General features: G+C 38.2%; 1 protein-coding gene across 1 annotated transcript; it reads left to right on the plus strand.

The window, feature by feature from the left end:
* Window positions 1-71,546: 71,546 nt before the first annotated feature.
* On the plus strand, window positions 71,547-72,377 carry LOC307061071 (myb/SANT-like DNA-binding domain-containing protein 3; the record flags this gene model as incomplete). The annotated part of the gene is made up of 1 exon (XM_079716044.1): window positions 71,547-72,377. One exon carries the CDS (start codon window positions 71,547-71,549, stop codon window positions 72,375-72,377), a length of 831 nt encoding a protein of 276 aa, XP_079572170.1.
* Window positions 72,378-144,179: the final 71,802 nt, after the last annotated feature.

The following is a 144,179-nucleotide window of genomic DNA, read 5'->3' on the forward strand; positions in this document are numbered from 1 at the left end:
ATATATAAATACAGCAAGTGTACATAAGCTAAAAGCAAATGAAAGATCTACATCATATAAAGACTTACCCAAAGAAACAGAGACAAAAATAGTTCAGATACATTGTTCTTCATAATTTCAAAGACATTAAAATAACACAGTAACCCGAATAAAAAGAATCTCAAAGTAGCCAAAATGTGATAAGATAATGAGAATATTTGAAAAGGAAGCTTGTAAATCATGAAAAAGAAGTTGAAGGGAAAAAATCCATTACAGAAATAAAAGCCCTTTCTAATACAGAGGCCATAAAAAACAGATTACTAATAACTGAAAATACAATCAAGCATAGGTTGATTGACTATAGGAAAATACACACATGCACACACACATACACATATGTACACACACAGAGGTGTTGTAGACTTTTGGAAGATTTCTTCCTAGATAATTTTTAGTTTTAGTTGCTATTATAAATGGGTTATTTTTTCAAGGTTTCCAATTTTTGCTAGAGTATTGAAATGCAATTGACTTATTTTTAAATCTTTATTAAGGTATTATTTATATATAAGAAAATGCATCCATTTCAAATGTTCAGTTCAGTTCTTGATAAATGCACACACCTGTATAACCTGTGCCCTTTAACAGTCAATCATTCTATTTGCCCCTGGTTACCACTGGTCAGTTTCTTCATTTTAAATAAAATTTGTCTTTCCTATAGGTTCATGTAAATGAAGTTGAATCTGTAGACCAGTTGGAGAATTGACATCTTAACAATATTTTAAGTCTTCCAGTCCATGAATATGGCATATCTCTCCGTTTATTTAGGTCTCTTAAGTTCATTTAGCAATATTTTGTAATTTTCAGTGTGCAGGACGTGCATATCTTTTGCTAAATATATTTTGAAGTATTTTACATTTTTTATTCTATTGTAAATAATGTTTTTAAACTTAAACATCCAACTATTTATTGCTGGTACAGAGAAGTGAAATTGACTTTGTCTTTACCTTATATCTTGTGATCTTGCTTAATTCACGTATTGCTTTTCCTTCTGAGACTCCAAATACAGGTATGTTAGACTGCTTCCTCTTGTCCCCCAAGTCACTGAAGTTCTATCCATTAGTAGTCAGTCTTGTTTCTCTCTCTGTGCTTCAAGTTGGATTGATTCTATTGCTATGTCTGCACAGTCTAATTTGCTCTTTATTCCATCCTGTGAATTATTCATTTCACATTTCTTTTTATCTCTAGTCATTCCACTTGGTATATTTCTGTAGCTTCTATTTCTGTCTTCATGATTCCTGTTTTGTTTTCAAATCTCTGAACATATTGAGCATATTTATTATAGCTATTGTAATGTCCTTGTTTGCTAATCTATCCCCCCTGTCATTTTTAGTCTGTTTCTATTGACTGATTTTTCTCCTGACTATGTGCTATAACTTCCTGCTTCTTTGCATATGCAGTAATTTTTTAAATTGTATACTAGACATTGTGAAGTTACATTGTTGAGTATCTGTAATTTGATCTTGCTTTAAAGAGTGTTGTGCTTTGTTCTGGTAGGCAGTTAACTTATTTGGTGATTAATTTGATCCATTTAATTTTTATTTTTAAACATTTCTATGGCATGTCTAGAGTAGTTTTCATTCCAGGTATACTTCAATTTCTTTACCAAGATATGACCCTTCTTGGGGTCTCTTGAATGCCTCAATGATGACTGAAGAAACTCTATACCGGCTTGTCAGAACTCAGATGTCTTCCTGCCTTGTGCAGGATCTGAGGATTGTTCATCTCACAACTCTTTGCCTGACTTCATTGAATTTTACCTCACATGTGCAACACTAATATATGGCAAAGACTCAAGGGACCTCAATGCCAGTTTCTGAAGTTCTTTTCCTTAATAACTCCTTTGTCTATAAAATTCTATCCCACAATTTCCAGCTGTCTCAACTTTCCTGAATTCCTTCTCCATCTGCTAAACTAAGTGAGAGTACCAAGCTTTATTTGGATTCTCCTTTCCTGCACCCATGGTATGGATATCGCCACCAGGCAGAAAGCCAGGGTGATTATTGAGCTTACCTCATTTACTTCCTTTCTCTCCTGGACCACAGTGCTGTCTGTTGTTCAGTGTCTAAAAATAATTGTTTCTCCATTTGTCCAGTTTTCTAATTATTTATGTCAAAAGATTATGTATGGCCCATATTTCTCCATTATGGTTAGAAGCAGATGTCCAATTAATTGACTTTTATATGTTGATATTACATCCAGCTAATTTACTGAACTCTTGATTATTTCTAGATACTTGGATGGGAGTCTATGGGTTTCCCTATGTGGATAACTATATCACACATTAGAAATAATGACTTTAGTTTCCTCTTTTCCTTTCTTAAACCAGTCATTACTTTTTAGTATCCTTATGGGAAGAACCTCCAATAAAATATTGTCTTATTCTGAGAGGGATAATGCTTGTGAATATACTTGCCTGAGAAGTATAACAATTACTTTGGCTTTTACCTTAATTCTTAATTTTCATTTCTAAATCAAGTAAAATTAAATTTAGTATATTATTCTAACATTAGCAGAAATAGATTCCATCTTTTTCTATCTACTTATCCATCTATATAGTTATCATATATGGACAAAGGCATATCATGATATTTTAAATATTATCCACCAAATTTTGACATTTGTTTCTGGGGAGTAGGAGTTGGAGTGGATTTTTATTTTGTAACTTGAGAAAGCTTTATTGTTATTTAAAAAAATTTTTATTGAAGTATAGTTGCTTTACAACACTGTGTTAGTTTCTACTATACAACAAAGTGAATCAGCTATGTGTATACATATATCCCCTCTTTTTTGGATTTCCTTCCCATTTAGGTCTCAGAGCATTGAGTAGAGTTCCCTGTGCTCTACAGTATGTTCTCATTAGTTATTTATTAGAGTGGATTTTGAAACTAATTTTTACTTTCCGTTTTGTTTCTTTCTGCATTGCTTTAATTTTTTAAATAACAGACTTCTATTATTTTATGAAAATAATAGCCCTTAATCTAAAAAAATTACATTTTAGAAAGTCAAATAATTTGAAAGTGTAGATAGGAAAATATGAAAGTTATTTTCATTCAATACAACCCAATTCCCAAGGGTATACACTAAGTGATGTATATACATCCATATTTTTTTCAGTGTATATACAAGCATTTATGTATGTATAAATATGTGTAATAAATATATGTAAATGTGTATTTATATAGGTATATATGTACATCACATATGTGTGAATATATAAAATATGTATATATATACACATATATATACACATATGTATATTATATATGTGTATACAATAATGTGTGTATATATATATATATATATATAACTAAAAATATACTTTTTCCCCAAATGAGATCATATTGAATATAATAATTTGCAATGTACTTTTCTTAGCTTAGCAATATACTATATATATCTCTTTATGTCAGTATATATATATAATTTTCTAACTTTGTAAAATTATATTTAAATAACTATTATCTTCTATCTGTATTTAAACAATAGAGAAATATTGATAGAAAACTGTACATTTGTCACTTTGGCTACTTCTTTCTCTTTTCTACCATCTTTTCCAAAGGCAACACTGTAAATAGTTTGTTATGTAAACTTCTGTCTTCTACACATTTAAATTTATTCAATTGTACCTTTAAATAATACAATTATATATCCCCATATATTTAATTTTACATATATACTTAAATATATGTGTACATAGTTTTTACGACACTTGATTTTATATCTAACATATGTACTATACGTTTTTCCATTTCATTGTATGTATTCTTTTTAATAGAATGTTAATATTTTTTTAGCATAAATGTTCCACCATTCATTTAGCTCCTCTCTTACTAATGGGCTTTTAGGTCCTATGGCATATATTACACATTGACTCACCTCAGTCCATTTCAGGTATCTTGGAACATGCTTGGCTGAATGACAAATATTGCAAAGTTATAGACTACTTTTCTCAGACTCCTTTACAACTCAGGTTCCAAATGGCCTTAGCTTTCATTGAACAGACACATTCATATATTGAGAAGGCATGCTGGTTCTTATGCTGTTTCTGCTAGTGAGCTTAGTTGTGGCATTTGGTTTTATGAAACGGCAATTACTGGCCTATGCATGGTACCTAGCTTCATAGGTGTTGTGAGGCAGGGTGCTTGACACCCACTTTACTGGCTTGAATCTTGTCTAAGTGAGAATGGTCCTGGAACTGGATGTGGTGGCAGCCTCACCTTCCCTACATTCTGGCAGAAGAGGCATGGAATGGTATACATGCTTCCTTGATTCTTCTGATCACGGTGAAGGTAGAAACTTGCTTGATGGTACAATTCTATGGGGGTGTTCTGGGAGTTATTTCTAGAGATTCAGCATAAAGGTTGCTTTTTAGCCCTTCAGTTAATTTCCAGGCACCTAATTTCCTGCACTAAATCCTTTTCAGCTTAAACTAGCTAGAGTAGTTTCTGTTATCTGTAACTGAACATTGAGTGCGAAGGAATTTTGAACTTGAAATCGAGGGTTGCATGTAATAGAAGCCATATGTTTGGCATTGATTTAGTAATCACGTGGAGGATGGGGAGGACTCAGATGTTATATTCTAAAAAGATGATGAACTTTGTTATTCGATGATAAAAACTAATACAGTTGTTTCCTATAGTTCAATGTACTGACCATGGCTGTACCATTAAGAGAAATGGGAGAGACACCCATTATTACACTAGGGTGTGTTGATTACTTCTTTCACCTTTACCAAAATTCTACAAGAAAGTTATGTGCACAGTCTGAAGCCAGCCAATCTGCAAGCAGAGATGGAAGGAAATACAATCCCATTCACTGAGTGCTCTCTGCCTAGATCTACAATCTGGGCTGGCTGAGGATGCAGTAATGTAGTTCCTTGAAATAAAATTTCATTAATTCAGTTGAAGGAAGGTTTTAAAACTATTATTGCTGTCCCACAACTTTGGGAAGTCAATAAGTATATTTTAAAGTGTGTGTTACCTGTGGTACTAGCATTTGAAAAAAATATGATATTTAAACAATTGCAAGTATTTTAGAATAAGGACACTATATGAATATATATATTGTTGATATGTTTGTATGAATACCTGTGTTGTTGATTGGTTAACAATTTATGAATATAATCTATCATTTTTCATTTTATTATTCCAAAGCAAAATAAGCAACTATCCTTCCCCCAAAAGTCTCTGGGTCTATATTTAGACAAAGAATTAATCCAACCCTAATTCTCTTTTCTGTATAGTCAGATGTTTTAGTGCATGTTTAATGAGATAGGCAAATATCGGTGTTCTCAGTTTCCTTTGATTGACAAGAAACTGGCAGAAACTGAAATTTCTGATTTCTTATAATTCTGTTAAGTGAATGTATCAGTATTGTGAAATATTTCACTACAGATATTGGGCTGGCCAAAAAGTTTCTTCGGATTTTCCATAACATCTTATGGAAAAACCCTAACAAACTTTTTGGCCAACCTAATACTATGATTTAATAGTTATTATGTGGACAGAAAGACTCTGACATTGGATTAATGTTGATTTTGCATTAATAAGAGATGAATATATAACTTTTAGAAAAATCAGTGAGAAATGCAGAACTTGATTATTCTTTGGCTACTATTGCCTCTGTCATAGTCACATGGCACTGTTTAGCCAGCTTTGTTTTAACAGGTTCTTTATTTCACACAACTCACCCTGGAAGGGATTTGATAGTATACTTTCCCAGTTGCTGTTGAGGGTCAGCTCCTAATAAGCCCACATGTATTTGCTGACTGGGATCTTCCCCAGAGCCTGAAAGAGGTGGTGGGCATTTCCTCCACCTTCTCCCTTTGTCTTGCTCCAACAATAGAACCAGGTTGCAAGGGTCATTCTAGAAGGAGGTTGTTTACACATCTAGTCTCCCAACTTTTATGACTGACACCTGAGGAACAGGCCCCCAAATTGCCTAGTTCTGAGAGCCAATGGAGCTTGCATTCACGAATCTCAAAATATAGCAAACGAAGAAGCAGTTTGTTAAATGGGTGTGAGAACAATCCCTCCAGCTATATACCCAGGCTCTGCCCAGAGGGAGCAGCAAAAACTCTCAACAAAGTGAGTATAGAAGGAACACACTTCAACATAATAAAGTCAATAAGTGAGAAGCCCACAGGTGACATTCTACTTAACAGTGAAAAGCTGAAAGCTTTTTCTCTAAGATCAGAAACAGACACGGATGTTCACTCCACTTTTATTCAACATAATACTGGAAGTCCTAGCCAAAGCAATTAGAAAAAAAAGAAAAGAAATGCATCTAAATCAGAAAGGAAAAAGTAAAACTGTCACTATTTGTAGCTGACATGATATTATAGATTGAAGACTTTAAAGACTCTACCAAGAAAACTGTTAGAACAAATAAATGAATTCAGTAAAGTGGTAAAATACAAACTCTATATACAAAAATTAGTTGCATTTCTATACAGTAATAATGGACTATCAGAGAAATTAAGAAAACAATTTTATTTATAATTGCATCAAAAAAACCCCCAAAACCCTAGGAATAAATTTAACCAAGAAGGTGAAAAACATGTACATTGAAAACTATAAGACATTGATGAAAGAAATTTAAGAAGACACAAATAAATGGAAAGATATTTCACACTTACGGATTGGAAAAATTAATATTGTTACAATGTTCATACTACCAAAAGGAATCTACAGATTCAATGTAATAACTATAAAAATTCCAATGGCACTTTTCACAGAAATAGAACAATCCTAAAATGTGTGTGGAAACACAAGAGACCTTGAATAGCCAAGCAATTCTGAAAAAGAATAACAAAGCTGGAGGCATCATGCTTCCTGGCTTCAACCTACATTACAAAGCTGTAATAATTAAAACAGTATGTTAATGGCATATAACAGACACATAGCTCAATGGAACAGAATAGAGAGCCTAGAAATAATCCCATGTGTATATGGTCAATTCATTTATGACAAAGGAACTAAGAATATATAATGGGGGAAAGAACAGTCTCTTCAATAAATGGTGTTGGTTGGGAAAACTGGACAGCCACATGCAAAAGAAAGAAACTGGGCCACTATCTTACACCATACACAAAAATTAATTCAAAATAAATTAAACTTCAGTGTAAGACCTAAAACCATAAAACTCTTAGAAGAAAATATAGGTGGTAAGCCCCTTGACATTGGTCTCAGCAATGATTTTTTTGGATTTGGCAACAAAAGCAGAAATAAATAAGTGGGACTACATCAAACTAAAACGTTTCTGCACAGCAAAGGAAATAATCAACAAAATGAAAAAGGCCATGTACCAAAAGGGAGAAAATGTTTGCAAATCATGTATCTCATAAGGGGTTAATATATAAAGAACTCAACAAGTCAATAACAAAAAAAAAAAAAGAACAAAATCAAACAATATGACTAAAACGTGAGCAGAGGATCTGAATAGACATTTTTTCAAACAAAGACCTACAGATGGGCCAAAAGTACCGAAAAAGGTGCTCCACGTTACTATCATTAGGGAAATGCACGTCAAAACCGCAGAGGTATCACCTCACTACTGCTAGAATGGCTGTCATCAAACACACAACAAATAACAAGTACTGGTGAGGATGTGGAGAAAAGGAAACCCTCCTGCACTGTTGGTGGGAGTGTAAATTGGTGCAGCTACTATGGAAAACAGTATGGAGGTTACTCAAAAAGTTAAAAATAGACCTACCATATGATCTAGCAATTCCACTTCTGGGTATTTATTTGAAGGAAATGAAAACACTACTTGAAAAGATATTTGAATCCCCAGGTTCATTGTGGCATTATTTACAACTGTCAAGACATAAAAGAAAACTAAGTGTCCACTGATGGATGCATGGATAAAGAAGTTGTGATAAATATATATACAATGGAATATTATGCAGCCATAAAAAGAAGGAAAGTTTGACATTTGGGACAACACAGATAAATCTGGAGGGCATTATGCTAAGTGAAATAAGTCAGAGAATGATAAATGCCATTTGATCTCACTTATATGTGGAATCTACCCCCTTCCCCAAATGAATTTATAGATACAGAGAATGGATTGGTGGTTGCCAGAGGTAGGGGTGAGCAAAATGGGTGAAGGTGGTCAAAAGATACAAACTTCCTATAATAAAATAAATAAGTCCTGGGGATGTAATATACAGCATGATGACTGTCGTTAACAATACCGTATTGTATATTTGAATGCTGCTAAGAGAATAGATTTTAAACGTTCTCATCACAAGAAAAAAATTTTTGTAACTGTGTGTGGTGATGGCTGTTAACTGGACTTACTGTGGTGATCATTTTGTAATATATACAAATATCGAATCATTATGTTGTACACCTAAAACTAATATAATGTTATATGTCAATTATATCTCAATGAAAAAATAAGATAAATTTTTAAAAAAGATATGCAAGTGGCCAACAGGTATATGAAAAAGTGCTTAACATTATTAATCATCAGAGAAATACAAAGGAAAACCACAATGAGATATCACCTCATACCTTTTAGGATGTATATTATCAAAAAGTCAAGAGATAACAAATGCTGACGATGATGTAGAGAAAAGAGAACCCTGTACACTGTTGGTATGGATGTAAATTGGTACGGCCACTATGGAAAATAGTATGAAGTTTCCTCAAGAAATTAAAAATGGAACTACCATGTGATCTAGTAATCCTACTTCTAGGTATATATCCAAAGAATACAAAAGCATTATTTCAAAGAGATACCTATACTCCCATGTTCACTGCACCATATTCACAATAACCAAAATATGGAAACAACTTAAGTGTCTATTAACAGATGAATGGATCAAGAAAATATGGTATATCTATTCAGTGGACTATTATTCAGCCATGAGAAAGAAGGAAATCCTGTCATTACAACTACATGGGTGAACCTGGAGGGCATTATGCTAAGTGAATTAAGCCAGACAGAGAAAGACAAATACTGCATGGTATCACTTATATGTGGATTCTAAAAAAAAAGTCGAACTCATAGAAACAATGTAGAATGGTACAAACATTCAATTATAAGATGAATAAGGATCTAATGTGTAACATGGTGACTATCGTTCACAGCACTGTATTATGTAATTGGAATTTGCTAAGAGTAGAACTTAAGTGTTCTCACCAAAAAAAAAAAAAAAGGTAACTATGTTAGATGACGGATGTGTTAACTTGACTGGGGGAAGCCTTTTACAATGTGTACATATATCAAATCATCACATTGTACACTTTAAATATATTATAATGTTGTCAATTATACCTCAGTAGAGCTGAAATAAAAGAAATGAGCTATCAAGACATTAAAAGACATGAAGCTTAAATGCATATTACTAAGTAAACGAAGTCAATTTCAAAAGGCTATATGATTCCAACTGTATGACATTCTGGAAAAGGGAACACTATGGAGACAGTAAAACGATCCGTGGTTGCCATGGGTTTGAGGGGAGGGGGTTGACTAGAGGAAGCACGATGCGTTTTAGGGCCGTGAAGTTAGTCTGTATGATATTGTAATGGTGGATATATGTCATTATACATGTCACATGGGTCAGAACCTATAGGATGTACACCACCAAGAATGAATCCCAATGTGAACTATGGCGATTATGATGTGTCAATGTAGGCTCATCAGTGGCAGCAAGTGTACCACTCTGGTGGGGGATGTTGACAGTGGGAGAGGCCAAGCACGTGTGGGGTCAGGGGCTATACGGGGAATCTCTGTACCTTCCTCCTCTCACTCTTGCTGTGAACCTAAATCTGCTCTAAAAAAACCAAATCTATTAAGAGGCTTCTAAAAAGATGGATCAGACTTCCCTGGTGGTGCAGTGCTTAAGAATCCGCCTGCCAATGCAGGGGACACGGGTTCGAGCCCTGGTCCGGGAAGATCCCACATGCCACGGAGCAACTAAGCCCGTGTGCCACAACTACTGAAGCCCGTGTGCCACAACTACTGAAGCCCGTGCGCCTAGAGCCCGTGCTCCACAACAAAGAGAAGCCACCACAATGAGAAGCCCACGCACTGCAAAAAAGCGTAGCCCCCACTCGCCGCAACTAGAGAAAGCCCCGCGTGCAGCAACCGAAGACCCAATGCAGCCAAAAATAAATTAATTAATTAATTTAAAAAAATAAGATAAAGAGATGGATCTCATCTAATTCCAAAACAACTCTAAGAGTTAGATATTATTGTAACTCTTATTGTATAGATGCAAAGATGGAGGCACAGAGAGACTAACTTGATCAATACCAGACAGTGAGCAGGTGATAGACCTGGGATAAGAAACCAGTGTGACTTCAGAGTCTGTGCTCTTAACTACTACTTCATACTGCTTCCCAAAAGGACCAAAGTAATAGAATTTTGAAAAAGACTCCACAGGGACACAGGCTGCCTTTCTCTTCAGGAATGTGACCATCACATCAACTACCTCCAGTAAGAGTATAATGAGAACTACCCATAATATTTGCTGTGTTATAAAGCCTATACGTATGTGAAATATAGTATCTTGTAAATTTTAAAATTGTCCCTAGGTATTTATACTACGTCTTCTTCCTGAAAGTCTATATTGCAAAAGAGCATTTGCTTTTTATTTGCCTTTGGGTTTTTCAGTGAGTGTTAATCTGAACCTATAAAGCTTGTCCAATGTCAACAATGTCAACAAACAAAACTGTGCCTTTTCTTTTGTGAATTAATCTGTGACTTTGCATACATACATCCTTAGACCATTCCTGTAGGACAGTAGCAGCAGATTAATTCAGAAAGAAGCAGACAGGTTTCTATGGGTACAGAGAATGCCTGTATACTTTCAGTAGATTTACTTTTATGGCCTAAAATTTTAACAAGAGTCTTTGAACAAGCTGTTGTAGAGAAATTCTTGTTAACAGATCCAGTGAAAAGACTTGGGCAGAGAGTCTGGCTGTTACTGCTTTACTTCACTTTACCTAATTAGAAAACCTGCAGATAATTGGTGAAGAGAGTTATTTTAAGTTAAAAAAAACACAACACATTAATTTGCTCATCTCATGTAAGTAAGCTAGAGACACAGTTTAAGAACATGCTTTCTCTTATCAGGATAACAATATCCTTTTCCTAAAAAAAGTATTTGTATCACAGTGAAAATTCCCCTTTTCCCTTAGATACCTATGGGAAAGCTTCTAAATATTGCATTTGTTTTGGCTCTAAGGCAAATCATGGGTAACTTGAACCTCTCATCAGTTTCACAATTCTCTGTAGATTAGTACTGCTTCTTCAGCAAATTTTCCTTGATCACAATGGAAATTTGGGCCAAAAAGTGTTTATATTTTCCACCAGTAAAATAGTGTTATCTGAAGGGCCTACTCTGTGGTATTTGGGGTACTTTGCTTGTCTTTTACTGTGAGCAGTTTAGACGAGAACATGAGTCAGGCTGCAATATTTGGGCTGTTTCAGAGCTCATTCTAGGGCATTTTGTTCACATCACAAACCACAGTGTGATGGGAGCTCTTACAAATTTCAAAAACACGCTCTCCTGGGGCAATATTTTAGTGTGGTAAAATATCAGCAAACCATCTTCCTTACCCTTGCTAAAGATCACCAGGGAACGATGTGGTCCATTTCTGTGGCCCAGTAGCAAAAATGACCATTGACAGAAAATAGTTTCTATGTGGCATGTGCATGCATGAAGCCCTTCAGTCTAATCTCCTCCTCAGACCACTTTTTTCTTTTCTTCTTTCTGTGCTCCTACTTCACTATTTTAAATCTTTTTCTAAGCTTTTCCTCCCATAATTGACATAAAATATTCCTACAGTATTTTCAGTGTTTAATAACAAGCCCCTGGGAGGACATAACATTATACATATTTTAAAACCTTTTGTTAATTCTGGTGATTTATAAAGATAGGTCTGCCATTAAGTATTCTTGTTCCAGGCTCTGAGCCAAAATGTTAAGTGCCTTAAAGAGAGAGCAAATGACATAGTAGAAATACCAGAGTAAGAGAACAGTTAAAGAATAGTTTTGGAAATTATATACAAATTAGGAATTTTAGAGAAATAGTGGCTTCAAAGGAATGAGAAAAACAAACAAACACATCCAACAATTATTGAATACTTCCATGCACTAGGTACAAAATTACATATTTTTACCATCCTGTGTATGAGAAGCATCTCACATTACTTAAATAAAACTAATTTTTAATAATGAAAACATTTATAAACATCCTCTTGTTAATTGAAAAGCTAATTTCATCAATGAAACACCACTTCCAATATAAGTAGAGCTTCTTACGCCAGCATAAAATAAAGATGTCCCAGAGTGTAATCTTTTCTGATTAAATGTTGAGTCTGCTATTCTCCGTGAACTCCTAAGTAAGGCAGTTGATGACACATACATCATATCACAGTGTCTATGCTGAGGTATTTTAAAATAAATTACAGACATCTTAGCACACCATGGATTTTCCTTCCTACCTCACAGGTCACTGTTTCTTAGTTAGCTTTGCTGGTAGATCTGGAATCAACCTATAGATGTTGAGCTGCCTAGGGCTGAAGCTTCAACACCCTCTTTCTCTTTAAATAACTGTAAACATTATCCATATGCTGATGAGTCTCAATGTCTATCTCCTACCCTGACTTTTCCCCTGAGCCCCTTAACCACTACTTGATGTCTCTACCTGGATGGCTAATCAGCATTTCCAGCTCTTCACAGTTGAAACAAGTTTCTTGATTCCCACACCCAACTCCCAATAAGGGAAAAAAAAAATCCTGTTACGTTCTGGGTCCTCTCATCATCTCAGTAAGTGGTACCACCTTCTATCTAGTTTCCCAACTCAGAAACAATGGAGTGAGCCTTGGTTCTTTCCTTCCTTTTCTCCCTTGCAACCAATCCAGAAATTCTAGTCTATCTGACTTCCAAAATACTCTTGCACTGTTCCACTCCACTCTATTTTCTTCATTACAGTCCTAATCCAAAGTAGCATCATATCTTACCTGGACTGCTGCAGTAGCTTCCAAATTGTTGTCCCTGCCATCCAAACCATCCATTGTTCACCAGCAGCCAGTGGTCATTTTTAAAATATAAATCAGATCATATTGTTCCCCTGCTTAGAACCTTTTAATGGCTTCCCATTGCATCTATATGAAAATTCAATCTGTGATCTGGCTGCCCACTTCTTTATCCTTTTTTGTATCAAATTTACTCCTTCACTCCCCTCCCCCATTTGTTCATTACACTTCAGCTTCACTGGCCTCCTTTCTGTCCCTGGAGTAACCAAGTCCTTTACCAATTCATGAACTGTTACCCCTGCATGGCGTGCTCTTTATCCAGATCCCATGTGGCTGATGCCTACTCATTCTTCAGGTCTCAGCTCAAATCCACAGAAAGCCCTTACTTGGAAACTCAGCTGAGGTTACTTTTCCTTAAAGCCTCCACATTCACACTCCATCACATCAGCCTATTTATTGCCACAGAGGCACTTGCCTCAATCTATAATTCTCTATCTATTTACTCACTGGCTTCCTTATTGTCCCCCCAAGAGAACTTAAGCTTTCAGAGAAAAAGGACTTTGCCTATCTTGTTCATGGCTACATTCCCAGTGGCAATCACAATGCCAGATCTATAGATCAGTGCTCGATAAACATTTGCTAAATGAATGAATGAATAAAAACAAAGAACAGAGGAGTTGTTAGAAGAGTGAGAAGTGAAATCATCACAATAATAAGATGTTACAAGGCAAAAGGGCTTTAAAGACTTATCTGATGAACCTTCCAGATGAGATAGCCCAGAGGGGTTAAGTTGTCTAAAGCTGAGAAAGTGGGTGCTAAAATCTGAAGGTCCTGACTCTGAGTTTAGTGCTTTCCACTAGACAAATGGCTCATAAACTTGATCCATGATAAGGTTTTCACTGAATTATGTTGAGAAAAATAAGAGCAATATTACATGTGGTTATCTTTCCAAGAAAGAAAGCTTATCTTTCTTGGAAGGAACACCTCTAGCTCATGCCTTTCCTTTCTTTTTGTTTTAAATGTCTTTTCTTTTATAAAATATTGATAATATAAATTTTTTAAATGTTCTATTTTGACAAAGTAAAAAACTGGCAACTTTAGGCCAATTTTTTGTGTTTTTTTGTTGTTGTTTTGTTTTTCATTTTAAAGAGACTGAATTTGAAAACTCTGATAATCAAGCAGCTCTAAACAAACCTAGTCATTAAAAGTGATTTAGGGCTTCCCTGGTGGCGCAGTGGTTGAGGGTCCGCCTGCCGATGCAGGGGACACGGGTTCGTGCTCCCGTCCGGGAGGATCCCACGTGCCGCGGAGCGGCTGGGCCCGTGAGCCATGGCCGCTGGGCCTGAGCGTCTGGAGCCTGTGCTCCGCAACGGGAGAGGCCACGACAGTGAGAGGCCCGCATACCACCAAAAAAAAAAAAAAAAAAGTGATTTAGTTTATAGATCCTACCTCCTACCCATCAACTCTTCCAATCCTGCTCCAGGGAGAAAACAAATAACAGTCTGGTGTATCCTTCCACATCTTTCTCCATACTCACAAAAGTGTGCACCTGTGCACATACCACACACACACACACACACACACACACACACACACACACAGTTTTTATTTTGATTTAGTACAAAGGGATCATGTTATCATATTATGCACATCACCCTAAGTTTACTTTTGTAACCTAGTAATCAATCTGGAACAATGCACGTATAATTGTATGTCATTCTTTTAATTTTGCATAATATTGCATAGCATGGATGTGCCAAAATGTATTCAACCATTCCTCTTCTGATAAATCTTCTCAATTTCCCAGGTTTTTTTTTTGTCCACCACAAACAATCCTGCCATAAACATCTCTATATTTGTGTCAATAAATTAATATAAAAATCTCCATCTCTTCCTACATTTACATTTCTTCTCACATAATAGTGCTTTTACTTCTTTAGGAAACATGTTCAATAGTAGAATTGTTAAATTAGGGAGTGTATATATATTTTAATTTTAATATATTTTGGTAAGAGTTAAGAAATTTAACCAACATGGCCTATATTCCCAAACAGTTTTAGCTCCTTGAAACTTCCTGCTATATTCATTGTGGCCTTGGCTCAGAGCACTTCAGTTACCTCCAAGACACAACCACTTAAGCCATCTCTTCGCTGTCTCTATTTTTTTCTGTTATTTGCCACTCTAGAGACAGTTTAGTAGTCTGAACTACCCAAGAGATTAATGTATCTTCAGGTGAGATGGAACTCTATATTCAAAAAGATACCCTCAGTTTCTGCTCCTTATTTTGTATTTCCAGCCACTTGCCCCAACATGGTAACCCACTGTCTGAAAATGCAATGAGCTCTGACACTAGGGCATAGTACTTAATGCTGGTAAATGTTGCAAAAGAAAGCAAAAATGCTGAAGTCACCTAAAATAAAGCTGCTATGAATTGCTATACCAATTTTAAATTATGGTAGTTTTGCTTATTTAAAAAAAATAAAACCAGTCAAATCCTCACCTGTCGGATTGGTAGGAAGCCCATGGTCCAAGGAGTCTGAAGGGTGGGAAGACTGACCTCCACTCCCCAAGGAGAGAAGCCTGTCACTGCTTTTGGTTCTAAAGGCTTTACAGTCACAGAGGTGATGGGGATGTACCCTGGTCCAGGTCCCTGCACAGGAACGTGAATTTTCTCCCAAGCCAACCTCAGCCTGGTATTGTTTACAACACCTCAGGCTGGCCAATCCCTTAAAATGCTGCTTCAAGAGTGTCAGAATTGGGACTTCCCTGGTGGCACAGTGGTTAAGAATCCATGTGCCAATGCAGGGGACACGGGTTCAAGCCCTGGTCCTGGAAGATCCCACATGCTGCAGAGCAGCTAAGCCCATGCACCACAACTACTGAGCCCATGTGCCACAACTACTGAAGCCCAAGTACTCTAGGGCCCATGTGCTGCAAATACTGACCCCACATACTGCAACTACTGAAGCCTGCATGCCTAGAGCCCATGCTCCGCAACAAGAGAAGCCACCGCAGTGAGAGGCCCACGCACCGCAATAAAGAGTAGCCCCTGCTCGCCGCAACTCGAGAGAAAAGCCCGCACACAGCAATGAAGACCCAACGCAGCCAAAAAACAAAAAATTAATTAATTAAATAAAATTATTTTTTAAAAAACAGTGTCAAAATTAATTCTCGTGTCCATCTGCAAACTTAAAACCATCTTGCCCTTTGCTTCACTGGGGTATCTCACTCCAAAGTTTCAATTCTTTTTATGCTCCTGAAAGATAAAGGGGGTCATGACACCCTTTTAAAATAAGCACTGCTATGGGATAACCTACCTAACTACCTGGGGTGGTAATTCTGATTGCCTCAAAGAACCCTATAATTTCCTCCTCCCACCTGTGCGTGCATGCATACACACACAGAGTCAGAAAGGGAGTGATTTATTTCCTCAAAGGTAGCTTACCAGGCTAAAGACAACACGGTGACTTTCTGGTCATGGAAAGAAAAAGGGAAACAAATCTACAAGATAAATCTTCAATAAGATGTTTATTCTGCAATATAACAAGTGGATTAAAATTTTGACAAAAATGAATGCGGGGCTTCCCTGGTGGCACAGTGGTTGAGAATCTGCCTGCTAATGCACGGGACACGGGTTCGAGCCCTGGTCTGGGAATATCCCACATGCCGCAGAGCAACTAGGCCTGTGAGCCACAACTACTGAGCCTGCGCGTCTGGAGCCTGTGCTCCACAACAAGAGAGGCCGCGACAGTGAGAGGCCTGCGATGAAGAGCAGCCCCCACTTGCCACAACTAGAGATAGCCCTTGCACAGAAACGAAGACCCAACACAGCAAAAATAAATAAATTAATAAACTCCTACCCCCAACATCTAAAAAAAAAAAAAAAAGAATGTGCACTCTAAAATATTCAAAATGTGTAAAATCTAATCAGAAATCTGCTCTTGTGCCTTAGTACAGACTACAGAAGAGAGTCATTGATGTTCATTTTCTCATAAACAAATTTGGAACTTATTCTCTTCTCTAAATATTTAAACAGCTTCCAAATCGAAGAAAGTTTTAAAATGTCAGTTTATTTATTTACTGTGAATAGGTAAGTGTTTTGCTTCATAAATGCTAATTCAAGAAAAAACAGTCACTTATAGAGTGAGTTCTTAGGTTACATAAACAGTCTGGGCTGCATTTGGTGTTGGGTGAATCAAGATATGAGTCTGCTGGCAACATTTTGCATAAACAGTACATGTCAGGCGAAGATTCGACAAACTGTACTATTAATTTACTCCCCCAAATTCCTTAGCTGAAAATGTTCTTCAAATTATTTTTTTTGTTTGTTAAATGTTCTATTAACGGGAAATATTTCTGCTTTACTTTCCTCAGAAGGTCCATATATATTTTTTTAAACTGTGCTTCACTTTGCTTCATGAAGAAACTGAATTGTACTTTTTATGACTTGAGTTGGTCTGCATAATAATTAAAAAGGAATACATCTACATGTCTATGTGATACCTTAAGAACTGAAGTTAATCTATAAGTCAGTTATTTGCTATAAAAAAATGACATAAAAATCCTAGAGCCAGATATTTCACTGATTTGGCAAATAGTTGGCTATTGGATATCATGGATTTTCTTTTCATATAAGGCTGAGTGCTAAATGGTTGGATTTAATATGAATAAAGAGTTCATCTTTCACATTCACTTACTTTTAAAATACAGGCAGTCACTAAAAATCCCATAAAATGCAAGAGTCCACCTCTCACTCCAGTTCCTGAATAAAATAGGGGATGAATCTCACCAAGGAATAAACTAAATACAATTTTATTTTATAAATAAAGAGCCAAAGACCATGGGCTATTTTAAATATCAATACCATGAGGAAATTTTAAATGGTAAGATGAACCAAAAACCAATTTCAAGCAGTAAAAAAATATAAAGTGGGAGAAATGATTACAGACTAAATAGCTGTGCTCAAATAGAAAATAGCAATAGGTTGAGCATGATAACATACCAATTAAATATGAATTAAAAAGTAGATTTAACTCCCCCCCATTAGTAAGTCAAGAGTGATTATGACCCCCAAAGTGCAATTTGGAGGAAGGAAGATAGTTTTCTGGGTTTGGGTGGCGACTACTGCATTCCAGAAGCAAGCAGTCACAGTCTGCTTTCAAAGATGGAATTATAGAGGCTGTGAGAGTCCTAGATTTGTCCTCTAGTGGGGGTGACAGAGATTCCTCCTCAAACATGCCTTCCTTACTGGCTAACCCTATTATCAAGCCTCAGAAAGGGCCATGATTGATTTTGTGATCTCTTGTACTTAAACTGAAAACATCTCTAAAATCACATTTCAGCCGAAAGGGTGTGTCTTCTTTTCCTGACATTCACAAACTACCAGATGTTCTTTCAGGAATTCCATACACTGATCTAGATAACTTATAAGCAACTCATACTAGATACCACATCACTGAATGTATTTGCTCTTTGCTGTTCCAGCCCTACTGCCAACCCCACAGAGTAAGAGAGCTATTTATCGAGCACTTACTAAGTGCCAGCCATTGTGCTAAATTGTTCACCTGTTGTCATATCACTTTAGCCTCACCCCAACTATATGTGATAAGGACTGTTACTATTCTTAAGTTTACAGAGAAGGAAAGTAAAGATTAAGAAGCTAATAACTTCCCCAGAATTACACTGTGGAACCTGTGTTTCTCATCTCGATGACATCATCCTCTGTAGAGTTGAACAAGCCAGAAACACAGTTCTGTGTCCTTCTCGTCCACCTCCTGCATTTAATCAGTCACTAAGCCTTGCCAAACACTCCAGTACCCCTGGAATTCATCCTTATCTTTTCATCCCCTATCACTGCCAAGTTCAAACTTTCATCAATTTTCTTTTTTTTGTCCTAAGGATTACAGTAATCAAATAATCTTCTAATTGGTTTTCCTCTTTCTTGTCTTTCCCACTCTAATCCTTGAGTCACACTGACATTTCCAGCCTGCCTTTTTTTTTTTTTTTCCTTTTTTCCTTTCCTCCAAAACCTCCCAGAATTTGCTGCCTTGTCATTCTTGCCCAAGGTTAATGTGCTCATTTCTGCACCAGTAGAACCTGTGTGTCTTATCAATATAAAACTCATGGCATTGAAGCACAGATAGCTAAGGTATTTCTGTTGCTCTTACAACCATACTATTAACTTCTTATAGACAACACTCTGTCTCACTATACCTTCATTCATTCATCCATCCAACGTTTATTGATTCCCCACCTTATGCCAGGAACTTATTTTTTTAATAATGATAGCTATCTTTTACTCATAATATACTTAACTATCCTATGAGGTAGGTATTGTTATCTTTATTTACATTAAGGAAACTGCAAAGTAGGGAGGCAAAGACACCTATGTCAAGAGAAACATTTTGGTTGTATGCCTGGGCCTGTGTAAGGGTTCAAGTGTTAGTTGAATTTAGCTGAACTTAAAATCAGAGAGCAGACCAGCACTTAAGAGAAACTTGTTCAAGAGGCTAAGAATAGTAGAGGTAGTAAGGAAAGCAGTGATTGAAGAACTTGGGGACCTTAGAGTCAGACATACACATTGCAGTCCCTGCTTTGTCACTAGTAAGCTACATTACCTCAAATAAATTGCTTTAAACATCAATTCAAACCCTATAAAATGGAGATATTATTAGTACTACTTCAAAGGGCTATCATATTGGTTAAATGTGAAAATACATGTAAAGTGCTTAGTAAGCCACCTGGTACAAAGTAAACCCACAATAAGTATCAACTATTATTATAATAACAGTACAATAACATAATATAATAGGGGTCAATAATAGGCTATTCAATGAGGAATTACAAATTTTCTAGTTAGAGTTCTCAATGTCATTATTTTCATCAATATATTTGTTTTTGTTATTGTTGCTGTTATTGTTATTTTTATAGAGAGCCAATAGGAAGTACAGCATGGGAATGGCCAGTATACATTGAGTATCAACTGATGAGTTCCTCCAGCTTTACTATAACAGGATTCAAAGCTATAAAATATGACCCTAAAGGAAAAATAATACTATCTCCTTCTTCCATAATGAAATAGAGCTATTTTGAAATGTTTTACATTTTATCTTTCTTTCATAGGATTGCTGTACCAGGAAGAATAAATTAAAATGAAAGTAATTACTGGGTTAAGAAACTAGGTTAAACATCATAGAAACCTTATTTACAAGCTAACTTAACCATCTCAATTGTTGTTGAATTAAAGAGCAAATGCATTTTTAAACAACCCTAGGGACTGTCCTCTTAAGGGAGAGAGAAGAATTTCAGATATCTCAGAATACAAAGAAGGAATTTCTGAAACTTAGAGAAGACTTCTGGCTAGAACATCAATTAACCAGCATACTCTAGGCCTGAGACGCCAATTGGCCTGACCTGTGGTTTTCATTGCGCTGTTAGGAAGAAGATGGCACATTGCCCAGAAGTGGCTGCCCTGTGTGGCGGGTGGGTGAGCACGTGGCCCTTCTTTCTTTCTTCCCATTAGGTATGCCCAACTCCACACTAGTGGTCACTTTCCCAATGAGTAAATAATGCCTGATTTTTGACACACATTCCCCAGGCAAACCAGATTTTAGGAGACAAAAAGTCATATGTGTCAAAAGGAAATTACAGAAGCCCAAGAAGCCACAAAAGAGTGGGGATTGTGGGAGGTGGTAGCAGGGGCTTTGCTGAAAAGCCAGGGCAAGCATTACTCAATCTTCTCTTTCTATAAACATCGTTAGGATGGAAGCACTAGATTGTGGGCCACTCCAGTAATTCCCAAGCTAATATATTGGGCCTTTTGTGGCTTATAGTCTAGGATTTTATTTCGCTGTATCATCTGTGTATTTTTCAATGTTGTATTTCTTTTGGTTAATCTTCCTTCCTCCTGGGAAGCAAAATGTTCTGCAATAACAAACACTGTCTCTGGTAAGTCCCTAAAACTCCAGTGCAACAGATTGCAAAGCCTGCTGTCCATTCTAAGTACACTTGCACTGTTTCTCTCTGAAGCTGGTTGTGTTCATGTCTCCAACTTTATATTCCATATGTGTCATTTTTCTTTGGTCACCAACCATTGATCACTCTTTTCAAAACATGTTTCACCATGTACAGCAAATGTGTTCTTCAAATGAAATCCACAAACCTGCATGACTTGGAGAAATTATTGACACCCCAGTAATATGAAAACTGTGCCTTTTTTGCTGCTTTTACTATGTACAAGTCTGTGTACATGTTTCTAAGTGTAACCTTATAAACGAAGGCTAAAATCTGAAAGATTTTTGTAGCCAGTTTCTTAGAGACTAAGAATGTATAAATTTGCTTTAATGAAAACTTAACCTTCCTTATTCACCAAATGGACCACTGTAAGTCAAAGGTAGTCTTACAGATTCTCAGTATTATATTCCGAAAGACTTTCTGCAAAGCTTAGGAATGAAAATAAGGATCCACATTGTGACTCTAATGTACCCCAAATCCCTCCCCCAACTATATAATTCCTACTCTAATCAGAAAGTATCCAGGTGTGGGGAGCGCGGGGAGCGCGCCGTACCTACGCAGCTGCCGGGGGTGGGCGCCGCCGGGACGCGACCCTGGAGGACAGGCACTGTGTGAGAATTCTTACTTCGGCCCTCTTAGTGTCAGGCTTCCTTGGTGATGCGTGGTGTATACTGAATTAAAAAGGAAAAGGAAGGCAAGAAATAACCGTGTGCCTATTGCTGAAGATATCTCATGTAAACTTTTAACAGCTAAGGGTGGAGCAGGTTTTGTTTACCCCATTGCACAGCAGTGCTGAGTTCTTGGAGAAAATTATTTTGTGGACAAGAATTGTGCTCCTTCAACTTGGGGTGTGTGCCAAGGGCAAACAGCCATGAGAAACCACAGGATGGATGCGTTGCCACTTCCTGGAGCAATCCATTTTACTTGAGGAATCAGAAGGGAAGAATCTGCCCCACCTTCTCAGCACTCTGCCCCGCTCCAAATTGAAACCCTCAAGGGGGAGGAAAGGATGCCTGCTGCACGCGGGAAATCCAAGTCCAAGGCACCAGTCACATTTGGGGATTTGGCCATCTACTTCTCCCAGGAGGAGTGGGAATGGCTGAGCCCCATTCAGAAGGATCTGTATGAAGATGTCATGTTGGAAAACTACCGGAACTTGGTTTCTCTCGGACTTTCCTTTCGGAGGCCAAATGTGATCACCTTATTATAAAAAGGGAAAGCACCCTGGATGGTGGAGCCAGTGAAAAGATGCCGGGGCTTGGATTTAGGGTCTAAATGTGACACCAAGAAGTTATCTCCATATCAGTGCAACAAAGCTGGGCAAAGCATCTATCAGAAAGCAGTTTCTGCACCACAAAAAAGAGAGGCTGCAAGAAAAATTCCACAGGAAAGAGAGGCTGCAAGAAAAATTCAGTCCTAGTAAAACCCAAGAAAATGCATTCAAAGAAGAAATCTCTAAAATGTAACGACTGTGGGAAATTCTTTAGTCAAAGCTTATCTCTTAAACTTCATCAGAACTCTCATACTGGAGAGAAGCCTTATGAATGCAGTAATTGTAGAAAAGCTTTCAGACAGATCTCATCCCTTATTCTTCATCAGAAAATTCACAATGGAAGGAAAAGCTATTAATGTCATAAATGTGGGGAAAGCTTCATTCAAAGAACAACCCTTATTTTACATGGGAGAAGTCATGATGAAAAGGAAATCTTTGACTGTGGGAAGGCCTTGAGTCAATGCCAATCTCTGAGTATACATCAGGAAATCCAGCTTGTCCAAAATGTCTACCAGTGCAGAAAATGTGAGAAAGCCTTCATTCAAATGTCATCCTTTTTACTTCATAAGAAAATTCACAATGGAAAGAAAATACATAAATGCAATGAATGTGGGAGAGGCTTCAGTAAGAAATCAGTCCTTGTTATACATAAAAAAATTCATACTGGAGAGAAAACCCATGAAAGTGAGAAGGCCTTAAGTCAGAGTTTACAGCAGAGAAGTCACCATATAGAGAATCCTTATAAATGCAGAAAATGTGGGAAATCCTTTAATAGGATTTCATCCATTATGCTTCATCAGAGAATTCACGCTTCAAAGAAACCCTACAAATGTGATAAATGTGAGAAGATCTTCATGCGGCTTTCAACCCTTACTCTACATGTAAGAATTCATAATAGAGAAAAACTGTACAGATGTAATAAATGTGAGAAGGTCTGCAACCGGCAGTCATCCCTTATTCAACATCAGAAAATTCATACAAAGAAAAAGAAACTGTTTGAATGTAAGGAATGTGGGAAGATGTTTTCTGGAATTGCCAACCTTAAAATACATCAAAACATTCATTCTGAAGAGAAACCTTTCAAATGCAATAAATGTAGTAAAGTTTTTGGCCGCCAATCATTTCTTATTGAACATCAGAGAATCCATACTGGAGAAAAACCCTATCAGTGTGAGGAATGTGGGAAAGCCTTCAGTCACCAAATATCTCTTACTCGACATAAGAGAATTCATACTGAAGATAGACCCTATGAATGTGATCAGTGTGGGAAGGCCTTCAGTCAGAGTGCACACCTCGCCCAACATGAAAGAATTCACACTGGAGAGAAACCATATACCTGCAAAACGTGTGGGAAGGCCTTTAGCCATCGCACATCCCTTATTCTACATGAAAGAAGTCATACTGGAGAGAAACCCTATGAATGTAACGAATGTGGGAAGGCATTTAGCAGTGGCTCAGATCTTATTTGGCATCAGAGAAGTCATTCTTCAGAGAAACCCTATGAGTGTAGTAAATGTGGGAAGGCATATAGCCGGAGCTCATCCTTGATTCGACATCAGAATACACATTCTGAGGAAAAGGCTTAAGATTGTTTTAAATATGTAAAAGCTAAGAGGGAGGCTAGCAAAGTAGCAGAGACACAGGCATGGGAAAATGCATTTGTCTGTAACATAAATTGTGTAAAAATGGGACAGTTTGATGATGTGTCCCACTTTGAAACCCAAAGAGCAAAAGTCATTGGTGATTTTGACCTGAGTATTTGAAATCAACTGAGGCAGTGACTTTATCATAGGTCTTTGTTTCAAAATAGCAAGTTCAGATGATTGGATCAGTCATTTTTAATGAAGAGCATTCTTCATTTGATAAAAATAACTGGTACTTTATTTCCAATGTAATTTTAAAGCTATTTCATTGGTTATGTACAACAAAGTGAATTGTAAATCCATTTTTCTGGATGGAGCTGTGAGCCTGATTTAAGGTCACATGAAGAAAGAGTTTGAGTTTGTCCCTTAGAACTAGAAGTATCACACAGAAGGGATTTCCTCATAAACCAGGGTGCCATTTTCAGCTGGCAGAAACTTCTGGTTGAGAATAAAGAAGATTGAGTAAAGATAGCACTCATAATTGTGTGGAGCAATAGAGTCATTACCGTACTGTCTCTATGGATATGAAGACGTATGATCTTAATGGTGTGAAAAATCTAACAAGCCTGGGACAAGCTAATGAAAAAAAAAACAGGATGTATTGAAGAATGAGGAACTTCAGAACACGGAGAAATCATTTGTTACTGTTTTGTTTGAAAATGAATTTATATTTATATGAATAACATTGGTATTTTCATGTGAAAACACTGGTGTACAACAAGTGATTGGTGGAGAATGGGATGTCATGGTCTGAATGTGTCCTCCCAAAATTCGTTTGTTAAAACCCTAACCCCCAATGTGATTGTATTTGGAATTGAGGCCTTTGGGAGATAATAAGGGTTAGATGAGGCCATGAGGGTGGGGCCCTCATAATAGGATTAGTGTTTTTAAAGAAGAGACACCAGAGACCTCTGCCACGTGAGGACACAGCAAGAAGGTGGCTATCTGCAAGCTGAGAAACTAGCCCTCACCAGTATCCAACCTTGTGGCATCCTGATCTCAGACTTTCAGCCTCCAAAACTGTGAGAAATAAATTTTGTTTACATCAAAAAAAAAAAAAGAAAGTATCCAGAAAGAAGATATGTCCATTCTTTTGTAAGCCATTTTTCATCTTTTTATTAGATCACGGACCCTTTGAGTGAGTGTGTGTGTGTGTGTGTGTGTGTGTGTGTGTGTGTGTGTGTATTTTAAATGTTCATCCTTCCACTTACACAGCAGCAAAAATCTTCCTCTCCCCATCAAACCCCTCTCAGAATCAATATTATCTGCCTCTCTAGTATCAGCACAAAAGATTCTGTGATGCTCATTTCTGTTAAAAAACAATACAAAACAATTACAAAAACAATAAGTACAATATGACTTTCGCTTTTCAAATTTAAAAGTATGACATTGAGTAAGCTTTGCAAGCTAATATGCTATCCCTTCAGAGATACAGAAATGTGCACAACCCTGTTGTGAAACACTGCTTTCAATTTTCAAAAGAAAAATATTATTAAATAGCCACATCTACATATTTGTTGAACGTAAATGTATATGACCATTATTTCCTTGTTGAAGAAATCAGAGAATTTAAGATGCAAACAATGTAAGACACAAGCAAGTTTTTTTTAGAAATAAGCAGTCCTTTAGCTGAGATTAATTGATGGTCTTTCTGAGAGTAGCAAGGATGGTGGTAAACACAGTTCCTGATTAGTCTGCCATGGTCTTATCAAAAGGCCATATACCCTAGAGTAAAGGGCTATGGTTTGGCACTAAACCAACCTCTATATCTTACTAACCTATCCAACTCTGCATTTGTGTGTGTGTGTGTGTGTGTGTGTGTGTGTGTGCAATGGAATAGATGATACTCTATGCAATTTGGTTTTTTGAAGACTAATATAGAGTGCCTAGTACAGTGTACAGCATGCAGTAGGAATTTAGTAGTTGATAACAATTGTAATTATGGTTCTTATAATTCTAAGAGCAAAACTGTCAAGCAAGAGTTCTATAAATATGTCCAGCAGTACTTGGCCTAAGGTTCCTTTAAGCATACAGCCAGCACTCCTCTCCCCACCATGCAGTGATAATTTCCCACATTTGTGGCCCCAGCTTAGACATTAATCTTCCAGGAAGCCTGCCCTGTATCCAAGCCTGAGTGACACGTCCCTTCTATAACTTCTCCAAGGCTTTGTGTTATTATAGCGATTATCACTTGTATTGATAATGTCTGTAGGCCCTTGAATACATTTTGCTTGACATGTATCCCCACAGCCTAGTTTGGTGCTTAAAACATTGTGCATGCTGAATATGTGTTTTTGAATGGCTGCTGATAAGTAATTAGTACATACACTCTTAACAGGCTGAAAAGATGCCAACTGAGAAAATTATTCAGATCACCCTAGGAACTGATTCTGGTGGGATTCTCTTTCCTTCCTGTGTAGATTTTCAAATTTGTGAACCTAACTTTTCCTCTTGGTCACCGTCTTCCTAGTTTGGCATATGCCAATTAACTGAGGCTATTTGACCCTACCTGTCCTCACACAACTTCATGTATTGGATCATGGACCAAATACAGCACCTGCTCTTGCTACCTCTAGAAATGATGCTACGTATACCCTGATTTCCTTCCTGCTCAATCCTACTTGGGTCCAATTGAGAGAACTCTCATTTATATTATCTGCTTCTCCAAAAATCTTTCCAGTTATGCCCTTCACTGTGATTTCTAGTCTTTTACCCTAAGGTGACTTTACTTACTGCATGGTTTTAATACCCCTTTACTTTGGCTTAACCCACATAGTTCTCAGTATGGTTATCTTGACCATGTATTCTGCCTTGTCTTTTCCTAATTTATTCCTGTACTTGCTATTTAATGGATTCAGTTTTGCCATTGACTTACTATTTTTTTTTAAATTTTTACTTTATATTGGAGTATAGTTGATTAACAATGTTGTGTTAGTTTCAGGTATACAGCAAAGTGATCAGTTATACATATACATGTGTCTATTATTTTTCAAATTCTTTTCCCATTCAGGTTATTACAGAATATCAAGCAGTGTTCCCTGTGCTATGCAGTAGGTCCTTCCATTTTAAATATAGCAGTATATACATGTCAATCCCAAACTCCCAATCTTACCATTCTTAATTAAGTGTCTCTATTGAAAATGTGACTTTTTCTTTGGGATTTGTGCAATTGCAACTCCCTCAAGGAGTGTCCTTCCTTTACCAATAATTTAAAAGATGAGTAATCAAATACCGAATTGTGGTGTGGTAAATTGTCTGTGAAAATGGCCAAAATACTTCCTCCCATCACTGTGGGCTTTTGTAATATGACTTGTCCACTTCCCCCATCAAGAGGCAGAGGCTATTTTCCCAGCCCTTAAATTTCAGTTGGCCTATTACTTGGTTTGACCAATAGAATACAGCAGAAATGATGATAGAGGACTTTTAAGCTTAGGTTCCAGGAGACCTTACAGCTTCTGTTCTCACCCCCTTGAATCACTGTGCTGAGGTACCGTGTGAGGAAACCTAATTTAACAAACCAAAGATAAAAGGCCTCCTGGAGCAAGAAGAACCCTCCCCTCTGAAGGTCCCTCAACCAACTATCTGATAGCCAGTAGTAATCATCAGAAACATAACCAGATTATACCATCCAACCCCAGTTAAACCTCCAGATGATTGCAGTTGTATGAATAACTCCAGATGAGAATAGCAGAAGAACTACCCAAGTGAACCCAGCCCAAATTTCTAACTCACAGACTCATGATGAAATAAGTTAAGCCAGTAAATTTTGGGATAGTTTGTTAGATAACTGATAGCAATAGTTAATGGATAAAACACATGGCTTTCTAAAGAAACACTATTTTTGTTTGTTTTAAGTCAAATCTGGAAATGTATCCTTTTTGAACCCACAGTGTTATTTCATTGTTGTTTCTCACTCTTATCTAACATTTCTGGAACATCTTAAAATTCAAAATCTATCTTTATATCTATTCCTTTGATCCTGATATCCACTCTGTAGGAAGGAGGCAGAACAGGTGTTACAAACATCCTCATTATCTGGATGAGGAAATTGAATGCAGAGAGAGCCCTCTGTCCATCCAAGGGCGCATGGTGGAGGCCAGGGTCATAACCCAGCCCTCTATTCTGTGCAGTGCTCACAACCCACTCTGCCTCAGTAGAATAATATTATTTCTAATATTAGCAGAATTGCATTAGATCTAGGTTTGCACTTACCAAATTTTTGATTCTCAATTTTTTTAAAATCCAATCTAATGTTCACTTTTCATCACTGCCTTTTTAAAAAAGTTTTACAACCATGTTCATTTTAAGTAAACTTAGCTCTGAAGTTTCTGATTCATTTTCAATCAAATTTTTGTTTAACAATAATTCTTGGATGTTCTATAAGCCCTTTGAAACATTTTATAAGCCATTTATACCTTTTATCTTTGAATCATCCAGTCACATATTGCCAAGGTAACCCAAAATTGTGTTTCACACTCTTTGTATTAGGTTCAAAATGCACTGTATTTCTCTAGAACTAATAATGAATTTGGTAAGGTTGCAGGATACAAAATTAATGCACAGGAATCTCTGGTTCCTATACATTAACAATGAAATATCAGAAAGAGAAATTAAGGAAACAAACCCATTTACCATTTCACAAAAAGAATAAAATACCTAGGAATAAACCTACCTAAGGAGGCAAGAGACTTGTACTCAGCAAACTGTAAAACACTGATGAAAGAAATCAAAGATGACATAAACAGGTGGAGAAATAGACCATGTTCTTGGACTGGAAGAATCAATATTGTGAAAATGACTATACTACCAAAGTAATCTACAGATTCAGTGCAATCCCTGTAAAACTACCAATGGCATTTTTCACAGAATTAGAACAAAATTTTTTACAATTTGGATGGAAACACAAAAGACCCCGAATAGCCAAAGCAATCTTGAGAAAGAAAAATGGAGCTGGAGGAATAAGGCTTCCTGACTTCAAACTATACTACAAAGCTACAGTAATCAAGACAGTATGATGCTGGCACAAAAACAGAAATATAGATCAATGGCACAGGATAGAAAACCCAGAGATAAACCCACGCACATATGGTCACCTGATTTATGACAAAGGAGACAAGAATATACAATGGAGAAAATACAGCCTCTCAATAAATGATGCTGGGAAAACTGGACAGCTACGTGTAAAAGAATGAAATTAGAACACTCCCTAACACCATACACAAGCATAAACTCCAAATGGATTAAAGACCTAAATTTAAGACCAGACACTATAAAACTCTTAGAGGAAAACATAGGAAAAATACTCTTTGACATTAACCACAGCAAGCTCTTTTTTGACCCACTTCCTAGAGTAATGAAAATAAAAACAAAAATAAACAAATGGGACCTAATGAAACTTAAAAGCTTTTGCACAGCAAAGGAAACCATAAACAAGATGAAAAGACAACCCTCAGAATGGGAGAAAATATTTGCAAATGAAGCAATGGACAAAGGATTAATCTCCAAAATATACAAACAGCTCAAGCAGCTCAATATCAAAAAAACAAACAACCCAATTAAAAAATGGGCAGAAGACCTAAACAGACATTTCACCAAAGAAGACATACAGATGGCCAAGAGGCACATGAAAAGCTGCTCAACATCACTAATTATTAGAGAAATGCAAATCAAAACTACAATGAGGTATCACCTCACACTGGTCAGAACGGCCATCATGAAAAAATCTACAAACAATAAATGCTGGAGAGGGTGTAGAGAAAAGGGAACCCTTTTGCACTGTTGGTGGGAATGTAAATTGATGCATCCACTATGGAGAACTGTATGGAGGTTCCTTAAAAAACTAAAAATAGAACTACCATATGACCCAGCAATCCCACTACTTGGCATATACCCTGAGAAAACCATAATTCAAAAGGACACATATACCCCAATGTTCATTACAGCACTATTTACAATAGCCAGGTCATGGAAGCAACCTAAATGTCCAATGATAGATGAATGGATAAAGAAGGTGTGGTACATATATACAATGGAATATTACTCAGCCATAAAAAGGAACAAGATTGGGTCATTTGTAGAGACGTGGATGGACCTAGTGTCTGTCATACAGAGTGAAGTAAGCCAGAAAGAGAAAAACAAATATCGTATATTAACACATATATGTGGAATCTAGAAAAATGGTACAGATGAACCTTTTTGTAGGGCAGGAATAGAGACGTAGACATAGAGAACAGACATGTGGACACAGAGTGGGAAGAGGAGGGTGGGACGAATTGGGAGATTAGGTTTGACATAAATACACTACCATGTATAAAATAAATAGCTGGTGGGAACCTGCTGTATAGCACAGGAAGCTCACCTCGGTGCTGTGACGACCAAGATGGGTGGCATGGGGAGGGTGGGAGGGAAGTCCAAGAGGGAGGGGATATAGGTATACATATAGATGATTCACTTCATTGTACAGCAGAAACTAACACAACATTGTAAAGCAATTTTATTCCAATTAAATGTTAATTAATTAATTTTTTTTAAATGCAGTTTATTTCTAACCCGGGTATACTGTTGCTTTCTTCACTGAAGGAATTGCTTTATTATATCCTTTACAGACTTGTCTTCCCCTAGAAGAGGATATTTACCTCATGCAAATTTTATTGCTATCTCAGGTTGTTATAGTTCAGAATGGGCTTTTGGAGGCTTGTTTTGAATTCTGAGAAAGCAGTCACATAAACTATGAGGACAGAAATTATAATAAGCACCAATTCTGGGAAAAGCATATTAAGAATAAAATCTTAAGTAAAGTTCATTGAGCCACCAATGCAGTAACACACACACACACACACACACACACACACACACAACTTGGATTACTTATTTAACTGCCGTCTAATTTATAGGTGATACATATTGATACTCAGTGTTCCACTGAAATGCAAAGGAGTGTTTCTGTCATCTATCTAAAAGTAGCACTACTAACATTGACTTTACCTCTACTGTGTGCCTGGAATGGTTCTTGTTACATATTATCTGTTTAATACTCTCAATAATCCACTAGGGAGGTAGGTATTTTTTATCTCCAGTTTACAGACAAGGAAATTTAGACTTAAAAGTACTAATGGCTGGGCTTCCCTGGTGGCACAGTGGTTGAGAGTCCGCCTGCCGATGCAGGGGACACGGGTTCATGCCCCAGTCCGGGAAGATCCCACATGCCGCAGAGCGGCTGGGCCCGTGAGCCATGGCCGCTGAGCATGTGCGTCCGGAGCCTGTGCTCCACAATGGGAGAGGCCACAACGGTGAGAGGCCCGCATACCGCAAAAAAAAAAAAAAAAAAAAGTACTAATGGCTGAACCTCCACTCTATCTTGTACCCTATGATACAAGGGTGAAAATTGCTTGTATGTATGAAAATCAGTGAATCTCTGGATTTTCCTTATATGTAAAAGAACATATTAAAGTATGCACACTGCATAAAATAATTGATGTGAGAGCAAATCCTAACCTCTAATATGCTATCCATATAGCTATCATCATTAAATTTTTCCAAAAAAATCATTAGTCAAAATTATTCTTTAGTGTGCTGTGGAATAAAGTGTGTTTCCATTTGGGCGTGCAAAACACACAAAGAAATGACAAGAATTAATACCTATTCGTGAAGCACACAATGGAACCCCACATTGGGGATTCCTGAGCTGAGGGGCCTGGTCTTAATTTCTATTAGCAAGTGAGGAACCAATTAAATACTTCAATTGAAAGAGCTTTACTTGTACCTAATTGAAATACACAGCATGAGAAGAAACAGTATCTTCCATTCCGAATATTCTAAAATGTTGATTAAAATTAGTAGATGATAATTATATTTTTAATTAAAGTGTTAAGTCACCTATACTTTATTCGAAAAAATCTTATGAGAAAGGTATCCCATGTCTATATCTCTATTTCCCAGTTGTGGAAATTGAGGCAAAAAGGCATTAAGTCCAATAGTCACACAGCTAATAAATGATAAAGTGAAACCTAGATAATCCAGTACCAGACACGCATTCCTAAATTCTCTGCTCTTGGCAAACCCAAGGTTCTTAGGACAATGATACGATATTATATCTAAGAGATTTCGCAAATCATAAATGTAATACCAATGGAAGCTACTGTTTTGACTAAAGAGTGAGAAAGTCAACAAAGGATTTTAAAGATACAGGCACCAATGTGCAAACAGTGTAAGATGATTGCCGTGGAACTACTTGTTCATTGAACTCAAAAACAAAACAAAGTCAGTAAAAAAGGAAAAACATTAGAGACAATGGAGCAGCGACTTCTAAAATATTTTAGACATAATTGTCTTAGCTTCTTTTCCTCCTGTCCCCCAACTATTTATTAGATGCGTAGTAGAAGTACATTTATGAGATTAATCTTAGGGCTAATTTAGATTGTATTATATTGAAGACCAAACTTAAGCATATACTTGGGAATAATTTCTTTTTCTCATCTCCTCTTATTATAATAGTTTTGGTTTTTTGGTTTTTTGGTTTTTTGGATTTTTTGTCTCGATGTGTCTTGTTTTACATGACTTACTTTTCAGGATGTTAGACTACCCCTACCTATGAAAAGACCATTCCACCAGCACCAGCTTCAGTGAGTCTGGATCAAATAGCATTTGGATTTAATAAGCCCATAAATAAGGCAGTAAGTAAATACAAATGGAGTTACTTTTAAAACTTTATGGCCCAATAAAACCATGTCATTCCCAAGGGATAAGATATTTGAATAGTCAGTATAACTCTGGATATGCAAGGTAATATAGTGCAAAATGTTTTAGCTATTGAAATGAATAGATCTGGCATCCTTGATTCTACCACCAATCACCTATCTGAGCTCAGGCAATTTATTAAACAGTCAAACTCATTTTCTTCATCAGAAAAACAAAGTTAGTGAAAACATACCTTAAGGTTTTTAGGGAGGACTAAAAAAGATATGTAACGTTTCCAGCAAAATTTCCTTTCACATTGCAGGTGCTTGATAATTTTTAATCTCTTTTCTTCTTCCTTCTGGTCTCCTTCTCCAGCTCTCCATCTTCTTTCATTATGAATTAATTGTGTCAATGAGAAAAAAAATGCTTACAGACTTTCAGGTTTAAGCTGTGAATTATCATATAACATCTTCCATGTGAGACTTTTTAGAAAATGGATTAACCATAGTGTTAGTTTCGATACCGTGAAAGAGCTAAATTAGCCTTTCCTGGCTTTCTGTGGGTCTCTATTTTCATAAAAATTGCTAAGGTTTATATACAAGACATAAAATGAACATTTGTACAATTCAAGATTTATGGAAGTTTAGAATTGGAATATTCAAGAAGGAAGAGATGAGTATTTATTCAAACAGTCAAAAAAAGTGTGAGGTCTAATTATGTGCTAAGTCAAGAGGTCCCTGAATTTTAGAAGTTTTTGTTTTTGTTTTTAATAAATTTTATTTATTTATTTTTGGGTGTGTTGGGTCTTCGTTGCTGCACGTAGGCTTTCTCTAGTTGAGGCGAGCGGGGGCTACTCTTTGTTGCGGTGCTCGTGCTCCGCATTACGGTGGCTTCTCTTGTTGCGGAGCACGAGCTCTAGGCGCGTGGGCTTCAGTAGCTGTGGCTCGCAGGCTCTAGAGCGCAGGCTCAGTAGTTGTGGCGCACGGGCTTCGTTGCTCCTCGGCATGTGGAATCTTCCCAGACCAGGGCTCAAACCTGTGTCCCCTGCACTGGCAGGAAGATTATTAACCACTGCACCAACAGGGAAGCCCTAAATTTGAGAAGTTTATATTCTAGTTGGGAAGGTACACAATGTTCAGTTTTACTTGGCAAGAAAGAGACAACACAGATTGGGTGGTGAAAGTAGATCTATCCAAGAAGGTTTCAATTAGCAGATGCTTAACCCTGGGAGAAGTCAGCTGCATGGAGGGTGGGAAGAAGAAAATAGCAAGGATAAAGATATTAGGTGGGAACAATCTTGGCCTGTTTGAGGACTAGCAAGAAGATCAGTCAGGAACAGAAAAGGAGAAATTGGCAGGATATGAAGTCAGAAGGGAAAGCAGGAACAGACTGTGTAGGGTAGGTATTGTAGACCATGATAAGTAGTTTGAGTTTTATTTTAGTGTGATGGGAAACTGTTGAAGAATTTTGAGCAGAAGAGTGACAGATCTCTTTTATAAATTTAAAAGGTATCTCTGGCTGCTGTGTGGAAAATAGATGGTCAAAGGGCAGAAATGGAGGCAAGGAGACAGTTAGAAGGCTCTTGCTGTATTAAGACTGAACAGGATGGTGGTTTAGATTAAGCTGGTAGCAGTGGAAATAAGAAGTGGTCAGGGCTTCCCTGGTGGCGCAGTGGTTGAGGGTCCGCCTGCCGATGCAGGGGACACGGGTTCGTGCCCCGGTCCGGGAAGATCCCACGTGCCGCGGAGCGGCTGGGCCCGTGAGCCATGGCCGCTGGGCCTGTGCGTCCGGAGCCTGTGCTCCGCAAGGGGAGAGGCCACAGCAGTGAGAGGCCCGCGTAACAAAAAAAAAAAAAAAAAAAAAAAAAGAAGTGGTCAGATTTAGGTTGAGGCAATGGGACTTGATTGTGGATTGAAGTGAGGAGGCAGGGAACTCAAGAAACCAACTGTGATTCCTAAAATTGGGGCTTAAGCAACTAACTGGTTGGGAGTTGTTGCCATTTACAGTGATGGGAAGGGTTTTGGGAAAATAAAATTTGAGACGTCTTAAGAATTCTATTTTCAACTTGATAAGATGGAGATGACTATTAGACATTAAAGAAGAGATGTTGTCAAATAGTCAATCAGATACATGACTTGAGTTTGGGAGAATAGTCAGGAATGGAGATATAAATCGGTTGGTTAGCAGCATTAGATGGTTTCTAATGTCATGGGCCTGGGCAAGTTCACCTAAGAAAGGAGTATGGCTAGAGAAGGTTAGAAGGTCAGAGACTGGGGCATTTATCAATTGTAAGAGGAGACGTCATCAGGAGAGTTCAAGGAGTATCTATTGAATTATTGGGTAAAAAGAAAATCAGGCAAAACTAAAAGACAACCAGTTTTAAATCAGAGATAAATCAACAAATAAAAAATGATGAATACAATCTTAACAGGATGCCAAGAAAATGTCAGGTAATCAATCGTGAAGGTCAATATTGTGATCTTAGAACCAATGCTGATTTTTTAATGATTTTGCCAGACCGAGTGATGAGTATTATTTTATTTCAGAAGTCCAGGAGAAAACCTGGAAATCTGAAAAGAATTGGTAGAGGGAAAGAAGGAGGAATAAAGGAAGGGAGAAGTCAGAGAGAGGTGCTCTGAAGACCTTGCCTCAGGTATTTCCCCTCTCAGAGACACTAATTTTCAAGCGGGAATCAAAGGAAGGAAAAAGATCATACAGGCTTTCTTTTCTCCTGATACCACTGCCCGTAGCTGCTTCCTGCCACTTTTTGTGTTGCCTGTCTTCATTCTGGTTCCAGTCCCAAGCCAAAAGGTGGAAGCCTAAGCTCTACGCAGCAATAGGGGACATGATCTAACCCCCTAAGTCAGTTGAAATTTGAAAATACATAATTACCCCACCAGGGTCAAACTGACCCCATTACTCAAATGACTGATCCCCTCAAATGGTTTCCTTATTGTGTAACCACTGTCCATGAAGGAATGGAGACACGTTCTGAACCTTGAAGGAGTGTTGCAGGACATCGAAGTCCCAAGTGGTTTCCTTCAGAAAAAGCTGTTGAAATACAAATGTCTAACGTCTAGCAACCGGCTTCAAAGAGGAAGAGAATGACACTATGAACTCCAATCAGTGTGATTAAGAAAATTTTAGATTAACTAGACAATCGAGCACAGGTTTTGGAGTCAGTCAAACGTCGGTTCAGCACCACCACTTATTATATTTTGACCTTACACATATTACATGACTTTTATCATAAACCTCAATTTCCTTTCCTGAAATGAGCATTATGATAGCACTTAACTGAAAGGTTACTGTGAGAATCAGATGACAAAATTTCCCTTAGCCTCTTCCAGGCATACTTCTTCGCTGACTCTCTCCAGCAGCGGATCTGAGTAGGAAGGGCTGCAAGTCCAGGTTCTTTCCCCAACTTCCTTAAACACACTTGCTCCCTTGACTACCCTCCCCATAAGGCCCATGAAATACAATGGCTCTGCTTGATCATTCCATTCTTATCCTATCCAAATTCATTTTCCAAAACTTCCCACTCCTTACTACCTGCTTCTCAGCCTGTTCTGGCCAAGTCAGTCCCCTCCTTATACCCCACGTCTCATTGCTTAGTCCTGCTTAATACCTCTAACTTTCATTGCCCCGCAGCCACCTCGTGGGCCTGAGCTTTCCTTCCTTCCTTCCCTTTGTACCTCCAGCTATTATTCATCTTCAAAACTTAGTGCAACTAAATGCAATGAGTTGTCCTGAGTCGGGTTGTCCTGAAGCAGAAAAAGGACATTAATGGAAAAACTGGAGAAATCTCAATATATTAATGCACTGATGTGACGTTAGTTTCAGTTTTGACAAACGTACCATAGTAACGTAAGATGTTAACATTAGCAGAAACTAGGTGGGGAGTATACTGGAACTCTCTGAATTATCTTCATAGCTTTTCTGTAAAACTAAAATTATTCCAAAATAAAAAGCTTATTTAAAAAAATCAATATGACATCAAAGAAGCAGATTCACAGATATAGAGAACAAAGTAATGGTTACCAGTGTGTAAGGGGGGAAGGGCAATATAGGGGTGGGGGAGTGGGAGGTACAAGCTATAGGGTGTAAGATAGGCTCAAGGATGTATTGTGCAACACGGAGAACATAGACAATATTTTGAAATAACTGTAAATGGAAAGTAACCATTAAAAATTATATAAAAATTAAAAAAATTCAGGCCCTAACCTTTCTTGAAGACTACCTTGCCTATAACACTTTCTTTGCCCTCCCCTCCACAAACCCCTGTACATCTTTCCTAGCAATGTGACCTTGGGTCCATTGCTTAACTGTCCTGTGTTTTAGCTTCTTCATCTGTAAAATGATGCGAATGAACATAAACCACAATTAAGAGAAGGTCTGGGAGGAGGTATTATACTTTGTGTGTGTTTGTGGAGGTGTTAGGGGGTTGTGTGGAGAGGGTCTGGAGGAAACCTAGGGAAATATTGAGCTGGGCTTCACGCCAATGCTGTCTAGTTCAAGAGTCTCTGTTCTTAACCATTAAGCTATGCTGCATGTGGACACATTATAAAATTTTTTGTTGTAAACATTTATATAGTATTCATAGAGAAAATTAAAGGGAAACATATCAAAAATCTTAGGGGTTGTCTCTAAGCTATGGGATTGTGAATGATCTTAATTATTTTATTTTCCTTCATTTTTCAAATGTTCTACAACAAATACATATTCCTTGTGATGAATAATATATAATTATACACACCAAACTCATAGTAGTAATTGCCTCTGGAGACAGTGATAGAAATGAGACTCAGGTAAGGGTTAAGGGGAGCTCTCATTTCATTTTTAAAAATCAAAACCAAATACCATATAATGCCAAAGAATGTTTCTTCTGGCCTATGGACAGGGAAAAATTTAGAGGACATAAGGAAAAAACAGGATTTTTGGTGTCACCTCAACGCTATTTAATTTTTTTTAATAAAATAAAAATAATCTATCCAAGTTCTAACTATTCACACAGTGAATGATTTTAGTACCTGTTTTGAAATGTCAAATTCTTTCAAAAAATTTTTGCACAGAGCCTGTGCTTTACTGATAGGCGTCACAAGTGTTTTCTTTGCCTACAGGGTAATTTGGCTCCACAAAGGTTACTTCTTCATTCAAGTTCCAGCAGAACAGGATGGGTTTGTATGCACAAGTGTGTCCTCACCAGGTTTCCCAATTGTTAAAGCACATGGTGCATAATAATTCAAATATCTCTTTGAGAGTACAATTTTATACTCAGAGTTGCTCAAAACCTTTCAAAAGCATTATTAAGGGAAATATTATCTAGGGAAGTTGCCTAGATACTCAGTGATCTACCCTAGAATTAAATCTGTCTTATATTGACTCAAGAAGTATTTTTACTCATTTGCCTTTTAGCATGAAGTGACTGGCTGTATCAAGAGATGTTATAAAAAGCAATCCATCACTGTTAATATTGTCAGGATATTTGGGGGGGGTTGTTGACCGTTATAATCCACATATGAACCAGTCCTAGAGGAGAAGTTTTACTCTGACCTCATTATCAGGATATTTCTGAATATTATTTTACTTTTACCTTGTGAACACTGTGAACTCTATACTTGGTTGTGCATTCTTTTCTTGTTTGGCTGCTAAAAAATTGTTAAAGTAAAATTTGTGGCCTAAAAAAGTTAGAGGAATATCTGCATGACATTATTATATGCAAAAATTTCTCACACGGGACTCAAAATCACAGTGACTTAAAAGAAAAGATTGAAAATTGGACCTCATTAAAATGAAAGTTTCTGTTCATCAAAAAATACCATTAAGAGAATAGAAAGGCAAGCCATAAACTGGGAGAAAATATTTCTGACAGATACATCTAATGAGCAATCCATTCTGAACATGGGCAAGAGACTCAAAAAGACACTTCACAAAAAAAAAATATCAAAATGACCACTCAGCATGAAAATGTGTTCAGCATCATTAGTTATCAGAGAAATGCAAATATAAAAAATAATAAGGTACCGTGATCCACCCATCAAAATACAAGATATAGCTTATAAGCAAATACATGACCATATGAATAAAAGTCCAGGTTTTCCTAAACTGAACATCAGAATACTTGGAATCAGACGACTCAGATTTTCATCCTAACTCCACTTACTAAGAGTACAACTGTTGGGGAAATTACTTAAGATAGTATCTATTTCACACAGTTGTTGAAAGAATTAAATAAAACAGCACAACAAAACTTATTTTAAATTTTTAAAGTGAAATATAAGTTACATTTAAAAGCAGCCAATATTAATCTAGAAACATGAGCCTGAGAGTTAACAAAAAAAACCAACAAACCACCATCAACAAAAACTGAGTCTTACGAGGAAACAATTTAAGTCCATAATTTTTGTCTTTCCCGAGATTGTTTAGAATTGCTTTAGGAAATATTTGGCATCCTTCTTTAAATTCTGTCCAAGTGACCGCTAACATGAGTTTAGATTTTGAGAAATTGCTGGTTCTCCCTGGGTCAACTTGTGATAAGCTTTCAGAAGAGAGGACCAATTTGCCCATATAAAAAGTATCCCATTCATGCAAAATGGTTTGTTGAATCGGGAGATAAATATGCAATATACCAAAAGTCAAATTGAATTTGTAAAATAAAATCTACTGTAGCCTCTATTTAGAGGGGAAAATGAAAGAGGGAGTGAGATGAACGTGGGGGCTTTTTTCATCTCTCATTGTGCAGCTGAGCAGTTTGTGGAAAAATAATAAGTGCTATGAGACCTTCCCAAAGGAGTTTCTGAATATAAATACTCTGATTTTCATGTTTAGAGATGTCAGCTCTGCCAGGTGATTTTCTCAAGTTTCTTTCTAACTTGACACATTCCTCAACACATTCCAAATAGCTTCTGCTCCCAATATCCCATTGGGATCATTCTCATCGAGATAATTTTCAATCCTCTTGTTGCTAGATCTAATATACGGTTTTTAATCTTATCTTATTTGACCTCTTGGTATTTCACCCTTCCTCCTTGAAAAACTTGAAAAACTTCTGTGGCCCCATACTCTTGGTTTTCTTTCTTTCTCTAGCAGCTGCTTCTCAATGTTTTTGTGAACTCTGCTTTTGCTCAGTGTTTAAAATTTGATGGTCCTTAGGTTTTCCCCTGTGTCCCCTTTATTCTCTCTCCCAAAGCAATCCCATCCATTTATCTGGCTTCTAATACCATTTGACAATGACTGTTAAACCTCTAGCTTCAGCCAAGATTTTATTCTTGTGCTCCAGACTTGTATAACTCCCTACTGGACATCTCCACTTAGGTTTCCTGTAGAGACTTCAAAACCAACAAGTCTTAAGTAGACTCTGTCTTCTCTCTCCTCACCCTGATGCTACTTCTGTTCCTGTGATATTTCTCAGTATATGCACAATCACCCATCAACTCCTTTCTTTCTATATTCTCCACTTTCACACAATCAGCAAGTCCTGTCAAACCTATCTGCTAACTAGTGCTGCAATCCATTCACTCTCCATCTCATTTCTTTCAGTTACATAAATGCTTGACTATAGTCAATTCTACACATAACTGCCAAATCTGATTATGCCCTCCCCTTGCTGAATATATCCCGTTTTTAGCAAAAGATGTGCATCCCATAATGACTGTTATTGACTATTTGTTATAACAGCTCTTGAAGAGTTAGATTATTTTTTAGAAAACTTATTTTTTAGTATAACAATTTTTATTTTTACTTCCAAACACACTAAATAAATACACCATATGGAATAACATTACAATTTTAAGCAAAGGCACATTGACCAATTTAAGTGACATTGAAGGACAAATTTGATGTGAATGCAATTTTGGGGTGAATCTAAAACATGTTGTTTTGCTTACGTAAGCTGAATTAGTGATAAGGAGGTATCACTCTTTAGTCTATTGTGAGCATGCACTATTTTCATGTTAGCCTTTCCTTTAGCTTCTAGCTATTTTGTGTTTGTATATATGTGTGTGTGTGAAAACTTCCTTTTTAGTGCAGTTTGAATACAAGATAACCATATGCCCCTCCCCAAGACTTTCTCCTTTATATGCTCCTCCACCACTCACAAGCAAGTTCGTTCTCCAGCAAGTACAATAAATGTTCAGGTATCATAGATATTATACATACAGATTGTATTTACCATCATACTGTGATCTTGTGGCTTATAAGAAATACTTATTTGGTCATTCAGGTGGCCAAAATGTATTTCTCATATGTATTTGGTCTTTATCCATGGTTCCTGGCTCTCAGCTTTTAAGAACCTTGGAATTTCCTGTGATAAGAGTGACTAAGGTGTCTTTTGTTATGTTAATGAGGTGATTTTTGGAAAGCCCTTAGGTAACTTGAGGATGGGGGGCTAACTGCCAGGAGAACCAACCACTTGATTAGAGGGTTAGAACTTTCAGTCCCTCCCCAACTCCCCCCTGCCTCCCCACCCCTACCCCTGTCCTCCTCCCGTCCCCACCTCTAGGGAGGGGAAAGAGGCTGGAGATGATTGAGTTAATTGCCAATGGCCAATGATTTAAGTGATCATGACTATGTAATGAAGCCTCCATAAAAATCCAAAAGGGTGCTGTTCAAAAAGTTTCAGGGTAGGGCTTCCCTGGTGGCGCAGTGGTTGAGAGTCCGCCTGCCGATGCAGGGGACACGGGTTCGTGCCCCGGTCCGGGAAGATCCCACATGCCGCTGAGCGGCTGGGCCCGTGAGCCATGGCCGCTGAGCATGTGCGTCCGGAGCCTGTGCTCCACAATGGGAGAGGCCACAACGGTGAGAGGCCCGCGTACCGCAAAAAAAAAAAAAAAAAAAAAGTTTCAGGGTTGGTGAGTAGTGGAGATTTGGGGAGAATGGCACACTCTGAAAAGGCATATACATTTTCCCTTCCCGTACACCTTGCCCTACGCATATCTTCCATCTAGCTCTTCCTGAATTATATCTTTTTATGATAAACTGGTGATCTAGTAAGTAAAATGTTTCTCTAAGAGCTGCCCTAGCCAAGTAATTGAACTTAGGGAGGGGGTCATAGGAACCTCTGGTCAGAAGGTAACAGGTAACAAACTGGACTTGTGGCTTGTGTCTGAAGTCCAAGGAGGGGGTCGTTGGAACCCCCAATCTATAGCCGTTAGTGAGAAGCACAGGTGACAACCTGGGCTTGCGTTTAGCTTCTGAAGTGGGGGTGGGGGCAGTCTTGTAGCACTAAACCCTTAAGGTGTGGGATCTGATGTTATCTCCAGGTAGATAGTGTCAGAATTGAGTTGAATTGTAGCACACCCAGCTGGTGTTGGAGCATTTCTTGTTGGTATGGGGAAACACCCGCACACACACATTGGAAACTGGGGTTCAGAATATCCATTCACATACTTATAGAAGTGTTTTAGTGTTCATGTGATATCTATTTTTCTGTATGTGCAAATTGTTCATATATCTTGATTTGGGATGGAACATGTAAGAACATGTCTCATTAAAATAACAATTCTTTTCAATTAATGACATTTCATCTAACTGAAGAGTTTTCAAGAACAAATGAAAGTTGTCAGGTGCCATTTGTATTCTCCTTGCTTTCAGGATAAACTCTAAACTCCTTAACCTAGTTTGAAAGGTATGTGACCTAACCCCTGCCCCATCTGACACCAAGTCCCATTTCACACTTTACCTTTCAGCCATACGGAGTGACAGAAACTTTGCACCAATGCAGGAGATGTACTTTCCTTAAAAGTACCTGGGCTGGCAGAGCGAAGGCTGGCATGATTAAGTAAAGTCTCACGTATGATAGAGGATTCAGGGAAAACAAAAAAATGATATTAAATGTGTGTACCACAGCACAGAGGAATGTTAGAAAGCATCTTCTTCTGGAACAGAATGAATCAACAAATGACTATTCTCCTAAACCATCTTTTTGAATGCTTTCTGAAAAATCATGGTGCTATGGTGATCTAATGAGGCAGAAGAGTTTACATGTTTTGTTACACTGACTACCTCCATTAAATTTTGCAAATCAACCCCTATAAGTTTCACATTTAGTTAGGCTACTCATAAAAATCGATTCATCCTATGCCATTCATCCTATGTTTTGTTGATTATAAACTCTCCGTAGCGCTTAATTGTTTTTTGTTGTTGCTGTTTTGGTTTGGTTTTTAACCAATACTGGGGTGCTTTAGTCTTTAAGGCATTTGAATGCATGCGGTACCTAAACATTTTCTTGAAGGATCTTTTTAGGTGAAATGCTATTAATTATCTGGGCTTTAATGAAAGCATCTCTCTGGCTGCTTTGTCAAGAATGGATACTAGGGCACAAGAATGCAAGCAGAGAGATTAGTGTGGAGGCTATTAGAATAACCCAAGTAAGAGATAGTAGTAGCCTACCTAGGCCAATGGCAAGGAGATGGAGAGAAGTAGGATAAACAAGATTTTAGAATGAGAAACCTTGCCTTTCGTGACAACATGCATGAACCTGGAGAACATTATGCTAAGGGAAATAAACCAGACACAGAAAGACAAATACTACATCATACCACTTATATTAAAAAAAAATCTATAATAGTCAAACTTACAGAAGCAGAGAATAGAATGGTGGTTGCCAGAGGCTAGGAGATGGGAGAAATAGGGAGGTATTAGACAAAGGCACAAAGTTTCAGTTATGCATGATGAATAAGTCCTAGAGATCTACTGTACAACCTAGTGCCTATAGTTATTAATACTGGATTGTATACTTCACATTTGCTAAGAAGGTAGGTCTTATGTTAAATATTGTTATCACCAAAATAGTAATAAAATAATAAAAAGAGTGGGATGAAACTCTTGGGGGTGAAGGATATATTTATGGCTTAGATTATGATGATGGTTTCACAGATGTATACTTATCTCCAAACTCATCAAATCGTACACATCAAATATGTACAGATTTTTGTGTATCAACCATACCTCAGTAGAGTAGTTTAAGAAGAAAAGAATGAGCAACTGAAATGTTTAAGACTAAAGAAGGAATAGGTTGGGGTGGGGGAAGTAAGGAATCAAGAGGTTTGTCTTGGACATGTTGTTTAATTTGTCTACTAGACATGCAAGTGGGGATCTTTTTTTTTTTATGTAAGAGCATTTATGTTTTTAAACTTCTTTGGTGTTCTTTTATTAATTAATTTATTTTTGCTGTGTTGGGTCTTCATTTCTGTGTGAGGGCTTTCTCTAGTTGTGGCGAGCGGGGGCCACTCTTCATCGCGGTGCGCGGGCCTCTCACTATCACGGCCTCTCCTGCAGCGGAGCACAGGCTCCAGATGCGCAGGCCCCATAGTTGTGGCTCACGGGCCTAGTTGCTCCGCGGCATATGGGATCCTCCCAGACCAGGGCTCGAACCCGTGTCACCTGAATTAGCAGGCAGACTCTCAACCACTGTGCCACCAGGGAAGCCCGCAAGTGGGGATCTTAAGCAGTCATTGGAGAGTTGTGGGAAGAAGATGTAAATTTGAAAGTCATCTGCATAGAGCCATGAGACTAGCTGAGATCCCAAGTGAGCCTAGAAGACTTTCATATTCATATTCAGACCAGCACAGGAATTAAAGTGAATAGAAATGGACCCTTGGTGGATTAAATGTCAAAAGAAAATGGCATAAAACAGGACTCTATCCCAGCCTTCCTCCTCTTCAATTTACTCATGAAGAATTTGTATACCACTGCAAGCCTTTTTTAGAATGAAATGGACCTCACATAAATGATATAAATCATTTTTTACAGGATGTCTGCCTTCCTGCTATGCTAAATGGGAAGTTAATATTCTTCTCTATACTGATCCTGTGATTTTACTGTGGCATTCTAAAAGTAGCCTTAAATAGCAAGTCAGTCTGAATTTATTACCAAGCTCAATATCATTTTCACCAAAACCAGAAGTGTTTGGCATATGTTGACATGCAGAGGGATAATTCTAAATAAATCCTGTTCCACAGAAAATCCACTTAGTTGTCTTACAGTATATTTTCCAGTTAACCCAAGTTATTAGAACTCCTGAAATGCTATTTTCCTCAAAACAAAATATTCCAGAAGAACCATATTAGGAGTCTTTAGACAGTAGAAGCTAATTCCTGCTATCATATACTCTCAGACCACAGTTTATCTCTTGATAAACTCGGGACAGAGCTCTTATTCAAGACTTGCATCAAAATCTTTTAGGGACTTTGTTTTTAAATACTCATACCCAGGCCTCACTTTTGGAGATTCAAATTTGGTGGGTGTGTGAAGAGAGTATTCTGAAAAAAATGCCCCAAGTGACTGTGCTCTGGACCCCTAGTTAGGAATTACTGCTTGATGAGAACAACCTTTGGGTCTCTAAGCATTTGAGATCTAGATGGATTCCTAGGAAATGTTTCTTTACCACCACCCCTACACCACCCCCATCTGCCTCCCACCCACCTACCTGTCTGCCTGCAACCCACCTGTGAAAGTCATCTTTTCATTTACATCAGAATCAGGTCAGATTCTTTAATTTTTATAACAAAATAGATAACTTCATCAAACACATGCCAAGCATTTGATCTAAAGCAGATGGATCTCCTTTAACAATTAAGAATAACTATATTTTAGGCACGTATGATGACTTCTATATCAAGTTGATGGCTCTCCTAATTCAGGCAAAATCTGGGTTATTCAATAAGTGTCCAACAGGGGCTGTACTGTATAAGTTGTATTCTTACCGATTCAATCTAAGCCTCTCTTCCTGAATGATCAGAAAGCCAAATTTCTGGACTGTATCCCCTTTGATTACTTTTGTTTCCTATGGAAATGCCTTCAGAGAATGAAAATTTTAAACACTAAGTCCTTCAAGTGTTATGAAGGTTTATAAAAGGGATAGCTTCATCTAATAAAAACTACTATTGTGGACACTGTCTACATGATAAATTTTCCCTCAGAGTGGAAAGCCAGGGAAAATGTACCTAATATAAATTGATATGCTTCATTTTATTTATAAAGAGAATTATTTAAGTGCTTTGATCTTAACAGCAGCAAGTTTTATGTGCTGCTGTAGTAATCATCCCTAACCAAGTCTTTCTGGTTTAAGCATCTTCTCATATCACTTGGCCTTCATTCTTTAATCCTTGCTTTAATGGTGCCATAGTACCTATCCCTTTTATTGTAAGTTACACTTCAAATCCTTTTTTGGAAGTAGGTGAATTATTAATATTAAATCTATCCTGGATTCTACTCTTTAATAAAATCAATACCCATTTATTTTCAATTATTGGGAGACCAACTCCAACAAGTCTAGTTTGAAGACTGTCTAAGTAAATCCCAAAATCTTCTGCTTTTTTTCTTTGTTTTAAAACAGGCCCTGCCATGACAAAAGGCTTTCTCTATGGCAGATCATGTTGTAGTCAAGGGTTGAGAATGCTCCTTTTAGCATCTGTAATGGAACTTTGTGACTCTTCTCTCCATCCTCTTCTTCTGCATCATCATTACTGATATTTGAGCACTTTCTATGAGCCAGGAACCATGCCGGAAGCTTTGCATGCAAGCACTCATCTAATCCTCACAAGATTGAAGGCCATCCTAAATAACGTCCCTATTTTAGATGAGGAAACCAAAACTTAAAAGATTAAATATCTTGTTTTTAAGTAAATGCATAAACTTATGTAACTGAATATCCAATTATTAATTTAGTTCTGGCTGAGACTAGGAGAAACAAGTTAAGGAAATGCTCTGGATCTGGATGCAGGAATAAAGTACTGCTGTTCCAAGCAGCTCTCTGGGGCTTTCTCAGTCTCACCGTAGATTAAAAGGATGGCCTGCTCTTGCCCTGTGCATGGGGCAGACAGTTCAACTTAACATAACATATAAAACAGAGTTCTCCTTCTTTGATCTGGGCTTAGACTTTTCTCTTTACCTGTGTTATTTATGTTTGAAATTTAAATAAAGGGTAATTCCAGCTGACCAAAGGATCAGTCACATACATTTGACTGCCCCAAGGCCCATAGAATCCAAGTGACAAAGATCACGGCCAGTATCTACTTGGTTGACCACTGACTGTGCCATGGTTTTCAGTCCCCAAAACGGGTCTCTCACAGCACTTTTTCTGCATGTGAAGAGTTAGCCATCATCTACTTAACATGAGGCATGTATTTCACCATAGCCTGGAGAATGATAATTAGTAGCCCATTTGATTCATATTCTTTGACTATAGGATTCAAAATTAATTAATAGAGGCAAGGATCTAATGACCCAGTAAGGCTTCTCTGGCAGCAGTGGATTGGGAATCAGGAAACCTGTTTATTCTAGTAATGTGTGACTTCAGATGAATTATTTAAGTGCTCTCAGCCTCAGCTTTTTGACTGTGTGATAAGATAGTTGTGTTAGATTGTCTTGAAGGTGTCTCTCAACTCTGAAAATTTATAGTTACCAATCTCTCTGATTTACTGTCTCAAGTGACTCTTTATCAAGATAAAACTATGCTTTATATAATCTTCTTCAGTCTGGCAAAACATAGTTCAAAATCAACAGGCAAAAGCAAGAAAGAGCTTCTTACAACACAAGGATAAATTTAGAAATGATCTGTTCTCACATGCCTCATCCAGTCATTCATGAGGATTTTCTTTCATTACTTCTTATTTCCATAACTGATTTTAGATATGAACATATGATACATGGAGATGAGGTCAAATAATCATTGATGAATTTTTAAAAAATTAAATGTAATAATTGCTTCCCATTGTATCATACCCTGAATGAAGTCACTTTTTCCAAGTTAACAGATCCTAACACATTGCATTTATTTATGAAGATATGTAATTATAGACTGCTCTCTAAACCTATAAATATTTAACAACATATTTCCTTACAGATGTTTAAGAAAAACAAGTCTTTCCTTTCACTAACTCCCCAGTTCAGTGAAATCATCTCTGTGCTCAGAAGCCTGGCCATCCCTTGGTCACGAGCCCACGGAAATCTTTGTTTTAAAAAGATATAAAAAATCAGAACTTCAAGTTACAATGATTCCAACTTAGTCAAAACAAAAACAAAAACAATTTCCTACCATAATCCCTCTTTTCTCAGTTTATTATCCTTTATTTCAGTACACTTTACACACAACCATGCTTATTTTTTAAATTTTATGTTTGCTTTTCTAAAGCCATCCCTGCCTGCAGTTCTTTCCTTATTCCAAAAATGGCAATAGGCCAAGCCCCACTTTCTTCTAACTTAATTTTTCCAGACTTCTTAATGGCTATGTCAATTTCCTGTCATTGTTCTTCTGTAGGATTTCCTTAGTCCCCTCCTAATGCCTTTGGCAGCTACACATTTATACTGAAATTGATAAAGGTGGGGGATAGTCATCAACACAGTCCAGAGTGGAAGAGACTGAGTCATTATGATGTAACTAAGCTGAAAAGCACCGTTTAATGGACTATTTCAGTATCATGACTTGAGACTCAGAGGCTATGCTTTTTACTCCCTGGAAATGGTTGCTTTTAAATGGTATTCCCAAGGTCAGGAAGGAAACATGACATCACCAAGGAGAAGCTGCTCCTGAGGTAGTGAAAAAAAGCTTCAAGAAGCTCCTGTGTTTAAAGGTGCATGCATTGTGACTATCCAGTTGGCTAAAAGATAAGATAAATACTAGGAGTTGGGGCAAATTCAGAAAAATTCAGAGGAGAAGAGATCGGAGTTTTGTCTTCAGAATCAGTGAACTCAACCTTTGTAAAATGCTTCCTAATAAAATTTATTGTTTTTTCATTCTGTAAAGAAAATAAGTGCTACCATTTTCTTCTCACGTACAAGGTCAATTGAGTGGTCCAGCTTTTCCCTTCAGAGTCCAGTGTTAAAACTCAAACACATAGTTCACAGGATCTATGTATATCTCAAGGCACATGAAGATCTGGGCAGAAGAGAACTATTTTGGAACTATATAGATATTGGACATGAACATTTTGAAACACAATATTATAAAATAAATTTTATTGTTATTAAAGAATATACACATAGCCTTTGAGGAATGCAAAGAACCTAATATTTCAGCATATTTGGAAAATTATTACTTTCCCTAATTGGTAAAAACTTTTTTTAATGGTAAAACAGTCAGAATTTTGCTAGTATCGATCTCATTTGTTATAACAACTTCATTTAGTCCTTTATTTTTATTTAGAAGCTATGCTAAGCTACACATATATATGCTGTCAAACTCATGAATATTATAGGTTATATATATGTACATATGAATATGGTGGCTATAAAACTTTAGAGTTAGGTTTAAAAATTATATCTCTTGAGTGAGTGTACTGGTTCCCTATTGTGGAAACAAATTACCACAAAGTTAGTAGCTTAAAACAACACAAATTTATTCTCTTACAGTTCTGGGTCAGAAGTCTAGAACCCAAGTGTTGTCAGGGCTGCTGTTCTTCTGGAGACTTGAGGGGAGAATTCATTTTCTTGCCTTTTTCCATTTCTAAAGACCACCTTCATCCCTTGGCTCCTGACCCTTTGCATCTGTTGTCACATATCCTACTGCTCCCTCTAATCTCCTGCCTCTCCCTTGTAAGGATACTTGTGACTACATCAGACCCACCTGGATAATTCAAGATCATCTCCCCATCTCAAAATCCTTAACTTAACCCATCTGCAAAGTCCCCTTTGCCATATAAGGTAAGATTCACAGGGTAAGAAGATTAAGATATGGACATCTTTGGGGGAGGTCATTTTCAGCCTAGCATAGTAAGATTCATTTACCCAGTAATATACTTCATAAATCCTGTAGTCTTAGTGGAAAATGACAGTCAAAAGTCATTTAAAAGATATTTATAAGTAGAAGTCAAACAAAGGTTCTACATGATCATATTATAAAAATGATGATACTGAGAAATAGATAAAATATAGGACAGGAAAATTTACTGCAATAGTAAAACATCAATCAGTCAAATTTAAGAAGGATAAAATGGTAGAGGAATGTTAAATATAATTAATCTGATCTGGGGTTATATTGGAAATAATGGAGCTTGCAAAGTCAAACTTTGAATGGATAAAAACATATTTATTTTGTTAAAGTTCTGAAGAAAAAGTATTTATCAATGGATGAATGGATGAAATGAATTGTATTTATTCAGCTATAAAAAGGAATGATGTACCTATACACAACACAACATGGATGAACCTCAAGAACATTATACTAAGTGAAAGAAACCAGACCCAAAACATCATATATTGTGTGATTCCTTGTACATGAAATATCCAGAATAGGCAAATCCATAGAGACAGAAAACAGATTAGTGGTTGCCAGAGGATGTGGGATATGGTAAATGGTGAGCAATTTCTTAATAGGTAGGGGGTGTTCTTCTGGGGTGATGAAAATTTTGAAATTAGAAAGAGGTGGTAGATACACAATATTGTGAATGTACTAAATGCCACTGAATTGTACACTTTAAAATCGTCAAGTGTATGTATCATGAATTTCACCTCAGTTAAGAAAAAACTCTAAAGAAATCCCAACATGACAATTCTCTTTAATAGCAGCCAGTCCAACAATAGATTTTGTGAGGACCACAAGAAATATATAACTCCATCTCAAGAAGTGCTTCTAGAATGCTGATGAGCAATACAGGCAATGAGCAACCTCTGCTCTAATCTCAGCTTAGCCACATATTAGCCATCTGATTTTGGGGAAAATTACAATGTCTCTGGGCCCATTTCCCTATTCATAAAATAAATTGAGTAAATCAGATAATTTCTAATATTAAACTTCAAAATTCTATGATTCTTTTGTACTATCTGTTCAACACTGAGCTAGTTTCTTTGGGAATCAAAAAGTTACTATATTTTCTGCCCCCAAACAGTTTACATTTCAATGTAAAAACCAAACATGACAAATGTTCTATTTATTTGAATATATATACTTTCTGGACAAATTTGTCTACAACCACCAATAAATTAAAAGCAAGAAGGACAGAGAGACACAGAGAGAGAAGGGAAGTGCATATACCTACTGATGGTTGGTTATATCTGGATGGTGAGATTATAGCTTTTCTTTTGTTATTTTTATCTCCTAACTCTTTAAGAAATAACAAGTATTATTTGTATCATTAAAAAAATTAAATCCCAATAAATTTGTCTCTATACTTCAATGTTGAAGTATGGCTAAACCTGTAGTTATTAGGAATTTATAGTAATCTAAATAACCAGCAGTACTTTTGAAAATAATAATAAAATTCTTTTTAAAAATTAGCATAAAAAGTCATAAACCTGGGCTTCCCTGGTGGCGCAGTGGTTGAGAGTCCGCCTGCCAATGCAGGGGACACGGGTTCGTGCCCCGGTCTGGGAGGATCCCACATGCCGCGGAGCGGCTGGGCCCGTGAGCCATGGCCGCTGAGCCTGCGCGTCCGGAGCCTGTGCTCCGCAATGGGAGAGGCCACAACAGTGAGAGGCCCGCGTACCGCAAAAAAAAAAAAAAAAAAAAAAAAGTCATAAACCTGTTCGATTATTTGACCCAAAAGAAGTAGTTCAACAAAAGCAAAAAGTTGTATAAAGGAAGATGTTCATTGCAGCATTATTTATAATATTTTCAAATAGAAAGTTATCTCAAGATCCCAAAAAAGAGGAGTGGTTTAGTGAAAAGCCCTGCACCCCTGCTTCTTTTCTTTTCTTCAGACATACTAATTGCATTCCCAGGACACAGCCCCAGGTCTGAAACATTCTCCCCTGGCTCTTTGCATAATCAGGTTCCTCTCCTCCATCAGGACTCAGCTCAAATTGCAGCTCCTCAGAAAGTACTCCTCTGATCACCCAACCTAATACCTCATCACTCTATTATGTCATGTTTTTAATTTCTCTTATATTATCTTTTATAATCTAAAATTATATTGTGAATTTATTTGTTTACTCCTTATTGTCTGTCTCTTTCCACTAGGATGTAACTCCATGAGAAAAGGCATTTGCTGAATGATCACCATTGTATGTTTAAGGGCTAAAATAGTATCTGACACACACAGTAAGAGGTCCATCAATTTCTATTATTAAAAAAAACCCACACTATTGTAAAGCAATTATACTCCAATAAAGATGTTTTTAAAAAAAAAAGAAGAATGATAAAGACCTGCACCTAAGAAAAAAGTTTAGTAGGGAATGTACAAAAATGAAGTAATGATCTTAAGTAGATGAGATTTTGATTATTTAAAAGTTTATTACATACATTTGCTAAATTATTTTCATAATACCTTCTCTTTCTTTCTTTCTTTCTTTTTGGCTGTGTTGGGTCTTCATTTCTGTGCGAGGGCCTTCTCTAGTTGTGGCGAGCGGGGGCCGCTCTTCATCGTGGTGTGCGGGTCTCTCACTGTCACGGCCTCTCTTGTTGCAGAGCACAAGCTCCAGACGCTCAGGCTCAGTAGTTGTGGCTCACGGGCCTAGTTGCTCCATGGCACGTGGGATCTTCCCAGACCTGTGTCCCCTGCATTGGCAGGCAGATTCTCAACCACTGCGCCACCAGGGAAGCCCCCTTTTCTTTTTAATTAAAATTCTAACAGGGTGTCCTCAATGGTAGTTGTTGTGGCCTTGGTTTCCTATCACTATACACTCTGTTCAAATATAAGGTCTAGTAGCCATATTTACTTACTTTTCTTTCCCTGATTTCTCTTACATGCAAGCAAAGTGTTATATAAGAATAGCACAGGACTTGTAATATTCCTGGAAGTACCATTTTATCAGCTCTGTGATCTTGGACAAGTTACCTGACTTTTATGGTGCTCATTTTTTTTTTTTTTTATCTTATTAGGTTGTGTATCTCATGAGGTTTTGGTAGGAACTGAGACAATATTTGAATTATTTAGCACAGTTTTTGACACATTGTAGCTCAATAAATGATTGCTGTCACTACCCTTATTGGCTCCTTGTAATCATCAAATTGATATTGAATCCCATTTTCTGTTCTTGGAGTAAGAAGAGCAGAAATATTAAAAGGGTTTTATTTATATTCCCATTGTTCAGCTTTTCTGATCCTCTCCAAGCCTTTGTTCTACTACAAGTTTGAGTTATCAGATTTGCATGAAGGAGGGTACCTTACTCTCTGTCATCCAGAAAACTGGAAGGTAGCATATTGAACACAATGTTTTAACCATGCTTATGCCATGTGATTCAGATATATATATAGATAGATAGATAGATAGATAGATAGATAGATCCTGCTATATGAGATTGGATGCACCTTTACCAGGAAACAGAAAGTCATCAGCCCAATTTTTTGAACACTTTTTTGTGAATCAAAGAACCACTGACAAAAGAAAGTTTTAGAGCTAGATGGACCCATTCACTCCACTTGATCTATCTCTGTCTAAGAGACAGAGAAAGGAAGAGTATGCAGCCTAAGGCTACCCAGTTAGTGTCAAAATTGAGAGCATAGTCCAGCTCTAGACCCAGGCCAAGGCTCTTTTCACATACCTCCAGAACTGAATCTTTACCAGATGGCATCTAATGTAAAAAAGAAAAAAAAATTCAGTTCAGTCAATCATGAAAAAAGATCAGTGCCACTGGCTATGTGGCCTAAGTAACTGCCAAGGTTTATTTTGTGATGTTTGTTAAACGACCAATCTGGTTTGGCATGAAGACACAATGTTTTAAAGTTTGGGGACTGTAAAATAATAATAAGAATATTAATAATTATAAGATTCTTGATTTAATTTCAACATTTTCTGCTGTAATCATTCTGAATTTTCAGAGATTAGAATGGCCATGTTCTTGACTCTATTAAATGTCTGGCAAGTCAACTTCCATGTTCCTTGATGGGGTGTGGCCATCACTGTTTGATATTTATGGGGTTGCTCCTGTCTTTTCTTCATCAATGTACAGAGTTCTTTTGAAAAAATAACCTCAAATATCTTCTGAGTTGATTGTCATCCTTAAAGCAGAATTTCCTGGGGATTTCATATTCATGGCCATTCTCTGGGGCAGTTATAAGTAGATCAGGAAGAACAAACAGGTAGTTAGGAAACATTAAAATGAACATAATAGCATTGCAGTTAGAGGAGAAAGCTCACCCTTCAACCAAAGTACTCTGATTCTGCTCATTATAGAATTTGCTGGTGTGTCTCTAACTTGAATGCACTTACTTGAATGTACAGAATCTGCCCCAGGAAAGGTCCCTGGACATAACTGTAATGGTGATAACAATGTGTGCATGACTTCAAAATACCCAGTTGGCAAATCGAAGATTGAGCCAAACTTCTATGATTATTTTCTTTTCTAATCGAGACCAAAATAGGTTGATTTCTGATTGTGCCACTGTATCAATTTAGCAAATATATTCTTGGCCTCATGTCGGTACTCCCAGAGAATATTCCCTTGTTTGACCACAGCTTCCTGGCTCGCAATATTTTCATGTGTTCTAATATTGACAAATATGTCCTAATCTATCATTTTCTTGAGAATTTATGATCCCCTTACACAACACAGGTCATTGCAGTAGAATCAGTTCACTAAGCAAGCTATGTTTTCTTCATTTTTGTCAATATCTACTCAAATATGTACCATTTCATGGATTTTGTTCTTACACATTTGTCCTGATTCAAACATACAGAAGTGTTAGTCTTTTTTTTTTTTCTTTTTTCTGGGAAATAGTTTTTATCAGAGTTTGATTACTGCATCAGCAATGGAAAAGACCTAGTTTCAACCTGAATTATTTTCATCTAAAGCAGTTCCAAATAATATAGCTCTAAATTCTAGAGTTATAGTATCTCTGATAAGGCCTTTTAATTCTGTGGAAGAGATTATGGGTGGGGAGAAGCTCTAATTAAATACATTTTACATTTAATTCAGTTTTGCAACACTCCTTGCTAATTCCCAATTTGGCAAGCTGTATCTTGGAATACTTAGTAATAAAGATCAGAATGGTTTTATTGCCAAAACCTGAAATCGTTTAAAAAAAATCAGGCATAGTTCCTATACAACCTATAGGGTATTAGGAAGTTATTTAAAATTGACCCCTGTTGTGTTAACATATAAGTACAGACTCACAGCTCTCCAAGGACACCACTTAAAGCTAATGATGCTTTCAGCCATCCACCGTATTGCTCAATACAAATTAAGCATTTATGACCAACCAGGAACAGTGCTAGGCTTCTAGGATACAGTGGTGAATAAGATATTGTCCCTGCCTTCAGGGAGATTACATTTCAGTGGGAAGATGGCATGTAAACTGACACATTGCATACAGCAGGACAAGAATTGTGTGATGGAGGAAAGTACAAAGAACTATGGAAATCCATAGAGAGATCTCTAACTTAGTCCTAGCCAGTCAGGAAAGGACTGCCGTGAGAAATGTCATGTAAGCTGGAATTTAGGATGAACAGGAATTAGCCAGGGAACGAGGGATTGGGTGAGTGTGTGCATGAATGTGTAAGTATATGTGTAGATGGAAGTTTTCCTAAAACCGAAAGTAGTTCAGTGCACTGGAGCATAAACTGACGTGGGGTAGAGTGTGTGTTTGTTGATAGGGTGGGGTTAGCAATGACAAGGCTGAGTCAGGCGTTAGGTAATAACGTTCTTTTTTATTCCATGCCAAGGAATTTGGATGTTATTAAGGGGCCAATAGGAAATGAAAGGTTTTAAGTCCTGTGGGGAGGGAGGATGGGGAGAGACGTGGGCAGCAGTATCAGGTATGAGTTTTTTGGGAAGATCACTTTCCAGCTACAGAGAGGCAGCTGTATGGTGGGGAGATATGAGATAAACCACCCAGTGGTACTTAGGTACCACTAAGGACCACTCAGGGTTAGTTCTGAGGTTGCTCCCATGCGCCGCAGACATGTCCTTGGTTTGTTGCACTTGAGAGACAAGGAGTAATTTCAGACGATGCACAATTCCAAGGAGCACCATTCCCTTTCCAGCCCTGATAGGGTTGTCCTCTCACACAGGGAAGGCATGGTTGCCAATGCAAAAAGGCTTAAAGAACCTGACAGGTTCATGGCCTATAACCATTTCTTTTTCAGAGGCACCTGAAAAATGACCACTAGTTACTCTGTCTTTTGGGTTGCTGCATCTTTGGGAAGAAAGACACCTCGCTTTACATCATAAGGCTACTTACTGGGAGAGACAAATAAGGATACACAGGTAGACATACTATGTAAAAGAATAAAGGGTGGTACAAAATCCAAAAGAATATCATCAGAGATCATACTTTTTGGAAATGAGATTATCATTTTTTAAAATTTCTTTGTATATAGTCCAATTCAGGAAAAATAAAACGTATAGGCCTCCAAACTTGTTTTTGTAAAATAAAAATGTTTTGAGTCCCATTGGAAAGATACATTTTTACCAATGCATCATATCACTAGTGCCTCAAAATATCCCCTTAAGGTAGAGGATTATCATTATTTTCATTTCACATCTGGTGAAACTGGGTTTCAATGAGCCAAAAGTGAGTTGTCTGGGCTGCCCTGAGCTCATAATACAATCAATGGCAGAGGTGGGCTAGGATTAGTTCATTCCACTCACCATAACACAATGCTTACTCTGTGCCAGATGCTGTAAAAGGTTTTGAAGATGCAAAGATAAGTATGATGTGGACCTCTGCCCTTCCTCATCTTAGGTTTCCTCCCATGTTTGTAGGATTTTCTCTCTGCTTTGCCCACAGTGGACCAGGGAAGTTCTGAACCCAGAGCAGCACAAAGGACTCAAAGGACCACTACATTCCTAGACAGCTAAGAGGTCCACGGTTGTTTCACTCTGTGCTGGGCTCAGTGAATCTCCAGCTTTCTATAGTACTCGGCATTGCACTTACTTGCTTACATGGTGTGGCCCTGCAACCCACAGCTTCTGAGAAAAAAAATTCTAAAACCAATTTCTGGAATTTTATGATACTGTTCTTGATCACAATACTTTGCATGTGATAAAAGTTTGCATCTAAAATTTGCTAGGTGAGTTTTGGGTTACTCATCACTGACCTAGACTGCAGACTCTGAAAACAGAATGTAAACTTTATTATTTTGCCTAGGATCTACTCTTCAGAAGGAAATAAGCCCAGTCAAGCATTACTTCAAATATGTACTGAGTAGCATACAGTTTGGACTTTTGAGTGTAGAAAGGATTGCTTTATATATCCCTGGAGTAAAAGGCCTATTTTGGCTCCACAACTATTCCTAGGAAAGACATTTCACGTGATGATTAAAACAAAATAACATCTTTTAACAATTTATGCCTACCATTTAAAAGTGATTGTGATAGGGGAACGAAGACTGCCAGCAAGTCCTGCCTGCCCTGCATTGCACAGGAAGTGCTTCATCTTCAAGAAGATCTATAGGAAGAACCTTTTGACAATAACAGGTCCCTGATAAATGTCAGATTATACTGCTGAACAGGTCTGAGGGAGGAAATCTATTTAAGGACTGAGCAGCAACACTGGCCTCACTGTGGAATGACTCTAACTGCTGGTTCTACAGCAAGATGCTGTTGTCGTCCTCTGGACTTCCACGAAAAATTGACCCGGCTACTGTGACTGTAGGGACTACTGACCATGGGGGAGAAAGACTCTCACCATCTTCCTGTCCCACAAGCCAATACATCAGAAGGACCTCCACTGGTAAACGTTACCGTACAACTGACTGCCCTTGAGTCCCCCCGGACTGTGCTGTGTGGAATGGAACAGGCTGGCTTCTGGACACACAAGTCCAACTAGTGGAATTAACTGGTTTTTGTTTGGAAAGACCTAATGGGTCCACCACTAATGGCACTCAACATTACATGGGGTGACAGATCTGTACTGTGACTAATACAGTCTGTCTGGTGGCTAGGCCACGAGAATATTTCTTTTAAAGCCAGGCCTTCCCCTCTTCATGGGGGTGGATCTGGGTTTGTGAAAAACAGAGGTGGCCTTACCTTCCTTATAACTGGACAGGGCACTGCTGCTGTTGACTCCCTTTCCATTGACTCAGTAAGCTCCAAAATTTGCCCATATCTGGACAAGTGACTGTTCTGAACATACTAGGTGTCTTATTCTTGATACTCTGGCTGCTGCTGTCTGTATTGAATTTGTGGTATCTGGTCGCAGTGCCCCCTACATACCTGACCCCGCAGAAGTGGGGAGGACCAAGATGTAAGGGTTGTACAGAGTATGTAGGGATGGGGTGTATGGTCAAGATGGCTGCTCCCTTGCTCTCTGTACATCGCCTGCCTGACCAGTGCCCGCTTAACCTACACCTACTCACATGACTGACCTTCCTACTACTTGCCCCCGGCCCCAGCTGGTGATAACTTATCAGAGGGGCAGTGAGGGGTGTGCCCCTCTACTGGTTTCCCTGGTAACTAATGAGCCCACCTGAAGTCAATTCCCCTGTAACTGGTAAAATTCCCCATCCCCCACCCCCAGTGAAGACTGCCACTATGTCCTGCCTGCCAAGCGCCACCCATGCTGGGGTGTTGCTCCAGGACCTTGTTTCAGACATGTAAGCTCCCTCATCCATTAAACCGCTGATGCCTCTATAAAAAATAAAATAAAATAAAAGTGATTGTGATATACGTGCAAGAAGTTCTGCAAGAATATATAATAACCAACCATAGTATAGGGAAAACAGAAGACTTTTCACTTCCTAAGTTAAATATTGTTTAAAAAATTTAATAGGAACATTTTATGACCAAAATTTTAAATAAAAATAAAATTTGAAAACTAAAAAAAAAAAAGTGATTGTGATATAGCTATCAATTTTAAAGCAGGTTAATTTTAGGGCAAAGTGGGTTTAAAAAACAACCTATCAATCAAAGATTGCCAAGATTCGTCTCCAGTCACAATGTAAAATTGATTTTATAAAATTAACTCACTAAGCAACAATTTAAATAGCATTTTGGATTCTGCAACCTATCACAGTGTATGTCAGTGGCTTTTTTTCCTGAGAATTTGGTATAATAGAGCAATGAAATCAAAGGGTAGTTTTCACCTGATGATCACTTAGGCTTCAGAAATAAGTACCAAAAAACTCTCTGGGGTTTAAAGCATAGACTGTCTTAGGCTATGAAGTACTAAAGTTAGCAAACCACATTTTCACATCTTCCTTTGTAGTGAGAACCAAAAGTGACATAAAATCTATTCTGTGATAATAATATCTTTCAGCTTTTCCATTATTCCCTGAAGATCCAAATATCTGTCACTCTCATACTTGCAAGAATCTCTCCACCAAAGTAAAGCTAAGAAAAATATCTGTGTCCCAGTTTCTAGTTTATATTATTGCTCCTGTCAATCAGACCCACCCCACTATCACAATAAGTTAACAAGGGCCTCTGAAATAAATGAATCCTTCAGAACCAATAAAAATATATGTAAATTTTCAACACAAGAGTGTCTTTTGGGTTTTCACGCACACTCCTTATGAGCCTCAATGGAAGGTCCCACAAACTGTAAAATTCTAGTCAGAATTGATAAAAGTAGCAATGTTCGCTGGTAAAGTTATTTTCATGCTCAAAGCTCTAAGAATCCGTATTATAAAATCTTTTGACCAAAAAAAACCCCCAGGCTTAGATGGCTTCACTGGTAAATTCTACCAAATATTTAAGGATTTAAAAAATACCAGTACTACAAAGCTCTTCCAGAAAATATGAGAGAAAAGGCTACTTCCCAATTCACTTTATGAGGCCTGTGTTATCCTGATAATAATACCATGTGAAGGCATTTCAGATAAAGAACATTTCATCAACGTGTTAGCCTGATAATATTTAAAATATCCTTCATCAACATAATAGTTGCAAAAAAAGTTCTTAAAAATTTTAGTGAGCCAAATCCAGCGTATATAAAGAGCTTAGGACCTAAATGCAAGAACAAAGACTATAAAACCACTAGAAGAGAATATAAGAGAAAATCTTTGTGACTTCTGGATTGGTAAAAATTTCTTAGATAAGACATAAAAGAAAAATTGATAAATTTCCCCCAAATTAAACATTTTCTCTTCAAAGGATATTAAGAAAATGAAAAGACAAACCAGAGATTAGGAGGAAATATTAGCCAACCGTATAACAGATAAAAGACTTGCATCCAAATTATATAAATAAATCTTATAAACCAATTATAAGACAAACCACCCTATTAAAATACACTAAATACTTAAATATTCAGATCATCAAATATATACATGAATGTCAAATGAACACAGGATATGTTCCATATCATTAGCCATTATAAATATGTAAAATAAGGGCTTCCCTGGTGGCGCAGTGGTTGAGAGTCCGCCTGCCGATGCAGGGGACATGGGTTCATGCCCCGGTCTGGGAAGATCCCACATGCCGCAGAGCGGCTAGGCCCGTGAGCCATGGCCACTGAGCCTGTGCTTTGGAGCCTGTGCTCCGCAAGGGGAGAGGCCACAACAGTTAGAGGCCCGCCTACCGCAAAAAAAAAAAAAAAAAGTAAAATAAAACCACAATTAAATATCGGTACAAAAAAGGGCTAAAATTCCTTTAAATGACAACACTAAGCATCAGTGAGGATTGAGAACTTTCGTACATTTCTCTTGGGACTGCAAAATGGCACACTTACACAGGACATATGACCCAGTAATCTCACTCCTACACACTTATTTACGAAAAATGAAAACATATGATCACACAAAAACTTTTATGCAAATGTTCATGACAGCTTTATTCATATTACCCCAAAAACTCAAAACAACCCAAATGTTCATTAACTGGTAAATGAATAAGCAAACTGTGGTATAGCCATACAACCTAATACTGCTCAGCCATAAAAGGGAGTAACTTACCTATGCATGCAACAGAATAGATTAATCTCAAGAGTATTATGTTAAGTGAAAAAGATAGACACAATATACTGTATGATTCCATTTATATGAAATTTTCAAAAAGGCAAAATCATAGTGACAGAAACCAGCTCAATGATTGCAGGAACTGGCTGGAGGTAGAGGATTGATTGCAGAGGGTCAGCAGGCAAGTTCCTTGGTTGATGGACATGTTTTATGTCTTGACTGGTGATTACATAGGCTAAACTCATCTAATTATACACTTTACGTTGTTGAAGTTTATTTTATTTAAATTATACCTCAATAAAGCTGACCCCAAGAAGAATAAGTGTTCTACCTAAAGGTCCCTGAGGTTGTCTCAGTTGGAATGTTAGGTTGATGATATTTAAAAGAATGTTAAGAGGCCCCCCCCAAAACTTGGAGAAATCATAAAAAGTAGACCATAAAAATGTAAATAAAGAGAAATTGCCCAGAATTGAAAAGTTACAATTGGAAAACCAAACCAGTAGTAATTTTGTCAGGACAATTAAACAATAATGAGGGAGAGAGGAGGGAGACGAAGGCTGAGCAATACAAACGGGAAAAACAAGGGAAAGGAAGTGAGAGCGACTATGAGTGATCTCGGTATTGTCACACAGTGAGGTCTGCAAAGTTGCTTGGAAAGCCACTTTCTTGCATATTAATGATGTATTGGTTCCAGTGCCAAGGTATTGATTCCTTGATGTGGACAGTTCTTGTGCTTTCCTGCAACAGCAGGGAAAATTTCAGACGGCACCTCTTCTCTCTGCCAGTGTCAGAAGGGGGCAAACTTGAACAATGCTTGATGGTTGTGTAGTTGAATGGGTTTGGGGAATGTTTTGGAATTAAAGACAAGAAATGCTTATTGATGGCTTCCATGTCCTGGCTATTGTAAATAGAGCTGCAGTGAACATTGTGGTACATGACTCTTTTTGATTATGGTTTTCTCAGGGTATATGCCCAGTAGTGGGATTGCTGGGTCATATGGTAGTTCTATTTTTAGTTTTTTAAGGAACCTCCATACTGTTCTCCATAGTGGCTGTATCAATTTACATTCCCACCAGCAGTGCAAGAGGCTTCCCTTGAATGGATAAAGAAGATGTGGCACATATATACAATGGAATATTACTCAGCCATAAAAAGGAACAAAATTGAGTTATTTGTAGTGAGGTGGGTGGACCTAGAGTCTGTCATACAGAGTGAAGGAAGTCAGAAAGAGAAAAACAAATACCGTATGCTAACACATATATATGGAATCTAAAAAAAAAAAAAAAAGGTTCTGAAGAACCTAGGGGGAGGACAGGAATAAAGACACCGACGTAGAGAAGGGACTTGAGGACACTGGGAGTGGGAAGGGTAACTGGGACTAAGAGAGTGGCATGGACATATATACACTACCAGATGTAAAACAGATAGCTAGTGGGAAGCAGCCGCATAGCACAGGGAGATCAGCTCAGTGCTTTGTGACCACCTAGAGGGGTGGGATAGGGAGGATGAGAGGGAGACGCAAGAGGGAGGAGATATGGGGATATATGTATATGTATAGCTGATTCACTTTGTTATAAAGCAGAAACTAACACACCAGTGTGAAGCAATTATACTCCAATAAAGAAGTTAAAAAAAAAAGAAATGCTTTTTGAAGGGGAGGTTTCCAATTCCACCAGCCCATGTTGAAGGACTGCGGAAATGAAATGCTTTGCTGAAGAAAAAAAGACGTTCAGAAATGGAAATAAGCAATCTCCAAATAGAATGTGATGAAAGAAATGATAGAATGAGTGACATCAAAAAGTTTTCAAAGGAAAACAGAAAAATATTTTGTAAAGCACTTTCAAAGAAGGCCTACATTTCCAAAATAAAATAATTGGTCTCAAGAATGAGCTCATTACAACTCCTTAACTAGCTTCTGGAGATAGAAACCTCAAGACAAGCAGAGCAGTCGTGAGGAATGTCTCCCAAAGCAGGAAGCATGGTGAGAGGTAGCATAGCTTTTCAGGGCAGAGAGGAGAGAAGAACCAAGAAGAGGGAAGGGAGTGGTTAGGGCTAGAGGGAAGGAATGCAAGGAGGTAGGGCAGGAGGACACAATGACATCTCACCTCCTAATGACCACAGTGAACACCTTGGAAGTACTTGTCACAAGTTACAGGTGGCAGGTTAATGTGGCTGAAGCGGGTGGAAAACGGCAGACAGCTATAGTTATAAGGAAAGAGTCCATGAGTTCCATTTTTTTTTAACTAAATGCACATAAACTTCGTGCTCGGTCCCCCTCAATGTTTACACTGTCACATCTTGCCCGTTTCTCCCCATTTGTATGTGTTTCGTGGCCAGAGACACCCAACTATATTTTTTTCCCTTCCCATATGGCATTTTTTGCCCTTTACCTTGAATACACTTCCCTCTCAACGGTCACTTTTTTGGAAAAAAATGTTTCCAGATGTATCTTCGCTCCAAACTGAGTTATTTTGAGTTGCTCTCACTCATCCAATAAATATCATTATGTAATAAGCAAAGCCACCTCTGTTGAGCATGTATTATGTTCTGAAACTGTAGTTGTTGCTTTATACATGTTATTCCTAATCCTCATGAAAGCCAATAGAATAGGTACAGTAATCTTTAAAGTTAAGCAAGCTGGGGCACAGGGAGCTTTTGTAAAGAGCTTGAGGTCACACACCTGGTAATCATTGAGATCTGAGCCCGGATCTGTCTGCTCTAGAGAACACATTCTTCTCCATTTCACCAGGCTACCTTTTGCACTAGTCTTTCATATTGTAATTATTTTTTTACGTGTCTCTGTCCCTTACTAGACTGTGAGTGCTTCCAGGTTGAGACATGATTATTCATCTTTGTCTCTCCCATGACAAATACTGAGCCTACTCAGGGTTAAACAAATGTTTGATAATATATGAATAAAAGAGTGAATGAATGATAAGTGAATGAATAACTGAGAAATTTCCGTGGTGAGCATGAAAACAAAGCAGGGGTTGTGAGTTATGCAATTTTAAATATGTAAAGGTATCAAGCTCTAAAAATTGAATTCAGTGCTTAACTCTTTGTAAAAACTAATTAAAATAGAACACACAAATGTGTTATATATTGAAATCCAAGACAATTTAGACCACTTTCATATAAACATATGCTGCCAGTCTGACTTGTTTTGACTCAGACTGGCAGAAAATTTCTCCTGCCGCCTCTGTGCCTATGTTTGAACTTCACTGTAAATGTGTCATTGGTTCTGAAGCTGATTGCTTGGCATATTGACTTGATATTTCTACTTCTATGAAAATCCCGATTGCTTACATAGTTCTGAATGACAGCAGAAAGGAATCACTGGAGCAATGAATCAGAAAGTTGGAAAAATATAGCAACATGATTTATCCAGATGAACCAGCATAATTCTTAACTTCATGTATATGAGGGCTAGACTTTTTCAAATGAGCAGTAAACAACAGCATGTGGTAGGTTGTATTATTGTTTGCAATATTCATCTCCTCTTTCCCTGTAAGAGGATTATATATCCCAGCCCATTGCTGTCTTCCTTATAGTTGTTACATGTTTCCCTGCCTTTTTGACTTCAGGCTTAGCCATTAGACTTGCTTTGGCCAATGGCCTGTGAGAAGACACAGATGTTTGCCACATCTGAGCAGAAGATTTAGGAGACATCACCTGTCTCCATTCTTGCTCTTCCCTCACTGCTCTGAAAATGGCATGTCCCATAAGGGGACAGAAAGAAGAAGACACATAGAACTGAGCCAAGCAGAGCCAAGCAGAGCCACGGCAACTACACCTCACTCACAAATGCAGATGTGTAACTTGAGCCAGAAATAAACGTTCGTTTTTGTGAACCAGTGAGATTTGGGGGATGTTTATTATGCAGCAAGTCTGACTGATAGATTGAAATTTAATGGAAATGAAAAAGCAATGTTATTTTTTTTACAAAAATGGAAAGAATAGCCCTCTCCCCAGTGATACCTAGAAGTTTGCCCTTAGGTCTCAAAGGAGGACGGCCTATACCCAGAGTCTCAAAGAAATCACTCAGCCCTTCTACCAGGACTTGCAAATTCAAGGGGACACTGGCTTTCAGCTCTTCCTGGTTCTCAAACAACAAAGCTCAAAAATCAAAACCAAAACAAACAACAAACCTCCTCCTTTACCACTTGCCAGAAAATACCAATGCATATCAATTTATGCAAGTAGAAAACAGAAGTGGTCACCAGGCTACTTGTCCTGCAGTCGATTCTGAAATCCATCTAGACATAATCTAGGGCTCTCTATTCTCTCTCTTTTTTATAGACGAGGAAACTGAATCTCGGGGTGATCACCATGTTGAGCTTCCAAGGTTACTGTTATGAGCTGAATTGAGTCCCCCTCCCCCTGCCAAATTATATTTTGTATTGGAGATAAGACCTTTAACGAGGTGATTTGTTCAAGAGCTATTGAGGCTGTTAGGATAGGCCTTAATCCAATCTGGTATCCCTATAAGAAGAGGACATTTGGACACATAAAGAGACACCATGGAAAGACGAGGTGAGGACACAGCAGGAAGGTGAGCATCTACAAACCAAGGAGAGAGGCCTCAGAAGAAAACAAAACTGCTGACAACTTGATCTTGGATTTTCTGCCTCCAGAAAATAAATTTCTATTATTTTAGCCACCTAGTTGTTAGTATTTGTCATGGCAGCCCTAGTAAACCAATACTGTCACAGAATTAATAAACAGCTGAGGAGTGTTTCAAATTTGATCTGCAAAACTCCGGAGCTCTTTCCACACTAGGGATTTCCTGCCTCTTCTTAACCAGTGTTCATTTATTACCTGTGTATATCTATATAGAGATAGGACTCTGCAGCTAATGATAGCTACATCAGCCCATATTGAGCACTTACTGTGTATGACTATGTAAAGCGCTTTGCATGCAAACAGGCTAGATCATACTATGAGAAGCAGTTAAACTGCTAAGTAAGGGAGATCAGTTGTTTTCCCAAGTCCTACTCACCACTCTAGACTCAGTTAAACTCCACTTCCTGTTGGAAGGATTGAGACTGTAATGTGGATTCCCCTTTGAAGATTTCCTATGGAGTCTTGTGTTTATTTTTATCATGATTCTTATCAAAGTTTTGAATTGCTTACATTTGTAAGCAATTATTTGTACATTTGTAAGCAATTTATTCTGGATACTGATTTCTTAGATATCAAACACTGTGTTTTCATTTATTTATTCTCACTCTTTGCACAGTATCTGGCACATCATGAGCACTAATTTTTTTTTTCTCAAAATGAGGCTTCATGCGGTTTATTACCATTTCTTACCAAAGATAACTGACTTGATAAAAGATGATCTAACTGACTTGAAAGAGTTCTTCATTGAATGTATCATCCCAGAGTGAGAAAAAATTCTCCTCTTTCCTTGGAAAAACAGGTCCATCTCAATGTGTACCAAGTACTTTTGGGCGATTTAGGGGGTGGAATTTTGCAGAAATACAAAACGTGATGAATCAAACAGATGACAATGATCTTTTCTTTTTTTAATCACATCTTTGCCACCTGTGTGAACTTCCCTTATACCATTTTTATTTTCATTTAAAAGCCTACCATCACCACTTCTAGTGGTGCAAGGAATGGTAATGGTAGATTTAAAAAAAAATCTTTCGGGCTTCCCTGGTGGCTCAGTGGTCGAGAATCTGCCTGCTAATGCAGGGGACACGGGTTCGAGCCCTGGTCTGGGAAGATCCCACATGCTGCGGAATAACTAGGCCCGTGAGCCACAACTACTGAGCCTGCGCTTCTGGAGCTTGTGCTCCACAACAAGAGAGGCCGCGATAGTGAGAGACCCGCACACCACGATGAAGAGTGGCCCCCACTTGCCGCAACTAGAGAAAGCCCACGCACAGAAACGAAGACCCAACACAGCCATAAATAAATAAATAAATAAATAAGCTTTCATTAAAAAAAAAAATCTTTCAAGGGCTAAAATAGCTTAACACATAATTATCCTTTGATAAATATTTGATAAATGAATGATCAGAGGTAAATATCAGATTTTCCTTGCTTCTCCTTTGGTACCATAATCCTTTCCAGCAATCACCTTACTTCCTTACCTTGCTTCACAGAAAGTCTTCTTCAGCAAGTTGCCACCTTCACTGTCTCCACCTAACCACCTCCAATTTAGGTTTTTTTCCACCCCAGACAGACTTCCAGTCCAGTCTGACCACTGCACTAGCACCTCGCATCCAGGTCATCAGTGATTCCATGTTGCCAAATCAAATTAATACATCTCATCTTTTTCAACTTTCAATGGCTTTTCACACAGTTGACTAATCCACCCTTTTTGAAACACCTCCTCTCATTGGCTTCTATGATAGTCATGTCTCTTCTGGTTGCAAGTAATAGGAACACAACTCAAACCAACTGTTTAAACACAAAAGGAATTTATTGGCTCTTTTATCCAGGAAGTTCAAGGAATGTTGCTAGCTTAAGGCACCATGGGATCTAGAGGTTCAAACAATATTATCAGAAATCTATTTATTTTTCTCTATCTCAGCTTACATTTCCGCTGTTATCTTGGTTGTTAGGCAGGTTCACCTCACATGGCAACAAAGAAGGCTATTAGCTGTTCTAGACTTAGATCAATCATCCTTCTCTTTACTGATCTTAACTGGGCGGGGGTTGCGGGGGGGAATGCCTCTTTCCTGTGAGAATTAACAGACATCATAGTAAAACCTTAATTGAGCAAACCTAGTGCCACGTCCAACCTGGAGTTGGTGAGGAGGGTCAGTTGTATTAGGAAAGAACCAGCCCCACCTGAACTGCATGTGTTGTGGTGGAGAGGAAAACATTCAACCTACAAAAAAACACATGTTCCATAGCTTCTAAGACAACCCTCTGTCTCTTGTTTTTCTTAAGTCCCTGCCTATTCTTTCTCAGTTTCCATTGTTGGCTTTACCTCCAAGTGGCCAACTCTGAGCTTTGTTATGAGCCTTCTTTTCTTTTCTCTTCATCCTCTCTTTTTAGCTGTTGACTAGAGTTCTAAGATCCGTGGTTTAAATTTACTTATGAAGATAATGATTCCTCAAATGTATGTCCACAAGAAGCAATCTCTCCTCTGAGTAACAAATACATGTTTCTAACTGCTTAGTTGAAATTTCCACATGGACATCTATATGAATCTCACAGTGGTGTTCTTGGGTTCTTTTTCCCCTCAAAACCTATTATTTTTCCCAGTCTTTAACATCTCATTACATGGCATCAGCATCCATTAGTTGTTCAGTCTAAAAATATAGAAAACATCCTTGTCTCCTGTCTTTCCTTCAATTCCCATATCTAGTTCATCAGCAAGTCACACAACACATAGCATCAAAATACATTCAAATCCATCCATCTCTGTCTAAGCCATCCTAATTTCTCATTAGACAGCAGCAACACCCTAATAAATTGTCCACTTCTACTCTTCCCCTTCTGTAATCCAGTTTCCTACTTGGTGGTTGGAATGATCTTTTTAGCATCTCTTACCTCATCTCGCTAAACTTCCCATCGCCTTCACTGTATTAGACCCATGCTGGTCTCCTTTCTGTTCCTGTAACTAAGCCATTTCCTGCCTCAAACCATTTGCATTTGCTCTTTCCACTGTCTGTAAATGTTCTTTCCCCTGCTCTTTGAATTTTTCATTTCTTAGCTTAAATAGCCTCTTTGTAGTGGGACCTTCCTTTACCTCCCTATCTAAGTTTACTTCCTCCTTAACGCTCTTAATTCCTCACTCACTGGAAAGGATAAAAGGTCCAGGAGCATATGAACCTTGACTATTTTGTGTACCACTAAATTGCCAGGACCTGGGACAGTGCTTAGGCATTCAAAATCTATTTGAATGAAGATCCCCATTTCCTTCATGGAATTCATTAAAGTTCCTTTCTTTCTTATTTTTCTTACTTGTTCAATGACTATCTTCTCCACTAGAATGTAATCTTCATAAAGGCATGGCAATTTCACCATATTTCCAGTACCTTGTACTTAGTTTTTTTTTAATTTTATTTTATTGAAGTATAGTTGATTTACAATGTTGTGTGTTGCCTTGTACTTAGTAGGCACTTAATATATATTTGTTAAATGAATATTTGAGACAATGCTTATTAGCGATTCCTTCCTGAAGTTAAGCAGAGACCCATCACTAATAAAGCATTCATATTGACTCTCCCACATGAAAAGAGGAAATCACACTAATTATGATATAAAAGCTATACCTAGGTCTTGGCCAACATTTGCCATTTTGAAACAGGAATTGGAATTGTTAATCATTAAAACTAAATTAAAATATGGTTAGGTGTAAATTCTGTAAAAGGACATATATGACCTTTATAACCAGATTTCTACATTCTGGGTCTCTATTACTACTATAGGCACCATATATCTTTCAGTACCATCAATATCAGATATTTCTTGGTCTTTCACACCTCAATGCTTTTTGCATTTTGTTTCTCCATTCCTGTAGTGTCACTCCCCTCCTTTCTTTACATAGTGAAGTCCTATTTACCTTAGGCATAAATGTTCATTCTATGGATGCACTCCCCAAATTTTGCTCTCCCCTTCTTGGTATTCACAATATTTTTACATATTCTTAACATAATATTTATTAAATTTTATTCATATACACACTTATGTGTGTGTGTCTGTCTGTCTTATTTTCTAGTATCTTTCTCTCCTCCTAGACTCTCAGTTCTCAAGTTCTGGGACCCTGACTCACTAATTTTTTTTAACTTCAGTAGCTATTGCATCGCTGGCATGTAGTTGGTACCAAGAAACGTAGGCAAAAATAGAATTAATGTGGCTGTCATATTTCATCCCAAATAGGCCAGTGATATTTTTGTAGTCAACCAATTGAAGAGGCAAAAATAAAATCAACTTATATTTTTATATCATTTCTAATTTTTCTTCCAAACACTTACACATCAGTTCTCTCATTTAATCCTCATGATATCTATAATAACAATTCCCGTATTACACCCAGGCAAATACAGGTGAAGTCATTTGTCTGTGGTCAACAACTAGTAGTTGGCATTAAAGAAAAAAACTTTCATCTCCTGACGCCCAGCTGCACACTCTTTCAACTGCCTCGGGCATTCATTTTTGACCTGGATTCATGATAGAGTCATTAGTACTTATACTGATATTATAGTAATCCTAAAAAAGACAACTGGTTATCGAACATGAAAAATAATATTCAATTTGAATAGTCATCAAAGAAAAACTGATACAGTTTTTCCTTATTCAATTAACATTAAAATAATACTGTTGTGGAGGGATGTGGTAAGATGACTTTTTTTTATTGGTAGCAGTAAAAATTGATTTAAAACTATCCTTTGGAAAGTAATTTGGCTATATTTTGTAAGAAGCTTAATCCATTTAAACACCTCATAAATCCAGTTCTTGGAATGTATATTACAATAATATGAGACAGCTTTATGTACAATAATGTTTATTATAGATAATAGAGCATTGTTTATAATAGTAGTAAAAATGGAAACAACCTAAATATACAACAATGAGAAATGACTAAGTGATTTGAAGTATAAGGGAATATTATGATGGCAATAATTATACTTTCAAATCAATTTCAGTAACAGGAGAATCCTTATCTTATAATGCTAATTTTAACCAGATATAAAATAATATGTTTTCATAATCTCATACTTGTAGAAATATGCGTAGAAATAAAACCAAAAATAGATTAAAATGCAAAGGGTATTTTTCTTTTGTTGGTGGGACAAAGGCAATTTTAAATTTATTTGTACAATAGAAAAAGTAAAGTAAAAAGTAAATACTTTCAATCTTTTTCAATACATAACAAGCTCTAAAACACAATGGGCAGCATACCCACTACAACTGACAAGAAGGTTCAAAGATAAAGAAAATTTTAATCTCCCTTTTGTCTAAGAAATTTGATTACTCAATGAAACTGTGGTTGTTTCCATGGGAAAAAAAGGGTCAAATAATGGAGCTAGCAGGGGAAAGTATGGGTGTTAGTGGGACACAAGGAGACAAGAGGCCATGAGAAAACAGGAAAGAGACTCCCAAGCTATAGAGTAAGGCAAGCACCCAACTTCCCAATAACATCAGATGACATTAAGAACAAAAGTTTTCAGTTGAATTACATAGTATCCTGTGTCTCTTTTCTTATTGCATTCCACCTGCTCCCATCTTTATTGGTCTTCATATTAAACCTCTTAAATTTTCTATCTACTGACAAGGTAGTGTGATCTTTGTAACTTGCCAGTGCCCAAGATGGTTGGTGCTTATCACATAGTAAGTTCTTGCAAGTTTATGGAATTGAGTTCGATAAGCATTCTAATAAGTTTTCTAATCAGGGGAGATGATGAAAACAGATTTTTAGCAAGGTAGATGTGGTAGTGATATATGAAATAACTCAAGTACAGAGAGGCTGAATTTAGGAAGTGTAGATGAATCATGGGTATAGTAGCTTAGGTTAAAAGGGTTCTTTTAGAGTGGCTACAAGAATGAACTAAAGTAAGAGTGATGACCAGTATATTTAACAACCTGTGCAGCATGGATACTGACCATCCAGAAGAGAAGCTGGCTGAGCAGGGGTTCTGGAGGGCCCATGAAGCAGAGTCTGGTGTAAACCGTCAGGACGCTGGATGGTGCAAGGTTGTTTGGGAGGTCCAGTAGTCAAGACACAGTGGTCAGGTGATGGTGAGTACCTGGGGGGCTCAGGACAGAGGTAGAGGGGAAAAAATTCTACATTTCAAAGTCAGTACAGATGTACAAATGCACAACACCTGATGTCTTCCTGGGTTAGAAAGAGTGATTGCCTTTGGGAGGAACGAGTTAGGACAACTTAGCAACTGGTTAGAAAACAACAATGTAAAAAAAAAATGTATTAGAGAAGCTTCTAGCATTTGTTGGGGAGAATATTGTTCCTCTTAACAAAAAGAGGGGGGCGGCCCGCGATGGGGCGGCGGCTCCCGGGCTTTGTGGCCGCTGCGCGCGCGGTGGGGCCTGACCGGCCGGGGGCGCGCCGCCGCCGCCCGGCGCTCCGGAGCCTGCGGCCCTCCCGGCCGCCCAGCCTGCCAGAGGAGCCGAGGCCGCCCGTGCTCGCATCCCGCCGGCCCCTCCCCCGATCGCCGTGGCCGCTGCGCCGCCGCTGCAGGATAGCTAACAGCCAGGAGAAACGTAGTGGAAAATGCAAAACAACGAAATCATAAAACCTGCCAAATACTTCTCAGAATTGGAAAAGAGCATCCTGCTGGCTTTAGTAGAAAAGTACAAGTATGTGCTGGAGTGTAAGAAAAGCGACGCGCGAACTGTTGCCCTCAAGCAGCGTACCTGGCAGGCGCTCGCCCATGAATACAACTCTCAGCCCAGCGTGTCGCTGCGGGATTTCAAACAGCTGAAGAAGTGCTGGGAGAAGAACATCAAGGCTCGGACCAAAAAGATTATGGCCCATGAAAGGAGAGAGAAAGTGAAACGGAGCGTCAGCCCCCTTCTGAGCACCCACGTCCTGGGGAAGGAGAAGATCGCCAACATGCTGCCCGTGCAGCTGTACTTCCTGCAGAGCCCTCCCGAGGAGGAGCCCGAGTACCATGCTGATGCCGCCACCCAAGAATCATTTGCTGTTTCAAATAGAGAACTGTGCGATGATGAGAAAGAGTTCATACATTTCCCAGTATGTGAGGGGACCTCTCAACCTGAACCCTCGTGTTCAGCTGTCAGAATAACAGCCAATAAAAACTACAGGAGCAAAACCTCTCAGGAAGGTGCTTTAAAAAAGATGCATGAGGAAGAACACCATCAACAAATGTCCATCTTACAACTGCAGCTGATACAGATGAATGAGGTGCATGTGGCCAAAATCCAGCAGCTAGAGCGAGAGTGTGAGATGGCAGAGGAGGAACACAGGATAAAAATGGAAGTTCTCAATAAAAAGAAGATGTATTGGGAAAGAAAACTGCAAACTTTTACCAAGGAATGGCCTGTTTCCTCATTTAACCGGCGCTTTCCCAATTCACCCTAAGACGGTGGGGTGTGGCTCCCTTGTAATTAATCTGTGTTGGCAAAGAAGGTCTGGAACACGAACTTGTGGTCGGTAGCCTGTCACAGAGCTACAACTAGGAAGATGAGAGTGGTAGTAGTCACTTATTTAAGAATACATTCAGGTAAACAGCTGCACCCTATGTACCCCTGAAGTGGCAAAGAAGCTCTTCGAGTCTTCTGAAAATTATCACTATGAGTGCTATCATTCTGAATGTAATGTCTCTTAATTAGAATTCATACAAGAAAAAAAAAAAAAGAGGAATGGAGTCAATTTTGATGGTAAAAAAATGGAATTGGTGTGAGATGATAGTAGGACATCTCAGTGGGACTAGTCAAAGTAAAGTTGAAGATTTATGATTTATGAGAGGGACTAGCATCTGAACGTATAAAACAGAGTAACAAAGGTATTAACTGGGGAAGCCCAAGGAGGGAAATCCACTGGAGTTTGCAAAAAAAGGAGAAGAGAGATCTTAGCAGCCAACATCATGGATTGCTCAAATGAGGGGCATTTGAAGAGTTGTTTTCCTTTTTTTCTGTTTTTCTGAAGTTTCCATATTTTCTACAACAGTCATGTCAAATGGGGAAAACATTTACTTTTAAATCTGATTTTATTTTCACCAAATACATTATCTAGAGCAGTATACCTGAAAGTGTGATCACAATCACAGGGCTAGCTAATTAAAATAATATTTGTTGGTTCCAGGCCTAATTAATCAAGATCTCAGTGGATGGTGCCAGGAATCTAATTAATCAAGATCTCAGTGGATGGTGCCAGGAATCTACATTTTTAACAAGCTTCCCAGGGGACTCTCATGCACCCTGAAGTCTGAGAAACCAGTGACCCAGAGCACAGAAGTACAGCACTCAGGAACATTTCCTTATCTCTTTTGGCATCGATTCTAATCAGTGTGTATTGCTTCCATCTGGAGCCTGGGGCCTAGCTCAGCTTCAGTGAACACAGAGCTTTCCTAAACTCCCAAATTCTTTTCAGAATTTCTACCATGTTCCTGCCTGAGAGAGATTACTCAGTAAACCACTTGGTTACTGTGTTCCAGGTAGACTTAGATAAATCAACTGGCCCATTAAAATTTTTTGCCCTTTTTAAGGGATAGAGTTTTGAGGGTTTTTTCTTGACCCTTTATCCTTTTTCATAAGTTTCATCTTGATACAAAGTTACCCCTTTATTCTTTGATTTTCTCCAGTGATATTAGTCGTAAGAGGTGCAAAAACGAGCCCAGTATGAAACATCCATTGTCGCAAACAATGAGATGACCTCACAGTTGGAAGAGGTCTGCCTGCCTTTGAGAAAAACTGAACAGAGTTTAATAACTTTATTTACACAAACACACAGACACACTGTGCACAGCCTTTGTCCAAGACCTATTATCCCTCACACTAACCTAGGGAAAAATAGTAAAAAGATAATAAGGACATTTCTTTCTAAAAGTTGTGGTAAATCATTAAAAGATGTATAATTTCTGCTTGGATCAAAAGATTTAAATACGGATTTTTTTGAGAAGCATTAAAATGTGTAAAACCATTGTTACTGGGAAAGACATTTTTTGTTATCTAGGTTTCCCTTTTTTCTCCACTCAAATGTAGATATCGTCTTGAAGATTAAAACACTATTTGAAATTATGTAATGGGAAACTAAAGGGCAGTATTGAAATCAGACATTGAACCATGCTAACAAATAGTACTAAGGGTTATTTTCTCACATCGATGCCCTCTAGCAACATCAGAGACAAGGTTATATATTCCCAAATGGAACCAGTTAGCTGCGGTCTCCAGCGTGCGGTACTAATGAGGCTAAGGTCAGGGTTCAGTTCCAAAACAAGCTGGTTAGCGTGACAAGAGCAATGGCCTCCCCAACCTGGCTACACAAAGCACTAGTCACCTAGGGATTTTTAAAACATCTTTTTGTATTATAAATTTCTGGGCCTTATTCCAGGCCAACAGAATCAAAATTTCTGGGAGTGGGGTGAGAAACCTAAGCTTTTAATGAAATCCCTAGGCAATTCTTATGCCAGTCAGAATTTGGGGATCAATAACCCCAGGGGAGCCAGCCCAAGCAAGAAGTAATCCAGGGTGACTGCTTGGTGGTCTGCAACTCAAAACTGCAAGTTCTAAAACTGTATCAGTTGAGGAAGAAGCCTCAAAATCTCCAGCAAGTTTGTCCTTCTATACCCACAGATTGAGTTTCTCAGGAGGAGAGATGAATACTTGAAGATTTCAAGTCTTAATGATAAAGAGCAGGCCTGGGATCTTAAAAGAGCCCTTCTAAATGCCTCTTTCCACGTACACTTCACTGAGCTTTTAAATGCCAAGGGATAGAACTCACTTTCCTCACACAACCTGAGACACACAGGAGAAACCTCCTCCTGCTCTGGAAAATGGACGTCAGTCTCAATCCTCTGAGAGCAGAGATCGTTTCTCCTGAACTTCCCGTTCTGATACACTTCTGGAGGAAAAAGTAGAGAAAGGATATATTCTTTGGAGAATTTGGGAGGTTTGTTCACTGCTGGATTATTTCCAAACACAAAAATCAGTCCAAGACCAGAAAAAACCAGAATGGTCCAGGAGGCAATCATGAGACCAAACCACATGATAAATCGAAGTCTCTATTGAGAATTTGTGTTGGAACAGAGGGGAGGGGCTCTGAGGCAGTGTGTCCTGAATAGGGCAACAGCAGGTGGACCAAATGGAAAGCCAAAAAAGCTGATAAATGGAGTAGAAAACAAAATCCCAACAAAGTACATAAAGTTTTCACTTTCTGATCATCTGTGCTGAGGTTGAGTGTATATAATCTGACTGTATTTGTTATATTGTTCAAGTCGGATAGATAACAAATAGCTCCCAGAGTTACACAAATGCATTGGGATGGGGAAACTCAATTTATCTTAAGGCACAAAATAAAATTCATCTCTTTTCTTTTTTATAGTTTTTTTATAGTTCTTTTTTATAGTTTTAAGGCAATTATTTTTTTAGTTTAGGTTTGGAAATCTCAATTTTAAAAGGTTCCTCCTACCTTTGAAGCTGGTATTAACTCCCTTTCTGTCAGAAATTGGACATGTTAACTCCTCACCAGCAGAATCTTCAGACCTAACCCAACTGGCTCAGCAAATCCTTCCTTAAATGCAAGTAACACACCCATTTCCACTGTCATCTAGCTAAATCCAAAGCCAAGGAGATCTGCCTTTGCAAATTTTGGCAACTATAATTGACATTTATCCACCATCCCGTCTGTTACATATTTGGATACTTTTTGTTTAAAGATGAAGTTTCTCTCAATGCCCCCTGTTCCAAATATGTTCAAGAGCTGGAATGGGCCTTGGGGAGAAAGCTGGCCCAGGACATTACACACTTTGTAAGATGCCGGGCACCTACACTTCTTCAGAGTTAATACTTTTAATAGTGTTTTTCCCTAGAGAATCTTAACATTAAAGGAGTTTCCATTCTGTTATTAGAACAAAATGATGCAAAAAGCCATCTTTTCCTGAATTCAGCAGGGTCCTTGACCTGTCAGGCTACAAAGAGAGAAGTCTGGTTGCTGTCATTTTGAGACAGTCAGCCAAATGCTTTTACAAAAAAAAAAAAAAAGGAAACTGTGGGTAGATGAAAGTTCTGCCCATAAAGTAGATGTTACTACAGTGCATTGTGGTTCTATTACCATGTGCCCAAAGCATAAAGAATTCAGGTGTGAAGTGGTGTGGCAAGAGTTGCAAATTAAATAAGATGTGCTTTGGGGTTTTTCCTTTAGTGGGCCGCAGAAACATGCCCTTGACTCCAGGGAACATGGTGACTAAGTCGAAAACAAAGCATTCATGCCTCATGTTAAATGTAGCAGAGGAGAAGTTATTAAATACTTCTCGGCAATTAATTACAAGAGATACGCCCTTTTTTCACAGCTTTGGTTTCAGGTATGTGGGAGAGTTGAAAATGTTTAATTGCACCTAATTTGTTTCCGCAGTTTAATCATATTGCCTAAGCAGTGTGCTGATGTCTGTAATCTGTGTAAGCACAGGGAATTTTTCTTTTTACTTTTGTGAAATAATCATACCTAAGCTTTGATCTACTTTCTTGGAAATTAAGGAAATTATGAAAACATACCAAGTATGTTATAGGTTAGGTACAATTTGGAAAGAAAGTCCTTCTTACCATTCCTGTAGGCTTTACTTAATTAGATGCAGTCATTTTCATCACACCCACCAACCTATTGGCCCAAATCCTGAGAGAAGTTCCTTCCCAGATAGAAGCTAAAATAGAAACAGAGGGTAAGCATTCCTCGGTACCTGGCCCATTTCAGTGTTTTCTGCTGGCCACTCTGTTACCGTCAATCACCTGAGATCTGATCGTTCCTCCAATCTTGCTGACTTCCTATTTTCTAGACTTCTTATTTAACCACTACATCCAAGCATTTTCACCTCCTGGCTTCAAGGCAATCTTCTCCTTTTCAGACCCTCTCTACTTTTCTTCATAGTACTTAGTAATACTTAAAATCACATTATTTATTTATTTAATGTCAGTGATTTGTCCATTTTCTCTCACTAGAAACTCCGTGAAAGAACGGAGCTTGTTGGTCTTGTTGACTATTAAATCCTCAGTGTCTATTCCGGGGTCTAGAACAAAGTTTGTCTTCATTAAATGGTTGATGAGGGGATGGGTGGATGGATGAAACCCTGACATTTACTAGGCTCTGTTCTGGACTGGTTCATGTCCCTGATTAACTCCAATAGAGTAGGCTCCATGGAATTCAGACCTCATGGTATATTTTAGGCAGTTACCAAAGCCTTTGTGCATACAGTACAAGCAAAAAAAAAAAAAAAAAAAATTTAAAGAATTTTAAATCTGCTGAGAAGGCTCAAAACAAAATAAACATGAGAATAACGTCTGAGTGATAGTTGACCAGAAAGGGGAAACCATATGACAACTGATGAGACTGACTTAGGACCAAAAGTTTTGGGAAAGCAGACTCACCATTAGAGCTACTCCTGGTGCCTTTGCTCTAGAGGTGATGGATAGAATGGATAGAAAATAAGAGTCATTGTTTTCCAGATCAAACTGAATCAATATCTTCCCCTCAGCGGTACATCCAAATGTAAGGACCAAGCATAAATAAGAGCAAAGTAGCAATGGTAACCATTTTAAGTCAAAAGTTTTAACTGGATATAAGCAAATGTAGAGAGATGATGAAGGGCCCTTGTAGCCAGGATAGGATTTCACTTACTCTTCATAAGAAAACTATCAAGGAGACAATGACCAATTTTATAGGAAACTGAAGCTCAGATAGACTTATTAAACATCTTCCAGGTCATATAATGATGAATATGTGATTCAAACCCATATCCATGCTCTTTCTACTATACCAGGAAAGGCAAATGGGTATCATTTTACGTTCCATTCTGATTGATTGGTAGCAACAGTCTCAAGACCAGTGTTGGAAAGCACTCTAAGACTCCAGCAGGATCCATGGGGATGACTGGGGAGGTCAGCCATGTCTGCTAGGAGCATGACAAGGAGGAGTGGCCGCACCCATGTGGTTTGCCATCTCTACACATGTTAATTTTTATCATGTTTGGTAATTTGGGGAGAAAGATACTCCATGAAAGATTACTAACAGTCTTAGTACAGGTAGTAAACCTGACAAGGCTTTTCTTCTATTTAAACAGACAAATCATGCTTTTTCTTAATCGAAGTATAGTTGATTTACAATGTTGTGTTAATTACTGCTGTACAGCAAAGTGATTCTGTTATGCATACTTATATACATTTTTAAATATTCTTTTCCATTATGGTTTATCACAGGATATTGAATATAGTTCTCTGTGCTATACCGTAGGACCTTGTTGTTTATCCATTCTATATACAGAAGCTTACATCTGCTAACACCAGCCTCACACTCCATCCACACTTTTTGAGGGGACCTGTACCTGGGTATAAAATGAAGTATTTATTTTAGATTTTCTTCATTTTTATTAATTACAAAGGAGTACATACTTTAACAAGCAAAAAGGTACGAAGACCCAGAAAGAGTTTAAATAATCTCCCTCCACTCCACCAATCTCTCCCACTCCCACCTGGACAAACTGGTATATTTCCTTCCACATCATCCTCTACGTTCCTCCATGTTTTCCATGCTCTGCATACACACACCAAACTGGAGTTTATCATTTGTTTTTGTAACTACATCACTCAACTATCTATTATTTATCTATTTTCCTCAGTATTTCTCATTTAATATTATCTACTATGCCACATACCATAATTTATTCTACCATTCCCCTGTTGATGGACATTCAAGTTGTTTCCAATGTTTTACCATGTCATATAAAGCTATAGTAAATATCCTTGTACACACATCTTTATGCACAGGTGCTGTCATTTTTATAAGATAGATTATCAAATGTGGAATTACTGGCTCAAAAGGTATATTCATTTTTAATTTAATACACATTTCCATATTATTTTGCAAAAGTCAGTAGCAATTTATCCTCCCATCGGCGATGGCTGAAAGTGACATTTCCCTGTGTCCTCATCAGCACTTAGATGTTACATCTTTTTTTTTAATTTTTGCAATTTGAAGAGCAAAAAGTGATACTTGATTGTTGCTTTACTTTGCCTTTGCCTGACCACTCATAAAATTGAGCAGCTTTTATTGATTAGTTGGGAAGTAAGAAGTAAGTTGATGTTTTGTCAGCATTTAAAATACATGTTGTGTAATTTACCATTTTTCTTACCAATTCATAGGTATTCTTTATATACTCAAGAAGAGTCACCCTTTATCTGTCAGATGTGCCACAAAAACTTTTTATCTGTCAGTCATTTAGTTTTTTAAATTTTGTTTGCAATGTTTTTATTGTAAAAATATATTTTACTTAAAGTAGTTAAGACTCTCCCTTTTTATGACTCTGCTTTTCAAGCCTTGGTCAGTAAGCTTTCTTCTTTCCCAAAACTATTTTCCCACAAATATTTTCCTAAAATTTCTTTTAATATATCTGAAGTTTTATTTCTTACATTTAAATGCCAAATTTTCTCTAATTTTTTAAGTTAATTTTTCTTTTAGATGGGGTTGCCAAAGGGACCACTATTTGTTAAGTAATCTAGAAGGAGACTACACATAAACAGATCATTAGAAAAGAATGTAGACGGCAGTGGTGGGCATAAGGGATGCTCATAGAGAGAAGACGTATTGACCTTAGCCAGTGTATGAGAGTGTGCCCAAGGTGAGCCTTAAAGAATACTGCAAGCCTATGCAAATCATATCAGTATTCTCTCTCTCTTTTTTTCTTGACTCAATCCATCATCGATATTTCTGATGCTACTCTCTTGCTCAGTCCTTATCACCAGTAGTCCTACTTCTGGTAGACGAATCTCAGTCTCAATGCCTAAAATTTTAGGCAAGTAACATACAGGAGTGAATCCAGCCAGCAAGAGCATGCCCTGTCTAAATTAGTCGGCTTCCCAGCAACACTTTCTGATTCTTGCCATGTGGGAACACATCCAGATTATGTAACTTTTAAAGAGAATCCTAAAATATTGATTTTTATGTAAACTAATTTTTAAACATTAGCAACTAATTTTGTTTAACAACACACGCACACACAAAACATGTGAGCCAAACAAAAACCACCTCTACGCTTTATTCTTTCTATGAGATACCACTTTGCAATCTCAAGGCTACTCCAAGCTCTGCTGACTTTGATGTGTTCTGCATACTCTGTCAGATTTGTTGTCTCACACTCTTAATCAAAAACTGTCTGTTGTATTACCCCGTTTAATGAATTAAATCTCAGTCCTAGCCTGACTTTCAATATTGTCAGTGCTTGGCCTCCACCTACCTTGCCAGCCTTATCTCCCACACAGCCTGTGAAGATTAGTCCCTTCAGGCATATAACAGAATGTCTTATTCATGACATGCCCAATAAACATTTTTACACTGGCTGGATAAATGGCTTTTTGAGGAATAATGTGTTGACAAGTTTAGGTATGAGAGTTAGAATAAAGATTGGCAGGATAGATAGGACTTAAATGGGGCAAAGCCTGGAACAAAGATGGAAGAGCTTGGACATTATGCTATAGGCAGGATGTGTAGTAGAAATCATTCAAGACTAACAGATCAGGAAGCCTGGGTTTAAATCCAGCTCTTCCATTTTTAAATTATGTGGTTCTGGATAAGTGACTTCCTATTAATCAGTTTAAATGTCTTTATTTATAAAGTGAGGAGATTGGAGGTTTTAGTTTTTGTTTTCATTAGGTAAAGACCAATTTGAGGGAGGGAAATGTTCTCAAAGTAGTCTCTTAGAAAGATCGATTTTTTTTTTTTTTTTTTTTTTTTTTTTTTGCGGTACGGGGGCCTCTCACTGTTGTGGTCTCTCCCGTTGCGGAGCACAGGCTCCAGACGCGCAGGCCCAGCGGCCATGGCTCACGGGCCCAGCCGCTCCGCAGCATGTGGGATCTTCCCGGACTGGGGCACGAACCCGTGTCTGCTGCATCGGGAGGCAGACTCTCAACCACTGCGCCACCAGGGAAGCCCAGAAAGATTGACTTAATAATGAAAGAGGATATGAAGCGAAAAGAATCTTGAGATAGCAGTCATTTTGGAGATCATTGCATTGGTCAAACTGTGAAGTGATAAAGTTGAGGGCCACAAAGTAGCATTAAGAATAAACAGAAGAAAGAGGATGCAAGCAACTCTATGAATAAAGAATTTACAGGACTTGGTTTCCAATTGGAGAGAGGAGAGGAAAAAACTCAAAAAACATTATGGTTCTGAGTTTAGGATACAGGAAATACTTTGAAGACAAGGACTAGTAGGTGGTTAATAAATATTGTGTTAGGACATGTATTAATAACCTTACATAGTTACATGGAAGAAGCAGTAACTATAAAGTAAGCAGAAAACATTTAAACTTCTCCCATCATTCCAGTCTACTCAGGGAGAGCATCTCTAAGCAAATGACTTTGATAGTCAAAGGCTTCATCGTGACTTCTCTTCACTTCTATTAAATGAATGTCCTCCACATCTTAGACTGGAGACCTGAAAACCACGGAACTCTCGTAAACACATCACTCTTATAAACATGTCACCTCTGTAAACATGTCCCAATACATTTGGGATTTTTTAGATCAAAAATGCATCAAGAAAAAGAGCTAGAAATGCAGCATTTATCTCTTTTCCTGATAGCTTCCCTCGGCATTGCTACTAACTAACGTCCCTTGAAAACACCTGCCTTCCAATCAGTTGGAGTTTAGTAGTAAAGGTATTGAATTAAAAGGGGGGTGCAAATTGTGGGGGAAGACATGGAAATATCATGTTATTTTGTAGCTTATAAATTCCTTGTGAAGAGCATCTAGGACTACATTGTCACTAGTCATATATGGCTGTTGAGCTATTGATAAAATGTGCTCTTAAAATCAATTTCACCTATTTTTCTTTCTTCTGTTTCTTTTTACTTTTCTTAATATGACTATTGGGTACATGTAAAATAGCACATGTGGTATACATTTGTGGCCCACATTTAGTGGATGGTGCTGCTCTAGAGTAAGATTTGATCAACACTGAGGGCTAATCATCATGGCATGGGAGAAGCCATGTGCCAGAATTATCATATTCTCTCAGCTAAATAACTCCTGCCTTCTATTTTCTTATTTAATTAACTCCCACACCCTAGAGTCTAAGAACACAAGAAAATGGGTATTGATACCACACATATTGATATCATAGAGAAAGAAAGAATCATCTCCAGTCTGGAGAAAATTGAGTTCTATTCTGGTCATGCTGAGTTTGAGGTAGTACATCCAGAGAGAATGTAAAAAAGGATGGGAAACATGGAATTGAAGCTAGGGAGTGAAGATAGGGCCTGAGATGTCCTATTAGGTGACCTGAAGCAAAAAAGGTGTTTAAATGTCCACATCTCCTAATACTCCATGTTCGGTCATAAATAAATTCATTTTCAATTGCTGAGACTCATCTCTCAGTGGTAGAGTAGGAATGATCATTTGCGTTCCTCAGCAAATATTACTGGACCCCATCTTCAGATGCTGAAGATGCAATGATGAACAAGGACCATCCTTGACTTCCAGAAGCTTTCATCTAGTCAGGGAAGCATTAGGGAAATGGGCAGTAACGAGCTGGTATCAGAGTTGTCACAGTTGGATAACTACTGAGGAGCCGCAAATTCAATCTTAAAGGGGGTCAAATTCCTTCACTCTGATCATCCATATTCAGATTTCTGTATTCAGCACAGCTATGCCTCTTCTGGAAACCTTCACAGTTGCCACTCCACACCCCAGCTATCTACCTCTTACCCCCGTGCATACCTCTACTAGCTCTGCCATCTGTAGAGTCATTACTTTTTATGTCTCTCTGTCTCCATTACACTATGAAATCCTTGAAGGCAAGATTTTTGTTTTCTGTCTCTAGATGCTCAGGAAACTTCAAGTACCAAATAAATATTTTCTCCTTCTCTTTCTTTCCTGTTTCTTCAAGCAGAGGTAAGAGCTAAAGTTCTAAAAGCAAGCAGAGCTGAAAGACAGAATAAAGAATCCAAAATGTAGAGAACTCAGGACTGTTCTTTGGGAAAATCTCCATTTTAGGAAAAGAGAGTTCTATGTCATGGAAGAGAATTTCTCAAAAAAGAGTGTGGCAAAGAATATTATCAAATGCTGCAATAATGAGAATGCAGAAAGACTGTTGATTTGGCTGTTGTATTACATTTGTTACCTGAATTCATGTCAAAATACTATAGAATAATTGTCCCAGTGACTTCTTCAGCTTTTTATCAATGATACATCTTTGTTTTTCTATCTGTGAGCATTACAAAGACCTTAGGCAAGGTTGAGATTCTTCTGCCAATGACAACAAAACTCTTTTGAAGTCTGGCAGACGCCTTCAGTGAACATACAGTGAGTGGTGAACTCCCAGCAGCAAGGGAAGTCGGGTGATTCTCTTGTTAGCATGAGCCACGCATGGCCTGACTCTAAGCATTGTTAAGGAAACAGCTTCAGTTTCTTCTTTTGATTATTTCTAGCAGGTTGTTGAAGCAAAGGTTCAAAAACATGAGAACCTTGATGAATCATACATCCTCTCTTCCTCCTCTTAAGACTCCATTATGACTCAAGGATCTTCACCCCTCAGACAAAGTACTGTGCTGGAAAGAGGCCTGAACTCACAAAGGCCTGATTCTGAGTCCTGACTTTGCTACTGTCTAACCAAGAGCAAGTCATTTCTGAGGGTCTCGGTTTCCTCATCTGTAGAAGATACCTTCCTGCTAGCTTATAAGCTTCTTCAGAATAAGCATCAAGTTTCACTTTTTTGTATCCTCATCCCTTAGCGTAGTATTTTATATAAAGTAGACACTGCATAAGAGGAATTTTAAAATGACTTTAGACTCCTAGTTTTAGTGTTCAATGTCTGAAGTTCTGATATTTACCTAAAAATTTAAAATGCTTCTTGACCACAAAATAATAGCCATATATATTTTTTAATGCTGTATCATCAGCAAACTATGACCCAGGGGCCAAATCCCACCCTCTTCCTGTTTTTATATAGTTTTACTAGCACACGATCACACCCATTCTTTCACATATATTCTATAACTGCTTTCAAGCTATAAAAGCAGTATTGAATAGTTGTGATAGAGACTGTCTATCCTGCAAAACCTTAAATATTTACTATCTGTTCCTTTATGGAAAGGGTTTGCTGACCCCTGATATAGACTGTAGTTGACTATGAATACCAAGCAAGCATGTTGAATAAGATCCAGGTGGGACTTTGAAGACAGGGCTGAACCCATGGGCATTCTTCCTTTCAGAGAATACGGAGCCTACCTTTCAGTAGGATGAGCTGAGTGGTCAGTAAACATAACTTTACTTGAGGATCGCATTTATTTAGAGGGTCTGCATGCTCAAGGAAGCTGCCAGAATGCAACACTGAGAAGTAAAAATCAACCTTTGGTTTTGAAAGCACTGGCAATTCAATAATGTCTGAAAAGTAGGCCAAACCACACACGTGGCAAAAGCTATTTTTGCCTGGCTAATTCTTCTTTACATTCGAGAGCAAACTCTAGCCTCAGCAACTCTAGGAAGTACTACTAGAAGCACACCTGTTTAAATGGTATATTTCATGACTGGCTCTCCTATGACTAGGGGATTCTCAAGGGATCATCTTTCTATTCCCAGTATGCAACACATTTCTTGGTATGGCACGTAATACAGGCTCAATAAATGCTTTTGAACCAAATTGAACTGAACATATGGGTTCAGGTTGGACAAAGACATCTACCTTGGCCTGAGTTGTTGAATTAATACCCAATATCTTTCTTTCCAAACTTAGGGAATAAATACTAATTTTCCTAGATTTTTTTCACTCCCTCCCCCACTATCAAATCTGATTTCGAAAAGTAATAAAACCACACAAAGTTCAAATGTTTGCTAAGCACCTACTCTGTACAAGGCAAACAGAAGCAGCCATAATTCCTTTTGGCCTCATAATTCTTTTTTCTCCCAGATTCCCCTGAGGTCAATTAAGATCTCCCTTTACGCTGAGGACATGCAAGCCTGCCATTATTGGCATGGCCAGGTGAATGTATAGGCTGACCAGTAATAAGAGAGAGAAGGCAATCGGGGTCCACATCATGCAGGCTGCACCAGAGAAATCAAAGTAAAACAGCAGTTGCCTTAAGTTCGCTGGGTGAAACATATACCAATTAACGATGGGCTAACTGGTTCAGACAAAAGCTTCTAATTAATCATTAAAGCACACACTTTGGAACACGGAAAAATCATGCAGCATGCCCAGAAGCAATCTTCCAATTCTGCAGCTATGCTTAAATGCAGTGCTAATTTCTGAGGGCCTGCCATTTGTCATAGCACTGAGATGAATCACGAATGTGATTACTGCATCGCCCAATACACAAGCTCTCCCCTGGGGAAGTGAACCATCCTGAGAGCAACTCCTAATAAGCAGAAATTAAGTGTTACTCTCCCTTGCCACCAGGAGAGGAAAAAAATAATGCATGCCTGGAGAAGGGGCGGAGAGGATGGATAATTTGGCTGTCCATAAATTGTGAGAAGGGAAAGAGATAGGCATCTATTTTGAGCATCTGTGGCCTGGGGAACCACACTCCCTGTGCTCAAAGCCAGGAGCCCTCTTACATAATAAATAATTCAAGAAACCCCAAGCAAGTGCCTGGCGAGGACGCCTGCTTCCTGAAAGCTCCTCCTCTGCTGATCTTGGAAAAGCGGTGGATCACCCTGTAGCTCAGAATGCCTGCTATCCACCTCAGGATTCTGACCAAGGTCCCCAGCCAGGGGCCATAAGGAGGAAACCAACACAATCCTGTCATTGTTTGTGTTATTTATAGCTTATTGTTTAAAAAAATTGGAAATGACTATGTCAAACTGAAGATCTCATACATGAATCTGGCAGGCACTTTTACTGGAGCAGATTTTAAAAACAAATTCAATATATTGTACACTGTTTGAGGGAAATGACAAACCACAAACCCCTCCTTCTGATATTATGTCTTCCCCTGTGTTTGTCCAGCATCTTCTCCTAACATGCACCCAGTGTAATCTTTGATGAAAGGCCAGTTGGCTTTCAGTTTCCAAATAACCCCCAATTTTTCTGTGCAAAATCCAAGGAAGCAAAAGTGCAAATATCTCCTGTTTTTTTTTTTTTTAATTTTTTATTTTTTGCTTTATCACAAATTTAATCAGTTATATGTATACATATGTTCCCATATCCCCTCCCTTTTGCGTCTCCCTCCCACCCTCCCTATCCCACCCCTCCAGGCGGTCACAAAGCACCGAGCTGATCTCCCTGTGCTATGCAGCTGCTTCCCACTAGCTATCTACCTTACGTTTGGTAGTGTATATATGTCCATGCCGCTCTTTCACTTTGTCACAGCTTACCCTTCCCCCTCCCCATATCCTCAAGTCCATTCTCTAGTAGGTCTGTGTCTTTATTCCTGTCTTACCCCTATGTTCTTCATGACCTTTTTTTTCTTAAATTCCATATATATGTGTCAGCATACAGTATTTGTCTTTCTCTTTCTGACTTACTTCACTCTGTATGACAGACTCTAGGTCCATCCACCTCATTACAAATAGCTCAATTTCATTTCCTTTTATGGCTGAGTAATATTCCATTGTATATATGTGCCACATCTTCTTTACCCATTCATCCGATGATGGACACTTAGGTTGTTTCCATCTCCGGGCTATTGTAAATAGGGCTGCTATGAACATTTTGGTACATGTCTCTTTTTGAATTATGGTTTTCTCAGGGTATATGCCCAGTAGTGGGATTGCTGGGTCATATGGTAGTTCTATTTGTAGTTTTTTAAGGAACCTCCATACTGTTCTCCATAGTGGCTGTACCAATTCACATTCCCACCAGCAGTGCAAGAGTGTTCCCTTTTTTCCACACCCTCTCCAGCATTTATTGTTTCTAGATTTTTTGATGATGGCCATTCTGACTGGTGTGAGATGATATCTCATTGTAGTTTTGATTTGCATTTCTCTAATGAGTAAAGATGTTGAGCATCCTTTCATGTGTTTGTTGGCAGTCTGTATATCTTCTGTGGAGAAATGTCTATTTAGGTCTTCTGCCCATTTTTGGATTGGGTTGTTTGTTTTTTTGTTATTGAGCTGCATGAGCTGCTTATAAATTTTGGAGATTAATCCTTTGTCAGTTGCTTCATTTGCAAATATTTTCTCCCATTCTGAGGGTTGTCTTTTGGTCTTGTTTATGGTTTCCTTTGCTGTGCAAAAGCTTTTAAGTTTCATTAGGTCCCATGTGTTTATTTTTGTCTTTATTTCCATTTCTCTAGGAGGTGGGTCAAAAAGGATCTTGCTGTGATTTATGTCATAGAGTGTTCTGCCTATGTTTTCCTCTAAGAGTTTGATAGTGTCTGGCCTTACATTTAGGTCTTTAATCCATTTTGAGCTTATTTTTGTGTATGGTGTTAGGGAGTGATCTAATCTCATACTTTTACATGTCCCTGTCCAGTTTTCCCAACACCACTTATTGAAGAGACTGTCCTTTCTCCACTGTACATTCCTGCCTCCTTTATCAAAGATAAGGTGACCATATGTCCGTGGGTTTATCTCTGGGCTTTCTATCCTGTTCCATTGATCTATCTTTCTGTTTTTGTGCCAGTACCATACTGTCTTGATTACTGCAGCTTTGTAGTATAGTCTGAAGTCAGGGAGCCTGATTCCTCCAGCTCCATTTTTTGTTCTCAAGATTGCTTTGGCTATTCGGGGTCTTTTGTGTTTCCATACAAATTGTGAAATTTTTTGTTCTAGTTCTGTGAAAAATGCCAGTGGTAGTTTGATAGGGATTGCATTGAATCTGTAGATTGCTTTGGGTAGTAGAGTCATTTTCACAATGTTGATTCTTCCAATCCAAGAACATGGTACATCTCTCCATCTATTTGTATCATCTTTAATTTCTTTCATCAGTGTCTTATAATTTTCTGCATACAGGTCTTTTGTCTCCTTAGGTAGGTTTATTCCTAGATATTTTATTCTTTTTGTTGCAATGGTAAATGGGAGTGTTTCCTTGATTTCACTTTCAGATTTTTCATCATTAGTATATAGGAATGCCAGAGATTTCTGTGCATTAATTTTGTATCCTGCAACTTTACCAAATTCATTGATTAGCTCTAGTAGTTTTCTGGTAGCATCTTTAGGATTCTCTATGTATAGTATCATGTCATCTGCAAACAGTGACAGCTTTACTTCTTCTTTTCCGATTTGGATTCCTTTTATTTCCTTTTCTTCTCTGATTGCTGTGGCTAAAACTTCCAAAACTATGTTGAATAAGAGTGGTGAGAGTGGGCAACCTTGTCTTGTTCCTGATCTTAGTGGAAATGGTTTCAGTTTTTCACCATTGAGGACGATGCTGGCTGTGGGTTTGTCATATATGGCCTTTATTATGTTGAGGAAAGTTCCCTCTATGCCTACTTTCTGCAGGGTTTTTATCATAAATGGGTGTTGAATTTTGTCGAAAGCTTTCTCTGCATCTATTGAGATGATCATATGGTTTTTCTCCTTCAATTTGTTAATATGGTGTATCACGTTGATTGATTTGCATATATTGAAGAATCCTTGCATTCCTGGGATAAATCCCACTTGATCATGGTGTATGATCCTTTTAATGTGCTGTTGGATTCTGTTTGCTAGTATTTTGTTGAGGATTTTTGCATCTATGTTCATCAGTGATATTGGCCTGTAGTTTTCTTTCTTTGTGACATCCTTGTCTGGTTTTGGTATCAAGGTGATGGTGGCCTCGTAGAATGAGTTTGGGAGTGTTCCTCCCTCTGCTATATTTTGGAAGAGTTTGAGAAGGATAGGTGTTAGCTCTTCTCTAAATGCTTGATAGAATTCGCCTGTGAAGCCATCTGGTCCTGGGCTTTTGTTTGTTGGAAGATTTTTTATCACAGTTTCAATTTCAGTGCTTGTGATTGGTCTGTTCATATGTTCTATTTCTTCCTGATTCAGTCTTGGCAGGTTGTGCATTTCTAAGAATTTGTCCATTTCTTCCAGGTTGTCCATTTTATTGGCATAGAGTTGCTTATAGTAATCTCTCATGATCTTTTGTATTTCTGCAGTGTCAGTTGTTACTTCTCCTTTTTCATTTCTAATTCTATTGATTTGAGTCTTCTCCCTTTTTTTCTTGATGAGTCTGGCTAATGGTTTATCAATTTTGTTTATCTTCTCAAAGAACCAGCTTTTAGTTTTATTGATCTTTGCTATTGTTTCCTTCATTTCTTTTTCATTTATTTCTGATCTGATTTTTATGATTTCTTTCCTTCTGCTAACTTTGGGATGTTTTTGTTCTTCTTTCTCTAATTGCTTTAGGTGCAAGGTTAGGTTGTTTAGTCGAGATATTTCCTGTTTCTTAAGGTGGGATTGTATTGCTATAAACTTCCCTCTTAGAACTGCTTTTGCTGCATCCCATAGGTTTTGGGTCGTCGTGTCTCCATTGTCATTTGTTTCTAGGTATTTTTTAATTTCCTCTTTGATTTCTTCAGTGATCACTTCGTTATTAAGTAATGTATTGTTTAGCCTCCATGTGTTTGTATTTTTTATAGCTCTTTTCCTGTAATTGATATCTAGTCTCATAGCATTGTGGTCGGAAAAGATACTTGATACAATTTCAATTTTCTTAAATTTACCAAGGCTTGATTTGTGACCCAAGATATGATCTATCCTGGAGAATGTTCCATGAGCACTTGAGAAAAATGTGTATTCTGTTGTTTTTGGATGGAATGTCCTATAAATATCAATTAAGTCCATCTTCTTTAATGTATCATTTAAAGCTTGTGTTTCCTTATTTATTTTCATTTTGGATGATCTGTCTATTGGTGAAAGTGGGGTGTTAAAGTCCCCTACTATGATTGTGTTACTGTCGATTTCTCCTTTTATGGCTGTTAGTGTTTGCCTTATGTATTGAGGTGCTCCTATGTTGGGTGCATAAATATTTACAATTGTTATATCTTCTTCTTGGATCGATCCCTTGATCATTATGTAGTGTCCTTCTTTGTCTCTTCTAGTAGTCTTTATTTTAAAGTCTATTTTGTCTGATATGAGAATTGCTACTCCAGCTTTCTTTTGGTTTCCATTTGCATGGAATATCTTTTTCCATCCCCTTACTTTCAGTCTGTATGTGTCTCTAGGTCTGAAGTGGGTCTCTTGTAGACAGCATATATATGGGTCTTGTTTTTGTATCCATTCAGCCAATCTGTGTCTTTTGGTGGGAGCGTTTAGTCCATTTACATTTAAGGTAGTTATCGATATGTATGTTCCTATTCCCATTTCCTTAATGGCTTTGGGTTCGTTATTGTAGGTATAGTCCTTCTGTTGTGTTTCTTGCCTAGAGAAGTTCCTTTAGCATTTGTTGTAAAGCTGGTTTGGTGGTGCTGAACTCTCTCAGCTTTTGCTTGTCTGTAAACGTTTTAATTTCTCCATCAAATCTGAATGAGATCCTTGCTGGGTAGAGTAATCTTGGTTGCAGGTTTTTCTCCTTCATCACTTTAATTATGTCCTGCCACTCCCTTCTGGCTTGTAGAGTTTCTGCTGAGAGATCAGCTGTTATCCTGATGGGGATTCCCTTGTGTGTTATTTGTTGTTTTTGCCTTGCTGCTTTTAATATGATTTCTTTGTGTTTAATTTTTGACAGTTTGATTAATATGTGTCTTGGCGTATTTCTCCTTGGATTTATTCTGTATGGGACTCTCTGTGCCTCCTGGACTTGATTAACTATCTCCTTTCCCATATTAGGGAAGTTTTCAACTATAATCTCTTCAAATATTTTCTCAGTCCCTTTCTTTTTCTCTTCTTCTTCTGGAACCCCTATAATTCGAATGTTGGTGCGTTTAATGTTGTCCCAGAGGTCTCTGAGACTGTCCTCTGTTCTTTTCATTCTTTTTTCTTTATTTTGCTCTGCATTAGTTATTTCCACTATTTTATCTTCCACCTCACTTATCCGTTCTTCTGCCTCAGTTATTCTGCTATTGATCCCATCTAGAGTATTTTTCATTTCATTTATTGTGTTTTTAATCGATGCTTGATTCATCTTTAGTTCTTCTAGGTCCTTGTTAACTGTTTCTTGCTTTTTGTCTATTCTATTTCCAAGATTTTGGATCTGGGAAATAGAATCTTGGATCATCTTTACCATCATTATTCTGAATTCTTTTTCAGGTAGACTGCCTATTACCTCTTCATTTGTTAGGTCTGGTGGGTTTTTATCTTGCTCCTTCTCCTGCTGTGTGTTTTTCTGTCTTCTCATTTTGCTTATGTTACTGTGTTTGGGGTCTCCTTTTTGCAGGCTGCAGGTTCGTAGTTCCCGTTGTTTTTGGTGTCTGTCCCCAGTGGCTAAAGTTGGTTTAGTGGGTTGTGTAGGCTTCCTGTTGGAGGGGACTAGTGCCTGTGTTCTGGTGGATGAGGCTGGATCTTGTCTTTCTGGTGGGCAGGTCCACGTCTGGTGGTGTGTTTTGGGGTGTCTGCGGACTTTTTATGATTTTAGGCCACCTCTTTGCTAATGGGTGGCGTTGTGTTCCTGTCTTGCTAGTTGTTTGGCATAGGGTGTCCAGCACTGTAGCTTGCTGGTCGTTGAGTGAAGCTGGGTGCTGGTGTTGAGATGGAGATCTCTGGAAGATTTTCGCCGTTTGATATTATGTGGAGCTGAGAGGTGTCTTGTGGACCAGTGTCCTGAGGTTGGCTCTCCCACCTCAGAGGCACAGCACTGACTCCTGGCTCCTCAATTTGGGATGATTTGTTGTCTATTCATGTATTCCACAGATGCAGGGTACATCAAGTTGATTGTGGAGCTTTAATCCGCTGCTTCTGAGGCTGCTGGGAGAGGTTTCCCTTTCTCTTCTTTGTTCTCACAGCTCCCGGGTCTCAGCTTTGGATTTGGCCCCGCCTCTGCGTGTAGGTCGCCGGAGGGCGTCTGTTCTTCGCTCAGACAGGACAGGGTTAAAGGAGCAGCCTCTTCAGGGACTCTGGCTCACTCAGGCCGGGCGGGAGGGAGGGGCACGGAGTGCGGGGCGAGCCTGCAGCGGCAGAGGTCGGCGTGACGTTGCACCAGCCCGAGGCGCGCCGTGCGTTCTCCCAGGGAAGCCGCCCCTGGATCCCGGGGCCCCGGCAGTGGCGGGCTGCACAGGCTCCCGGAAGGGCGGTGTGGACAGTGACCTGCGCTCGCACACAGGCTTCTTGGCGGCGGCAGCAGCAGCCCCAGCGTCCCACGCCCGTCACTGGGCTCCGCGCTTTCAGTCGCGACTCGCGCCCGTCTGTGGAGCCCCTTTAAGCAGCGCTCTTAATCCCCTCTCCTCGCGCACCAGGAAACCAAGAGGGTAGAAAAAGTCTCTTGCCTCTTCGGCAGCTCCAGAGTTTTCCCGGACTCCCTCCCGGCTAGCTGTGGCACATTAGCCCCCTTCAGGCTGAGTTCTCGCCGCCAGCCCCAGTCCTCTCCCTGCGCTCTGACCGAAGTCCGAGCCTCAGCTTCCAGCGCCGCCCGCCCCGGCGGGCGAGCAGACAAGGCTCTCGGGCTGGTGAGTGCCGCTCGGCACCGATCCTCTGTGCGGGAATCTCTCCGCTTTGCCCTACCCGGGTATGTGGGGAGTTTCTTGCCTTTTGGGAGGTCTGGGGTCTTCTGCCAGCGTTCAGTAGGTGTTCTGTAGGAGTTGTTCCACGTGTAGCTGTATTTCTGGTGTATCCGTGGGGAGGAAGGTGATCTCCGCCTCCTGTTTTTTTAATCTCTGATTTTATTCTGAGCTCTGTAACACTAAGATGTTTATCGAAAAGATTAATGAGATATGGTCAATATATAGTATACAAAATACAACAATGTGTAAACCATAAAATGTCATCAAATGCTACTTTATGATTCTAGAGCAAGGCACCATGCTCCAAGTCAACCAAGGCTACATTTTTGAGTGGGTGTGGTGTTTCCTGTTTGTTTCTCAGACCTCAGCCCAGGGCCCCTCAAAAAGCCTTATCCTTTAAGATGTCTTTAGTCAGTAAAAGACATTAGTAAAGGTGATGAGAAAGATGGATGGCGTGGGAAAACTCAGTACTGACACGTGTATTTTAGTGTGAAGGGCGATTGCTTCAAACTTTTAAAATTATCCAAGGTCACTGGCACACAGTGGAATACCAAGGTGCTCTTACTTTATTTACTGTAGAATGGAAATGAGATCAAATTCCTTTGGGCCTTGCAAGTGATTGTCCCCCTTGAAATGTCTCTATGAATCTGCCAAGTAGACAGCAGCTGTTCTTACCTCTTGCCCTGACTCTTCCACACACCACCTTCAAAAGAACCAGCAGGAAATATCCTCTTATACTTTTTATTTACTGGTTCTGCCAAATGCTTATTTGCCTCTAGGGGGCATTTCTAAAGACTGCAAAGGAAAGTATTTCAGCTCTTAGGGTTGTCAAACCAGATGGCTCAGGAATAGGAACAGAAAAGAAATAGGAACAGAAAGGGGAAAAAAAAATCACTTTGATCAAGTCAGCTTTTATTGCCATGAGCAGAAATAAAGTCCAACTGGTTTCTGAATTGAACTGAAAAAGATTGACTTCTTAAAAAAATTTTTTTTTAAATTTTTATCTAGCTAACTTTCCTGATGGACAGTCTCTGACCTTTGACCTGGAACAAGTGCCATAAAAGTAAGTGTCATTAGAATGACACTGTCATAATCAAGGGTTAATATTACAAAGGTCAAATTAATTCACTAAAGAGTGGAAAAGACAAGCTTAATTGAGATAGGCACCACCCATTTTTTAAGGTCAAAATTTATTTGGAAAAGAAGACAAGTACTGCAGGACTCAGAAATTATTGCATAGCAAAAGATATTCTTTTGAATGAGCTCTTCAAAACCCTAGTATCAATATTATGACTTATTGTTACACCAACTTTCTCATCTTCTAGGTTCCGTTGCCCAATGTATCTATTAGTCCCACTGCATCCTCAGTCACTTTTAATACCTTACTTTGTTCTCCTTTAATATAGTTTATATTTCCATAGTGTCTTTCGTCTCCCAGTATAATGCAAACATCAATTAACTAAGCTACCCAACATCCCCGTGTGGGTAGAAGAGTCCTATTATCCTCATTTTGAAGCTGGGGAAAACAGGTTCAGTGAGGTGAGGTGACTTGCCCAACCAGCCAGTAGGAGAGGCAGAAATGGCCTCAGTTGCTGGTGCCTGGTTATCTGCTTTAACTAGCAGACATGATAACTTATGCCCTCTAATTTCCTCATAGCCACTCATATGTGGAGTGAGGACATCAATACCGAGGTCCATTAGAGAAATTTCTACAAACATCCACTTTTGCTTCCAAAACAGAAAAACCATATTGATTTCCACTGAAATACTTCAAGAGCCCCTTCCAAATATATGTCTTAACTCTTATGTCTCAATGGGCAGCTTGGCACATAAAAATGGTTTGGTTAGGACAAAACTGACTTTACTCAAACCTGTTAACAGGTTGAAAAGAAATGAATTTAAAAATTTTTTTACTTTATATTATAGTTGATGAACAATGTTGTGTTAGTTTCAGGTGTACAGCAAAGTGATTCAGTTATTGGGAGTTTGGGATTGACATGCACATACTGCTATATTTAAAATAGATAACCAACAAGCACCTACTGTATAGAAAAGAAATGAATTTTTACAAAGAAAGATCCAATGAAATTGAAAGTAATCTTTGCTAATAATAATAAAAACTGCCATTCAGTGAGCTCCTGAGCTTCTACTGTGAGCTGATGCCCATGTGCATTTTCTCATTTATTGCTGACAGCTCAGCGGGGGAGGACTGTTCTTATTCCCACTTGAGAGATGAGAAAATTAAAGCACACAGAGAGGTGAAAGTAAATCATCCCAGGTCAGATAGCTAGTACGCGAGGGAGTCCAGCCTCAAACTCAGGCATTCTGTCTCCAGAGTCGGTGCTTTTAACTGTTTTTGCTGTAATTATTCCATTGCCTGGGTGTGATGCCACGTACTTTTTCCTCCACATTAGAAATTGCATGCTCTTTCTGACCATAGAGTAAACGTTAGTGAGCATTGTGCTTGCATTTTATATCACCCAGGGGCTTTCAGGAACCTAAGAGTAAGGTGTATCCTTTCTTCTCAATAAAGTTTATGCCCATTTGCAGACAAGAAACTAATTTATTTTTTTAAATTTCTACTCCCATATTGTAATGTTGAGGGTAGTGACTAAGTCTTCTTCCTTTTTTTTTCCCCTCAAGCTCCCAAGAAAGCCTCACACAGTATTAGCCTCACAGTAGGCACTTTTTTCAATTTGCTTGGGTTTGATGGTTTCTTTCTCATTTTCTCTTAATGCCCCTTGAAATTCTGAGGATTTAAAAAAAAAAAGAATTCTCCTTTGTGGTGACATTGGCAAATAATAGGATCCATGTCTAATCTCTCCAAGTTAGAATTTTTGTGCCCCCGGGACCACTCAGGCATCTGCCTGGACAGCTATGGTGGGTACAGAAGCCAGTAATGCAGGCAAGGTCATCCAAGCTACGGATGAGTAACTGAGACCACTAGGATTCATGTACTCTGATTCATAGCTACCTCATTCTTTTCTACTTCTTTAGTCTAATAGCCAAAATAATCCCCACTTCTATTGAGTGTTTATATTGAGTTTGGCACTATGCTCCGTGCTTTACATGCATTATCTCATTTACTCCTCCTCCAAAGCCTATAACATGGGGCTATTATTCTCATTTAATTATGAGAAAACTGAGCCACAGAGGCAATATATCACTTTCCAAAGATGGTGTTGGTACAGGCATTTGACCCAGGCAATCAGACTCCGGAGCCCAAAAGTAGAATCTGTATGTTATTATTGCCTTTCTATCTTTGGATTCCTGGAAGATACCCTACTGTTTAAGACATTCATATACCAAGATAATTTTTATCATACCTTAGAATAATTGAAGATATTATAGGCATTTTACAACTAGTAGCTAAAGCAGGCACTAAAAAATGGCTTTTAAAAAAGAACCAGGTTTTCTTTTGCAACAAAGTGTCGTTGGGCTGCTTTGTGTTTGCAGCTTGAAAGCTGAAAGCATGAAAGTGGTCATACGGAAATCCCCATAGTGCCTGGGAGGAAGAGGAGAGGAATTAGGTCATCCTAGCTGGCACCTCAAGAAGGATCACAGGCACGACAGCACGAAGCTGATCTCTTATGTTTTCAAAATTCTTTCTCATCTCTTTGTAGGTAGAACTCACTCCCTAAAAGACAAGAAAGAAACTGGGAGGGGAGCTGATTGAAATCTGTGTATCTAAGATTTGTGGGTTCAGCTGATTAGCAACTAAAGAGATGGCCTTTAAGGCCCCAGGGGAGGTTTGAGTTTACCCTTGGTTATCTTTTCCTTCTGAATAGTAGTATGAACTCCTGGGGAGCAGAAGAAAGCTGCCCTGCAAGACAAAGGCACAGGAGTTGCTTCTTTTCTTTCTCAGATGGAAGAAAAGGAACTCTAGGAATCCTTTATAGTTAACTATTAAAATTGGGTTTTCCTTTTTGCTTTTTTAAACTTCTTTATCCTCAATCTCTAAGAGCAGTCAAGCAATAAAACTTCACCCTAGGTAAGCAGGAAACACCAAGGTAGCTCATCTTATTCTTTCCTCTTCTAAAGCCAGCATCCAGAACAATGGCTTAAAAGAAAACTAGCTTGCATTCTTTTGCAAAAACAGGATCTCAGGGCTGGGTTATGTTTTCAGCTTTGGTACTGACCCCAAAATGTTAGGATTTCTTCAGGGTCTATGAAAGAGGGTTCAGAGTAAAGGGAGGTGAGAGATGTGTGACCATCTTTATACCCTATCCAAAGACCCTGCTTACCGCTAGACCCCTGTAGTTTAAGGTGGAATTACCTGGGGCAAAAAAAGGAGATCAAGGGATAGGAGAAATAGATGTGGGCGAAGGCAGGACCAAAAGAAAATCGAAATGTGGAGAGGTACTAGAGGAAAAAAAAAAAAAAAAAAGAAAAAGGAACCATAGGAATCACTTCAGAAGAGTAACACATATGAAAAAGGCAGAAGGAAGAGAAAAGTGAAGTTAAGACATCTTGGATAACAGTTCACTTATGTCAACCATTTATTCAAGCAGTTAGCCCAAAAGACCAATGTCCAGGAAATATGCAAAACATTAGGGGTTCAAAGATGAGTGGAACAGGGGACACAAAGTTTTTAGGGCCTTAGACCGCCGTGGCCCCCTTCGCCTGGCAAAACAATAAAGCTGTTCTTCTCTACTTCACCCAAAATCCTGTCTCTGAGGTTTAATTGGGTGTCGGCGTACAGAGGCCGGATTTGGCTTCCCAATCTGTTGGTTTGATACTTTGATACACTGTAATATGATTACCGTCATAGCGTTAGCTAACAGCTCTATCACATCACATAATTATCATCCTCTTTTTGCGGTGAGGACACTTAAGATCTAGTAGTCTCTCAGCAACTTTGAAGTTTCTAATACAGTATTGTTGATTATAATCACTGTGCTGTGCATTCGATCTTCAGAACTTATTTATCTACCAGTTGCCAGATTGTACCTTTAAACAACAGCTCCCTAATTCTCCACCCCTCCAGGCCTCTGGTAACCACCACTACACCCTTAAAAAAAAAAAAAAAAAAAAAAAGAGTGGAACATAGCCTTAACCCTAGAAAATCCAGTTTAGGTAGGAAGATTAACATGTAGATAAATAATGTAATGCATACATTAATATTATTCTTAGTTGCACTCTATTTCTTTTTGTCCTTCAAATGTGGCAACCTTGATCCCACAAAAGGTCTTTTGTGCTTATCGGTCCTTCTGTTTGAAGTGTTCTCCACAATTAACTTTACGTAGCTGGCTACTTCCTACTATCCAAGTCTCATCTCCAACCCACCTCACTGAAGCAGCGCCCCCAATCCCACTCTACACTCACCCACTTTATCTTATCCGAAAGTCCATGTTCAACATCAGAAATTATCTTAATTTTTTATTTTCCCACAGGTTCAAACTCTGTCATCCTGTACTAAGACGTAAGCTCCTTGAGGAAGGCAACTCAGTGGTAAGTCATTGATGAACTCATAAATATTTTTTGACTATTTGACTCACAGACTGACATATTATAAAAGATAAGCATATTATCAAAGAGATAAGCATAGGATTCTGTGGTGCCAGAAGATGCAAAAAACTCCATTATGAGAACATTAAGGAAGGCTTCTCTCTCAGACGGGGTGATTTTGTTGTCGTTGTTGAATATGTAAGCTTGAATAGGTGTGCAATAAGTGGGCAAAGGTAGCAGAGCATTCCAAGCCAAGAGCGCCTGTGATGAGTCATGAAAGAACCCTGCTCTTTCTGGGAACTGCCTTTCACTTAGTGTGTCTAGAGTACATACAGATGGTGCTGAAAGAATGTGAAAGCCACGGTGGAGTACAATCGTCCCTCAAGGTCCATGGGGGAATTCGTTCCAGAACCACTGCGGATACCAAAATGCACAGATGGTCAAGTCTTCTATAAAAATGGCCTTGTACAGTTGGCCCTCGGTATCCGCAGGTTCTACACAAATTCCATTAGCGGTTGGTTGAATCCACGAATGTCTATTAACAGGATTTAACTGTAGTTAAAAGTACAAGCTTTGAAGCTAGACTTTCTGTAAGGACAGGAATACCTCATTTTATTGTGTTTCACTTTATGATGCTATGCAAATATTGCTTTTTTTTTTACAAATTGATGATTTGTGGCAACCCTGCATTGAGCAAGTCTATCGGCACCATTTTTCCAGCAGCATTATTTTTTAAGGTATGTGCGTTGTTTTTGGAGACAACATGCTATTGCACACTTAATAGCCTACAGGATGGTGTAAACATAACTTTTATATGTACTGGGTAACCAAAAGGTTTGTGTGCCTCGTTTTATTGTGATACTCACTTTATTGCAGTCGTCTGGATCTGAACCTGTAGTATCTCCAAGGGGTGCCTGTAAATCCTGGTTTTTCTACTTGTAATTAGGGGATGTTAGGCAAGTTATCAGTCTTCTCTGTTCTTCAGTTGCCTTATCTGTAAAATGGGAATTTATTTGATTTATGTCATGCCTACCTCAAGGGATTCCTGGGAGGATTAAATCAGTTAATATATGTAAAATACTTAGAAGAAGGTAAGTGCTTGAAATGTTATTACTGTCAGGGGGTGATGAGAAAAAGTAATTATGACTATTGACAGTCTTATTTTATTCTAAACACTTTATGCACGTTAACTAATTTAATCTGTATACACTTATAAAGAAGATACTATTATCACCAGCTTACACATAAGGAAACTTGAGAGACACAGAGGTTCAGTAATTTGTCCAAAGTCACACAGCAGTTAATAGCAGGGCTGAGGTCTAAATCTAGGGGGTCAGGTTTTTGAATCTTGCCTTTCACTATTATACTATGCCACCTCTTTGGAAGCTTAGTTCGTAGGGATCCTGTGAGGAAAAATGAAATAAAGTATATAAGTGGCTCATCATAGGGCCTGGCATATATTAAGCATTCAATGTGATATGTATTTTTTAAAAATGCCTACAGGACAATAGAGCTATAATTAGAATAAGTCAATATTCACAAAATATAGTTATCTGTGGATTTATTGGGAGACTCAACAGAACCTGGAGAAGACAATTAGGGAGCATCTCAGCAATAACTGACTGGTTGAATTACTGCTGAACAGGCGATTGAAAGGTCGAAGAGCCATAATCACTTGATTGACCTTGATTTCTGGTGGGAGTACCAAAGCCTTCTTGTGTATCAATCTTTGCCCAGCTGTGCTTCTTCACTAATTAATTTTTAAAAGATCTAAGTCAATTAATTATAAAGTAATGGGTTGTCACTTCCAGCTGCCAAATTATCTACATTGCAGCTATATCTAATTAGCTTATTCTAACTGTCTCTTGGAAACATTTTATGTTAATTTATATACATAAGTTCTGTGAATAACAAGTTAGATATTATTCTGTAATAAACTGTGAAACTAGTCCTTTTGTGGACATTCACAATAAAATAAAATAAAATAATATAAAATAGTATAAAAACACCAGAATGACAAAGGGAAAGCCCCTTTAACGTACCTAATTAAAGTTAATAAGTAATCAAGCAAGCAAATTCAACAAGAATTTCATAATGGAACATAATAAATGCCTCTAAAATGCTAAATACTTTAAAATGTGTAAAGCTAACCAAAAAACCTGGTGCTTCGGTGTTGTTAACAGACTCTTGACGTTGAAGAGGATGGAACAAAGGCAGAATTAAAGGTGTCGTTTCATTTATGACACATAGAGTTGGGCAGCCGTAACATAAATGTGAAGAGATATATTTTCTTTTACAAAGAACCTATAGATTTCCTTTGTCTATTCTTCCTTGTTTTCCTTCTGTCGTAGAAGAAAAGGTGTCCCTCTTATCCAAGGCTGAAACCTTCACCAAAGCTCTAAGTCTCATTCCCTCCCACCTCTCCTGAGACTCTGCTGCATAAACAACTCCCTGTTTTCCTTTGCATTATCAATTGCTGCCTCTCTTTGCCCCTTCTCAGCCCACAAACAGGCGTATATCCTTCTGCTACTGAAAGCAGCTTCCCAAGGCCGAGCACTGCACTACCACTGTAAACTATGTCCCTCGCCTTATTTCACTCCCAGGGGAGTCTCAGCTCTTGTGTTTACTTCTTATCTGTGTAAAGCCATTCTAGGAAGCTAAGCTGCTATGCTCTGCACAGATTTAGCACTTTGCTCGTAATCCACATAAAGCCCTTTGCATAGTAAGTACCCAACAAGATTTAGCTTTTGTGATGTTGTCACTATCATTTTGAGCAATGGCATATCGTACTTGCTTCAGAGAGCAGGTTCCAAAATCAGACATGGCAGCTCAAATCCTGGTTCCACTTCCTTGTAACTGTGTGACCTAAGGCAGACTACTTAATTTTTGAAACTTTGACTTCTTAAATATAAAATGTAGATAGTAGTTGTAACCACCCCATAGAGTTTATGGTAGAAACAGATTAAATGAGGTGAAGCATTAAGTGCTTAGCTGTAGGTCCAGAACATACTAAATCCTCACATATACCTTTTTAAAACACCCACTTTAATACTGTAAGTATATTTTTTTATTCATCCCTCTCTCTTCTGATAAGTACTATGAATTTCCTTTGGGGAATAACTCTCCTCAATGCTCAGTCCAAGAGGTTGGTCTCTATCCCTGACTTCAGAGGTGAAACATGTGACTCAGGTCTGGTGAATCCAAACACTGAATTCCCTTCCTGGGAATGTTACCCAGGCCTGATTAACCAATACTGAATTCACCTTCTGGGCAAATATCTTAGGCTTGGCCAATCAGACCAATTAATCCTCTTTCTGGTCATATGACCCAGGTCTGACCAATCAGAGCACTGAATTCCCTTCCTAGGCCATGTGACCCAACTTCACCAGTCCACATAATCCTACTACTTTGGTCTCCTTGTTCAGTTTACAAAAGACACTTGGCAGAAATGTTTCCATCAGAAGGAACTCTCAGATTTTTGTAGAAATTATTAATTTTTGTAGAAATTATTAATAAGAGATATTATCTCTTTCCCACCCAAGAGGAAATGATATGGAGAGCTTCTGGAACCATCTTGCCATCATATCAGTTTGGGAAGGAAGTCAACCCACAGAGGGCAGCAGAGCTAATCCAACAGACCTGACATTGTTTGAGCCCCTAAATCCAGCCATGATTGATGCCAGCCCTGCCCATGTGCTTTTCATTCATTTATCAAAACAGTTATTTCTGATGTAAGCTACTTTGCACTTTTCTGCTACTTGCAACAGAAACCAATATAAATGCTTAGCATGTTTTAGCATAGCCAATTGTTGAAGGTAAGGACTCCTTTTGCATATTATTCTGGAGCCTTAGAACAATTCAGTCGATGTTCAGTAAATAGCTGTTGCACAGACGTGAAAATACTTTGATGGTGGTGCTAGAGGAGTACATTCTGCACCCAGTCTTCATTATTTAGTTCACCCTTTAGGCAAAGCATGGATTACATGACTGCACAGATTATATATGTCAGGGCCCGCCTGAAATGGTAGTGGTCACAAAAGTCACGAGACAAAATATTCCTTCATAAATCCATAACTTACCTGGGGCCTAGAAAATTGTTTGCATTTGAAATGCTATCTCTTCCGGCTGCTGCAGAAGGAAACAAATAGTCGGTTTAGCGAAGTACTTAATTGAGCAGACTAGATGAATATGTCAATAAGACTTTCCAAACAAGATAGAGTCCTCCCTTGGTACCCATGGAGAGTCGGTTCCAAGACCCTGTCCCCTTCCCAACACCCTTGGAAACCAAAATCCACGGAGGCTCAAGTCTCTTACATAAAATTGCAGAGTATTTGCATATACCCTATGCACATCCTATCACAGATTTAAAATCATCTCTAGATTACTTACAATACCCAATACAATGTAAATGCTATGTAAATAGTTGCTGGCATGCAGCAAATTCATGTTTTGTTTTTTGAAACTTTCTGAAATTGTTTTTTTCTGAATATTGCCAGAACCCACGGATATGAAGGGCCAACTGTAATACCGACCCTAACAACGGAGAATTGCACGTTTCTGATTTTTAAATTACTTATTGTGTGACTTTTTAAAACTATCTTTCAGGACTGATTATTTTCTCCAAAAGCAACATTTTCCCAAGTTTATAATGGGTAAAGGGAATAAAAAAAAAATTCCCTTTCATCCAAGCTTTCAAATTTCATAGTTCTGGAAATTATCTAGCTTAACTGTGCCTAAAACTAATTTAACAATTCAATAGTTTTGCAAAAATATTTCTATTCCCTCTGCTGGACATAAGGATGAGGAGGGAAGGAGTCAGGCACATGGATAAGTCAAAAGAACACAGGATTCAAAGAGAAGATATATTTAGTTGAGAAACATGGGCAGCAAGGGAGAGGTGAAAAAAAGAGACATTAAATAATTTATGGAAATTGTTTATGTGAATTGAAGGCACTCTAATTGAATGTAAAAAAAAAAATGTTACTTTGATACAGATGGCAACAGAAATACACTCTGAGAAAAAAAATTCTGTGCACAACATCAAAAGCCCCAGACATAGTCCCTTCCTTCTGTTGCTTTGCAGCATGGAAACACAACAAAGAAAACTGGAACCAGTCAGAAAATCCTGGTAACCAGTATAACTGCCTTGGAAGGGCCCTTCCCATCTTTGGCACACTTTACAGGCCTAAAAGGGTTTTCATTTGTGAAAGGGCTGCTGTCAAACAATAAGCCCGCTCCTCAAGGGTGAGGAAGGTTGTTGTCTTTTCAAAGTGGCATCTGCAGCTGCTGGTCCTTCAGGTCTTTGCTAGTCAGTGCCCCTCCTCTTTCTTGTAAAAGCTGGCCCCATTTTAATTATTTTTGTAAATGTTGCCCTCCATTAGCTCCACCAGTGCTGGGATGTAAATGAAAAAAATCTCCAATTTGAGGATTCATTAAGCAACTGTTGTTACTTATGTGGGGCAATAGATGCCTGAAATTTGCTGGTTTGCTGCACTGGGATAAGAAACTATAATATCCTAGCCAGACTGGTTTGTATTTGTTTCGCTCTGAGGTCGTGACACTAGGGAGCACAGACATCCAGCTTGAAAATACGTCAATATTTATTTCTCTTCTTAGAAGGGTGTTCATTCATTCAACTAATATTATTGACCACCTACTTCCCCCACCCCCTTATTGAAGGGCAAGAGAATTCTGCAGCCAAAAACATCATCAAAAAATCTTTACTGCTCTACCCTTGCTCAATCTCTCCAAGTCAAGAAAGTGTTAAGAAGTAGTCTCTCTGGTCAGTTTTTTAATGGATACATCTAAGATTTTGTTAAAAAGAAATAAAGCTCCTTTCTGATTTTTAAGTATATAAAAGAGTCTTCATATTGTATTTGACCTCTAAATGTCAGCTTTCTAAAATAATACAAGTTAGATTCATTTATGAAGAAAAAAAAATGACATTAGGGAGCTCCCCGGGGAAGATTGAACACGACTCAGGGCAAAACGTTTTCTCCAAACATCAAGTGGTCACCCCCACAAAAGTTGCTGAAATGAGGACTCAACCAGAGAGTTAGAATTATCTCCAACTGGAGAGAAATTGCCACGAACTACAAGCTGAAAAAAGAATCCTTCTACAGTTTCTGTCCCCAAAGGTCATTCCTGGCCACATTTTGTCTCTGAAGATAGAGAACTGAAATATTATTTGTTCTCGTGAATTATTTTTTGTTCCTTTATGAAATTCAATAGAATAAAAATAACCACTGCCCATTATCCCTTGCCTGTTGGCTCTACCTGGGCTGAGGTGATGGGAAAGGACAGGAAATGCTGTTACAGATGTTTAATAGAAGAAAGCCCTTTTTGGAATGTGTTTGCATGACTCATAAAGAACAGTTATTCTTAGCTTTCCTGTCACAAGAGATAAAGCTCTTTGTCCTATAATACAGACTTCTATTTAAAAGGAAAGCCCAGGGTCCATTCAAAGCTAGAGCCGAATAATAAGCTCTCTTTACAGTACCTGCCCCAAACCCCTAGAGTTATATTATATCACTCTTTGCAAGCCTAGAATATGATGCAAAATTTTATTCTGTTTGGCTTTTTCATTTGTCAAGGTTGTGTTACCTGGAATGCTAAGAACTACTTAATGTAGTAGCAATTACTTTAATTCAGTTATAGGAATCATTAATTTAGCAGCACAATTTAATACAATTAAATATGCTATGCTATATAGAAAATTCATCACCTTTTGGGGTCACCTTTGAAGTTTCAGATCTCATAATCAAACTTTAATCTAATATTGATTATATTTTAGATAAGCCTGTCGATTCTCAGAACCTATAAACCAATAATATTTTGAAGCAATTTACTAAAGGATAGCACCACTCTTTGATGGGTTATACAGCACAAAGTCAGTAGAGACTGAAAGGACTTTGTTGGAATTAAAACATATCTTCTCTCTAACTTGCTTCTGAACTGGTTTCTTACACATTCATAGATTTCTTTCCTTTAGGATATATTCAGCTCACCAATCACCTTTTCCCCTTGATCATTCTAGCCTGTTTTTTATTCTTTCAACATTCGTCAAACATTTTTAACACTTCTTTGTACCAAACTCTATGTTGGTCTTTATGGATAAAGTGATAGAGGTCCTCAAGGAGTTCTTAGTCTGGAAGGGAAGACAAATAAGGAACATGTTATAAGACATAATGATAAGAGCTATGAGGACGGGAAGCTCTCAGGGCTGTGTGAGACTAGGGAATAGGTGCCCATAGCTCTCTTGTGCCAGAATATGCCTTTGGTAAAGGGTTACCATTTCAGTTCATAGAGAAGTAGGTTACCATAGATATCTATCAATTATTCCCGGGGTTAGTGGAATAATTATATGTGCTCCTTGTTCTGACTGGAAAACTTCCTTTACTGAATCTTCCTCATCTCTTAGGTCTCACTTTGTCAACTCTCTCAGTAAGCCTTCTCTGACCCAAGTTTGGTTTGGGGACAGTTTCCTAATGTGCTACCATGTCACCTTGAATTTATCCCTATAGTGTGTCTCATGGAATTGAAACTGATTGAAAATGACTTAGATGTCCCCATAGTTTTATTTTGTATTACTGACCTCTGGTGTCCCTGTTCTCATTGATGATGGTCAGAGGAGAAGAAATTTGTCAACTGAATAAAATTCAACCTCTTTCAGATTAAATAATTTTCTTTGTGAAAACTGCTTTGTCAATTCAAAGCTCAAATTCTTTATTAGGGCTGTCTCTGCCTTTTTAAAAAGAGGAGTCTTCCTTGATGCCTTCTTCTCCCAGATGGCACCTAAAGGAAGGGGAAGCCTATTCTTTTCATAGTGTCAGGGCAGAGCTCTTGTCCACAAGTTGTCCTCTGGATCTTCATTAGTCTAAAAAAGATGACTTTCACCCCATCAGGTTATACATGTGGGTGATCCCAGAGGTATGATTGTTCCTTCTGTGTCTTGCATTCATCATTATTGTTTTATAATGGAAAATTAAGTAGATATGAAATATTTACATATACATAAACATAAAAAAGTTTACAACTTCTATTTACCCACCACCTGGTTTAACAAAAAGAACTTTTTCTTAGCTTTGCCATTATCCCATGCACCTTTCATTTTACCCAATGCTCTCATTGTTCAGGGGAAGCATGATGCTGCATTTTGTTTTTATCACTCCCCTGTTTTTCTTTATAGTTTTACCACATATGTTTGCATTTTTTAATTTATTTTTTTCACTGAACATCATGTTCTTGAATTCATCCAGATTGTTTGAGTATAAATCTTTTATTAATTTTTCTCAAATACATAGTATTTTTTTACATAAAATTAATAGGATTTGTTTATCAGTTTTACTGGTAATGGGCATTTAGTTAGTTTCTAGATTTGTGGGTTTTGTTTGTTTGGTTGGTTTTTGGTATTTATAAATAGTATCTCCTAGAGAATATGTGCAAGAATTTTTCTAGAATATCCAACAAAGACTGAAATTGCTATATCATATGTTATGAAAGTATTCAATTTCTTCCAAAGTTGTTATACCCATTAAAACTCCCACTATCAGTATATAAGTGTTCTGGTTGTTCCATAGCTTCACCAATACTTGAAGTCAGACTAGTTAGTAGACATGAAATGACATCTCATTATGGATTTAATTTGCATTTCCCTGGTCGCTAATGGGACTGAACAATATTTAAGTTAATGGTCATTCATGATTCCTCTTCTACAAAGTCTTTTCTTTGGATTGTTTTTTTGGGATGGGGGGTAAGTAGGAGTTCTTTGTATTTTTTGTGTACATCTATTTTGCATTTTATGTTTTACAATTATATTTTCAAATCTGTGGTTTTCCATTTCCCTTATGGTATGTTTTAATGAATAAAACTTCTAATTATAATATAGTCAACTTTGTGGACAGTCTAGTAGGGATAATTTTAATGCCATTTAATATATATTTTTTGACAGAGCATGTTTTATGATTTTCTCAATGTTTTATCATTTTGACTTTTACATTTAAGTTCTTAATTCACCTAGAATTAAGTGAATTCACCTAATTCACTTAATACCTATTTGGGGGGAAATAATATTTTGGAAGCTGTGGGATAAGGAGCCCAATTTATTTTTTTCTATAGAAAAGAACAATTGTCCAGCTCTACTTAATTTTAAAAAAATCCTTTCTCCTCAGATCTCAGTTCTATCCCTGTTATAAATCAATTTTCCATACTGTCAGGAGTATATTTCTGTACACCTTTTTCTGTTCCAATGGTCCATTTGTCTGTCTCTATACCAGTATCACACCATTTTAATTATTAAATGGTTTTCAGTCTTTAGATCTGATAATGGAGGTTTGATCATTGATCTTTTTCCCCAGAAGAGTTCTACCTACTTTCAGGCTTTTCTTTTCACTATAAGATTTAAAGTTAACTTGCCAAGTTTCACAAAATTGCCCGTTGGGATTTTGAAATTCATATATTTCTAATATTGAGGATTTGTATTCACAAAAGTGATATATCTTTTATGCAAGTCTCTTTAATAACTTTTAATAAAATTGTAAATTTTTTTTTCTATTATGGTCTTACACATCCGATGTTACAACTATTCTTAGGTACTTAATATTTCTTGGGGATATTATAATTGACATATTACTATTATTATTACATTTTCTTCTTCCTTGTTGCCTGTGCTTAGAAAAGTAATTGATTTTTATATTTGATTTTGTATCTAGAATCATCACTAAACCTTCTGTTGCAAATAATAGTTTTTTTCTTTCTTTGTAATCCTTATGCTTCTCACTTCTTTTTCTTGCCTTATTGTGTTAGATACAAAATTGAGGTGCTAGAATGCATCCTTATCTTTATGATCTGAAAGGTCTGAAGATTTTTAATATTGCATTATTAAAATATTTCCTGAGTATTCTTCTGGATCCTGTTTATTAGTTAAAGAGTTCTTTTTTGTTCTTAACTTACTAGGTGTTTTTATTAGCCAGTATTGAATTTCATCAAAAGCTTTTTATGATTCTACTGAGATAGTAACCTAATTTTTCTCATTTAAACTTTGTTTTTATTAAAGTATAGTTGATTTACAATGTTGTGTTAGTTTCAGGTGTACAGCAAAGTGATTCAAGTATATAGATATATATTTTTTTCAGATTATTTTCCATTGTAGGTTATTATAAGATATTGAATGTAGTTCCCTGTGCTATACAATAAATCCTAGTTGCTTATCTATTTTATATATAATAGTTTGTATCTGTTAATCCCAATCATTTAAACTTTTTATATCAAAAATTACAATAACTGACTTTCTAAGGTTAAACAAAACTTGCATTACTGGAATAAACCCAAATTGTTTAAGATATATTAACCTTTTAATATATTCCTTGTATTGTTTGCTAATATTATATATAAAACTTTTGCATTCATGTTCATGGTTAGGATGTTTCTATAAATTTTCTTTCTCTTCCTGTTCTTGTCAGGTTTTGCTACCAAGGTTAACTTCGCCTTCTAGAATTATTTAGTGGGAGATAGTTTCTCTTTTTTATTTTGTATTCTCTACAATATTTTGTGTAAGGTCAAAGCATTTGTTCCTTCAGCGTTCGATAAAACTTGCCAGTAAGACAATCTGGATCTGGTGTTTTAACTTAGGGGAGATTTTTAATCACTGATTCAATTTCTTTATGGTGTCGTTCAGGTATTTATTGATACATTCTGTATGAAGAGTTGTGTTAGTGACAGAGTTCTACAAGTTTGCCCATGTTATCCAACTTTTCCAAATTGTTCATATGATTCTCTTATGTCTTTGTAATCTTTGCTACATCTCTGGTTATAGCACCCTTTTCATGTTTTGGCCTCTTTCATTTGACCAAGCTTGTCAGAGGTTTCTCAATTTTGTTAGTTTTTTTTTTTTTTTTTAGGAATTTGGTTTAGTTAATAACTTTTTTAATGTTTTCTATTATTTTTTTTTTCTGTTTCTTTCCATTTTTATGGGGATAGTTTATTCTGTGCTCTCTTTCAAGTCATTTAAGATGAGATCATGGTTATATTTGGTTAATATTTGCATCATTCATGTCCTCCTCCTCTATACTTCTTTGTATTTCTATATATATTTCTGTATTTCTTTGCCCACTGATTGGGGTCTAAACTCTGTAATTTGCTTTGGAAAATGGAATGTGAGAAGTAGGGACAGGATCCCAGTTCTTCTGAGTGGAAGCATTGAGGCATTGTGCATTGCTGCCAGAAAAGCTGGACTTTCAGTCACAGAATGGAAGGACAGCAGAGCAGAGCCCAGCCTATTTAAAGCATCTAGCTGAATGGCAACTGACCCTGGACTCTGTATAATATGAGCAAGAAATTAATTTTTGTTGTTAGCACTAAGCTTTTGAGCTCACTTGTTATTACAGCAAGTTGCCTAAAACAGATATTGGTATCTTAAAGTGAAGTGCTCCTATAACAAAAAGTTGAAAATCTGTATATTGACCTTGGATCCAAGAGACAAGTTATAAATAGTTATTAAAGTCTGGAAAAATGGTGACCCACAGTATGCAGTGGCAAAACATTTAAGCAAACCGTCAACCTGCAACAACTTAGAAAGCAGATAATCTACCTAATGAATGAGTGGCTTTAGAGAAAGAGGTTTCAAAACAGAATGTTACTAGTATGACTTGGTTATTTTTTCCCCAGAATTATCAGGTAAACTCAGAAAATAATTGGGCTGATTTGTAAGCAGGGAAGAAAGAGAAACGAGAGCAACCAGGAATTACAGGGATTGTAGAGTTGGAAAACATAACTGTTTCCAATTAGTAAAAGATAAATGGAAGTGCTTTGAGCAAAGAGGCACAATTAAGATTCAGATGAAAATACATGCCCAAATAAAGGGCATTGCCATTTGTAGCCTTTATTTAAAACTCTGGTTTAAGGTAACCCCTAGAAAATCAGGTTAATTGGATAAAATGCCTTAGCAAAAAAGAGATGCCCAAAGTCTCCTTGAAGCCTGGTAGCTCAAGTTATCTGTAAATCTAGAGAGAAAGGCGCATCTCAAAAGAACGGGAGTGTGGCTATCTGCACCAGTTGCTGATTGAAATCAAATAGCTTTTTAAAACCCGCATTTTTGAGAGAGTTTCTGCAAAAGTTTCAATAACCAGGATTAAAAGAGACTAACTATTGATATTAAGGCGTAAAACAACTTTGGGGCCCCCAGTGTTCTACAAAGAGGGAGCAGGCTTAGCAAGCTGATCTGCCCCCAAAGATGCATATTGTCCAATGATCTTATGAGCTATGCCTGAGGAGTATAACAGAAATGAACGTTCTTCCAGAGAGATGATTCTACCACCCAGAAAAACAATGGATTGGAAAAAATAGAGGCCTAATCAAGTAATATTTCTTATCTTCTTTCCATTAAGAGTATTTGTTGAAGTTATTATTCACTGTCCCACGATTGTATTTTGAGGGAAGTGCACCTTTATTTGATAGATCTTCAGATCCTCACACTACGGAAGGACTATCATGAGACCCTAAATTTTGCACTTTGTGCCCGGATTGGATGAGATATTCAGGATTTCTTCCTTAGAGGTGGGGGGGGGGAATATATTTTGATTGCAGAAGGAAGGAAACAATGTATTTGATCAAGACAGCAGACAGTAGTCTATTTCATTGTAATACATGTCAACCCATTGTCTTTGGACTTAGGCATGACTTGCTTTGACAGTGTTTCAGTTCTGAGTAGAAGCTTTGAGGTAAAAATGAGTTTCCACCAGCTCTATGATTCTTCACCTCAGCTGTAAAAATAAGAGCAGACTGATCCCCACAGAGGGTCCTTCTGTCTGCGTCTTAGAATCAGAAGACACATCGAGCAGAGGCACAGGCAAGAGAAACACTGGGGTTGAGCAGTAGCTGCCTCCTCGTTATAAGGAAAATACATGTGACAAGGAAATACATTTTTATCATTAGAAAACTCTGAGATTCGTGGTTGTGTGTTACCATAGAAAAACTCACTGAAAGAGATGCTTAGTTCATTATTTTTTCATACTTTCTTTACTTGTCCTCATAAAATAAATTCAGGTTATACTATTTTTTCTAAGTACTACTTGGACTATATTCTGTAAGTTTGGGCATGTAATAGGTTTATAACCATTCAGTTTTAAATATTTTCTAGTTTCCATTTTAATTTTTTTCCCATGTCTAATTTAAAGTGAGTTTCCCAATGTTCAAGTTTTTGGAAGAGTTCTAGTTATTTTTTATTGATTTCTAATGTAATTGCCTTTTATAAGACAAGGTGGCCCACAGTATATCAACCCTTTGAAATTTCTTGAAGCTTTCATCAGGGCCCAGTCAGAGTCAATTTTTAATAAATGTCAAAAGTGCAATAGGAAAGAATGTATGCTAGAACAGAGGTCAAAACCAAACAAGCATACAAAACAACAACCACAACCAGAAAAACCATTTGCATCCTCAAAGTGATTGATAAATGTGCTTCAATTAGTTACATTTACACAGGTGCACCTAGGAAAGTTTCATCTGGAACCAGTATCTAGAAAACCCTCTGCCAGGAGAGGAGGTTAGTGATAAATTTTTTGAAACATTCACTTACTTAAATAAGGGGTAGGATGGACTGCTCTCGGTGAGAGCAACCACTGGCCTGGGTGAAGGCCATGGGCATACTGGAACAGAATAGGTATCTGGAGACGGTCCCATAACCTCACCGCCATCAACCACACCTCTCATCCCTCCCCCGCCCACCAACTGAAGTGCTGCCAGTCAGAGGCAGGAAAGACTCATGCTTTTCTTCCCACCCGTCCTTCCTTTCTTCTCTTTCTTTCTCAAGAAAGAAAGAGAAGTACCAGGCACTATGGTGTATATGAAGACGAATGACTCATAACCTCTATCTTCAAACTGTTACACACTCATAAAGACACCAGTAACACTAACCAGAGGTACACTAATGAAAGGCACGATGTGTTAGGGCAATGGTCCCCAAACGTTTTGGCACCAGGGACCGGTTTCGTGGAAGACGATTTTTCCACGGAAGGGGGAGGAGCGTGGTTCAGGCAGTAAAGCAAGCGATGGTTCAGGCGGTAACGTGAGCGACAGGGAGCAATGGGGAGCGGCAGATGAAACTTCAGCTCGCCCGCCCGCCGCTCACCTCCTGCTGTGCGGCCCAGTTCCCAACAGGCCACGGACTGGTACCAGTCCATGGCCCAGGCGTGAGGGACCCCTGTGTTAGTGAATAAATGAGAAACCGGCCAGAAGGCCCAGGTGAAGGAAGGATGGTAAGTACCCCTGAGTCTGGGATAAGAATTTGTCTGGGCCCTTAAGAAAATGATCGCTCTGGCTTCCCTGACTGGAATGTGTATAACATCAGGAATGCAACTAAGATGACCATGGGTGCATCTGTCTCCTGAGAGAAAGAAAGGATAGGCGAATACTTACAGTGTTTTACACCTGCCAATGCTGTAAGGTTTCCTCTATATGATTACACAAGTTTTTCTCTTTTGTTCGTTGACTCCCTACACCAGATATGGTATATCATTAATAATGATCTATATTGTTGATAAAAGTCCTTTCCAATAGAAATATATGAACTACGTATATTTAATTTAAATGTTCTAGAGGTAATATTTAAAGAAGTAAAAAGAAACAAACTTAATATAATGATGTATGTTATTTAACTCAACATATATCACAAATATTATCATTTAAATATATAATTAATATAAAAAGATTAATGAGTTATTTTATGGGTTTTTCTTTTTCTTCTACATCTAAAATTCAGTATGTATTATACACTTACAGTACATATCAATTTGTACTAGCCACATTTCAAGTATTCAGTAGACACATTAGCTAATGGCTAGCATATTGCATAATTCAGATCAAAACATAAATGAATTGTTAAATATTTATATTGTTTATAACACAGGTAGGAAGAAAGAAAATATAGCGATCAGTATAACAGTTTATGAAAGTCAGAGAGGTTTATACATTAAACATCTAAATAAACTTGAGAACAACAACAATGGAAGTAAAGGCTATGTATAAAATTCAAGCTCAGATTCACAAATAAACAGAGATCCCTTTAAGAAATTGTCTGATAAATGATTGTTTCTCCTATTTACATGGGATTACCTTTTGTTTTTAATTTACGTCAATGTGTTTTAAATTGTTTTGTTTACAGGGTGGAGAGTTCTTAATATGTCATCACAATATCAAATGCAGTGACTTTTTGGCCTTGCAGAGAGGAAATCCTACACTATATGGGGCTACTGGACTTCAGGGTGGGGCCTTGTTTTCTGCAGAACAAGCCACTCAAATTAGTCAAGGCTTAATTGAGAGCCAAAACAAAAATAAGGATTTCTTGGGAAGAACTTCATGTGTTCTGAGAACTGGACATGTATTTGATCAAATCACAAACTATATTTCTTAAGCACCTGACATATTCAATGCACTTTGTTATTCCCTGGGATTAGTAGTTTCATAAACCAGTTACACAAACCAGTATCTAATCCACAACCAATCGAAGTATTCCAGAATGTTGTCAGGGTTTTTTTTTAGGGAGAACTCAAGAATAAATCAAGTCTCTCTGTGGCAATAAGCACATCAGCCTTCAAAGAAGGCAGAGTTACTGGGAAAGAAGTAGATAGAGGGGAAGGAAACAGAATTCTGTGATCTCTGTGCTGTGAAGGAAAGTCAGACTGTTAACAAAAGATAAGAGACAATACTGGAAAGTTTGACAGGAGGATAGACCCAGGGACATAGATTTTTGTGAGTCATGTGACAAAGGAAGATTTAAATTTAGATTGTTTGAGCTTTGAATAGTCCCTGCCTACCCTTGGACGTTCTTATTCACATCTCAAACCTTACCTGATGCCGTAATTTTCATGCTCAAAATACCATCATCCTTACTTTGTTATTATTATTCTATACTTGCATTGAGAATAAGATTTAATATTCAATCTTATAAAACAAAACAAAAAACAGTGCCCAAAGTACAGCTAGGTATTTTGAAACACAATCTAAAATCCATTTGCCAACCACACTTCTGGGGCTAGCTGGCTCATAGATTCAAGATTGGCCCTTGGAGATCAACGGTTCCAATTTATCCTCATTTTGTAATAAAAATAAGTCATGGTGCTTGATAGATCTTGATTACAACATTACCAAATTCTTCTGCATCCAGAATAATCTCCAGCATGACCCAAATGGTCCTCCCTGAGTCCTAATCAAATTATAAAACATAGAGGTCATATGCAGAGCAGAAAAAGATAAATGTCATCACCTCATCCAGGCAGTAGTCTGCCAGGCTTACATGACATATTAGCAGTATTTGAATTGCTGTCATTAATGATATGGAAAAAAAAAAAGTTACGCAGTACATGGTGTCCTTCTAACTTCCATGCAGTATGCAGTTTGCAAAGTGAGCCCAGCCTTACGTATACCCCCAGCCCCTCTCCCTAATTATTCATTAAGCTTATTCCCCAGCTGACTTCTCATTTCCATAACCTATTTTCCTCTTCACCTTTCTACCTCTCTGCTCTAGTTTTAATTTTTTTTTCCTTTTTTACTCTCTAATGCGAAAGTACGTTATGTCCCTAGATAGCACATTTTTAATATTCAGGTTAATATTATTAGACTAAAACATTCCTCTCTACCACCTTTGGTCCCTGAAGCAATCCTGAAATGGCAATCCATTTAAAGCAGAGCTCCAGTCTAGGTGCAAAGGCACAGATCCCTCAGCTATAAATGGGGTATAGATTTCATTGTATTTCCTATTCATGTTATGTATTCTAGAGGCTATGGAGCCTCTTGCCTAACTACATTTATAGTGTCAGGGAACATGCAACCAAAGGACAGTAAAAGCCCTAGACAGGGAATCTTGTTCTTAGATACAAGCTTCCAGCTTCATATTGGCTGTGGAATGATGAGCAATTCATTTAATTTCTCTAAGACTCTGTTTCCTCATCTGTAATATGGAAATAATAAAGTACTTACAGTAGTGTTACTGGGTAAGTAAATGAAATAACACACAGTTCCTCACACATAAGGAGGACTCAAGTAATTAGTTATATTATTATCATCATCATTATTATTAATAATAAATTGGCATTATCATAATGAGGTCTTCACCAACTGGAGAACAGATCTCCACAGAGTCCATTCAATGTCCAAAATACAGATTGAAAAAGGATGATCAGAAGGCAGGAGCTGTGGCTGGGGTCTCCTCTTTGTGTTATCCCAATTTTGATATGAAACACAAGATGAATGCTTGACTCTTTCCCTTATTTATCAGTTTAGCACATTAAAATTTTTTTAATATCTTTATTGGAGTATAATTGCTTTACAATGTTGTGTTAATTTTTGAAACACAATCTAAAAATCCATTTGCCAACCACCTCTTTGTTCTGCTGTATAACAAAGTGAATCAGCTATATGTATACATGTGTCCCCATATCCTCTCCCTCTTGTGCTTCCCTCCCACCCTTCTTATCCCACCCCTCTAGGTGGTCACAAAGCACTGAGCTGATCTCCCTGTGCTATGCGGCAGCTTCCCACTAGCCATCCAACATGTTTCAAACTCATCTGCATATTTCCTATCCCAACACTTTGGTTTGTTTTAGTGGAAAACAGTACAATAAGGCCAAATTCTGAGTGCAAGGGGGCTTATTGCTCTTCGGTAAGTCATAGTTTTTAGGCCTTTTCATTTGACTAAAAGTTCTACACCCAGTTCCACTGTTGGGGATGGGGTGTTCCCCAGCACCTCCAACAAGCAATTCTCAGACCCCGTCTGGGTGTCCTACAATTCAACTAAATTCTGACACTATCTACTTAGAGAAAGCATCAGATTCCAGAGGTTAATGGTTCAGCCCTACAAGACTGGCCCCAGCACATACACTTCAGATGCCACTTGCAAGCCCGTGCTGTCCTCTGTGCTTTTGACTGAACTGCTACATAGTGAAGGTTCTAACAACTCCCTCCTTGGGTTCAATTAATTTTTTAGAGTGACTCACAAAACTCAATAAATATTTTAGTTACTAGATCACTGGTTTATTATAAAAGGATATAACTCAGGAATAGCCAGATGGAAGAAACGCACAGGGCAAGGTGCAGGGAAAGGGCATGGAGCTTCCATGCCTCTCCAAGCACGCCACTCTCCACAAACTTCCACATTTTCACCAACCCAGAAGTTCTTTGAACCCTGTCTTTTTGGGTTTTTATGGAGGCTTCATTACATAGGCATAATTGATTAAATCATTAGCCATTGGTAATCAATTCAACCTCCAACTCATCTCCCCTCCCCTGAGGTCAGGGGGTTAGGACTGAAAGCTTTAACTCTCTAGTCACAAGTTTGGTTCTCCTGGCAATCAGCCCCCATCCTTAGGTGAGGTCCAAAAGTCACCTCATTAACATAAAAAATGACACCTTTATTGCTCTTATCATTTTGGAAATTCCAAGGGCTTTAGGACCTCTGTGCCAGAAACAGCAGACAGAGACAAAATTCATATTTATTATTATAAATCATAATATCATACTAAGCTAGTATTTATATTTAAGATAAATTACATCAAAATAAGGTATATTTAAAGAAGCTTTCCTGTTCTCTCTACCCTATTCTCTCCCTCTGCCTAGAAGTAACCATTTTTTTTAATGTTATGTATTCTTCTTCATTGTTTTATTTTTATATGTATACCATACTTGGAAAATATAGTAAACTATACACATTTTCCCCACCTTGCTTTTTTCACTTCACAATATATCCTGGGCATATCCATAGTAGCACACAGAGATTTTCCCCATTCTTTTTTATAGCTGCATAGTACCTCCATTGGATGGTTATGTCAGTCTACTTATTGCATGAAGGGGCACCCCTTCCAGGACCTGAGTGGACTCTTGTCTAACGCTCAGAAATGAATTGTGGAGGCACACGTGCTGACAGAGCAAGAGACTTTATTGGGGAGGGGTGCCCAGGAGGAGAGCAGCAGGTTAAGGGAACCCAGGAGAACTGCTCTGCCACGTGGCTAGCAGTCTCAGGTTTTATGGTAATGGGGTTAGTTTCTGGGTTGTCTCTGGCCAGTCACTCTGACTCAGGGTCCTTCCTGGTGGCGCTCACATCGTTCAGCCAAGATGGATTCCAGCAAGAAGGATTCTGGGAGGTTGGTAGGACATATGGACTGGAGGCTCCTCTCTCCTTTTGACTTTTCCAGAATTCTTCCAGTTGGTGGTAGCTTGTTAGTTCTGCGTTCCTTACCAGGACCTCCTGTTGTAAGATAACTCATGCAAGTGGTTACTATGGTGCCTGGCCAGGGCGGGTGGTTTCAATCAGTGGTTCCCCTACTATACTCAACCACTCCCTTATTGATGTACATCTAGGGTAGTTCCAGGATTTTGATAGGATAAAAAGTCCTTCAATAAATAGTCTTGAGCAAATGTGTTTTTGAATCTGTGCTAGTGTAACTCTGGGATTAATTCCTAGAAGTGGAATTGCTGGGTCAATGGGTAAATGTATATGTAATTTGTAGAGTTTTCCAAACTACCTCCATAGACATTGTACCATTTTGCATTCACATTGGCAGTGCATAAGCAAGCCTGTTTTTCCATAGCCATGCCAACAGGGCATGTTGCCAAACTTTTGGATTTTTGTTCATTAAATAGCTAAAAATTTTACCTTGAGTTTTAATTAGCTTTTCTCTAACTATAAGCAATTTTAACCATCATTCCATGTTTTTAAAGCCATTTGCATTTCTTTTTTTTTTTTTGGAACTATTCATTTTTCCAGCTCAACTTTCTATAGTTACTAGTCTTCCTCTTCTCTAGTTATTCAAGTATTAGAAACGTTTGTGAGATAAACTGAAAATACGTTCCTGAGTTTGTCATTTTTCTTGCCTTGAAAAAATCTCATAAATATGTATATAGACATACATACAGGCATCTACCCTTATTGCTTTTGGATTTAGAGTCAGATTCAAGGAAGCTTTACCTACTTCTATTTATAAAGGAATTCACCCATATTTCCTCTGTTACTTGTATGGTTTCATAATTTTACATCTAAATCTCTTGTGAAGTTGATGCTTGAACAACGCAAAGGGTTAGGGATGCTGACCCTCCAGGCAGTTGATTTTCCAAGTATAACTAATAGTCAGCCCTCCATATCTGAGATGTCATATCCTCAGGTTCAACCAACCCCAGATAGTACAGTACTGTAATAAGTAGTTATTGAAAAAATTCCCATATAAGTGGACCCATGCAATTCAAAACCATGTTGCTCAAGGGTCAACTGTACATGTGAAATTTTTCCTAGTATATGGTGAGAAGAGTGAATCCACTTTTATCTTTTTCCATAAACTATTTCATTTGACATCGTTTATTTTATAAATTCACCTTTTCCCTCATTTGAGTTGCCATCCGTGGTCCCCCACAAAGATATTCAAGTCCTAATCCCTGGAACTTGTGAATATTTTTACATGGCAAGGGGGAATTATGGCAGCAAATGGAATTAAGTTTGCTAATTAGCTGACTTTAAAATAAGGAGATTACTTTTATCCAGGCAGGCTCAGTGTGATCACAGGTCCTTTAAAGGGGAAGAGGGAGGCAGAAAAGGACATCAGAGTCAGAGAAAGATTTGAATGCTAACTGCTGGCTGTGAAGGGGAAGGAAGGAGCCATGAGCCTGTTGGGGCCCAGGGGAGGCCACCCCAAAGCACACCTCAAAGGCATATTGATGATTTTGAATTAAAGTTACTTAAGAAACAGCCAACGCAAGAGGGGTACTCTGACCCTCTTTTGTGTCTCCCTAAAAGCAGGAAATAAATCTCCCATGAAAGATGCCCTCCCTGCATCTGGAGGTGGAAGGACACCCTTTTGCCAGAGACAGGGAATTGGGGCAGAGAAGCCAATATAAACAAACCTTGTTACTTCCTTAATTATTACCCCAAACCAAATTCTGTTTAGATTCTTCACTAATTGAGCACCTGAAACCTAAGTTTCTTTGTCCTGTCAATTCCTCACAAATTTATTACTTCTTTTTCTAAAAACATACAAAAGCTGCCTGCTCAGGCCACTTCTTAGGTCCCATTTCTATGAGATTTCCATGCCCATCGTTTAAAATTTCTTTGTTTTTCTCCTGCTAATGTGTCTTGTGTCAATTTTATTATTAGTCCAGCCACAAGTACTCAAGAGGGGTACAGGGATAGATTTCTCCCTCCCTGACAAGCCATGAGCCATAAAATGCAGGAAGCCTGTTGAAGCTGGAGAAAGCAAGGAAGTGGCTCTCTCCTAAAGCCTATCAAAGGAATGCATCCCTGTAAACACCTTGATTTTAACCCACTGAGAACCATTTCGGATTTCTGATCTACAGAACTGAAAGGTTACTAAATCTGTGTTGTCACTAAGTTTATGGTAATAGCAATAAGAAACTAGTACATCATCTTTATCATAAACTAAATTTAAGAATTAATTTGGGTTTATTTCTGCATTTTCTGTCCCAGTCCATCAGTTTGTCTTTCCATGTGCCAGTATAGTACAGTTTTAATTATAGAGAGTTTACAGTAAGTTTAATATATCTGCTAGAGACACCCCCTCCCATTTCTTCCCCAAGGCTTTCCTGGCTATTCTCACTTGTTTATTTTTACAAATAAATTTTAAAATCAACTTAATTCTGGGGGCGGGGGTGTGAAGAACTCGATGATATCCTTAGTACCAATAGTCTTTTAACTTTGGGAAGTCACATATTTGCTTTGTGATGGAGGCTCAGTGATTCATACAATGAAAGATGAGAAAAGAGTACCTGGTATAATACACCAGCCAGAAACTACAGTGGAAAAAATAAGAAAAGTGCTATTAACAGTTACTTGGAAATCAGTTATGTAAACAAACAATTCCTTTATTATCAAGACTTTTTAAACACCAAGTGACAGAAACCACATTCCACCTAACTTAAGGGGAAGAAAAGACATTAATTGGCTCACACAATTGAAAATCCCAAGTAAGGTTCAGTGCAGGTACTCGAATGACGTCACCAACAGGTCTCCCTTTTTTCAGCCCTTTGTTTCTCACTGTGATCTTTCCTGCTCAAGCACACCCTCTTTGTGTACTGGCTCCCTCTAGCTACAGACATGGACTTGACCAACTTAGCCACTGCTGAGGGAAAAGGGTGCCTCTTTCTCAATACCTCCAGCAAAAGTTGATAAATTAAGTCTCATTAGTCTAGCTTGCTTCATTACTCACCCCTAAGCCAATCACTATGACTAGAGGAATAAAATACTCTGGATAGTTGTGGGTCATGAAGCTACTCTTGAGGATGGCATGGGGTCAGCTCCCCCTCACTGCAAAGGTGAGAGTAAAGGAAAAGGCAGACAGAGCACTGTGAGCAGAAAAAGATTTAATGGATAGAAGACAGGCAAAAGGAACATAGGACGCCTCAATGGATTTGTTCCATGTAAATAAATATAGGTGTGAAGTGTCACTGGGTAGTGTAGAGATGAAGAAAAAGGAGTAATTAAACTTGCCGAGGAGCTGATCAACTGTCAATGTTTAAGGAATGCACAAAATCCCAGTTCTGAACTCAGAAAGAGCCACTGCCAGACTTGCCAGACACTTGCTCCGGTTTCGCCAAGCACCAACTGCAGAGTATCTGACTCCTCTGAGAGACTTGGTGCCTTCCCAGCTGTGCTCCTGAGCCAGATGGGCTTGCCAACCAGATTCATTGGAAAGAGTTTCAACCCAGTGCAGTTAAAATGAAAAACAAGTGTGGAAGATTTGAACCTGAAGTCCATTGAGCAGAAAAATCTGTCTGGCAAGGCAGTGCCAAAGATTTCATTCAGTTATATTTAAGAAGAATCCTAAAGGCCAAGGTAAGAAAAGAGAGAAGGACTTTTCAGGAAAAAAAAACATGGCAGGGTGAAAGAACATGCTAGGTTTGAGGGGCTCTGGAAATCCCCTGCGGCTGCTGCAGAGCTTGGGTGTGAAGATATCAGGATGCAAGAGGGGGCACAAGTATCTTTCACGCCATGCTGAAGAGTTCACAACTGATTCTGAGTGTTGTCAGGTGGTTCTAAAGAGAAGAGGAGGAGGTCAGATTTTAGTGTATAATGAGTTGAGCTCCATTTTCCTCAAACCTAGATACATTTCTCATGTTTCTCCATAAGCAGTGATGTGGTTAAGAGTGTGGGTGTGCTATTCACACTGCCTGGGATCAAAGGCCTGCTCCACCATTTACTTGCTTTGTGGCCTTGGGCAAGTTCATTAATATCTTTGCACCTCTGTTTCCCCATTTTTACAAAGGGGATCATAATTTATAGAATTGTTGTGAGGACTAAATGGGAGAAACATATGTGAAGGATTAGTACATGGGTTGTTACCAAGAAATTCCTAATTTCATTGGTTATTATTCTAAGGGATTTCCTTCTTCCTTCTTTGTCCCAACTTCCCCCTTTTAAAAATCCTCCTTATCTTTTAACATTCAGTTTGAAAACCTACCATCTTGATGAAAATATAGTCCTCAACTAGATATTTCTCCTGCATATGCACATATCTACACACGCACACACACACACCATTGTCAGGGTTAACCAAATAAATGTAACAGCCAAGTAGAGTCTAGAAAGAAATAAGGCAGTCACAGACCACAGGATAGGAATGACACCAAAGGCTAAAGGACCTGTCTCAAGATTTCTAGTTGGCTAGAATTGATCCAGTGGGAATGCAGGATAGCTACAGCAGAAGGAGATCTACCCCATGATGGCTGAGAAAGAAGTCATATAGTGTGTGCTTTGCACACTTTAATAGGCATATGAATCACCCAGGGATCTCGTTAAGGTGAAGATTCCAATACAGTGGATCTGAGAAGAGGCCTGAAATGCTGCATTTCTAACAAGTTCCAAGGCAATACCATGCTGCTGCTCCTCCAATCTCCTTTGAGTAGCAGGGCTTTAGGGAAGAGGATAAGGTGCAATTCAGGGAAGTCAAGAAAACCACTAAAACCTGTAGGTCAACAAGACAAAGAGTGGATGTATTTGAAGTGATGTCAGCATTATGACAAAGATGTCCCTCATACATGTTTACCCCCATCAACAACAACAATTTGGCATCCATCCCTGTATATCTATGCCTTGGTTGTTACTGTGGGATCCAGCACCATATGCCAAGGGACCTGGAAGGAGTCTTGCCCACCTGTGCATCAGGTAATAGGCATATAGACCTTGGACCTGGCTGTAGACCCTGCAGTAGACTGTGAACTGGCTCCAGCCTCTCTCAGCAATTGTCCAGGAGCCCTGGAAAACACTCTCTTAGACAATCACTTATGGATGAGACAGCCTTTATGGAAGTCCAGGTTTCCATCAGAGAAGGTCCAGCATTACATTGGAGCAAGCAAATACAAGTTTGGATGCATTGGAGAGAGTAAGAAGAACAGTTTGAATTTACCCACATTATCCCTCCCCCAAGGTGGCAAACTTAGGGCCAAAGGAGATCTTCTCAGCTCATGTTTTCTCCTAGCAGGGAAAGTGTGAGCATGTGAGTGAGCACCCAGTTTCCATAACTGTGTGGGACGCTGCCAAAGAGGCTCATTTCCCTCTTACCCCTTCCATATTACTGAATCATGAGCTGCATGACTGGGGGCTGTGAAGAGTCTGGAAGAGAGGTAAAAAGGATTCTTGGAGGACATTAAAGGAATGCAGATCCTACTAACTGTATTGCAGACTCCATCAAGAAGCCTACCCATGAACTGCTGGGGACACCTCACCTGTAGATCTCCCCAACTAGCTCATGGGCACTCCCAGCACTTTGTGCACCTTACGCACACATGACCTTGTGGCCATCCCCATGTGTACTCCCAGTTGTGGCAGTGAGAGTGAGCTTTGGCAGATGGTTAGTGAGCAAGTATAGAAAGCCAGCCTGGATCTGGGAGCCAGGGAGAGACCACACACTTGAGATTTAGTGCCACCTTTGGGAAAACTAAAGAGAAGCTATTGTCTCTCAGCTTGATGTGTTGCAGGAATAAGAGAAGGCATAGACACTTAATATTTCTGGAGCAAGAAGCATGGAGCAGGTGTATCCATAGAAGGTCTGAGAAAGCCTCAGAATCCTTAGCACAGCTGATGGAAGGTATTTCTCTCTTGAAGGCATTAAAGACTGGTGCAGGTGACTGCTACTTCAAATGTAAAGACAGCAACACAAAACTCCAAGGAACATGAAAAAATCAAGGAAAGATGACACCACGAAAAGATCATAATAATATTCCAGTAGATGATCCCAAAGATATGGAGATCTGGGATTTACCTAATAAAAAATTCAAAATAGCTATTTTAGGGGAAACTCAATAAGCTACAAGAAAACTCAGAAAGACAATTCAGTAAAATCAGGAAAATAATACACAAAATATGTTTAACAAAGAGATATAAATCATAAAAAATAACCAAACAGAAATTGTGGAGCTAAAGAATACAATGAATGAAATTAAATTTAAAAATGCATAGAGAACATCAACATCAAAATGCATCAAGCAGAAGAAAGAATCTGTGAGTTAGAAGCCAGGAACTTTAAATAATTCAGTCAAGAAAATAAAGAAAAAGAATAAAAATCAATGAAGAAAGCCTACATGATCTATTGGATACCATCAGAAGAAATATTTTCCAATTTTTGGAGTTCCAGAAGGAGAAGAGAGGGTGAAGTGGACAGAAAGCTTATTTAAGGAAATAATGGCTGACAGTTTTCCAAAGTTGGGGAGAGATTTAGATATCCAAGTTCATGAAGCTCTTAGGTCACCAAACAAACTCAATATATGGAGATTTTCTCCAAGACAAGGTATAGTAAAACCGTCAAAAATCAAAGAAAAAAACAGAATCTAAAAGCCAGAAGAGAAAAGAAGCTTATACACAAGGAAGCACCCATAAGGCTATCAGTGAATTTCTCAACAGAAACCTTACAGTCCAGGAGAAAGTGGGATAATATATTCAAAGTGCTGAATGAAAACAAACAAACAAAAAACCTTCCAACCAAGAATACTCTATCAGGCAAGGTTTTCCTTCAGAAATGAAGGAGAGATACAGACTTTCTCAGAGAAACAAAAGCTGAAGTAGTTCACCACCACTAGACCTGCCTTACAAGAAATGCTGAAAGGCATTCTCCAAGCTGAAATGAAAGGATGCTAATTAGTAACATGAAAACACATAAAAAAAATACAACACACTGGTACAAGTAAGTATCTAGTCAAATTCATAATACCCTAATATTATAATATCATGGTATGTTAACCACTTAACTCTAGCATGAAGTTTAAAGGACAAGAGTATTAAAAATAACTATAGCCACAATAATTTGTTAACAAATACACAATATAGAAAATAGAAAAGCAATTCTAAAATTCATACAGAATCACAGAAGACCCCACATAGCCAAAGAAATCCTGAGAAAGAAAAACAAAGTTGGAGGCATCATACTTCTTGATTTCAAACTATACCACAAAGATATAGTGATCAAAACAGTATGGCACTGGCGTAAAAATAGATACGAAGCCAATGGAACAGAATTGAGAGTCCAGAAATAAACCCTTATATATATATAGTCAACTAACATTTGACAAGGGAGACAAGAATATTGGATAATCACATGCAGGAGAATAAAATTGGATCCCTATTGTACATTATTGAGAAAAATTAACTTGAAAAGAATTAAAGACCTGATACTATAAAACTCCTAGAAGAAAACATAGGGAAGAACCTCCTTGATACTGGTCTTGGCAACAATTTTTAAAATATAACACCAAAAGCCCAAACAACTAAAGCAAAAACAAATAAGTGGGACTATATCAAACTAAAAAAGCTTCTGCACAGCAAAAGAAACAATCAACAAAATGAAAAGTCAGCCTGCAGAATGAGAGAAAATATTTGGAAAGCTTATATCTGAGAAGTGGTTAATATCCAAAATATTTAAGAAACTCATAGAACTGAAGAGGAAGAAACCAAACAATCTGATTTTAAAATGTGCAGGGGAATTGAATAGACATTTCTTCAAAGAATATATACAAATGGCCAAAAGGTACATAAAAATATGCTCAATACTATTAATCATCAGAAAAATGCACATCAAAACTGCAATGAGCTATCACCTCATGCTTGTTAGAATGGCTATCATCAAGAGTACAAGAGATAACAAGTGTTGGCAAGGATGTGGAGAAAAGGGAATCCTCATGCACTGTTGGTGGTAATGTAAGTTGGTACAGTCACTATGGAAAACATAGTATGACGTTTCCTCAAAAATTAAAAGTAGAATTACCATGTGATTTGGCAATTCCACTCCTGGGTATATAGCCAAAGGAAATGAAATCAGGATCTCAAAAGGATACCTACATTCTCATAGTCATTGCAGCATTATTCACAATAGCCAAGATATAGAAAAAACCTAAGTGTCTGTGTACAGATGAATGGATAAAGATTTATTTATATGTATAATATATATTATTAATATATAATGAACATTATTCAACCATGAGAAAGAAGGAAGTCCTTCCATTTGTGACAGCATGGATGGACCTTGAGAGCATTATGCTAAGTGAAATAAGCCAGACAGAGAAAGCAAATAGTATATGATATCACTAATATGTGGAATCTAAAAAACCAAACTCATAGAATAGAAAGTAGAATGGTTGTTGCCAGGGGCTGGGTTGGGGAGTGAGGGTAGAAATGGGAAGGTGTTGGTCAAAAGATACGATCTTCCAGTTATAAGATGAATAAATTCTGGGGAATCTAGTACACAGTATGGTGATTATAGTTAACAATACTATATTATATACTTGAAAGTTGTTAAGAGGGTAGATCTTAAATGTTCTCACCACAAAAAACGAACGGTAATTATGTAAGGTGACGGAGGTGTTAACCAATGCTACTGTGGTAATCATTTTGTGATATATAAGTGTATCAAGTGAACATATTGTACCTCTTAAACCTACACAATGTTACGTGTCAGTTATATCTCAATAAAGCTGGAAAAAATTAATTAAAAATCTATATTGAATTAAAAAATACCTGAAGAAAAGAATAAGACATAGTGTGAGCAAACGGAAGAATAACAGTAGCAAGAAAGGAACACGAGCCAGGAGATCACAATCTAAATCAAAAGCAGGCACGTTACATTGTTCTTGAACCAGTGACGCAGAAGGTCCAGAAGGATACCTGGAGTCAGAGTCTAGGACAGGGATGCAGAGCCCAGAGAACTGAGCAGAGATCCATATGGGCTGTTGCCAGACTCTCACACTGGCTACACACACAGCCTGCTATCATGTAGGGACGCAGTGTGGTGGAAAGAGCTCTAGACTTGGAACAAATTCCAGTGAGATACTAGATTCTACCACTTACTGGCTGTATGATCTCTCTGAGGACCCATGTCCTCACCCAAGAAGTTTGGGGGGGGGGCGTGGTTAATACCTTCTTCAAAAGCCTGTAAAAATTAAATGAAGTAATTCTTCCACTGAAAGAAAGGCTACCTAGATGATCTCTAAATTACTTTCTAAGATTCAGATTACACACCTATGATTACCATAGCCCTGTTTTTGTAAAATCACCATCTCCTTGCCTGTAAGAAAACTCAGAAGTCTCATCTAAGTCACTCTCACCAAATCCATTATTATGTAAGAGATGACAGAGAGGTTGCAAAGTGCAGGCAGATAACCTCCAAGAGTGTCATGAATTGGGTGGGAATTGGAGACCCCTAGAGGGTGCTGCCCTTTCACAAGATTATTGCCAAGGGAGAAAATCAGCCTGATTTCAACACAAAAAGAAATATTTACTTGAAAACCTCTTAATTTTTTAAATGTTGGCAATAATTCAAATATTTAAACACTTGTGTAAGCCACACAAAGCCTCTCTGCAGGGCCAATTCTTGCCCCCGGCCAACTGTTTTTCCCTTCCATCTTTGCCTTAATCCTTCTAGGAATTCATGCATTTTAAAAGAGGATGAATATATGGTAGATTTTAAAAAGACTTGTACGGTAGATTTTCAGGCAACCCTACAGTAAAAGTAGGAGACATTTACAGCACAACACATTTTCAGCTCCCTTAACTCAGATCATCAGACTTCTTTTCCTTGGCCTCTTTGCATATATGGAGGATCTATTTTAAACTGGGTGGTCAAGAAGACCTCTCTGAGGAGGTCCCATTTAAACTGAGACTGAAGGATATGGAGAAACCTATCATGTAAAGATCTGGAGGAAGACCATTGCAAGAAGCAGGACCCTAAGGTGGAGGAAACATGGATTATTCTAGGAAGTGGAGGAAGGCTGGTGAGGCTAGAGTACAGAGAGTGAGAAGGAGGGGGCTACTGATCTGAAGGGGGCGGTAGGCAGCAGGTACCTCATGTAGGGCCTGGCAGGGAAGAAGCTTTAATTCTAGTCTGAGTGCAGTGGGAACCCAGTGGGAAGTTTTTAAAAGGTGAAAACACGATATGATTTTATTTTTGAAAGATCACTTAGGCCACTGTATGAAAAATGGGTTGGAGAATAGCAGGATAAAACAGAGGACCTATATTTCAGATTAATGCTAAATGCAGGCAAGAGATAATAATGACTCAAACTAGAATGGTGTCAGCAGAGGTGGAGAGAGTCAGCATGCATTTTGGAGGAGAAGCCATATACGTAATAACCAAAGGGGGAGGAAAAAAAGAAAGGCAAGGGCTGCCAGGTTCAAGTACATTTAGGCAATGCAGGGCTAAAGGGAAGAGAGAGAGAGAGAGAGAGAGAGAGAGAGAGAGAGAGAGAGAGAGAGAGAGTGTGTGTGTGTGTGTGTGTGTGTATGAAATGTCTTCAGAGGCTGGTGGCAAGAGGGTGAATATGGAATCATTTTCCCCATAAAATATCTCTTGGGGCTTGTATACCCCAGAACACATTTTGTAAAACACCTGTCAAAGTATAATTTCAAAAATTTAAAAACACAGTGTTTATAAATGTAAACATTAATTAGGGAACCAGCAGATGGTAAAAAAAAGAAGTGGGTATTTGAAGAAATGGGTGTCTGTATGCATTTGAATACAACTGCTAAGTTAGAGGCAAAACTGATTAATGTCTTCCAGGGCAATAATCTTTGAGATTTTATATTCTGTGACTCGGAAATTATTTGCTCCCTACTGGACACTATTGTCCAAGTGTAATATTAACAGCATCCTGGTTTTGAGGACAAATATACAGTTTTTCTATTTATTAAGTGAACAAGTAAATTCACAAAATCTGAACCTATAATCAAGAGTGAAATACAAGTCCAACAAAGGTACATTCCCCTAAATTAGGTAAAGGATTCTTGGGTAGGCCTATTAAACAATGTTCCCGTATAACATTAAAAAGACATGCTGCCCTCTATTTGTCTTATTTTCAAGTTTGGGATAATTTTTCTTAACAGACACCTTTACAATGATAAATAACCTCCAAAGTTTATTCATGATCACTCGTGACTACAACACACACACACACACAATGATAGTCTTGTGTTCTGGCTATTTCATTGGTATAGATGTAACATAAGATGTTAACTTTCTTGAGGACATAGAGCCATACAGTGGCTCATAAGAAATTACTAATGCCAAAGAATCATCTTTCATGTGGAAATATGTAGAAGAAACCTAGGATTGTATTTTCAAAAGCCTCTCTGTCGTTTGCTCTTTGATCCAGAGGCTAAAAAGCCAAACTCAAGAAATTTATTTCCCTGAGTTTCACCTGCAGTACCTATCAATGTGGAGGAATTCCTGTCTTGTCAAGGTCCCCGTAATCTGCTGAAGTTCCTGACCTGACACAAAGAGACCTAGGGAAGGCTGAGCTGCTCTTTTGTATCAACAATTCTTTCCTCCTAAGACTTTTAACAGTAATTGTCCCAGTAAGACAATTACAGATCTTACTATAGTGTTGAGCTATTTAAGAAATACTGAACATACAAAACAAACCTAATCATTTATAGCATCCCTTCTTTTATAAGGTGAAAGAACAATTTTTGTGATTTCTCTCATACTCCCTGGGAAATCTCAATAATAATTTCAGGTGTAAAAGGTATATTGAATCTGCCATCCCCACCCCCCTGAATTTAGGGTCTGATCTTGGAAGCAAAAACAAAGGAGTTATCAAGTGGTCACTTGATTAAGATAGGATCGTGCATACTTGAAAAGAATAAATCAAGGAACATTGCCTGTCTATCAGTCAGAATAACAATATTGTATTTTAATTGCACAATAGTAAGGAACTTTAGCTCAAGTAAGGAGCTTTTTTTTTTAATAATAGCAAGATACAGAGTATCTGCTGCCTAAGCAGACTGCATAAAAAGTAAAGGATAAACTTTTATTACATCTGTAAAGCGTAGAATGTGCCAAGACACACTTAGCATTTTCAAAGAGAGAAAACCAAATTCTAGTGTTGCATGGATATATCCAGCAGTAAAGAATCCACAAGGTCCTTCTTTTTAAATTATTTCTTGAATAACTGCCTCAAAACTGAATAAATTTGGCTGGAATTTAACATATTGTATTACTTCTTTTCAGATTCATTATTTTTAGAGATCATAAAGGAAGGAAGTAAAGTTTAATTTCTACAAGCCTACAATTTTCTATAACCATACAAATTTTGTCTCTTACTGTCTTTTTTCAAATTCTGAACATCCTGATACTTTACTTAGGGTCAAAACTACGCTCTTTTACCCTTGATAAACTAAAGCGCATTTCTTATATTGATACACAGTTATACTCCTTAGTCATTATTTTTCCTAACATGGTCTCGATCACTGTGAAATAGCATATATCGTATACATATAGGTGTATAATAGAATATATATGTGTGTATATGTGTGTGTGTGTGTGTGTGTGTGTGTGTGTCTGCCACTGGTTCCTGGCACAGAGCTCCTAAAACGCTTATAATTTTTTAAATGATAAGAGCTCTAGAAGCCCCTTTTCTTCTAATATTTGGTTCTGACCTTGGTTCCTGACACAGAGTTCCTAAATTCCTTGGAATTTCCTGGGTGATAGGAGCACCTTTTATTTTAATGGTGACTCTTGGGGGGCCCCTGGATGGGGGGCCCACCAGAAATACCAAGCCATGATTAGAAGCTTGGAACTTTCAGCCCCACCCCCCCGATTCTGCAGAAAGGGGCTAGAAATTGAGTTAATGATTTATCATGCCTATGTGATAAAGCCTCCATAAAAATCCCCGAAGCGGAGTTTGGGGAACTTCTAGGTTGGTGACCACATTCAAGTGCCAGATGGGTGAAACACCACAACTCCACAAGGACAGAAGCTCTTGCACTTGGGACCCCTTCAGACCTCATTCTATGTATCTCTTCATCTCGTTGTTCATCTGCATCTTTTATCGTGTCCTTTATTGTATAATAGACTGGTAAACATAAGTAAGTGTTTCCTTAAGTTCCATGCTAATTTGCTCTAGCAAATATTGATAACTGAATCTAAAGAGAAGGAAATCATGGGAACCTCTGATCTGTAACCAAGTCAGGCAGAAGTTGTGGGTAACCCTGGGACCTACTACTTGCAACAGGGGGGCAGTGTCCTGGGACCAATCCCTAACCTATGGGGTCCGTCCTAACTCAAGTTAGTGGCAGAACTTAATTGAACTGTAGGACACCTGGGTGTCACAGAGAATTACTTGGTGTCGGGGAGAATCCCCAGACATCCGGTGTCACAAGTGTTGTGAGTGTGGTAGGTAGTATGAGAGTAAAGGAGAAACTCATCAGGGTGGGTGAGGTTTTCCTTTACAGTTGCCCATTTTAATTATAATTTTTAGCCAGATTAACTACTTTTCCACAGAGAGAACTGGGAGATAGGTAATTGATAACTGTGCATCATTAGCAAGCATTTTAACATACTAACAAACCTCGTGAATGGAGAGACATAAAAATTTCCATCCGGATAGCATAATTCCACTCACAGACACACCAATTTCTTTTACACCTTCTTAAAGTGGCAAAACATCATTTGCCACTATGCCAATATAGTGCCAATATAATCCAGTGATAAGGCTACCCCCAAACATACAAAAATAAAAATAAGGCAAAATAATATATGTATTAAAACAATATTTGGTGACCAATGTTTTAGTATTCTGCCTTACTGAAAAATTATCTGTATATCCAAGATTAATTACCTGAGTATAATGATACTTCAAGAATTTAAAAAAAATTTTTTTAATTAATTATAGATTTTGGAAACTTTGTTTAAGCTGACACACTATAGAACATAATTACTATTTATATAAAAACATTTGTCAAATGTGTAGTTCAATTTGTTTGAACACATGATTTTGCCCTTTTTCTTAATTTTAAATGTTATGTGGAAATAGTTAGTAGTAGGAAGTATTGTTGGCTTATCTTATTGGTGAAACAGTATTAGAATGTTAATAAGTTCAGATTAACTAACTAAGTTCAATTTAAAAAAACTGGAAATGTTATATAAAATAAAATTGCATTCTACTTGTTTTCTCCTTGGATTCTACTCCACATTCATAAGGCCAGAAAAAGACATCGCTTTTTTAAAAGCAAAATGATTAAACCCAGCATATTTTGTCCTAAAATTCACCTTATTTATATGAATTTGGATTATTATTTAACATGTAATATATGAGAATTTAAAAACATGGGAACTTGGAGAATATTAGATTTATGTAAGCGTTCATGAATCTCTTTTAGCCAGTCAGAACAGAACTCTTTTATTTTGAGACTTTATTATTTAATTTATTACTATCCCCTTGAGATAGGAAGATACTCCACATTCATATGATGAGAGGGGTTTCAATTACCTATTGCTGCTCAACAACACTGCAAAACATAGTAGCTGGAGACAACAACTATCAGTTATCTGGATTACAAAGCCACAAATTGGACAGGACTTGGGGAAGGCTCCATACAGTGTCAGTTAGGATGGCTTGCCTGGGGGATGAGGATCTAATTCCAAAATCTAGTCCCACTTGGCTAGCAAGTGAGTGCTGATTGTTGGCTGTTAACTCAACAAGGGCTGAAGGCTGGGGCCTCCGTTCCTCTCCATGTGGGTCTTTCTACACGCATGGCTTGAGCTTCCTCACTGCATGGTGGTGGGTCCCAAGCACAGGAACAAACTGTATCACCTATTATGACCTAGCTTCAGAAGTCACAGAGTGTCACACCATAGTGCAAAACCTGCTTACGATCGTACAGAAAATAGATTCTGCCTCTCAACAGGAGGAGTGTCAAAGTCATGTTGTAATAACATGTTGGATGGAAGAACGTGTTGTGGCCATTTTGGGAAAATACAATCTGTCAAAAGAAGTAAAGACTATTCTCAAATACAGTCACAGAGACACACAGAGAGCTTATTCCACAACCTCAGCCACGGGTCAAAAGTAAAAACAAAATGCAGAAAACACACTTGTCCAGATCTCAGTGCCTTCTTCTTTCCAAAGGGACTGAAGTAGTTTCTTAAATAATTTAAGAAAAATATTTTAAAAATAATTTTACAAAAAAAAAAAAAACAAAGGTCAACAAACCAGATCCTCTGTCCTTTCTTACCATCTGAATGACATGCCTGAATGATTAAACAAAACCAGATTCCCCATCATTGCTCTATCAGGGGAAAATAACCTATTGGCCATGTGCCTCTCTCTGACCTACAGAAAGTCATTGTTAGCTTGCATGAGTAAAAGTTGCCTTTAGTGCATACTCAGGAAAACAGAGTGTGTTTAACTTGCACAATTTAGCCTCATTTTCACAAATGATATTTTCTAACAAGAATTTAATCTCAACAAATATGATTTTTAAGCTAAAACTTGTAATCAATATGAGACATCTAGCCAAAAAAAGCTAAACAGAAATAATATTGATTCATTTTTAATTATTCTTCCATCTTTATGGCCAGTGATAAACCTTTGGCCTTTAGCAGCAGAGTGCAGTAGTTGGAATTTGGATATGGGTACAAGTACTGGCTCTACTACATACTAGTTATATGTTCTTGGACTTCTCGCTAGTCCTTGGTTTCCTCATAGGCAAAGAGGGTCACATGAGTGTTAAATAAATAAATATAAGTAAACACTTAACATGGTGCCTGGCACAGAGTAATCCCAGTAAATGCAAGATATTATTATAACGATTACTACATAATAGTAATATAATGCAGTATATTACTAGTATATTAATGTAGTATTATATAGACTATATAATATCATATGTATATTACTATATGTTATATATAATATAGTGTATATAAATAATTATTTTATTATACCTATGATAATATAACTATAACCCCCCTTCTTCATACCCCAATATATATAAGCTAATGTGATATCAAGAGGGCTGTTAATGTGACTCTATTTTTATTTGGATGGTCCAAAAATTAAAGTGATAATAATCAGTCTCCACAAACATTCAATATTTCAACCACAAACTCTAGAGGAAAACACATTGTCATCCAACACCTTTCTTTTAATCCTAGGATATATGTGGTACATCTCACTATGTTTTTGCATGAATTTGAATTGCTTTTGGTTCGAAACTACTTCAGAAAGAACGAATTATTTTTGTTGCTGGGAGCTGAGGAATACTTACTGTCTGAAAACAGACACCCAAATACAGGCCCTTATTAGACATGTCTTTCATTCATTCCAGGAGCCACCTGGGGGTGTCGAGATCTGGAGTCACATAAATGCAAGGCTGATCCCCCACCCCTACTGGCAGCTACACATGCAAATAAATTCTAGTCCTTTCTCCCTGAGGTTTCCTCTTGTGCTTATGCCCAGAAAGCAGACACATGCATTCCCAAGCAAATGCAGAATTTTCCCAAGTCCTCTCTTTAGAAACCAGAGACTCTCATGTATCCAGTTCCTATCCAGGTTCGCAAAGCCATTCAGATGGAGACTAATAAAAACTCCTTCCTGTGAGAAAACAGTTAATAGCTGAATATACTGCAACACCGTCCCTAGCTTATCTCATATATCACCATCTTTATAAACAGAGCTCCACATCTGCATACAAAGAACTCCTAGAAGAAACATAATGATAATAGGAAAACAAAAACCAAGCATTCTGATGGCACACCTTCTACTTCTGATAGATAACCAGCTAAACTAAAAGCACCTCCTCCCGCATCCTCACTTTCTGTGCAAGAAGGACGACTAGTGGTAAGAAGATGTACTTTTCACACTTTCTCGTGCCTTGAATTCATAGAATCAAATATTTAAAATTAAATTTACAGATCATTTAGCTTAGGTTTATCACGGAGGATGAATGAGGCCATGAAAAGGAGAAGTGAATTAACTACTCAAGATTTCCTGTTTATTTAGTGCCAGATCCAGGTCTTTTTCTAATACGTAGCCTCTCGTAGGTTCAACTTTCTTTGGCTTGGAATATGCAGCATAAAATAATTAGCTCAGATTCCTTTGGTGTCATTTAGAAGAATTTGGTTCTTTCTTTTTTTAAAAAATATATTTATTTATTTATTTTATTTGGGCTGCGTTGGGTCTTCGTTGCTGCACTCAGGCTTTCTCTAGTTGCAGTGAGTGGGGGCTACTCTTCATTGTGGTGCACGGGCTTCTCATTGCGGTGGCTGCTTCCCTTGTTGCGGGCTTAAGTAGTTGTAGCGCGAGGGCTCTAGAGCGCAGGCTCAGTAGTTGTGGCGCACGGGCTTAGCTGCTCAGCGGCATGTGGGATCTTCCCGCACCAGGGCTCAAACCCGTGTCTCCTGCACTGGCAGGTGGATTCTTAACCACAGCACCACCAGGGAAGTCCGGAATTTGGTTCTTTGTGCAAAGACAAGCTGAAACTGGTATGCTCAAAACTGGGAACCTTATACCTTAGTCTTCCTGAAGAATTTTGGTAGAGGTTTGTCTTAATTTCTGTTTGGTTTTAAACTTTCTGAAAAGGAGTAGGTGTTATGTATTTATTTTGGTCCATATATGTACATTGGAACTTTTTCAATGGAGTGATTGTTGAACAAGTAGATGGAAACTTGGGATGTTCTACCAGGACTAAGCTCCCCAGCCCTCTATCCACATACCTAAACATCTCAAGAACCCAATCACCAGAGCCCTGCATTCCTCAGACCATGACTAAATGTTGACACTCTTGCCTGAATGTGTGTCTAGGAATAACTGTGTACCAACAAGTTCATAATTTTTAACTAAATTTAATTTTGCTTTGGAAACTTGGAACAGTAATTAGGTAATGAGTGTGTCTGGAAGTAATTGTTTTCAATTCAAAGCTTGAACAAAGATCTCTGCAAATCATCTAGGTGTTTGCTTTTCATCACTTACTCAAAGTATTTCTGAATTTTAACATAAAACCGTCCTCTGGGCAGAGACTCCCACACAAGAGAAAAAAGAAAATCTTCTTACAGGTAGCTAATACAAAAACAAAACAGAAAGACAAAAAGAAGGAGAACTGAGAAATATACTCTTGAAAGTGATCTGACTGTACTGAATTGGTAGCCAAGAAATGAGTGGGGGTGAAGTAATTCTGGCCTTTCTGGTCTCCTACTCAAATTAAAGATGTTCCACATTTCACATGTTTTTTTGTGCATAAACTCTATCTCAACACTGCTCCCACAGTGACCACATTCGCTGGCATGAGGAACAGCACAGAAGTTCCTCTTCTGTGAAGTATTTATGATGGACTTTGAAGATTGTGGGAGATCACAAAGGTTAAAAAGTAGACAAGAGGAAAGAGAACCTTCTCAGAAAAGACAATCATGAGTAAATGTTAATGGTAAAATACCATGGTGCATACTACCTCTTCTATGAAAGTATTTTCTTGTACACACTACTGAAAGTGCTCTTTTTAAAAAAGTTGAATCATCAATCTCTACCAATTCTCTCCAGTATATAAAGGGTGAATGCTCTTTTCGAAGTGGTAGGTGATAGCATGTCCTTATTCATTTATTCAACAACATGCAGCACTTACAGCCCCCATGAACTATACTGGGGGCTGATGTCATTAAGTAACTAAAAGTCTAGTAAGGAAGCCAGATTTTTTTTTAATTCCAGTGCAATGATATATAAACACTCTGATAATGTATACATACCAATTTGATGGTATGTATATATTAACCAAACATTTATTGATGGGAAGATCATATGTTCCAACTTGCCCACCTTACATCCATTGTCCCCATGGAATGATTAATAGCATCCTAGTTTGGAAGGCAAATTATATGGTTGCCCTATTTATGAAACAACTCATGCATGCTGAGCACTAGAGATACAAGTAAATATCTACCCTTAAGGAGTTCAGTATAGTAGAAGAAAAAGAGAATTAAATAAACAATTTTAATACATGTGGTAAGTGTTATATATTATAGATATATACATAGAGTGCGTTCAAAGTTTATTTATAGCATACCTGGTCCAGACCTAAGGTAAGGAATACTTCATAAAGTCCAAGGGGCATAGAGCAGGTAGTCTCAAAGAAAAAATAAGAGTTAGCTAAGTGAAAGAAGAATGTTCCAAGCAGAAGGAGGTTTAGTTGCCAAGGCAGAGGAACAAGAGAGAACAGAGCAGCTTTCAGAAACTAAAAGCATTTGATTTGTCTGGAGCATCACATGCGAGACAGGAGACAGAGCTGGTGAGGTTAATAGCTGGATTATGAAGACACTCACATGCAGATTTAAGGTCTGAACTGAATCCCAAGGATTGGGAAGTTATTGATGCATAAAATACAGGATTGCTTTGGCACAGCATGGAGTATAAAATGGAGGGGACGAGACTTCAGAGAGAGGTAAGCAGAAGATTTTGGGGTGAGATTTACATGAGATCTCATTAAGTGAGCTTAATTTGGTATGACCCTTTTTTTTTCTTTCCCCTTTTTTTTATTGCTTTCTGCTTGGAATAAGAATGTGATGGCTGGATTCCAGAAAACATATTGAGACCTTGAGGAAGGAAGGGACACATGTGAATGAGCAAAGCAGAAATGATGAATCTGGATTCCTATGACATTGTGGATTCATCTTACTAATTATAGATCACCTCCTACGCACCACTCCACCCATTCTCATTTCTCCTCTCCAGAGTTAACCATTATCCTGAAGTTGATGTGTATCATCTCACAAATATTTTACACTTTATTGTATAAGTATTTAAAACTAAATGTATCATTTTGTATTACATTAATTAGGGTACATATTGAGCTGCTATAACAAAGAAACCTCAAACTACAGTGACTCAGAAATACCATGGCTCAATCGAGGAGTCCAGTGATAGACTAGCAATCCAGGCCAGATGACCACAAGGCCATCTGGAACCTAGGCTCCTTCTCTTGGTGTTGCATCATCATTGTGGGCGTCCTAATAGTTTAAGCAGGTATTTCTGCATACCACCTATCAGAAGGGGAAGGAGAGGTAGTGGTGGGCATGCCGCCTCCTTTACACATTTAAGGATGTAACAGTGAAATGACATACATAATTCTGCTTACATCACACTGGGCAGAATCTGGCTCATGGCTACACTGAGCTTCAAGGAGGCCTAGAAATTATCTAGCAATATAGCTCCATACTCATATACTCTGCTGAATCTTGGGTGAGTGGCTATTCTTTTACTGGAAGAAAGAAGAGTAAATTTGACTCTGAGTAACAGTTAGTCACTCATATGTTTTTAACATTTATATAAGTTGATTTCATTGTGTTTATCCTTTTATAATTAATTTCTTACATCAATGTTACATTTTTGAGATTTATCCTTATTGTTACATATAAATAAATTTTAGTTATTTTAATAATGGCACAGATCCCACTGTGGCTATAAATCACCCTTTATCCATCCATTTACTGGTGGATATTGAGGTATAAAAATCTAGTAAATCTAGTAAATCTTCCCTGAGTGTTGAACTAATTGAGAATCAATTTTACCATGTGGGAAATTACCTTCATACAATGGTGGCCTCCAAGTACAGCACCAGGAAAGCTCTCCTAGAGGCCATGGAACAGAAACATTCACAGACCATATTAAGATGCTCAAATCACATAGTTTATTAAATCAATATAAAGTACACAGTGAGGAGAAAGAGCAAAGAGATGGGGTAGGTTAACATAGTTATGAAAGAATACAAGCAGGATGGAAGGACCACAGAACCTGAATCCTGTCTCTCTCTGATCATCTGCCTTCTCTGTTGATGATGTGATTGTGAAGATCAGAGTCGAGTTTTGAAGCAAGAGGTCCACAGACAGAAGATGACTAAGCTAACACAGTCTTGCTTCATTTAAGAGATTTAGGGACAATTAAGCTGATGAGCAAGCATGAATTTTGTCTGCATTTTCTGGGCAGAGAACTTGTGGTGCCAGAATGGGTGTTACCAATAGGTGACTTATTTAAATCTTCATGAATATTGAGTGCTACTTCATATGTGCATATTTAATGACATAATTATCTGTATCCTCTTGGTGCTTCTTTCCTTCTTATCTGTTTCTAGCACTCATATGCTCTATTTACTTCATCCATATCTATCATATCTTATAGATTACTAACTTGTCTATACTTAAACACATTCTATGAGTTTCATCATCCCATTTGTTTTTCTTGTCCTCTATAGCAGAGTTGAATATTCTCAAATAATATAGAAACACATAGTATAAGTTGAAGCAAGGCAGCTGCAGGCTTTTCTGGTAAGAGTGGAGCCTTTACCACTGAGTTCATGATATGGCCAAGAGCAATTGGCAGACTTATTCTGAAATGGAGGAAAAGATGAAGGCATGCCCAGTTGTTTTTCCCCCCAAACTACCAATAATATAAATTGCTTTACTTCTCCAGGTGGTAAGTGGGCATATAGAGAGGCCAGGAATGTTATACAAGTGTAGATCCTTCCACATGGAAGAAAATATCTGGAGTGTGTATTATTTCCCCTCTAAAGTAAGAATAGAATTGTCAGATGAAGAACCAAAATGTCACCATTATAATATATAAATCAGATACCAGGAAATACAGCTTATATCTGCAGAGAAGTTGTTTTCATAATATTGAACCTCAGAATTAGACCAACTTACCCACAATCAACCACCCACAGTCAGTGCTGAGCCAGCACAAGCTTCACCCATGGAACAAGACCTTCACCACTAAGACGACAACATGACTGAGAGCAATTGGAAGCAACGCCAGCCCCCGAGATGTGCACGTGCAATCTCGTATCCCAAATCACCAATGAGATATTTCACTCCTCACAAGGCGGGGAGTGAAGGAGGATGGGTGGAAAAAACGTTCATCCTAAAAATTTCCAGTGTTTCTCTTAACCTATTAGATCTAAGCAATAAATGTATAATCAAACAGGGAAGAACGCTTCATCCTTTTAGGGTGGTCCTGTTCCTACCTTTACAAAGCTACTCCCCTAATACCAACCATAAGTCTATGGGTTCTTCCTAGAATGACTGCCAGTGAAGAAAGCAGCCTCAAAAGTCAAGTGTAAAATATCTTCTCAAAAGGTTCTGACTATGTCAGAGCAGCAAATTAGTTACATTAACTCTGAGACCACTTCATTCCAAGGCTGAAATTCACTCTTCATCCTATTTCTCAGCACAAATTTTGTCCAGCATCATTGTTCACTATGGCTCATGAGAAACTCCAGTTCAAAGATTAAGCTCCTCAAATGTTCAAGGTCAATGATATCAAAGCCAAAAATCAAATTGTTTTTCCACTGTAATTTGAAGTTGAAATAAATGAGAAAGGAGAGTCTAAAATTTATCCTCTCCAATTTCTTAATTCTGCTCAGTCTAAGCTGGAGGGGTTCTAGTGGCGAAAGAACCAGAGTGTTTCAGCAGTGGCACCCTGGGTTTAACTCACAAGAACTAATTTAGTGTCTTCATCTCAAAATTTAGGTAATTTCAACAATGCACCTCAGTTATTAAATGGTCCAAAGGATTCGTAGGATACAGAAAATTATCCCAGCACCAGTACTACACCTATAAGATGCAGGGGGAAAAAAGTAACTCATAAAGTAGTTATCCCAGGCAAAATTAAGTTCCTGAAACATATTAGTGATGTCAAAGATCACAGCAAAACCTCACTGATATCTGAGGTAAGGAAAGTAGAGAGAAAAACTTGGTTTGAACCTCATCAGAATGCTAATAAATCTATTCCAGATGTTCAGTGTCTACAAATCGTCAATTTAAATTAACATGGGAAAGATCTCTCAGCAAGTGGTTAATGCATGGCCAATGCATTTGCTGTTTTGAGTGTCTGGGGGTGGGTGGAGTTGGGGCTTGTTTTAAGAAATCTATTCATGCTTATAGTCTTGTCTCTCTGACTGTGGCATTTTAGATATTGTGGCCTTCCTTCAATGCTTAGAAATTCTCGTGGTGGCAGCCTACAAGTCCAATTCAAGATGCCTTCTCATCCAGACTATCCAATGAATTTCCATTTCCCCTTTGTGCTTGTTGTTTCTGGATTTGTGGTGCTACTTTCCGGTAGGACTCTGCCTTGTGAAAGATGCACCCACCCGTGTGAGCAGACACATTCATTCCAGTATCTTCATGGCTTTTGCCATCAGCACTTGCAATAGAATTGCTTGAGATTGTGATATGAACCTCCTAGGGAAGATTTTCCCCAACTCTCTGAATTTATCCACCTAGAGAATCTGCTCTCAGCAGGTTATTTTGTTTGTTTATTATTTATAAAATAAAAATTGTATATATGTAAGGTGTACAATATGATGATTTGATATACATATGCATAGTGGAATGAAATATTTACTACAGTCAAGCCAATGACATACCTTCTCACGTAATTACTTTTTTGTGTGTGAGAGTACCCGTAATCTACTCTCTTAGCAAATTTCCTGTATTCAATATGTGTTTTTTTTTTATATTTATTTATTTATTTGGCTGTGCCTGGTCTTAGTTGCAGCACGCGGGGTCTTCACTGTGGCATGTGGGCTCTTTTAGTTGCAGCATGCAGGATCTAGTTCCCCAACCAGGGGTCAAATCCAGTCCCCCTGCATTGGGAGCTCAGAGTCTTAACCATTGGACCACCAGGGAAGTCCCTCAATATAGTTTTATAATAGTCCCCCCTTATCTGAAAGGGATATGTTCTAAGACCCCCAGTGGATGCCCAGAACCGTGAATAGTACCAGATTCTATATACACTATGTTTTTTTCCAGTATATACATGCCTGTGATAAAGTTTAATTTATAAATTAGGCACAGTAAGAGATTAACAGTAACTAATAATAAAGTAGAATAATTATAACAATATACTGTAATAAAAATTATATGAATGTGGTCTCTCTCTCTCAAAATATTGTACATATTTAATACCTTTTCCATTTTAACTAAGCACTTATTGTGCAGTGTGGCCATAACATTTGCAGTTTGAGATGCAACAGCAACACTAGCATGAATTTCTTTTTCTTCTTCACAATTTCATTAATAGAAGATTCATTCTTACCACAGATCTTAGCAATCTCAGCCTACGACTTTTTTCTTTCCTTATTAAGTCAAGAACTTTCACCTTTTTACTTCAAAGTAGCAGTTTACAGCTTCTCTTTGGCATATCCAAATTGCCAGCATCACTCCTCTTGTGCCCCGGGGCCATTATTAAGTAAAAGAAGGGCTACTTGAACACAAGCATTGTGATAGCACGACAGTAGATCTGATAGCCACGAAGGCTACTTAGTGACTAACAGACGGGACTTGCTAGACAGAAGGATGATTCACATCCCAGGCAGGACAGAGAGGGAGGGTGTGGGATTTCATCATGGTACTCAGAACCGTGCTGCAATTTTAAATTTATGAATCATTTATTTCTGGAATTTCTTGTTTAATATTTTCTGACCACAGTTGACTGCAGGTAACTGAAACCATGGAAAGCGCAACCACAGATAAGGGGGGATTACTGTGTTCACTAGTCATCATGCTCTACATTAGATCTCTAGAACTAATCATTTTACAGGATGCGACTGTGTACCTTTTGGTGGACATCTCTTCATTCCTCCCACTTCCCCACCCCTACTAACCTTCGTTCTACTCTCTGCTTTAATATATTTGACTTTTTTTTTTTTTTTTTTTTTTTTGCCGTACGCGGGCCTCTCACTGTTGTGGCCTCTCCCGTCGCGGAGCACAGGCTCCGGACGCGCAGGCTCAGCGGCCATGGCTCACGGGCCCAGCCGCTCCGCGGCATGTGGGATCTTCCCAAACCGGGGCTCGAACCCGTGTGCCCTGCATCGGCAGGCGGACTCTCAACCACGGCGCCACCAGGGAAGCCCAATATATTCGACTTTTTAAGATCTTACATTAAGCGAGATCATGTAGCTTTTTTTTCTTTCTTAGCAGGTTCTTAAAATGAAGCTGTAGTTGGTTAGTCTGAAGTCTGTGCCCCTAGTGACATAGCAAGGTCCAGTAACTCAGATGCTCCTCAAGGGACTGTCAGTTCTGTTTTTAAATGTTCTAGCCTTGTTTAGCATTCTTTCCATTAAGTGCGTGTGTGTAGTGTGTGTATTGCAATAGCAGGAAAATCCTCTAATGCTTTATATCACTCTAGTCTTCCCCTACATCTTTTTTTTTTTTTTTTTTTGCGGTACGCAGACCTCTCACTGCTGTGGCCTCTCCCGTTGCGGAGCACAGGCTCCGGACGCGCAGGCTCGGAGGCCATGGTTCATGGGCCCAGCCGCTCCGCAGCATGTGGGATCTTCCCGGACCAGGGCACGAACCCGTGTCCCCTGCATCGGCAGGTGGACTCTCAACCACGGCGCCACCAGGGAAGCCGCTCCCCTACATCTTTGAGAATGATTCTACAGGGTTTGTAAACAGTTCATCCTGCTTCCTAAATTACCCCTTTACCTTCCATACCTCACAAAGGACTATGATTTTTGCCCTGAATGTCTTCTTTCCTTAAACTTACAGTTTGATTTCTGACCCAGACATTTAGTTTTCTAACTTATATTTCTCCAGGTTTGTATTGTATTTCTTTCTTAACAAGAGATATGAAATTAGTTTGTACTGAACCCGCCAGAATTATCCACCGCTCAATAAAGCTTATGCTCTGTCACCTTTCTTGGTTGAAGGCTCAGCTGGAAGGCATCTCCTGTAGCTCAGCCTTCAACCAGGCCTGGACTTGACCTACTATTGCACTGTGTGCTCCTTTAATATTTTATTTCTGCTGGGCCTTCCTTTAGAGCTTTAATTTCCTAATTTTCTCAGACATGTTCCCTTTCAGAACAAGCAATTCCTATGTTCCCACATACAGAAACTGGTGCCTTGAAACTCCCTCAGTAATTCTTCGAGTCTGATCCTGATCTTCCTCATTTTCTCCTCTGAAATCTATCTAGATTTCCTGCCACCACTCTGAAGAGTTGTTTTAAATTTTAGGGGGATCCAATCTTTAAAGTTCCCAAGACAATGTCTCAAATGCCTCCATCTAAGGGACAAGAGCTTAGTAAGTTGCTTTTCTTAAAAAACATTAGAAAAGTTGCCTCTTAACAGTGCCCTAAGTCCTGGCCTTCCCTGGGGCAACCATTCCGGTTTTCTCCCTAGGATTTTGCCTTTCTTCATTGGGCCCCAGTCAATGTTCTGACAGGACAAAACTAAGGCAGTGCCTCCCCCTCCCCTTCTAATGACCCCAAGAGACTTAGTTTAACGTGTATCTCCATTTTTCTTTTATATGTTTTATATGCTCCATCCTTAAAATTTTCATCTCCCTTTTATAAAAGTCTTGCTTCTTCTATAGGATCTCCACTGTTTTCCTTAAGAAATTCCTTCTCTCCTAGTTTAATCAGGCTGTCTCTGTTTATTACTGTGTTTTAATTTTTATTATGCCATGTGTGTCAAACCTCTACAGTTTATCTTTGAATTCCTACACAGACCAGACTCTGTGAGACAGATTCTTCCAGGCACAGAATCCTTTCATTGTCTTTCTAATTCTTGAGTCTGCAGTCATTTCATTGGGCACTCTACTGCAATCTCCCCAGAATGGTATGTCTCTTTATAATGGGCGCTCTGGTCCTTTTTGTTTGTTTGTTTTCTCGAAAATAATAACATCTACCACAGATTGGATCTCAAGTCAGGTCTGAATTTATGTAATTTTCAAGTCCAAAGTGCATATGAAAGCACATGATAGGAAAAGTTTAACAACTAGCTGGGAGTTAGGATAGGGAAAAACCCTGATGTGTAGGGTTTACCGATTTCAAAAGCATAAATGCTCCCATCGTGGCCAATTTCAGGCTACCAGTGTGATATCAACCACCTCACAGAATTACTGAAAACTTAACCATCAGCTCTCATGAGTTAATACAAACTAGCTTTTGCCTACCACTGGGTGACCCCTTTGCCTGTGAGTAA

This window comes from Hyperoodon ampullatus, assembly GCF_949752795.1.
Source record: "Hyperoodon ampullatus genome assembly, chromosome: 11".
NCBI classification, from domain to species: domain Eukaryota; kingdom Metazoa; phylum Chordata; class Mammalia; order Artiodactyla; family Ziphiidae; genus Hyperoodon; species Hyperoodon ampullatus.